Source organism: Salmo salar, chromosome 12 (assembly GCF_965601325.2).
Source record: "Salmo salar chromosome 12, fSalSal1, whole genome shotgun sequence".
Lineage (NCBI taxonomy): Eukaryota > Metazoa > Chordata > Actinopteri > Salmoniformes > Salmonidae > Salmo > Salmo salar.
In genome coordinates, this window is record NC_138302.1 from 25,153,411 (window position 1) to 25,289,616 (window position 136,206).

Sequence of the window (136,206 nt, forward strand, 5' to 3'; positions counted from 1 at the left end):
GCTATTACAGACTGGTACAGTATGGTGAGTGTGTGAGAATGTTTACTGTTGTTTATGTCCTAAATAGTAACCCATTCCCTATATAGTGCATTACCCCAAAACTAGTCCACCATATAGGGTATAGGGTCTCATTTCAAATGCAGAAAGTTAAAAAAGTGAGGAGTGAATGTTATTGTTAAACCATATGTATGTCACTCCTGAGCCGACTCTACTGTTTGAATGAGAAATGAGTTTTTATTCATCCCCTCCAGTGTGTGACTCTCCAGCAGCAGGAGCAGGAGCTGAGGCTGTCTGAGGGCTCTTACAGACCTCCAGGCCAAGCCCAGTCCTTCCTGGCCCAGCAGAGGCAGTCCACCCAGGCCAGGAGCAGGAGAGGCATGGGCCTCTCTCCCAAGCTACAGCCCAGATAGGAGGGAGAGATGGAGGGAGAGGTCCCTCTGTTGAGGATGGTGGGATTGACACTGGATGGACAAGGAACGTTGGAAGAGGATGCTGTTGGGATTTTTGTGGCTGTTTAAAAAAATCTTGGATGTTAAAAAATAACTATTTTATGTAACATTGGCGCCACCTGCTGGCCAACTGGTATTGGTGTTTGTTTTTTGTCCATCTCAGTTTGAATCTAAAAGTAAAGGAATAGATAGGACAGTAAAGGATTATCACTATTACAATGTGTTGCCAATGCATTTTTGCGCTTCAAATAAAATATCAACATGACTTACAGTATAGTGCTCATTTTCCCCAGATTTAATTTGACTGTACTGTCTCACATATCTGCTGTCATCACAAGCTATTATGTCTCATAGCAACAGAAATGGAACTATGACAAGAAAGATTTGTCTTTTCTTTTTATTTACCTCATTATAATTCATAACAACGGAACAAGGTGACAAATCATTCATCTAAAGTAAATGTACAGTGTAAGATTGGTGAACACAGTGAAAGCTGCAGCCCAACCTTGCAGCATCTGGGTGGATTGTTCCGTAAAATGAACTTCATGCAGATGATCTATGGACCAGTGATTTTTCATGAACATACTACAGTGACATATGACCTAGCTTTTCAGTGTAGTGTGTTGGTCCCAGTTGGACAGAAGTGTGCATGTTCTCCCTTACTCGTAGTCTGAATCTGAAATGGCATCATATTCCCTAAGTAGTGCACTAATTTTGGCTAGAACAGGGTGCGGTTTGTAGTTTCGGAGCCGCTGGGGACTCAGACCCCATGCTGACGCTCCTATGACGCTGTGGGGCGCTGTAGGACGGCACGGTGAGGAAAGACATCTTGGCTCCACCAATGGGCGGCTTAGGAATGGTGGGGATCACTGTGCTCTGCTCTGTGATTGGTTCAGAGATGAAAAGGTCTCGGGTGGAGCAGGCTGTGGGACGGGGGTGGATGACGCTGGGGGCTAGGGGGCTGGAGGGGGTTGTCGAGGCTGGTCTGGGTGTCTTATCCTGGGGTTGTCTGATGGACGTTTGGCCTGGGTCTCTGGAAGGCTGGAGGGGTGATGGGAGCAGTGACATGCGGCTTTGAATATCTCCTGTCACCTCAGTGTTCCCTTCCTCCATCTTCTCTTTCTCTGCCTTTTTCTGGGCATTCCCCTCATCCTCTTCTTCTTCCTCCTCTTCTTCCATAATCTCTTCCTGGCTTTGAAGGGCGTCCCCACCTCTCTCCACCCCAACCCCAAACTGTACCTCCATGAGGGGGGTCCTAGCATTAAACACCCCTCCACAACTACATATGGTACTCTGAGTATCCCTACCCAAAACAGACGGCAGCGACCCCCCAGACGGCCCCAAAGTCTTCCCACCTTCATCATCCTCGTCCTCACCCTCTTCATCACTGAATGAGGGCGGGTACATCCCGGAGGGACGGCGGAACCTTTGGAGCTGGGCGGAGGTGCGGCGCAGCGCCCCTCCAATGAGCCCCGTGGGGGACGGGGCAGTGAAGAGGAGCCGATTGAACAGGGCCATGTTGGGGTGGTGACCCCCACCCTCAGACTCCACGTTCTCAGTGATATCCGCCAGGGGCGCAAAGTGCATCTCCTCTTTGGGAATCCTGGAGGGGACAGACACAATTCAAATCACTACAACTTGAATAATGCCCTTAGGGCCATACAGAAGTGTTAGCAACGTTAGAAACATACAACTAATCATCTTTGGACTTGTAAGACACACATACTGAATATCCTTGCTTGTAACAAGGTGAACACATATTTGAAGTGTATTGTAGAAATGTATTACACTTGCCCCAAAAATAGAATAAAATAAAATAGAATAGAGACTCACGCCATGTCGAAGGTGGAGCCCTGGAAGGAGGGTTTGCGCAGCCCGAATAGACTTGCGGCAGTGTAGGGAGGACGAGGGTTAGAGTCGTTCCAATATCGGTCTCTTTCCATGATGGGAAGATCCCCATACATCTCATCAACTGCCATCATGGAGACCTGAGGAAACACAAACACTACCTCTTCAGTTTCAGATGAGGGAAGTTCCAAGAAACTCTTCTGTTGAAGTTTCCTTTCACCCCACCATTGTTTCTCTCACTTTGAATGTTTCAAAAGTACTTATCCCACTCATGTACACGTGTAGGCTCGGCCCTAATTTATGTGCTCTCTGTCACCTGGAGCTGCATAGCAAATGGCAAGTAACACAAGGAAAGCACAAAGAACTAGCCCTTCCCCTCTGAGGGGCCAAAATGTGTCTCTCTGTTACAGTATCCAGAGGATACTGGACTATTGAATGACTGATATAATAATGTTATAGTATCCATCCATCCGTATCTATCTGAAACTTGTACCCTAAAGAGGACTCTGAAGCTATCTATATGTATGTATATTGAACAAAAATATAAATGCAACATGCAAAGTGTTGGTCCCATGTTTCATGAGCTGAAATAAAAGATCCCAGAAATGTTCCATACGAATAGAAAGCTTACTTCTCTCAAATGTTGTGCACAAATTCGTTTACATCCCTGTTAGTGAGCATTTAACCTTTTCCAAGATAATCCATCCACCTGACTTGGAGTGTGGCATATCAAGAAGCTGATTAAACAGCAGGATCATTACACAGGTGCACCTTGTGCTGACCACTCTAAAATGTGCAGTTCTGTCACACAACACAATGCCAGAGATGTCTTAAGTTTTGAGGGAGATGCAATTGGCATGCTGACTGCAGGAATGTCCACAAGAGCTGTTGCCAGAGAATTTAATGTTAATTTCTCTACAATAAGTAGACTCCAAAGTTGTTTAAGAGAATTTGGCAGTACGTCCAACCGGCCTCAAAACCGCAGATCACGTGTAACCACGCCAGCCCAGGACCTCCACATCCGTCTTTTTCACCTGTGGGATCGTCTGAGACCAGCCACCCGGATAGCTGATGAAACTGTGGGTTTGCACCACAGGAGGTTGGTGGCACCATAATTGGGGAGGACGGGCTCGTGGTAATGGCTGGAGCGGAATAGGTGGAATGGTGTGTTTGATGCCATTCCATTCGCTCCGTTCCAGCCATTATTATGAGCTGTCCTCCCCTCAGCAGCCTCCAATGGTTTGCACAAGCAAAATAATTTCTGCACAAACTGTCAGAAACCATCTCAGGGGAGCTCATCTGCGCGCTCGTCGTCCTCACCAGGGTCTTGCCCTGACTGCAGTCTTCAGTGGGCAAATGCTCACCTTCGATGGCCACTGGCATGCTGGAGAAGTGTGCTCTTCACGGATGAATCCCGGTTTCAACTGTACCGGGCAGCGTCGTGTGGGCGAATAGTTTGCTGATGTCAACGTTGTGAACAGAGTGCCCCATGGTTGCAGTGGGGTTATGGTATGGGCTGGCATAAGCTACGGACAATGAACACAATTGGATTTTATCAATGGCAATTTGAATGCACAGAGATACCGTGACGAGATCCTGAGGCCCATGGTCGTGCCCTTCATCCGCCGCCATCACCTCATGTTTCAGCATGGTAATGCACGGCCCCATTTCGCAAGGATCTGTACACAATTCCTGGAAGCTGAAAATGCCCCAGTTCTTCCATGGCCTGCATACTCACCAGACATGTCATCCATTGAGCATGCTTGGGATGCTCTGGATCGACATGTACGACAGCGTATTCCAGGTCCCACCAATACCCAGCAACTTTGCAGAGCCATTGAAGAGGAGTGGGACAACATTCCACAGGACACACTCAATCAACAGCCTGATCAACTCTATGAGAAGGAGATGTGTCGTGCTGCATGAGGTAAATGGTGGTCACACCAGATACTGACTGGCTTTCTGATCCACATCCCTACCTTTTTCTTAAGGTATCTGTGAGCAACAGATGCATATCTGTATTTTCAGTCATGTGAAATCCATAGATTAGGGCCTAATGAATTTATTTCAATTGACGGATTTCCTTTTATGAACTTTAACTCAGTAAAATCTTAGAAATTGTTGCATGTTGCGTTCATATTTTTGTTCAGTGGATGGTCTCTGTGGTAACTTGTATATAGCAGGATGGGAAAATGGTGCAATTCACACACTTATCAAGATCCCTGGTCATCTCTACTGCCATCTGGTGGACTTACTAAACACACATACTTCGTTTGTAAATTATGTCTGAGTGTTGGAGTGTGCCCCTGGCTATCCATAAATTAAAAAACAAACAAGAAAATGAAGCTGTCTGGTTTGCTTAATATAAGGAATTTTAAATTATTTATACTTTTAGACTTTTGCACAAGTAGTATTTTACTGGGTGATTTTCACTTTTACTTGAGTCATTCTCTATGAAGGTATCTTTACTTTTAGTCAAGTATGACAATTGGGTACTTTTCACACCACTGGATCTATATGCCTAGACTAATGCTTTGTTAATATGTCAGTATTGCCTTGTAGCTTAAGATTTATGCCTTGTATGTGAATCCATTCATTTTACAAAGTTATTCAATTATACTTGCTTTGATATTTGCTTTTATGACCATTCCTTGATCTTAGTCAGCTAAACGCATAATACTTGATAGCACATGGTTTAACCATGGTCTTGCATATTGCTATCTATATTTAATTTATTTCATGGGCTAATTGCTTAGTCTTACTACGGGTTGCATGTGATATATTTATAATATCATATATATGAAGTATTACCCCACTACATATACATGCATATATTACATCTAAGATAACAATGGGGGGTTGTGAGAAGGATAGCAATACATGTGATTCAACATAAACCTGGAAGTTCCTGTCTATCAGCCAGTTGGTCTCAAAGTCATCATCGTCCTGTCCAAATGGGTTGATCAACTGCTCTGCTACCTGAAAAACATCAAAGAAATTGGTCATGTTCGTTGGGGCACGCAAAGAAAATGTTTTAAAACATTTTGCAACGGAAATAAATAAGAAAATATGTTTGTTTTTGGTAGCCTCTCCCCAGTCTGGTTTTCATTTGCTACCTAGAGAACACAACAATGAATTTCCACTGACCTTGAGCCAGCCGGCGTAGAAGAAGAACTGTAGCAGAGTGAAGATGGGGACGTACAGGTCCAGGTCATGACCCAGGTAACCCTGTGTGGGGTCCAGGAACTGACGTCCTATCAGACACACGAAGAAAAAACTGTACACGGCCAAAGTCACCACCTATAGGGATGGTGGAGACGAGAACATAGGACAAAGAATGAGTGATGCCGACTGACAAAATTCTACAATGATTCCACATACAATCACCTGCATGCACATACACAAACACACACAAACCTGAGTGTAGACCAGGGGAACACTGATCATGTCATAATGGAAAAGCATACTGCAGTTCCCTCTGAAATGATTGAGCTCCTGCCGACATAAACAGACAAGCATACAAATGTAAGTTATTGTTTTTGTTGAATGTATTGCTTTTGTGTAAGGTTCAGTCAGTATGTGAGTGCGGGTATAGCTTATTCATGTCATATAACTATTGACATAATGTGGTTTATCACTATGTCGCTTTATGTGTGTTGTATTGTAGACTACCTCCAGCACTAGTTTGAGGGTGCTGTCGTCCTTAATCCTGCCCTCACAGCGGGCCAAGGCGGCCAGGTTAGTGAACCACACACAGGGCATCCAGTACTTGTTATAGGGAGACTTGAGGCTCTCAAACTTCTTCCGCTCCTCCCTGGTCATGAACCCTGAGGAGAGGGGAGTGTATCTGTCACAGGTGGGGTCTGAACCCCCATGTCCTGCTTTGAAACCCAATGTCTTAATTAGGCCAAGAGGAAATTGGACCGAGGGTGACACTGATTAAAGTTGCAGGCAGGGCTACCTCATCACCAGAGAGTGAGTCCGACTCACCTCCTCTAGACCACTACATAAACTATAGGTATGTGTTTGGAAGACACAGGATGTGGGACAAAACTGCAAGTGGTATGGTGTATCCAGATGTACACTGTAGGCTACTTTCTTGTGTTTGAATTCTGAAAATCTGCAAAGTGCAATTTGACCTTGAAGGCAAAATCTGCAAAGTGCAATATCTCCTCAAAGGCAATCTCTTAGCTGCATCTGAGTGACACATTTACCTGCTTCCATGACGTGGTCCATGGTCGGGAAGCGTTTGAAGACTGCGGTGCTGACCGAGCGCAAAATCAGTAACGCGGACAGACTTGTATAGCGCATCATGGTGCGTCGCAGCAGCCGCCCGCGCTCGTCCACACCCTGCAGCCCGCCGGAGAGCACGCACATCAGACGGTCAGGTAATGGAATGCGGGTGTACTGATTCCACCAGCGGTTCACCACCAGTGTCACGTAAAAACCTGGAAAACAGCAGCAAATGGTTCTGTAATGAATGATGGTATTTCCTTATAGAATAGAAGAATATTAGAATAGAAGCATATTCTAATAGAATCTGTGTTATTGATTTAGTAATATTGCCCACCTAGCACAAACGACATGGGGATGAGACTGGCATAGTGGTTGCAGTAAATTGCCAGTTTTTCAAAATACCTCTTCTGGTCATCAAAGAGGAAGAATCTGAAGAGGTAAAAGTTACATAATAATGTGGACCAATTAAAACAAATTGAAATCTTCAAATAGTAATGGAAAGTTCAAATAATGATGTAAACTTGGTAGCCAAAGGCTCTCATACCTGTAAGTGACACTGATGGCAGTGTACATGGCGAAGAAAGCAAGGAACTCCTTCCATAAGACCTTGTAGATGCTCCCCCTCCAGGCTAGGAGCAGTTTGGAGAACCCGCAGAAGCGCGCATTGGCAACTTGCGCGGTGTAGGTGACCGTCATGATGTCATCTATCAGTTATTCTATCATATTAAAAAAAATACTTTATCTCGGAAAACATATACTGTGTTAGTTTTGTTTATATTAATCAAGGGAAATGGAAAGAAAACCCATGTCTAACCCTCCACAAATCATACCTATACAGTTATGTTTATGTAACAGGTGTAAAATATACTTTATGTATTTCACCGAAAATCCCTCATATTGATTTTTCATGAATTATTTTATGGTTATTTTCAGATGTATTACACTACTTTCAAGAGTGAACTATTTGATTGTATTTATTTTCTAAATTGTGTTGATGTTGTGATGTCATCTACGAAAACCATGCGTTTACGCCTCAGTTTGGTCAAAGCGTGATGAGAAGAGGTATGTGTTTATGTATGCCCGGGTCTTTTGAATGCACGTGTTAACAAATGCACACAAAAAAAAACAAGCAAAAATGATATAATCATTGATTTAGTGTTGTTGCACTACTGTTAGTAGGAATTTATATTAGCGTGAATGGGGATAATTTTCGAGAGCAACTTTGATTGCAAATTTGCAAGGTTAGCCCAGCTACGGTTAGCTTTGGGTGCGGGAGAGGGTCTCTTTCAGGTACAGACAGCGCGAGTTTTCTGACGATTTTCTCACGGGAATTCTGCACTGTCTTTTGTTAGGCAAATATACTTATGTATGCCAGTCTAGACGGCAGCATTAACGTTTGCCTTGCATTTGTATCCATTCCATGCAGGTATGTTGTGAAATGTGACGTTTTTGTATTTTATGTTTAATGTGCCTAGTTAGCTATGGTTCATTTTGTTACCTGTCCGGTCATGTCAGGAATGGCGTTGTTGCCTCATTAGTATGCCTCGGGTATAATAGTGCGATAGTACACTCAAATAAATATTTAGCACTTATTAGCAAATGATTAGTGTATTGGTGTACAATGTTTATAAAATGAAATTTGAGTATTTTGAAAATATTAACATGTACATTTTGTACAATGCAAATATACTTATGAGAGTCCAGACGACAACATTAAGCAGACAACTGCAGAATTGTCTCCAGAGCTTTCCCTTCCCATCCACCTACACCTCACCAGAACACAACACATTTAGACTTTGCGTAAAAGTCCCTGAAAATATTTAGTTCGATGGACAAATTTAGGACAGATATGAAACAAATGGTATTACCTCTAGTCTACTGTTGTGCAGTGAGTGGATCTTTGGGGTGTTTGCAGGTTCAACAATCTCCGCGCTTAGCATTATTGCTGCACACTGGCAAAGCCCTTACATATTCCATAGCCTAATACATCTGTACAACTTTAATATTCTCTACTAACCATTCTACGTCCAGCGTTGGTAACCCATTCAGCCGATACATCATACAGTAAAAGAAGGCAGCAGTAAGAGGGTCATCCTTGGATGCTGGAGCCTCAGCGGTGCGTTCAGTGGTTAGAGCGCCCCGGGGCAAATCCCGAAAATGGGAGGGAGACGGAGCTCGTTAGTACATGCCCCCTACTGGGAGAACGAGCTTCTGCACAGTGCAATTTAAATCGGTGATGGACCACAAGCGACAGCCTGCCGAGAGCTACACAATGTCAAAAACGCAAGTGCGTAAAAACCAGAAGAAAAAGTATTGGAAAACAGGAAATAGTCATAGACTGCCACTGATACAAAATTATTAAACCATGTAACAGTACGGTAATATTTACAGAGAGGGAAAAAAGTATTTGATCCCCTGCTGATTTTGTACGTTTGCCCACTTACAAAGAAATGATCAGTCTATAATTGTAATAGTAGGTTTATTTGAACAGTGAGAGACAGAATAACAACAACAACATCTAGAAAAACGCATGTCAAAAATGTTATAAAATGATTTGCATTTTAATGAGGGAAATAAGTATTTGACCCTTCTGCAAAACATGACTTAGTACTTGGTGGCAAAACCCTTGTTGGCAATCACAGAGGTCAGACGTTTCTTGTAGTTGGCCACCAGGTTTGCACACATCTCAGGAGGGATTTTGTCCCACCCTCTTTGCAGATCTTCTCCAAGTCATTAAGGTTTCGAGGCTGACGTTTGGCAACTCGAACCTTCAGCTCCCTCCACAGATTTTCTATGGGATTAAGGTCTGGAGACTGGCTAGGCCACTCCAGGACCTTAATGTGCTTCTTCTTGAGCCACTCCTTTGTTGCCTTGGCCGTGTGTTTTGGGTCATTTTCATGCTGGAATACCCATCCACGACCCATTTTCAATGCCCTGGCTGAGGGAAGAAGGTTCTCACCCAAGATTTGACGGTACATGGCCCCGTCCATTGTCCCTTTGATGCGGTGAAGTTGTCCTGTCCCCTTAGCAGAAAAACACCCCCAAAGCATAATGTTTCCAACTCCATGTTTGACGGTGGGGATGGTATTCTTGGGGGCAGCATTCCTCCTCATAGGCAGCATTCCTCCTCCTCCAAACACGGCGAGTTGAGTTGATGCCAAAGAGCTCCATTTTAGTCTCATCTGACCACAACACTTTCACCCAGTTGTCCTCTGAATCATTCAAACTTCAGATGGGCATGTATATGTGCTTTCTTGAGCAGGGGGACCTTGCGGGCGCTGCAGGATTTCAGTCCTTCACGGCATAGTGTGTTACCAATTGTTTTCTTGGTGACTATGGTCCCAGCTGCCTTGAGATCATTGACAAGATCCTCCCATGTAGTTCTGGGCTGATTCCTCACCGTTCTCATGATCATTGCAACTCCACGAGGTGAGATCTTGCATGGAGCCCCAGGCCGAGGGAGATTGACAGTTATTTTGTGTTTCTTCCATTTGCGAATAATCGCACCAACTGTTGTCACCTTCTCACCAAGCTGCTTGGCGATGGTCTTGTAGCCCATTCCAGCCTTGTGTAGGTCTACAATCTTGTCCCTGACATCCTTGGAGAGCTCTTTGGTCTTGGCCATGGTGGAGAGTTTGGAATCTGATTGATTGATTGCTTCTGTGGACAGGTGTCTTTTATACAGGTAACAAAATGAGATTAGGAGCACTCCCTTTAAGAGTGTGCTCCTAATCTCAGCTCGTTACCTGTATAAAAGACACCTGGGAGCCAGAAATCTTTTTGATTGAGAGGGGTCCAAATACTTATTTCCCTCATTAAAATGCAAATCAATTTATAACATTTTTGACATGCGTTTTTCAGGATTTCTTTGTTGTTATTCTGTCTCTCACTGTTCAAATAAACCTACCATTAAAATTATAGACTGATCATTTCTTTGTCAGTGGGCAAACGTACAAAATCAGCAGGGGATCAAATACTTTTTTCCCTCACTGTATTAAATTGTGCATATATTAGAAGTAGTTTATGGTGCATTATATTAGTTTTTTGATCGAGGCATGCGTTTTTTTCCCCCAGTCCATTGACAAATTTGAATTAATTCTACAAAACACTGTCAGCTCAACCGGAGGCTTGTTGTTTGCAGGTTCTGAGCGTAGAAGTCACCCACAAAGTCAGGACCTGTCAAGACGAATCTGTAGTTCAACAAGGCATGTTGTACCGCAGACCATCCATGCGTGTCCCGGCTGCGTCTTGGGGTCGCCTGCGTCCAAGAGTCTACTTAGGGGCTACTTGGGACCCAATCACAATGTCTGTATTGTAGCTCGTAACATTATTTGGTTATGAAAGCTGTGTTAACAAATAAAAACACGTAACCAAAAATCTCCCTGCGAATTAGGGATGTTTGTGTTTTATTTTGTAAGTTTAACATAATTGCCTGGGGGAGGGGGGGAATATGCATAACTTGAAGCATTAATAACATTGCATGGACAAAATCAAATCAAAAGGACCCTTCCAAGACTTGTGTTGCTGCTGCAGGGATTATGGGGCTATAGTTGGTAGTATATTGACCACTTTTGGTGTGGGTATATCTTGAAGACAAGTCAAATTGACAACTAGTGGGACATTTTGCCTGTAGATGAGAAAGAAGCTGTGCCAATTGTGCACTAATGCAAAAATGCCACACTAAATTATGTCTAAATAGAAGCTAAATAATGAACCAACGTTTCTTTCAACAGGGGACCAATCAACATTCAGTAATCAATTGTATATTATTACGCACTAATAAGGCATTCATTAAGCCAAGTAGCCAACTAACATCACGCTGTGTACCCAAATAGAGAGCCCTCTACACAACAGACAAGGTGTGTCTGAAATGGCACCCCATTCCCTAATATAATGCACTACTTTTGACCAGGGCTGCCATTTCCTACACAGCCAGGGAGAAAGAAAGATAGATACTGTGGGGGGGGGGGGGGGGGACTTAGCCTGTTTGAACCAGACTGAACACTGCACTCAATGGTAGTCAATGGTGAGTGCAGCATTCAGTCTGGTTCAACCAGGCTAGAGGGAATATAGCACTTTAAAAGCTTTATACAAAGACCGCTTCAGGGGCCTATTATAATCAGAGTAGAGAAAACAATGAAATTGGCATAAAATAATTACAAGTAGCCATCTGATACAGTAGATTCTAGATGAATGACACTGCTTAGTGATCAATAAATATAATTTCTTCATCCAAGAACTGAACTAAAATGTAGGTGGGGACATGCTATTTACACCATAAACACGTGGTGCGTGAGAACAACATTTTGGACAGTATGTCCATGCCATTATTACTCAAGTATTCAAAATGCCCTTCTAAGGCTGGTCAGTGGACTGATGGGATTGGTACGAAAAGAATATAACATGATCTGAAAACCTTTACCCTTCCCTCTAGGCCTATATCCCTCTTCATAATGACTATTCACTCTGGGGTAGTAAGTCTTCACCCTGCATCACACACCCACCTTCATCCAAAACAGACAACTTTCCCACCACTCATATTATTCTCCATTCCCACAATGGAGGGCATTAAGTCAGAATGTGCATCCAAAATGGCAACCTGTTCCCTATATAGAGTGCACTACTTTTGACCAGGGCCCTGGTCAAAACTTGTGACAATGCACTATACAGGGAATAGGGTGCCATTTCAGACGCAAACCAAACAGATACAGTGTAATTAAATCACACGGTAAAAACCAAAGATGCAGTCGATCGTCTCAAAGCTGTTTTATACTGAAAAACACAGCAGCGGCACCAGACACCAAACTCAGCCATTAAGGATAGTTTCACTTGTACATTACTGAGGCTGGAATATGGAAGGAAAGAGAGGATTGAGGGAGGCAGAAGGAGAGGAGAAAGGGAGGGGGGGGGGCCTTGAGTGTTCCTCTGGGAAAAGTTAAATGCTTTAGGAATAGTTCATCTTTTCCTGGTGAGATATAATGGAGAGAATGGTATAGATAGAATGATAGAGAAAAGTGAGAGAAGAGCGAGATAAATCACATGTGGATCCTCCTTTCTCTTTTAGACTGTAGGCCTACAACAGGAGCAGGTGGTTGTGTGTCCTTGTGTTCTGTGTTGTCCGCCCCCTGTGTGTGTGTGTGTGTGTGTGTGTGTGTGTGTGTGTGTGTGTGTGTGTGTGTGTGGTTCTTGCTGTAGTGGTTTAGGTTCCTGAAGGTGAAGAGGATGGGGATGTTCTTGCTGGGTTGCTGTAATGCAGGAGTGAGGCTGGGGTCAAGGGGGACGGAGATGGTGAGTTCAGACTGCGACTGGGAGTCAGAGGTCAATCACTTGGTAGGGGGGATGTAGGGCTCCAGGAGTTGCATTGAGAAGGTGTTCACTTTTTCGGCTCCCCGTACCTCGTGGGGCAGCAGCGGTAACTTGATTATGTGGAAATCTTCATATAGATCCTCCATCTGGGACAGAATAAAGGTTAGGGGTTAGGACACCATTGTAGGGGGCAGAGCACGTGGTGACAGACAACTGCCATTGACAACATGAAGACTACTAGCCGTGCTTTACCTGGTCCAGGTACTTGGACTGGATCTTGTGGCGGGCCTCGCACATCTTGCATGGCCGGTCTGAGTCGGGGAACACCAGCTGGTTGACGATAATGTTGTGCGTGTCGATGCGACACTTAGCCAGCTCCTGGATCAGCCGCTCCGTCTCGTACAAGGACAGGAACTCGGCGATGCACACACAGATAAACGTTGTTTGTTCCTATGAGGGAGTGTGGGGAGGGGCGGAGAGAGGCGTCAAACAAGTAGAGACATATTCACTATATGGACTCCAAAAACTGTAATTAACACACAATACTCAAATAACTCCACATAGTGAAGTAGAGTGGTTATCAATCAAATGAACATAATGCAGGTGTATATACACTGCACACACCACAATGTTTTCCTAGAGCGAAGATGTTAGGAGATTGTTAAGGAGATCGGTGTTGGTCTGACTTACAGGGTCTTTGAACTGCTCACTGACAGAGCGGATGACTGGTAGGGTCTCCTCCAGCTTAGAGGCCAGCTGGTCCGCGTTCATGTCTCCCAGACCCAGCATGTTACACATCTACGGGGGAGAAAGAGTGAGCGAGAACTAGAGAGAAGGATCATGTACAAGTGGCAACAATAAGAGAACTGATGCTACCGACACAGACAGCAACTCTGATCAATAAAAACAGAGCAACTAGAGCTTCATGCTTAACACGGAAATAAAACAACAGTCAGTAGGCCTTACCTGTGAGATGAAGGGGCTGATCTGGTTCTTGATCTGCATGAGTCGTCCCAGGCCTCTCTCCACTATGGTGGGGAAGTTGAGCAGACGTAGCGTGTGGCCAGTGGGGGCAGTGTCGAACACCACCACAGAGAAGTTCATGCCTTTCACTAACCTGAATGGAGAGGAAAAGAGTATGACTGAGGAACACTGTGGAGTTTGTCAATATAACCTTATCAACCCTCTAGTTTCTAAGCTGTGGGCGGGGGGGGGGTTCTACTAAGCTGACACATAGATTTGTTTTAAGATGGTCACACCAAGGATCATTTAGCTATTTGATTAGGAATTTTAAGACCCCTTAAGGCAGGGTTTCCCAAACAGTTTTGTTTTTTTGCCCTAGAACTACACAACTGATTCAAATAATCAACTAATCATCAAGCTTTGAATCAGCTGTGTAGTGTTAGGGTAAAAACCACAACGTGCACGAGTTGGGGAAACCCTGCCTTAAGGGGTCTTAAAATTCCTAATCAAATAGCTAAATGATCCTTGGTGTGACCATCTTAAAACAAATCTATATGTTAGCTTAGTAGAACCCCCCTCCCCCCAGCTTAGAAACTAAACTGGTGCATCAAAGCTGGGACCAAGAGACTGAAAAACAGCTTCTACCTCAAGGACATCAGACTGTTAAACAGCCATCACTAACATTGAGTGGCTGCTACCAACATACTGAGTGAAATCTCTAGCCACTTTAATAAATTCGATGTAATAAATGTATCACTAGTCACTTTAAACAATGCCACTTTATATAATGATTACATACCCTACATTACTCATCTATATACTGTACTCTATAACATCTACTGCATCTTGCCTATGCCACATGGTCATCGCTCATCCATATATTTGTATGTACATATTCTTATTCATCCCTTTACACTTGTGTGTATGAGGTAGTTGTTGTGAAATTGTTCGATTACTTGTTAGATATTACTGCACTGTCGGAACTAGAAGCACAAGGATTTCGCTACACTCGCATTAACATCTGCTAACCATGTGTATGTGACCAATAAAATTAGATTTAGGAAACACTGCCTTAAGGTATCAAAAAAAATATAAATACAAAAAAGATTTGATGAAACATTGAATTTGGCATTACTGCTATTAAACACATTGAATAAAGATCATTTTTTTGACTATACTAAGGAAGTTGGTTCTGAAGTGTATGTCCTATATCTGAGAGATATAAGAGAGATCTATTTTTATTTTAGGAAATAAACTATTTTTTTAAAATCCCGTACAGGGGACCTTCATACAAGTCTTGTGAGCGTCCTAGAGACATGTATGTGTTTGTGAGCAGCTCACCTTTCTACACAGTGGTCATATTAGTGTGTAGCCCAAACGGTTTGGACGCTACAGGCAGAAGAGGCAGTAACGACTTCAGATGAGTCCAGTGATACTTGTGGGGGTCGTAGAGCTAAATGGAGAACACCATCGTGTTCGTGAGACTCTCTTGTAGGCCAAACCGTTTGGACACTACAGACATATTCGTGAGAAGACCGACTTTCGGGATGTGTAATGGTCTGACTAACACCGCTCTAGCTCTGCCACCGCAAGTGCGGAAGGGCAATATCAGCAGATGCGGTGGATTGAGACTCAGCCCATGCAAAAAAAACATCTTTCATTTAAAACGGATGGATTTTGATGGGGATTTTTTGAAGTATGGCCGTGGAAATCGTAGGAAAAGGGTTAATTAAGCTAACCCAGACGTATGAATTTGATTCGGATGACAATAAAGCCCAATAATAGCAGCCCATCTAATTTCTACCACCACAAGTACAGACCAACAGCAACACTATCATCCATGGATATGGTGCATTCTATCACAGAAACTGAACATAACCAATGATTGACTGAATTTAAAGAACTTTAAAAACCACTCAAAGCATAATGTGTATCGATAACTGTGTGGAGAGCCATTAAGTGTTGACTTCATGACCTCTGTGTGTGTGTGTCTCCGTACCTCATGACCTCTGTGTGTGTGTGTGTGTCTCCGTACCTCATGACCTCTGCGTAGCTCATGGCCTCGTCGATGCCAGGGAAGGCGCTCATGGCCTCCTGCATCATCTTCTTGCCCATACTCAGCATGTTGTCCTCTTCAAAGAATTCATCTGGGAGCTCCGCCACACCCAGGCTGGGATCAATCTCCTGCAGGAGCGCACACACACACACACACACACACAACACAGACAGAGGTCAGGGCAAGACACAGGAGGAAAGAGAAAATCTCCATCTTAGGGAAAAACAGGCTTTGCTTGCAGGATTTGTTTTTAATACTGATGGCTAGATTGTCTATTTCTATTGTGTATGTGAAACACAAACTATTGTGCGAATCAAGAGTTTACAGTCTTGCTTGTGTCATTCTCCAACAAAGCTTGCTGAATGTCACCCTCAAGTCAACATAAGCTCCTAAATCGACTTCTATGAATATATTGATGGTGAGGAGGTAGTCTGACAAACCAGCTCTTTGCCTCTACTCATTCTCAGAACCTAGTAAGAGAGTGCATACTGCAGAGAGCACATCACCAGTCTGTAGTGTAGACAGAAACAACTGGGGCAAAGAGACTAGGTCTAATGCTGACATACCATAGCAAAGAGGTTCTCGTAGCCCTTGACTTTTGTGGGCACCTTTGAGAACTTCTGGTCAAAGGCATCTGAGATGTTGTGGGCCGGGTCAGTGGAGATGATGAGCACACTGTCGCGCACCGCAGCCAGCTGTACAGCCAGACTGCAGCTGTGGTGGCAAAGGACAGACGGATACATTAGCACACATAGATAGAAATGTCATGAGCACAGACAGACAGATATGACCACAGACATGAAGACTAATAGGATGACACATGAGCACAGACAAACAAGACAGACAGTTACCTTTTTCAACCCTTCAGTTAGAAACATTGTTTACGTATGTATACATTACTACATTGGAAACATGATGTCTTCTCAATTAAATAAAAATCAGCTTCACATGAAACTGACAAATTTAACCACCGAATTTTGAAATTGGTGTTTGAAAGTGATGGTCCATGTTGAGCTGATGGTAGTGTCTAGCTAAATATAGTTAGCTAGATAACGTTAGATAGACAGTTGAGTTTGCTAACAATGTAAAAGATTGTTCAGAACTCTGTAAAACTCGCTGGATTGCTAGCTAACGTAGTAAGTAATGACAGTCTTATGAATTTGACAGCTAGCTAACTAGTTAGCTACAGTTGCTAGCTGGCTAGCTATTGTTGTCATTTTAGCTTACCAGATAAATAGCTAACGTTAGATCACTGTTTCCCACTGAAATAAGAGCTACGCTGATGGTAAATGACTGTCAATAAAGAGACATTAATTGAACGTCGGGCTAGCGGTATTGAACAAGCTACGCTAGCTAGCTAGATATCTATACTTGGCTAGGGCTAGGCCATTCATTTTGCTAGTGACGTTAGCTAATAGTGACAAAGCACTATTTTGCATCAACCTACCTGCATGTTGTTTTGCCAACGCCACCTTTGCCTCCAACAAATATCCATTTCAGAGATTTCTGCTCTATAATGTTTTTCAATGTTGGTTCTAAAGGCTCCACATCGGGTGCATCTTCAAATTCTTCTTCCAACGAAGCTGCCATCGTGTGTGTACAGGTCAGAAAATGGGATGTACCAAATAATAAAAACAGCTGGGTAAAAAAAAAAAGCGACCCTCTTTTGGGCTATACCAAGGCTAAATAGTTTAGCGATCAAAATGTAAACATATTTTCAGCAAACAATCTAATCAAAAACCAAATTAAAAACACTCAATTTATAAGAAACAATAAAACAATGGATGGATATTGAGCAAGAAAGACACAGGAGGCCCATCTATTATGAATTGTTTTTAATCCACATCAGGAATAACAGTAAGAGGATACATTATAAGACATACAGCTGACTGGCCATGGGGTAGTTCTGACAAATGCTTGAAAAGCTGGTCCATCTTTAGCCCAGTCTAAATTGTTAGCTTTTTTTTGTTTCACTGAATTACCATTATTTGGCTGGGGTCCTCAAAGGGAAAACATGGGCCATGTGTGGACTTTGAGGAAAATGAGCGGGTATGTCTTTCAAATTCAAAAGACATAAAATACATAAACATGGAATAATAATGAAAATAATAAAATGTTTTAATATATTTATCTTTTTAAAATCTTCTGAATTTATAATAGACTAGACGCTGTGTTGCATATTGGGGCAATGTGTGGGCTGTACCTTGCTCAAGGTCACATAGAAATGTTTCACATTGTCGGTTTGGGGATTCGAATCAGCGACCTTTCGGTAACTGTCACAACACTCTAACCTTTAGGCTACTTGCCTTTCGCAATGCGGATTACACATTGGCCCTAAAACAAAGAAAAGGGGAATGGGGAAATCTTAAATTGCACCACCATCTAACACTGCACCTATACACTATCCCCCCAAATCCACCACCCCATCCCACTACTTTGGCCCTGAACGATCCTAAACCAGACCGTCGGCCTGGAAGGATGGAACCCCTTCTCTCAAAACTTCCTGTAGATCTTCTGCACTAAAATCTCTCACACCCAAATATTTCTCTGCTGCAACTACCACATATATCTTCTGTGATTTCCACTTCATCAGTGCAGTTGATCACCATGGCTATAAACACAAGACATCCAACCTTACTAAAACTCATTACATAGTCAAAAAAGTGAATTGTTAATACAGTAGTTTCCTTAAGATGGTTCATCATGGTAATGTCTTTGGTGGCCATAAAAAGTTTCAAGTTGATTGGCCACTGTGAAATGAATTTACAAAGGAAAATGTGTCCATTGATAAAGATTGATTTATCAATAACTCAGCCATCTTTTAACCAATCCCTTAGATTTTCTCAAACTAAGTTAAGAGACATGCCACATACCCATGTTATTTGAACTTCTGGTTCATGTGAATACGTTTTTCAAAGGCTTTCAAAAATGTTCAATATTGAGGAAAAATCGATCCTGACAGACCTTAGTCATTGATGCAAATTTGAGTCATGGATACATGAAGTGTTTGAAAGTAGGCGTTACTAAATAATTAGGAGGATCAACATAAGTGAGTGTATAAAAACCTAACAGCTAATTGGCCAGATTGGTTGCCACTCGAGACCTTTTTGTGTGGATGTTTTCTGCTTCCTTGTAACATTTTAGCTAAGCCTAACCATTTCCCCAACCTTAACCTCATTCTCCTAACCTGCCATGTTAATTATCCTAACCGGCTACGTTTATTCTCCTAACCTGCCTAGCTAAAATGTTACAAGGAAGTAGCAAGCAGCCACTGTTCTGAGGGCAAAAGGTGGTGAAACAACATTAGGAAGGTGTTCTTAATGTTTTGTCCACTAAGGGTATTTCTACAGCTACTGGATAACATGACTACACCAGATAATAGCATAGTAGGACTCAGATGAACATTGTGCAATCCAACAGACCACGTGGGTGCAGACATTCGCCAACTCAAGAATTAAAACATCCCAACAACAATCATCAGTAATAAAAATAGCATTTGTCCCAAATTGTACCCCATTCCCTACATACTGCACTACTTTTGACCAGAGCCCTATGACTGCACTAAATAGGGAAAAGGGTGCCATTTGGGACAAATCCATAGAGCTCCGCCGGTCCAGTCTTCGCTGGGGCTAGCCAGTCAAGTCAGGTAAACTAAATCAAATGTTTATTTTTAAGGCAATTTCAGCAGAAATGTTGCAGTTGGGGAGGTTCAAGTCCCATGGTAGAATGATGATTTATTGAGAAAGATGGGTTGATCTGTGGCTGTCAGAAGGGTGGAATTTATGAGTGTTGAAGTAAGTATATACAGAAATGTACAGGGCAAATGTTTGATGTCCTCCAATCAGGAGTGAGGGTGGGATGTGATTATTGTATGTTTTGCTTTTCGTTATTTATGCTTTGTGGTTTGGCTTCATGCCGTGAGCGCTGAGTGTGCTGGTCCTGGTATTTATGGGTGCACTCTCTTTCATGCCTGCCCGCGAGTCGGGCTTGGTTTTTCCCGCCCTTGGAGAATCCCTTTGGGCCGGGGTCTTGCCTTGTTAGCCCCTCGGGGAGGGTGGGGGCGAGCGCACCCTCTGACCAGAGCACCCACTGACCAGAGCACTCTCTGTGGGAGCGGACATTTGTATTGACTGTATTGTTGATTTAAAATAACACATACAAAAACTCTGGTAAACTATGAGAAAGACAGTCCATAGATACAGCACTGGGGTTCAATCCAGATAGCTCTGTACTGTACATAGCTACCAAGGAAAAATCAAATCAAATTTTATTTATCACATGCACCGAATACAATTTTACCTTACTGTAAAATGCTTGCTTACAAGCCCTTAACCAACAATGCAGTTAAGAAAAATATTTACTAAATAAACAAAAGTAAAAAATAAAAGAGCAACAATAAAATAAAAATAAAGAGGCTATATACAGGGAGTGCTGGTACCAAGTCCAAAAAACAATAACAGATGTGACGCCCACAATGGCATAAAGAGGAGGGTCACAGTGTCTTGTCTTCCAGAAGTTAAGGAGTGATTTCATTTCCGGACAGATTCCAGGGAAAGTCAAAGTAATAGGGGGTTGGAGAAGAGTCTCAAGCCCTTTATGTCTGGTTAACGTTCTCCCAGTCCCCTTGCTCTGTTCTGCGGTAGTGCTGGGGCTGTCCTCCAGGGAAGACACTGTCTGAACTGGGGTGCTCCAGGAGGAACTGGATGGTGGACTTGATGTGCTGGACAAAGTGTGGTGGCTCAGCCGTAGGGGATGTGGATAGGTACTGGTTGGAGAAGAAAAAAAACAGGGGAGTAACATATCACAGTGTGTATACTGATAACATACTATGCAACATTCATTGTATCACTGTTGACAGAAACAGGGACTATAACACATTAGAGGTTGTCAAGAAGGTTTTAAAGGGACATACAACTAAAGTTCTAGTGATTGTGGGATCAATATTAGTAATGTATCATTTTCTTACACCTTACCTTTAAGATGGTGTCATCGTCTTGCGACAGCCAGAAGGAAATATCCAGATTCGGGGACCACTTACATGGGCCTATCTTCACAACTCCTTTGTTCGAGTCATATATATCAGCCATCTGTGGAGATATATAACATTGTAATTATGACTGTCTGATGAAGTGTAGTTAGCAACTCACACAGGGTTCTATCCAGACAATCCACAAGCCATTCAATGTGTCATCTTTGATCTTTCTTTATATCAATCCTTCATGTAGTGTCAGAGATGAAGTGCAAGAGCATAGACAATATATCAGTAGACAGGAATTCTAGTTCTACTTGACGTCCAAATTAGAGCAGGCCCCAGCTAAAATTGCTGACAAATTTGCCAATCTGATGCATAGCGGCTCTATGACATCAACCTATTTAAGGTTCTATGCGCAAGTCTCTACCTGGCCCCCAGTGAATGTCCGTGCTGATCGCAGCTCCTCTGCGGGTCCTTTGTGAGGGAACGAGGCGGGGAACACCTCCCCCGTTTTAATATTTATACCTGCAGACACACAGTCAATGCCATACTATAAACTGTGTGCTACAAAAAGGTGAATTGATTTGCAGTGTAGATACAGTACAGTACCTATGCCATGCACACCCGGTCTGTGCGCTCCGTCCACTAAGACGTCATTCATCTCTGCAAATGGAAAAAAGAGAAAGAGCCTTGAGATAGGTAAGGGAGTTTTTCCTAGGGAGTTTTTCCTAGCCACCGTGCTTCTTTCACATGCATTGCTTGCTGTTTGGGGTTTTAGGCTGGGTTTCTGTACAGCACTTTGAGATATCAGCTGATGTACGAAGGGCTATATAAATAAATTTGATTTGATTTAGGGGCAGAGTCAGATATATAGAGAGTTGGCCCAATAAAGGTTTCTGTCTGAATGTTCTGAGAGCGCACACTTCCTCCTCCATAGCTGTTGCTAAGTGATAATTGACACTTCCGCGTTGTGCTGTTAATTTTGGATCGTTTTCAAAACCTATGAAGATGTCCACTGAAAGAAGATATGCAATTTGTGGACACCAACACAGTACAGACTTGGATACACCCCGAATGCAAATCAATAAAAACATTAAATTCGCTCTCCTGCTTTGCTTGTTTACAGGGGGTCGTTTCATAGTGAATTGTCGGAGACGCTCTCGTGTTGTTACATCACCAAAACGTCAAGAATAAAGGCGCTAACATGGCAGCCGTTCGAACATGGCCCCCGTGCTAACATGGCAGCCAAACTCTCTACATGTATAGCTCTGGGTAGTATAAAGAAAAACAGGCTGAGAGAGAATATAACAGAGCGTAAACCTGTGATGCAGCAGGTCTCTAGGTGAATATCCTCTTTCTGTCTCTGGAAGGCCGCTGCAAAACACAATAGAAGGGTTGTAGTTTTTCTATGCAGCCTGATAATGGTGTTGCTACTATGGCAGTTGCATTCAAACAGGAGGGAAGAGAAGGAGATTTACGTACACAATAGGTTAAGGCTGAGTTTGTGGGATGTCTTTGACTCATCATCAAATCCTCCAACGAGGTGGAGCTCCAGCCTGAAGGAAAAGAAGCAAGGGGACAATTACGTGTGTGTGTGTGTGTGTGTGTGTGTGTGTGTGTGTGTGTGTGTGTGTGTGTGTGTTATCTCTTACCTGCCCTCCTTGGCAGGGTCCTTGCTCAAAGATGTGACTGCTTTCACGATGAGGGGAACCTCACTCCACGTGCTGGAGCCATCACAGTGAGCAAGGCAAGCAGCTCCACTTCCTACAAGATGGTACAAATGCAGACATTAAGAAGCTCATATCTTGATGCTATCATAGTATCTACAAACACACATTACATAGAGAACTGCAGTACCTGTGTGTCGCACCAGAACTAGGTGGCAGGTGGTTGCGTCATCAGAACCAAGGACAGCGACAGAGTCTGGGGAAACAGAGGGACACATTTCGTCATGGTCGTGGATACTGTGCAGAGGACTTTTAGCTACAATTTATCAGTGCAGAGGTAGCCTTTGGACGCAACAATATACTATGTTAAGCTATGCTGACCTATATTGATTTAACTATAGGTTTATACTCACTGTCCGCTGGTGTTGTGGCTGCAAACTCTCGTTGCTGTATGTATAGGAGGCACTTCGGGTCGACATCTACAACCGGCTTGGACCGAAATACTCGGGCGTTTTCCTATGGAATAAAATAATCAAATAAAATGTCAATATAGCATGAAGAGCAAGTGATATGTTACTTAATTGTGATTAATTCCAACAAGGACAACTTGCTTACGACATGACAGCTGCTAGTTTGCTTTGCTCACCTGTAAATAAAGGTTAAATAAAATAAATACAAATAGTTTGCTTGGCTAACTAGTCAACTCACCTGCAAATGCGGATATCTGGCGAACAAATCGACTGTCGAACCTGGTCGTTCGATTCTTCTATTTTGTATTAGCAAAGGCATTTCTTTCTACAATATAAATCTACCTAATATAATGTCATATTTATCTTCATGAAACATGAAAACTAGACCTATTACACAAGACAGACGGTTAGCTAGCTTGCACTTCCTAGATCCATTTTCTTCTTCTTTGGTAAGCTTTCTCCTCAAGAACGTCACTCACTGTCACAAGATGTATTACTGCCACCAACTGTACACATGTATTATTAGGGCATGAACGCTATAAAATGTAAATGTAGGCTACGCCGAATTCTCCATTTGCTCTACGCTCCTTTGACATGAAACGTGCATGTTGTTTATGTGGGGTTACGATCCAAAACCTTACGTCCACAGGGAGGGAGTGACTGGGGGAGTTGACGTGACGTGTGTGAAGCAGCAGCAACTGCAAAACAAAATTCTGTTTTGGCTTGTTCAAGAACTTCAGGGCTCGTCGTACGTTTTAAGTTGTGTTTGTAAGCAAGTGTTTAACTTTATTGCACTTTCCTTGTAACATAAGCTATTTTAACGGAATTGTAGTATCGAGACTGCACAACACCGTGCAACTCTTAAATATTTCTACAAGCAAGAATTTATTGACAACATGAGGGGGAGTTCGTCGTATGGAGACCGAGATAGAGACCGTGGACGAGACAGAGGGTAAGCAGATATTTTCTGCAGCATGTGAAATATAGTTATAGCCACGTAGGAAATCTGTCAAACATGTGTTTTTTATATGATACGGGGATATATTGGAATATTGTTAGTTGTTTCAACGAACATCAATCTTGCTGAATGTCTACGTGCACGGGCGTGTCTCAGACATGTTGCACGCGCCCTGTTCGTGTACGATAAATAACTCTACTTGCTTGCTACAGAGATATAGGCGGTGCCCCACCCAGGGAAAATTGCACTTACTGCAAATAGATTAAAATAGCCAGGAACCTATTTAGGGTCTATGTTGCAGTGTTACTAATCATGGCTCGTTCATCCCCTTTTTCATCACTCCTCTCGCTGCATGTTCTATAGGCCTCGGTTTGGGTCCAGTAGCTGGGGTGGCCCTCCCCCTATGAAGAAGTTTGGGAACCCTGGAGAACGCCTTCGCAAGAAGAAGTGGGATCTGGACGAGCTGCCCAAGTTTGAGAAGAACTTCTACAACGAGCACCCAGAGCTCCAGCGCATGACTCCGGTACACACACAAACACAATATATAAACATGTTCTTAGAAGGATGCTATCCATAGTGTGTCTATTGAGCCTGTTGATTCTCTGTTGTCTGTGTCTGCAGTATGACATAGATGAGTTCCGCAGGAGGAAGGAGATCACAGTCAGCGGTACTGGCTGCCCCAGGGCCATCACCAGCTTCCACCAAGCACAGTTTCCCCGTAAGTAGACAACAGTAGATACCAGTTGACAATTGTTGAACCTATATTATAGCCTGTCCCTTCACCTGTCAGCAGTCATGATGGTAAAGAGAGGAGAATAGGAAGTTCAACCCATTTTAACCTCTCTTGGGGACGGTTCACACTATTCAACAGCCAGTGAAAAATCAGAGCACCACATTCAAAACCACAAAATGTCATAATTCAAAGTTCTCAAACATACAACTATTTTACACCATTTTAAAGATACACGTCTCCTTAATGTAACCACATTTTCCGATTTCAAAAAGGCTTTACGGCGAAAGCATAAAGTTAGATTATGTTAGGACAGTTCCAACACAAGAAAAACCACACAGCCATTTTCCTAGCAAGGACAGGCATCACAAAAACCAGAAAACCAGCTAAAATTATGCACTAACCTTTGACGATCTAAATCAGATGACACTCCTAGGACATCATGTTACACAATACATGCATTTTTTGTTCGATCAAGTTGATATTTATATCCAAAAACAGCCTTTTACATTGGCTTGTGATGTTCAGAAAATATTTTGCCTCCAATACTGCCAGTGAATCAGCACTACAATTTACAAAAATACTCATCATAAACGTTGATAAAATATTAAATTGTTATTCAAAGAATTATAGATGAACATCTCCTTTATGCAACTGCTGTGACAGATTTCAAGAAAGCTTCACGGGGAAAGCACACTTTGCAATAATCTGAGTACTGCGCTCAGAAAAAGACATCAAGCAATACAGATACCCGCCATTTTGGAGTCATCTAAAATCTTAAATAGCGTTAGAAATATTCACTTACCTTTGATGATCTTTATCAGAAGGCACTTCCAGGAATCCCAGGTCCACAATAAATGTTGTTTTGTTCGATAAAGTCCATCATTTATGTCCAAATAGCTCCTTGTTGTTTGCGCGTTCAGTAAGCTACACCAAGTGTAGGAAGCGCGGCCAAAATGTCACGACGAAAAGTCCAAAAAAGTTATATTTACGTTCGTTGAAACATGTCAAACATTGTATAGCATCAATCTTTAGGGCCTTTTTAATTTAGATCTTCAATAATATTACAACCGGACGATTCCAATGTCTTGAAAAACGTTTTGGAACACAGCTATCCCTCACGTGAATGCGTGCCAATGAACTCATGTGCTTTCCTGAGTCAACAACTTCTAACTTCATTTGTTGGCTCTCTGTTCACCATAGACGCCTCAAACAACTTTCTAAAGACTGTTGACATCTAGTGGAAGCCTTAGGAAGTGCAACATGAACCCTAAGTCACTGTGTGTTCGATAGGCAATGACTTGAAAGGACTACAAGCACCAGATTTCCCACTTCCTGGTTATATTTGTCTCAGGTTTTTGCCTGCCATATCAGTTCTGTTATACTCACAGACATCATTCAAACAGTTTTAGAAACTTCAGAGAGTTTTCTATCCAAATCTACTAATAATATGCATCTTCTAGTTCCTGGGCCCGAGTAGTAGGCTGTTTAATTTGGGTACATTTTTCATCCGGCTGTGAAAATACTGCCCCCTACCAAAGAGAGGTTAAAGAGTTCTTGGAACACAGCCCAAGCTTACAAAACACTAACCCCATAGGCTATTGGGAAGGGGGGGGGGGGGGGGGTCATGGGCCACATTATTGGGTAAAAAAACAAAAAACACTCCAGGCCACTCTTGAACGTCAAACTAAATACATACCGTAATTTCTGGACTATAAGCCGCAACTTTTTTCCCACGCTTTGAACCTCGCTGCTTAAACAATGACGCGGCTAATATATGGATTTTTTCCCGCTTTCAATTTTTTTTCAAAAAAAAAACACATTCTGTGACGTGCTCAGTTCTTTGGCGGCATGAAGCTTTCATTAGACCAATGAAATTGCCGAACGGGTTAAGGTCAAACAACTTTTTTGTTTACTCTTTAGATTAAATCGAGCGCTCTCAAACTTCCCATCATTCTGATTACGGTAGTCATTTTGTCACCCTCATCATGGCAAAGACACGGAGAAATGCATATGATGCAGCTTTCAAGTTGAAGGCGATTGATCTGGCTGTTGGAAAAGGAAATAGAGCTGCTGCACGGGAGCTTGGTCTTAATGAGTCGATGATAAGACGTTGGAAACAGCAGCGCGAGGAATTGATTCAGTGCAAAAAGACAACTAAAGCTTACTGCTAATTTTACATTTTTTGTTACAAGCCGTGTTTCGTTAAAGCCTATTTATTTTTGTTACAAGCCGTGTTTCGTTAAAGCCTATTTATTTTTGTTACAAGCCGTGTTTCGTTAAAGCCTATTTATTTTTGTTACAAGCCGTGTTTCGTTAAAGCCTATTTATTTTTGTTACAAGCCGTGTTTCGTTAAAGCCTATTTATTTTTGTTACAAGCCGTGTTTCGTTAAAGCTTATTTATTTTTGTTACAAGCCGTGTTTCGTTAAAGCCTGTGTAAAGTTCATTTGTTTCAATGTACCGGTAGGCACCTGCGGCTTATAGACATGTGCGACTTATTTATGTCAAAAATAATATTTATTTTTAAATTCAGTGGGTGCGGCTTATATTCAGGGGCGCTCAATAGTCCGGAAATTACGGTAGTATGTTGAAATTATAATGGCCTGCAAATTGATTTTGACAAATCGATCAACAAGAAATCAGTGCGGCTCTCCGTTGAATTTCAAAAGCCAAAAACTTTGCCCACCCCTGGCTATAGGTAACTATTCCTTTAATTGTTTATCTTTGCTGACAGAGTATGTAATGGATGTGCTACTGAGTCAGGACTTCAAGGAGCCCACATCCATCCAATCACAGGGCTTCCCTCTGGCCCTGAGTGGCAGGGACATGGTGGGCATCGCTCAGACCGGCTCCGGCAAGACCCTGGCAGTAAGGACGCTATGATAATCCAACAACACGCACAGTACCGACAGCTGCAACATCTCTGTCTTTCTTTCTGTCACACACACACACACACACACACACACACACACACACACACACACACACACACACACACACCAACAGCTGCAGTATAAAAACACAAACTCCCAGAGGAACATTGACAGCTGCAACACACAAAGACATATTGACACATGAGGACTAACGTCCCTGGACTGTCAGACTGGGACATATACCTCATGACCTCATTGTACTATTTGGCGCCTTTTCTTGCAGTATCTGCTTCCTGCCATTGTGCACATCAACCATCAGCCCTATCTAGAGAGGGGAGACGGACCTATTGTGAGTACACAACTGGAAACTGCACACTGTTGCTTATTCATATATTTCAGGTCTGTGAGACTAGAGTGTTTTGACCCTTTTCTATAGTGTACTTAACTCTGTTATATCATGTGTTATTAAAGGTTATATACTACCGTTCATTAAATAGTAACCGCAAAAGGCAGAGTTGCAAAGAAAAAGCCATATTTCAGACTGAAGATTAAGATTGGGGGAAAAGAACACAGACTCTGGACAGAGGAACTCTGCATAGAAGGCCAGCATCCTGGAGTCGCCTCTTCACTGTTGACGTTGAAACTGGTGTTTTGCGGGTACTATTTAATGAATCTGCCAGTTGAGGACTTGTGAGGCGTCTGTTTCTCAAACTAGACACTCTAATGTACTTCTACTCTTGCTCAGTTGTACACTGGGGCCGCCCACTCCCCTTTCTATTCTGGTTAGAGACAATCTGTGCTGTTCTGTGAACGGAGTAGTACACAGCGTTGTATGAGATCTTCAGTTTCTTGGCAATTTCTCGCATGGAATAGCCTTTCTTTTCTCCGAACAAGAATAGACGAGTTTCAGAAGAAAGGTCTTTGTTTCTGGCCATTTTGAGGCTGTAATGAAACCCACAAATGCTGATGCTCCAGATACTCAACTAGTCTAAGGGAGGCCAGTTTTATTGCTTCTTTAATCAGAACAACAATTTTCAGCTGTGCTAACATAATTGCAAAAGGGTTTTCTAATGATCAATTAGCCTTTTAAAATGATAAACTTGGATTGGCTAACACAACGTGCCATTGGAACACAGGAGTGATGGTTGCTGATAATGGGCCTCTGTACGCCTATGTAGATATTCCATAAAAATCCATTTCCAGCTACAATAGTCATTTACAACATTAACAATGTCTACACTGTATTTCTGATCAATTTGATGTTATTTTAATGGTTTTCGTTCAAAAACAAGGACATTTCTCAGTGACCCCAAACTTTTGAACGGTAGTGTATGTATTGATATCTCTCTCTCCTCAGTGCCTGGTCCTGGCCCCGACCAGAGAGTTGGCCCAGCAGGTGCAGCAGGTGGCTCATGATTATGGAAAGACCTCCCGCATCAAGAGTACCTGTGTCTATGGAGGAGCACCCAAGGGACCGCAGATACGTGACCTGGAGAGAGGTGAGGAGCTGCAGGTTGAATTAAATGCTGTTACAAGTTATTTACTTACTTATATTGTTTGTGCCTGCTACAGACAAGACCTCTCCACCTCTGATCTAAAACCTGATTGGCTCCCTGGCCCCAGCTTAGCTTAATTTTCTGCACTTCCCCTTCAGTTACTAGTTTTAAGATTGAAAAAGTTACAAGTATTGGAAGTAATCTTGCAATTGGTCTCTTCTGACGCATTTGCGTCTCTTGAAACTGTGACACTTTGCATCCTATGTCCATATAGGTACAGAGATCTGCATCGCCACCCCGGGGCGTCTCATAGACTTCCTGGAGGCAGGGAAGACCAACCTGCGGCGCTGCACCTACCTGGTGCTGGACGAAGCTGACCGCATGCTGGACATGGGCTTCGAACCACAGATACGCAAGATCGTGGACCAGATCCGGGTAAGTCAGGCACATGCTATACTTAGCAAATCGCACACACATCTCCTGGAATTAGGCAATTACTATGACTGTGTAATACATAGCCATTCATCGATTGTTGGGTAAGTAGATGGATACTACAGAGGGTGGTAGATCATCTCTGTCTATCTTATTTGTCTGTCCTATCTATCTTAATGACAATTGATATAATATCAATCCATCACAAATAACTAAATACTCATGTTATAGAATAGAGTAATCGTGTATTGTTTTCTGAGGAGGAATGTCCCCATTACTGTTCTCTCCCTGTGCCCCAGCCGGACCGCCAGACTCTGATGTGGAGTGCCACCTGGCCCAAGGACGTGCGTCAGCTGGCAGAGGACTTCCTGCGGGATTATGTCCAGATCAACGTAGGAGCTCTGGAGCTCAGCGCCAACCACAACATCCTGCAGATAGTAGACGTCTGCATGGAGAACGAGAAGGACAACAAGTTAGTGAGGCCATCCGCGAATGGAGAAGATCCATCTCTAGTTTTACATTCTGTTCATGTCTCCTTTCCTTAGTCATCGCTGATCTGGAAGGGATAAAAACCAATGTAGTTAAAAGTATTCAGTAGTCTTGGTTATGAAGGACAGGAACAGAGTGCAGGATGCTATCTTTTTGTAGCGTGAGAGAATATTAGTCTTGGGATTGCGGTGATTATGGGATGTTTTCCTAATATCTTTCCTGTGTCTTTTTGTTGATGTCAGGCTGCTCCAGCTGATGGAAGAGATCATGGCTGAGAAGGAGAACAAGACCATCATCTTTGTGGAGACAAAGAAGCGCTGTGACGAGCTCACCCGCAGGATGAGAAGAGATGGGTGAGACGGAGAGAGACTGAGGGAAAGCACGGACTGCCGAAATGGGTTTTAAGTCCTCTTTCAAAGCCACGATACTGACTATGCAAAACAAGAGCTAGTTGTGATTTCACATGGAGTGTGTTGGGCTTCTTACACAGATAAGAGTGTAGAGAAATCGTCTAACTGTTCGTACAACTGCCTTCCTTATCACGTCCTGTTCTGCTGTCTCGGCTGTCTGTCCCATGGCAACATTGTTGTGGTGTGTTTTCTAGGTGGCCAGCCATGTGTATCCATGGGGACAAGAGCCAGCCAGAGAGAGACTGGGTTCTGACAGGTACGTCACATTTCAACGGCCATGCTTTAGTCTGGCTTTGGTGAAATGTGTTCAGTTTTTTGTTTCCTTTTTCAGTCTTCTACCTAACATCTTTGATTTTGTCTGAACTTTCAGAATTCCGTAGCGGCAAAGCTCCTATCCTCATCGCCACTGATGTGGCGTCTCGTGGTCTGGGTATGTCTTCTCAACATTGAATACATACACTCACGTGTTCACACTTACACTCCTACATAGCACAACATACAGATTCAGAACGTATACACACTCTCCAACACACACAAACAAAACATTTTCAGAGAAAAATACACACAATTAATAAATGTGATTTTTTGTTGTTGCCTAATTTCCCATCCCGTTTTCCAGGTTTAAGATTTACAACGACAAAATCATACATTTGTCTGCAAGCATGTAATAGCGGTGTTATTGAACCTGTAAACAACAACGAAAAATCGGTCAGCAGTCTTTCTACAGCATGACCTCTGTCAATTACATTCTAAAGGAAAGTAGAAGCACCAGTAGCCTCACAATCCCCCAGGCTTTCAGCTCCACAACGTTTTACTGTCTGTTTCTTGTTACTGCAGTCCAAAACGTCCATCCACCGGGGCACTCTGGCACGCTGCCTAAATGGGGGTGTGATGGGGGGGCAAATGTCCCCATGCTCGCCCCAATACCCTCCTCTCATGTCTCCTTTATGATGTAACCCAAAACATGAAGGAAAACATCCCAAATATTCAGTATTATATGTTTGATTATACCTCAATATATGTTCACATCATTCATAGTACTATAGTTGTACTGTATTTTTTTCTATGGGTATTTTCTAGGTAGGGTGTGTTTTAGGATTATCTATAAGTGAAATCGACAGTCAGCTCTCCCCATGTCCACCCTGAAACTTGTACAGAAGTGCCCTATTCCACCTCCCTAACTAAATAGGTTAAACCTGGAACCTGAGAAGGGGAAGTAGACATGTTGGGTTTGCCAAGCTACCAATGACTGTGTCTTTGTTCTTTTTTCTCCCCCTCAGGGTTGTGCAGCACAAGGCAGCTCCAGCACATGCTGGTGTCAGACAGTACTGGGGCTGCCCTCAGTCACATTAGCAGCTAGCTAGTGGCTTGTCTAGTTATCAGAAGGATACACCCCCCCATTCTCCACCCCAAATAGACCCCCATCAATAAACTGAGGGTATATGATTATCTGGTTCCTAAACACCCCCATAGACCCCCATCATAGACTGAGGGTATGTGATTCCAGCGAGCTCTCCTTGGGATCAACCTGAGGTGCCTGTCTGTCTGTCCCTCCGTCCGTCCGTCCAAAAGGCAGACAGACAGGGAGAGTTAGGAGCTCGGCTGGATCGAGTCCTGATTGATTTGCGGAGGTCCTGTAACTCGGCGAGAGAGCAACAGAACCGGCCATTGGGCGGGGGGGGGGGTTAGCGGTTCTGCTCCTGTCCGACGTTGCTGGTGTATGCGAAGGGTGAGGGGGAAACGGGGGGCTCGTTTGGGCCCCCTCCTCTCTCCCTCCCCCCCAGCGCCTCCAAGCGAACCAGGGCTGATCAGGACAGGACAGGGGGTGACTGACTACCCTTGTAAAACAACTCTAAAGGGGTAAGTACCTCAACACCCCCTTTCCTACTACACCTTCCACGACCTCCCCAGTCGCATCAACTCATTCAGGTAGTTTCATCGATCCATATTGTAGTCAGTCACAGAAAGGTATTTGTTGAAGGAATTGTGTTGAACTCTATCCTCCAACATTTACTCCATCACATTTTCTCTTGGTGGAACCATATTAAGGTTTGTCAGGTTCTGTGAGTAGTAAAATGGCCTCCCTCTGTTACTATGGAAAACAGAGGGAAAAGGTCCAAGGAGATGTTTTGTTTTCGGACCAACCCAGCAGTGTTGTCAGAGCTTCTGTAATGAGAAACAGACTTTTTGTCCTTCTACTGTCATTTCAACATCCGAATTTAAAAGAAATATTCTTCTCATACCATTTCTCAGCAGAAAACATGTTACCATGGTAGAACTAAATGTTCTGAATGGTTCTACTATTATGTAAGTTTGCGTAAACTGGGCATTGGTGCAGGTCCAGACAGAGAATGTCACATCAACTGTACTGAATCCCTCCTAATGCTGAGTGGTTCTCTCGTCACATTCTGATGAGGTTTACCACTAAACCTCTAGGCCTCTCCAGTCAAGAGATTTTGACCCTAAACTGAATAACTTTCATAGGTTTTACTTCAAGAATTAAAACTTTTATTCTACTTCAATTTGGATAAATGTATAGTTATTATTCTGTTATTATTGGACAGGTAAGTGGTAATCAATATTAATTAGAATTGGAATTCTAAATAATCATCCACTTTTCTCTCATATCTTTGGCATTGTTTGAATACCATCTGTCTTCTTTCTCACTGTACAAAAATCCCTCAAACCCACACCTCTCCCTCCTAACCCCCCTCTCCCTCCAAACCATCCTCTCCCTCCTCTCTCATCTCTCCCTCCTCTCTCATCTCACCCTCCTCTCTCATCTCACCCTCCTCTCTCATCTCACCCTCCTCTTTCATCTCTCCCTCCTCTCCCTCCAAACCCTCCTCTCCCTCCGAACCGTCCTCACCCTCCTCTCTCATCTCACCCTCCTCTTTCATCTCTCCCTCCAAACCCTCCTCTCCCTCCAAACCCTCCTCTCCCTCCAAACCCTCCTCTCCCTCCTAACCCTCCTCTCCCTCCTCTCATCTCACCCTCGTCTTTCATCTCACCCTCCTCTCTTCCTCCTATCCCTCGTCACCCTCCTAACCCTCCTCTCCCTCCAAACCCTCCTCTCACTCTGTTCTCATCTCACCCTCCTCTTTCATCTCTCCCTCCAAACCCTCCTCTCCCTCCAAACCCTCCTCTCCCTCCAAACCCTCCTCTCCCTCCTAACCCTCCTCTCCCTCCTAACCCTCCTCTCCCTCCTAACCCTCCTCTCCCTCCTCACCCTCGTCTTTCATCTCACCCTCCTCTCTTCCTCCTATCCCTCGTCACCCTCCTAACCCTCCTCTCCCTCCAAACCCTCCTCTCACTCTGTTCTCATCTCACCCTCCTCTTTCATCTCACCCTCCAAACCATCCTCTCTTCCTCCTATCCCTCCTCTCCCTCCAAACCCTCACCCATCACCTTCCTCACCCATCACCTTCCTCTCCCATCACCTTCCTCTCCCATCACCTTCCTCTCCCATCACCTTCCTCTCCCACCTCTCAAAACCACTTTCCCCCAAAGACGTGGAGGATATCAAGTTTGTCATCAACTATGACTACCCCAACTCGTCTGAGGACTACGTGCACAGGATCGGCCGTACGGCCCGCAGCACCAACAAGGGCACGGCCTACACCTTCTTCACCCCGGGTAACCTGCGCCAGGCCAGGGACCTGGTCCGAGTTCTGGAGGAGGCCCGGCAGGCCATCAATCCCAAACTGCTGCAGTTGGTTAACTCTGGACATGGGGGAGGAGGGGGTGAGACTGGCTTGATTCACACTATAGGGTCAACCCGAACCATACTACAGCGAGGGGAAAAAAGTATTTGATCCCCTGCTGATTTTGTACGTTTGCCCACTGACAAAGAAATGATCAGTCTATAATTTTAATGGTAGGTTTATTTGAACAGTGAGAGATGGAATAACAACAAAAGAATCCATGTCAAAAATGTTATAAATTGATTTGCATCTTAATGAGGGAAATAAGTATTTGACCCCTCTGCAAAACATGACTTAGTACTTGGCAAAACTCTTGTTGGCAATCAGAGGTCAGATGTTTCTTGTAGTTGGCCACCAGGTTTGCACACACCTCAGGAGGGATTAATTCTATTCTATCACCTTTACCATCTCAAATCCAAACATAAACTACACGTTCTGTGTAACCAGTGATGTTTGACATTCTTAAACTAAAATATTTCAGCTTATATTATGACACTTTAATCCTCCAATGTGAATGTTCTTCTGCAGGTGGCAGGATGCGTTACCGTGGCGGCGGCTCCAGCGCCAACAACCCCAACATGATGTTCCAGGACGTGTGTGAGCGTCGCATGCGCTCCGCCAGCGGTGGCAACAAGCCAGACAGCCGCGGCAGCAGCTTTAGCCGGGACGGGCGCAGTGGCGGGGGTCGGGACGGAGATACTAGGTCCTCATCCTCTTCCTCCTACAGGGACCGAAGCAGGGTCAGCCGGGGGAGTTGCGGCTCCGGGGGGGCCGACCAGTACCAGAGCTATGGTGGTGGTGGTGGTACCCAGTACAGCTCCAGGGCTGGGGGGGCAGCTAATGGGGCCCCTAGGGGTAGTAGTGGTGGGGGCCAGAATCAGTCCAGTCAGCCCCAGGGTGTGTTCGGTCCAGCTCCTCCACCTCCAGCAGGTCCCAAGCCCCTCATGGCCCAGCTGATGGCCCCGCCACAGCCCCCTCTCATGGGCTTCATAGGGCAGCCTCCGTACTCCTTTGCTCCGCCGCCGCCTCCTACACCCCCACCCAGGAAGTAGAATTACTATACAGTCATGGTGCTTGGAATCCAAATCACCATGGTACTTCAAACCCTAGTGTTTATCAGTGTGTAACTGTAACGTTACTCCTCTGAAAGGGTGTTTAGAGTTGCCGTCATGCCCTTACCTACCTTGGTAAGAAGGCAAAAGTCAAGAGATTTGAGGAGGTAAGGGCTAACATATAGCTACATATTTTTGTACTTGTTTGTTTCGCGATGATTTTAACTACATCTGAAAATAATAGTACTCATGCATGATACACTTCTCGCTTTTCATGTGTTAAAGAGTAGTCCGTGCGTGGACAGAATATGGTATTCTGTGAATCTGAAGCTGTGACTCTGGTATTAATTGGCATGACAGGAGTTGATATTTGCGATTTACTCTAAATGGCGAGGTTCTCGTCCTTCAGTGAGTAACAAATGCTAAAATGTGATTTTTTGTTGTTGCCATGTAGAACTCCAGTGATTTTTGTCAGTCAGCTATGCTTTCTACTTCTCTTGGGGAAGTGAATGTTGCATTATATCATTCTCTATTATCCTATTCTTAATATGTATATTCATTTGATACTGCAGTCAGCTTTTTCTATATAAACTACATAAGCTGTATGGCTATGCCATTTTCTTCAGATTCATATTAGAACTATATCAGGACAATTTGGGAATGATAATCAGACACTTGTCATCATCCCATAAGTCAGCACATTGAGTGTTGCTTTGTGAATGTTTAATCAACATTTATTGGTAAGATGTAATTCATACTTATGTTCTTTTCTACATTGCTTTATTTTACAGGATTTCAATAAAGTTTCTGAAACCAAAATCCTTGTAATTGTTGTATGGAGTACAGGATATGTAAGCATGGGTGAACATTCCTTAACAACCACAAATAGACAAAAGTCAGTTTAAACCCCCCCCCCAAAAAGAATAACTTTATTTCCCTTAAATTCATATTTGCACTACATTCTCAACATTCCCCCCTCAATATTTATTTGCTCTTTGTAATTATGCTTTTTTTGGCAAATGTACATAATTGCAAAACCATTCTTACTATTTACAAAGTCAGAGCAGGGAATAGGTAGCCTGAGTCCCAGATCTGTTTGGGCTGGTAAACCAGCTCCTACGGTCATTGAGCTCGCAAGACAGCACAAACTGATCTGGGACGCAGGCTAGGGAATAAAGGCAGGGAGGTGGAATGTGGAGGGGAGCTGCAGAATGACGTGAGAGATGCAGCTGCTGCATGGTTGGACGACTATATCTGCAATGGACAGGTGGGGCTGCTGGCTTTACTTCTAGCCAAGCACTAACATGATCAACTAATCTTAGTCTTCAGTAAATCATTTTATTGGTTGAATCGGATATGGTACTACTTGACTGGAGCAAAAGCTTCCGCCTCCACTGTCCCTTGCGGATATGATTGAACAGACGCATCATCAATGACCATATCCCATTCGTTTCACATCTCGCACCAAAGGAAGCATAAACAAATTTCATAAGAAAATCAGTAGTGCGACTCCAAAACGGGGAAAAAAAATTGACTAACAAATTAGCATTCGTATGTACACGGAAGGTAAAAAAAAAAAAAATACCAAGATACATAAAGAACAAACTCTCAGCTTTAGGCACATACGGCAGATTTAAACGGTGTCAGCATTGACAACTCAGTACTGAACTAACGCCTCTCCCTTTGGGTCAACGTCAACAGCTGAAGGTGGAACAGAGGACAGCAAATGAGGGAATCATATTCATGTGCAAAACCAAACAAACAGGAAGTGCATGCATCGTGTAGTGGAATGAAATCACTTAAAACGGGGGAAAAAAAAGGAAAAGCAACAAATTGCTGTTTATAACAAAACAATATGATCATGTGATTTCAATAGAATGAATAAAAGCATCATTGATTGGATATTCCTTCACAGAAGATTGGACAGGATATACATTTGTTACACCTACTGCCCAACTTATCACATAACACACACCGTACAAATAATAATAGAAAATAATTCAATACTTTGGGACTACACTATTTGAGTGTCATATTTTGTGCAGAATAATGCTATCAGGCATAGCCTGGGAGAAACAGTCCCACACATTCAGTTCAAAAGGCTTCGACTTGTTCTCTCAGAACTCACAGCAATGATTTGTTTTGGACAGATCACATAAGGTGGTTATTATACAGTAATGCATTGGAGACTAAGGGCTGATTGTAGTACAGTCAATGGAATGAAGAAAAACACAAAATGGAGTATGAAAGATGACAACATAGGGACATGGGGTGGCGGATCATGGATGGGACACATGGGAAGGCATAAGGGAGAAACTGCCCACAAATAACTTATCTAGGATCAGCTTTCCCTGCCGATATTCAATCCATAACAAATGGGAAGACATAAGGGCTCGGACACACCAATAGCGTTTGCCTGCCGAGAGTACTTAGCACCTCTGAACAAAGTACCGGATGTAATTTGCAAACCGATTTTACATGAAGAATTACGCGAAAAAGTCAGCAGTCAGATGTCAACAGCACACATTTGGTGTGACCCTTAAGGGAGAAACCGATCCAAATAACAGGTCTAAGACCAGATTTCCCGTAACCATCACAATGTAAAGACGCCATCTTTCCCTGGACCAGTGCTTGGGGGGGGACCTTCGACCTACACCTAAGGGAAGCAGCGGATCAGGTGACAGGAAGTTGATCAATCCCACTAAAGGTTCCCCCAGGTGTCTGGAGGGGGGAACTGTTCTACATCGCCGGATTCATCGTGTGATTCTTCTCCCAGGTCGAATGTGAGCTTGTATCGCAACCGGACCATCTCCTGAAAGAAAGAACAGAACCATGTTAGGCTACACCAGGAAAGGGGACAAATTAACATGCTTTCTGCTTGCACATGTTTAAATTCTGTTTTGTTGCCACGGTGACAGTTTGTCACCTCAGGGCGTTTCACAGCTACAAATGAGATGCTGACTTGGCTGTTTTTTTGAATGAGCATATGTTAAACACCTTGGAAAGCAGGCGGGAGGAGTCTGTGTGTAGGTGAAGGTAGTACCTTGTGAGGATTGGCCAGCAGTAGGACCTGTGTGATGGCGGCTGGGGGTAAGATGGGGTTGAAGGCTGGAAGATCAGTTCCTGAAGGAGGCTGTAGCTTCACCTTCATCACCTAGAAACAGACAGAGGAAACACATTACACTCAAACTACAGTCCCAACTCAGCGCACATAGGTTACCGCAGAACCCAACCATCAAACTAGTCCCAACTCAGCACACATAGGTTACCGCAGAACCCAACCATCTAATCATCAAACTACAGTCACAACTCAGCGCACATAGGTTACCGCAGAACCCAACCATCAAACTAGTCCCAACTCAGCACACATAGGTTACCGCAGAACCCAACCATCTAATCATCAAACTAGTCACAACTCAGCGCACATAGGTTACCGCAGAACCCAACCATCTAATCATCAAACTAGTCACAACTCAGCACACATAGGTTACCGCAGAACCCAACCATCTAATCATCAAACTAGTCACAACTCAGCACACATAGGTTACCGCAGAACCCAACCATCTAATCAGACAGAGGAGAAATTAGGGACAAACAAATGATAGAGGTAGAAGATGGATCACTAAGACAAAATGAGAGAGATAGAGAGAGGACCAACCTTGGGTACTGCAGACTGGAAACGGATGTTGGTGACTGGTATGGGGGCGGAGGACAACATGGAGATGATCACTACCAGCACGTCAGGCCGAGAGGGAGGAGAGTCACGGGCAAAGTGGAACAGCACCCGCAAACTGTGCTTGTCAAATACAGTCACTGGTAACAAGCTGCCTAGACAGACAGAGGCTTAGGGTTAGTTCATGCCCAGCCATCACCATGTCTGGAGACATGTTGCAACACAGGTAATGGCTGGGTATATTATAGTTATTATTTGGAATCTGAGTTGGTATTTTTCTTGCTAATGTTCAAAACAACCATACAGAAATACAGATTGATCAGACAATTGGCTTACTGGGCTTGATTGATTCCAGGGGCACAGTCACGTTAGCTAAGGAGATGTCGTTCTGGGGGGCTGGGGTAGGAGGCCCGAGGCTGGGCAGGGAGTCTAGGAGAGACCCAGGCTGCTCCGAGGGGAAGGCCAGGACAGGGCTGGGGGTGGAGGTGCTAGTAGTGTTGGTACTGGACTTGGTCTGGAGGTCTCGCAGGGTGGGTCTGGACTGGGGCTGCAGTTTATCCCTGTGAGAGGGAGAGAGCAAGGTGTCAGCTTTCTTTAGAGAATACAGAGTGTTTACGTTACAGATTAGCAACTGCCCCTCTGGCCTACAGTGTTTACCAATTGACGTGCTGGGTCCCCGGGGGTAGGGACTGATGCAGCAGGGTCTTGCCCAGCAGGTCTAACTCATCCAGGGCTTTAGGGGAAGCAGCGGGGGGCCCCCCTGATGGAGCCTGGGGGATAGGGGTCACGGCCGGTAGCAACACTGTTGCAGTAGGCACCGCTGGGACGACTGGCTCTACACTGTCAGAACACTGCGCAGAAAAACACTGGGTTAGGGACATTTTGTGTGTGTGTGCATGCGTCATATGCTGACAACTCTCTCTCACCTGAAAGGAGTTCCAGTCTCCCGACTGAGGAGTGTGGGTAGAGTTGGGCGTTACGTCATTGAGTCCTGAGTGAAAACAACAATAGGAAGAGGTTGTCGACACGAACCCGAGAGAGAACATGATGCATAACCACAGTTGGCCGAGTCATGGCAAGTTGGAAAATAATTGGGCAATTTAATAAGAGTAAACAAGCTAGCGAAACGACATTCAGAACTGCTGCTTACCAAGTGACATGAGCTCATCATCTAGCAGGCTGATACCCAGTTCTTGTGACGGGGTCTGTAGTGAGGGGGTGTCTGGGTAGGAGGGAAGTCCAGTGGGCGAGGTGTCCAACCCTGTCAGGTCTAGGAGGGCTGTGCTACTTCCTGTGGAGAGATAAAACACGTCGGTCTGTGTGATCAAATGTTTTGTAACTACTGAACTAAACACACGGAACACATCTGTGAAAATGAACAGGGAAACAACCTGGTTGATTATAATGGATGTCCTGAGGTTCAGTCTGTGCATATGTGAACATGTTGGGAGTGTGTAGAACACTGTGTCTGCCCCTCTGAGACACCAGCAGGTTCAGGTCGTGACCCTACAGAGGTCCTCTCCCTCTCTCTCTCACCTGGTAGTGTGGGCATGGCTGTGCTGTCTCCGTTCACCTCTTCTCCCTTCACCAGCTGTCTGTACAGGTTGATGACCTGCGTCAGGCTGTCGTTGGCCTGCAGGATGTCAGCTGGCGTAACACAGAGACGCACAGAGGGTGAGCTATGCAATGCTGAACACTACATAACCGTATAGAACTGTCTAACAACCGTACAGAGGCATGCATCACTCTTCAGCCATTTTGAACTGTACCTCTTGTATTGATGTGATCACACTATATGTATAGAACAAAGAAGGCCCGCACACTGTTAAGGCTCCCAATTCACTGCTTTATTGACAACGTTTCGATCCGAAACGGATCTTCGTCAGGTCCTGACAGTGTGCGGGCCTTCTTGTTCTATACTAGTATTCTTTATTAGCTCAGCACCTATGTTTTTAAGAATGTGCGTATGACCAAACTTTTCTATCACACTATATGTAAACATAGGACTCTCACCCAAGGCCTCATCGTTGTCTTCTGTGTCGCTAGCCAATCGGAACAAAGTAGGCCTCATCTTTTCACAGCTCTGGTATAGGTCCTGCAAACACAACCACATTTAGAAATAGCCCATTGCACACCACACCCCTAGTGGTGTTGCTCTGTGCTAACCTTGATGAGTTCCTGATTGCTCTGGGAGCTGCTCTCCTTGCTATAGTCTCCCAGTAGCTGGGTCAGCAGGCTCACACTCTCCTTCACCTCCTGGATGGCGTTCACACGCTTAGACACCTTCTCCATTCGCTTCTGGTCCTGGAGGACCGTAACAGAACACACACACTCAGAACACTGCAATAAAATAAAAACATTATCCCATAAAAGAAAAGCTGGAGCGCTCTGAAGTCTGCATAGGTTGTTTTATTGCAGGCATATACAGTACAATTATGAGAGCAGTTGTAGGGATAGTAGATTACAATCGTGAGAGTTCAGAATCCAATCCATAAAATCATTAGAAGTGCTTTGACGATATAAAGTGCTCGCTGTTTACTTTGCGTATGAGTAATAAATCGACTGCGTTGTGAATGCAATAGGCATATATGCATTGATTGACACCCACCCCAACAAAGACACAATCACGCAGACAGGAGTAAACAGAGAAGGACACACCTCCTGCACCATTTCCTTAATGAGTTTGTTTGCTGCTCTTAAATCTTCAGGGTGAGTGCTATTCAAAAGCCGAGACAGCATCTACAAAGGAAGGAAGGGAAGAGGAAGGAAAAGAGGGGATAACAAGAGGAGAGAGGTAAAAGAGGGAGAGCAGGCCGTTAGGGAATACATGAAAATTACAGTGGAAGAATGGAAAGACGACATCAATTCAAAATGTCCGCTAATGTCATCTCTATTGACAAAACTCAAGGGGCTGCTTCATTGTCATGTTTACCTTGGACTTCTCCTCATCCTCAAAGATGACGCTCTTAGTTCTGGGCGGAGGGGGTGGGAGGGGCTCATCAGGAAGAACCGGGTCGTGCTTCACAATGCCTGGAAGAGAGCAGGAAACCCCATCCATGTCACATGAATAAATAGCCTGTCACCGGCAAGTCCCTACAGTGTATAGTACATCATGTATATACCGTAGGTTTCCGGCACGTTGGTAATAACATTGTTTCCCCCATGAAGTTATTGTAAACACAAGCAGCGCAACCAACGGATTCAGGGCCAGGCTAAGAAATATTGTTGGCTGTCACTCCCTGGAGCAAAACACTTAACTTGAGCACTATGTAATTATCTTCCATCATACTGCACAAAACAGTCATACTGCACAAAACAGTCATACTGCACAAACAGTCATACTGCACAAACAGTCATACTGCACAAACAGTCATACTGCACAAACAGTCATACTACACAAACAGTCATACTACACAAACAGTCATACTACACAAACAGTTTTTTTCTCTCACTTAGACGGGCTAAGTGAAAAACATTATAATGATGGACGCAGACTCAGGAGTTTCAATATGATTTTGTCTTATGTTGGTGCATAAACTATAAAAATAAGTGAGATTGACATGGACAAAATACTATTTATATCAGGAGCACATGTTAGGAGAACATACAGATAACTAAAAAATAAAATGAGTGTACTCCTGAAATGATCATACAGTTACAGTACTGTAATAAATCATATGATTTAGCCATATTCCTCATCCTGAAGTTCCACCATAGTGAAAACAATAAGAGTTGATAGAAAAGGATCAACACAGAGAGAACGTTTTATTTCACTCCTATTCTTTCTACGTGTGTCATCACTATTAAAGCTCACCTTGTTTCTTCAGCATCTGGTAGGCGTCTGCTATCTTGGGCTCGTCAGGCAGGCCCACCGTCCAACTATACATCACCTCCAGAACCTTCTTCTTCACTGGCTCTGGGGCCCGAGTACCCAGGTACTGCACAGGAGACGAGATTTAGGAACATCAAAACAGACATAATGGAATACTGGGTTTTGTTTGTTTATAAAAGGGGTTGAGTTACATAAAGGGATGTTCCATTTGATTTCAATCACTTGTTGTGACTGCCCGTGGTAGAAGTGGTCAGAAAGTGACTTACTGGACCGAAATGACAAAACATTCAAGTGCTCAAAATTGACCCATTTTGCATACCCTACTTCTACCATGGGAAAATATGTATGGAAAGTTTGGTTCAGATCAAAAGGGGTACAGTCAAAAAGAGATTGAATTCAAATGGAACCCTAGAGAAATAGCCCTCCAGACAGTACCTTGGGTGAGACCACCTTGATGAGCTCGTTGAGGAAGCGGAATTTGCCCACTTCATTGTGGAATCTCTTCCCACAGTTCTTCATGCACATCTCTAGGACCTAGGGACACATATATGTTATGATACTGCTGGTGGTGGGATCACTTACAATTAGCATATTCTGGCTAATGGAGATGTCAGTGAGCATGTCAACCAATACATTACCCCGATAACGGTATACTCACCATTAGTGCTTGCATGGCCTCCCATTCTTGGGGTGACTGGATCTTGTGGGCCAAAAGTCTGGTAGCCAGTTGAGGACTAGGGAGGAGGGAGGGGACATCAAATAAGAGTACCTGTATGGTTTGCCGTATGTTTAAACATGTTGAAGTACTGACTGACAAAGCAAGCCTATGACCAGCTCTCCACATGTTGGTCCTCCTTACCCTTCAGGCTCATTGTTGAGCTGTTCACAGAAGCCCTGGATACTGTCCCAGTCCGCCTCCTTGTTCAGGGGGTTGGTGGCTTTGTCTGGGGAGAATAAAAGCAAATTCCAGAACCGGGGGCTTATCAACATTTAAGGGTTTCTCGCTACCTTAGAACCAAATGCACAAAGAAAGCCTTCGTGTTTACTTGCTGCAAACGTTAGCAGAATGACTCCTCCCCAATTTATTTGCCCATTGACACTCAGCCACTGGATAATGTGGCTAGTTAGCTTAGCCAGTCTTATTCACCAGTTTCAAAGTCGAACTATGTTGTATTTGTAACAAATTGCGTATTAAGAACATCTAAAACAAATGATATTCGTGCTTGTCAAGGCATTATTCTGCGTAAACAATACAGGGGTGAGGTCTGTTTTTGTTCCGACCTCAGCAGCGCTACGTTATAGCACGCTAGCTAGCACTTTGGATAAAGCATCATCATCACTGGGATGTTCATCCACTGCACATACAACAATTATGCTCATAACACTACAACTACAGCGCATTCTCTACCTCAGTTTTCTGAAAGTAAATTGGTCACGTATTGAGTCGTTATAGCAGTAAAAGCATCGTATGACTCACTGACGCGAGACTCCAAGCTCTCCTCCTCTGGCGGCGCCGCCATTTTCGGGGATTCCGACTGCCAAACTGGCAGCTATCGCGTTACTTTGCCTGTCTCATGCAACGATGTGGGCGTCATCATATCAAGCCATTCTTGGTAGTCCCTCTACTACACGGTTGTCAAGGATAAAAACTGAGGTGCGTTATGATGCATTTTATGACCGAAATCATCTTGCACCAAAAGCCTCCATGTCAAGTCATACTGCCACATGTCAGCCCTAGACCTGCTGCACTCATCCAAATACACAGACACTACTCACACGCCATAACTCTATGTCATGCACGATCATCTCATCTTCCATGATTGATATTCCAGGATGTTTATGTCACTTTTCTACACAGATACCACGAAAAGGCACAAAGTTCTGTTTCGTCGTCACATGTAAAGGCTCCATCAGGAGAAAGACAGATACATTGCAATAGAAACACACCCAGTAGGCTAAAGCCTTCTGGCTGTTGCCCATGGTCTATTTATATGTTGTTTTAAATGACTGATATACCTGATCCTTCTCAACCCTCAACCATTGATGACAAGCCTGTGCACTGACCTGCTCCTAATAGCACAGAAACTGGAAACATAAACAGCAATATGCAGTTTAGAGTTTCACTTATACGTCTATTAAACTCCACAGAGAGGAGGAGAGACCAACAACATATTCCATAAAAGTTGTCAATTTGTGAGTTTGTGTCGCTGTCAACAGACTGAGTGTGTCCTGTAATTATAGTGGCCAAAAAAAGTTGCCAAAAAATGTACTTAACTACTCCCTCTAGCGGACACATAGGAGTAACGTTTTTGAATTCGTTTCATTTCAACAGCAGGCAGCCGAAGCAAGGCTTGTCAGAATGATCGGCTGCCTTGATTACAATTAATTTGTCATGACACATTTAACTAACCATCATCGCCATCCAAACACAACTGTGCGTTTGATACATTTATCTTCTGTTTTGACGTCAAGAAGAGTGCACGAGAAAGAAAAAACGCCTTGTTCTGGAGTCTGACCGGTATAACGACACAGATGGGACTGCACCATATAATAAGCAACGACGTTTCACATTTAAAGTTTTGGATGAATGCTTCAACATAAGGATTGTAACTGAGTTCACACGAATAAGGGACACGTTTCGGGTCAATTAATGTGTTTTTCCAAGTGAAAACATGGCTAGTTAGCTTCAGCTAGCTAAAATGCTAACTGCATCAGTCTGAAGCAGGGTTGAGATGTTCGTCTAAATTTGGACCGAAGCTAGCTAATCCAGGTAGCTAGCTAGCCACTGACAACATTTCTGTGACAAGCTGTCAAACCCATTGTATGTACGATTCTTTTTATATGGTGATTATTGATTGTGCGTGTTGGGAAAACTTGCAGATCGAAACTTTAATCACATCTGCTGGAGGAGTTGTGGAATCAATGTTTCATTGACATCGCAAAGTTAGCCTGCTTGCTACCAAACGTGACTTCAACGCTACTATCCTCGACCAGTCAATGGAATTCCGAATGAGTCATTTCGGGTGTTGTCCTCCAAAATTCGAAAAGCAGGAGGACAGCTTCTAGAATCCTACAAAAGCTTATTTCTCATCCCGCTACACGTGGGATGAGACCGATATTGAAAGGAATAAAATCTGAACGTTTCCAAACATGGGGTCGTTAAAAGCACTTCAAGAATGGTGTCGGATACAATGCGAGAGTTACAACGATGTAGACATCAAGAACATGTCGTCGTCTTTCCGGGATGGCTTGGCATTCTGTGCCATAATCCACCGATATAGACCGGATTTGATGTAAGTATTTAGTTAGTTTCAATAAACTTTGAAAAACGTTCTCCACTTCATCCCAGGCCTAAACAAGATGATCTTGTCCCTTTGAAACAATACATATTTAGAAACATAACACGCCAGCAACAAAGAGTGTGTTTATTTAACACATCAGGGCAAAATGTCAATATTGACAAGAATTCTAAAATAAAAATGGAACTCACGAACTCATCAAAAATGTACCAATTTGTTGCTCCAAGAAGGGTTACTAAATACAATGTTGCAACGTGCTGTTACAATGTAACAACTGTTAACAGAACTATCTGGGTGCTGAACTTCGATACAGTAATGCGTGACTGCTGATTTCACTGTAATCTAATCCTATTAGGACACTCAAGTACACTCTGTGTTCCTGGTCCAACGCTAGGCTAAATGAGCTGATCTAGTTCTTGCCAAGTTAAATAAAAACATCTAGCCTGTAACTAGATAATATCATGGGGTGGCAAATTAGTGCTCTCAGCCAGAGCCAGACCACCTTCGGAATTATGTAGCCAGGGAACTAAGTTTGTCCTCACCTTCACAGAACTGTGGAACGGAAACCCTTTGAACTCAATCAAGATCATGTCACTTCAACATGCAACTAAATATAGGGAGGGTGTGCCCTCTAGCTTGTGTCGGTGTTTATCATTTTGGCACCAGTGTTTGTGTGCACAAAGATATGTTTTGCTAACCTACATTGCCTTTCGCCACAACAATCAGTGTTCTGCTAACAACGTTAGTTACAGCCAGCCTAGGTTTAGGCTTGACTTGTAATCCAGGCGTCATTATAAATACTGTTTCTAAGCAGCATTAGAAAGGGGAAAACCAAGGGTAAGCCAAGTGTGCAGTATCTAATGTGGGTTGACCGGTCTGGCCCTGTCTGTAACAACACACTCCTTTTCCTGTGTGGGACTCACACACACTGCAGTCACAAAACAAGGGCACAGTTAGGCCACAAACTAACTGCATCAAAATGATTGTGGTGATGGGTTGCAAGGAGGTGGAAGATGGTAAATAGAACTGCCTTGGCTGAGAGTAGGAGTGAGCAAACATTGATGCCTCCCATTCAATACAGTACAGATGACTCAGGTACGACCATGCACCTCGTACTGTAACTGCTGTGTAAAGGAATGTCTTATTACTGTACAGCAGATGTCACATGTGTGTCCATGTCCTTCAACATGTATGAAGACCTGCATGCAGGATCTCATACACACTGCACCAGTACTACCCACTGCACCTATCCTGGCTTGTGTGTGTGTGTAACAGGATGTGAGATCACACGACGTGACTTAAGCCTTCGACTACTACATACAGTAGAAAGGGAGTGAGTGAGGGCAAATGACACCAGATATATTACAGTACATCTATCTCTATGGGTCAAAGGCTAAAGATCCATCTCTACCTCTGTCCCCTGAGCTCAGAGCTATTTGGCCGGGCAGCCTCATCAGCCAACCAACAGCGCTGCAGTGGCCTGACCTCTCTGTGACTGTCTTCAGTCTGATCCAGACAGACAGGCCGTCAGGGTAATCTGCAGCAGGGGCCTCCTCCTGCCAACCTGCATTTAGCTCTCATGCTACTCTAGCCAGCCAGTGTACAGTACTGCACAGCGATGCCACTCCAGTTCTTAGCACTGACAGCTTTCAGCACGCCACTGTACTGTACAAATGACTTATCTGACTGAAGCCTAGTAATGTCATTCAGGATCAGACAGGGTCCAGTTCTCTCTGACTGAAGTGGCTCTTGGTTCAGGGTTAATAAGCAAGGTGATTAAAGTGAAGCTATAAGCCTGACCAAGGTTGGGTAGCTTAGCTTGTATTATTTCCTCAGTACCAACAATAAGTCTTGTTCAGTAGATCCATCAAGGGGTTCAGACAGATTGGCCCATATCAGTTATTATTCAGTCAGTATTGACCTCAGTTTCATGGATTTCGGTGCCAGACTACGGTCTCATGTCAGACGTGTTTTGTTTGATCTGTCATTCTCCCCTACACATGACGCTAGTGGCCTCCCTGTTGTCTCTCTTTTTCCCTTTTCTGTATTTCACTTCCCGTTTCCACCCTGACACGGTGTTCTCTACCTCTGTGTTTCTCAGTTGAACCTTTCTGACGGGTTGAAGTTCATATTCTCCCGCACCGTGCAGCTCACCCATCCAGACTGTTCAAAATGTCTTTATACTGTCCACGCAGCAACGTCACCACCAAATATACACAGGACATTTGACCACATGCTGTGTTTTGTTGTTAATCACCAGAGCATGTAGCTTGTTGGCAGCGACACCAAGTCCACTCACACACAGTACAGGACTGAATCGTGAGGATGGTTGACGGTGGGGAGCACACCGGTGGCGATGGTAGGCCCCTCATCGAAAATCAACTTGTGAGCAGGGCAGCAATACTTGTTGGATTAGGTTCTCAGTGCCTCATCCTTCCGTTTCATGGTCTGCAGTGTTTCTCCCCCAAAAATGTGCAGTGCTCGCAGAAGGAGTGAGTTAAGTCGGTCTGGAACTGTTGGCAGAGAGAAAAATGTGCTGTTTTTCCAGTAAATTTCTTACAATTCTCAATTTTTTTTTTCATGGAGCCGAAAGAACATTTTGCAGTGTGAAAATGAATTTCTGTCAATTATACACATTTAGCCATGGCTATTTCTGTGTTCTTATGCTCAAACATTATAACATTAATTAATCCGGGCCCCTGGGCATGTACCCTAACCCTGTGTGCCCCATCACTAATCCAACCATGCCAAAAATATTCCGTCTATTGTTAGTACATTTTTGTTTCTCCCTGACTGTCTAGCTTTTATTGATTTCTTGTTCTCAAAGATTATATTGAAAATAATTGTGATGGGTCAATTATTTTCTACATTTTTGTTGTTGTGGCAACAACAATTTAGCTGCTGTGGTACGCCACTGCTAAATGAGCACAGGGGAAGCATTGCTCTGATCTGGCCTGTCAGGCTGTCAGCTGTTGAAGCACTGAGAGGCACCTCTCCAGAGACTCCAGTGTTACTCAAGGAGGATTTGGCAGTGGCAGTTGCTGCACTATGCACAACTTTGAGTAATAGCAGACTTGGCTGTAGCGTTAGTGCTTTAGCACCAGTAGGCCTACAGCAGAGTGGCAGTGTGTGTGTGTGACGTAGCGTTCGGTCAGGACGGCTAGGCTAAGTGCTTTTGGAGCCATGAGAGTCAGATTAGGGGGAGAAAAGAGCTCACTTTGTGCTATAGGCAGTCTCATACTGGTCTATGGGCTGGATGTGCTATAGGCAGTCTCATACTGGTCTATGGGCTGGATGTGCTATAGGCAGTCTCATACTGGTCTATGGGCTGGCTGTGCTATAGGCAGTCTCATACTGGTCTATGGGCTGGCTGTGCTATAGGCAGTCTCATACTGGTCTATGGGCTGGATGTGCTATAGGCAGTCTCATACTGGTCTATGGGCTGGATGTTCTATAGGCAGTCTCATACTGGTCTATGGGCTGGCTGTGCTATAGGCAGTCTCATACTGGTCTATGGGCTGGCTGTGCTATAGGCAGTCTCATACTGGTCTATGGGCTGGCTGTGCTATAGGCAGTCTCATACTGGTCTATGGGCTGGCTGTGCTATAGGCAGTCTCATACTGGTCTATGGGCTGGCTGTGCTATAGGCAGTCTCATACTGGTCTATGGGCTGGATGTGCTATAGGCAGTCTCATACTGGTCTATGGGCTGGATGTGCTATAGGCAGTCTCATACTGGTCTATGGGCTGGCTGTGCTATAGGCAGTCTCATACTGGTCTATGGGCTGGATGTGCTATAGGCAGTCTCATACTGGTCTATGGGCTGGATGTGCTATAGGCAGTCTCATACTGGTCTATGGGCTGGCTGTGCTATAGGCAGTCTCATACTGGTCTATGGGCTGGCTGTGCTATGGGCAGTCTCATACTGGTCTATGGGCTGGATGTGCTATAGGCAGTCTCATACTGGTCTATGGGCTGGCTGTGCTATGGGCAGTCACATACTAGACTATGGGCTGGATGTGCTATAGGCAGTCTCATACTGGTATATGGGCTGGCTGTGCTATAGGCAGTCTCATACTGGTCTATGGGCTGGCTGTGCTATAGGCAGTCTCATACTGGTCTATGGGCTGGCTGTGCTATAGGCAGTCTCATACTGGTCTATGGGCTGGCTGTGCTATAGGCAGTCTCATACTGGTCTATGGGCTGGCTGTGCTATAGGCAGTCTCATACTGGTCTATGGGCTGGATGTGCTATAGGCAGTCTCATACTGGTCTATGGGCTGGCTGTGCTATAGGCAGTCTCATACTGGTCTATGGGCTGGCTGTGCTATAGGCAGTCTCATACTGGTCTATGGGCTGGCTGTGCTATAGGCAGTCTCATACTGGTCTTTGGGCTGGATGTGCTATAGGCAGTCTCATACTGGTCTATGGGCTGGCTGTGCTATAGGCAGTCTCATACTGGTCTATGGGCTGGCTGTGCTATAGGCAGTCTCATACTGGTCTATGGGCTGGATGTGCTATAGGCAGTCTCATACTGGTGTATGGGCTGGTTGTGCTATAGGCAGTCTCATACTGGTCTATGGGCTGGATGTGCTATAGGCAGTCTCATACTGGTCTATGGGCTGGATGTGCTATAGGCAGTCTCATACTGGTCTATGGGCTGGATGTGCTAGAGGCAGTCTCATACTGGTCTATGGGCTGGATGTGCTATAGGCAGTCTCATACTGGTCTATGGGCTGGATGTGCTATAGGCAGTCTCATACTGGTCTATGGGCTGGATGTGCTATAGGCAGTCTCATACTGGTCTATGGGCTGGCTGTGCTATAGGCAGTCTCATACTGGCCTATGGGCTGGCTGTGCTATAGGCAGTCTCATACTGGTCTGTGGGCTGGCTGTGCTAGAGGCAGTCTCATACTGGTCTGTGGCTGGCTGTGCTATAGGCAGTCTCATACTGGTCTGTGGCTGGCTGTGCTATAGGCAGTCTCATACTAGTCTGTGGCTGGCTGTGCTATAGGCAGTCTCATACTGGTCTGTGGGCTGGCTGTGCTATAGGCAGTCTCATACTAGTCTGTGGCTTGCTGTGCTATAGGCAGTCTCATACCAGTCTGTGGCTGGCTGTGCTATAGGCAGTCTCATACTAGTCTGTGGCTGGCTGTGCTATAGGCAGTCTCATACCAGTCTGTGGCTGGCTGTGCTATAGGCAGTCTCATACCAGTCTGTGGCTGGCCGTGCTATAGGCAGTCTCATACCAGTCTGTGGCTGGCTGTGCTATAGGCAGTCTCATACTAGTCTGTGGCTGGCCGTGCTATAGGCAGTCTCATACCAGTCTGTGGCTGGCTGTGCTATAGGCAGTCTCATACTAGTCTGTGGCTGGCTGTGCTATAGGCAGTCTCATACCAGTCTGTGGCTGGCTGTGCTATAGGCAGTCTCATACTAGTCTGTGGCTGGCTGTGCTATAGGCAGTCTCATACCAGTCTGTGGCTGGCTGTGCTATAGGCAGTCTCATACTAGTCTGTGGCTGGCTGTGCTATAGGCAGTCTCATACTAGTCTGTGGCTGGCTGTGCTATAGGCAGTCTCATACTAGTCTGTGGCTGGCTGTGCTATAGGCAGTCTCATACCAGTCTGTGGCTGGCTGTGCTATAGGCAGTCTCATACTAGTCTGTGGCTGGCTGTGCTATAGGCAGTCTCATACTAGTCTGTGGCTGGCTGTGCTATAGGCAGTCTCATACTAGTCTGTGGCTGGCTGTGCTATAGGCAGTCTCATACTAGTCTGTGGCTGGCTGTGCTATAGGCAGTCTCATACTAGTCTGTGGCTGGCTGTGCTATAGGCAGTCTCATACTAGTCTGTGGCTGGCTGTGCTATAGGCAGTCTCATACTAGTCTGTGGCTGGCTGTGCTATAGGCAGTCTCATACTAGTCTGTGGCTGGCTGTGCTATAGGCAGTCTCATACCAGTCTATTGGCTGGCTGTGCTATAGGCAGTCTCATACCAGTCTGTGGCTGGCTGTGCTATAGGCAGTCTCATACTAGTCTGTGGCTGGCTGTGCTATAGGCAGTCTCATACTAGTCTGTGGCTGGCTGTGCTATAGGCAGTCTCATACTAGTCTGTGGCTGGCTGTGCTATAGGCAGTCTCATACTAGTCTGTGGCTGGCTGTGCTATAGGCAGTCTCATACTAGTCTGTGGCTGGCTGTGCTATAGGCAGTCTCATACTAGTCTGTGGCTGGCTGTGCTATAGGCAGTCTCATACCAGTCTGTGGCTGGCTGTGCTATAGGCAGTCTCATACTAGTCTGTGGCTGGCTGTGCTATAGGCAGTCTCATACTAGTCTGTGGCTGGCTGTGCTATAGGCAGTCTCATACTAGTCTGTGGCTGGCTGTGCTATAGGCAGTCTCATACCAGTCTGTGGCTGGCTGTGCTATAGGCAGTCTCATACTAGTCTGTGGCTGGCTGTGCTATAGGCAGTCTCATACCAGTCTGTGGCTGGCTGTGCTATAGGCAGTCTCATACTAGTCTGTGGCTGGCTGTGCTATAGGCAGTCTCATACTAGTCTGTGGCTGGCTGTGCTATAGGCAGTCTCATACTAGTCTGTGGCTGGCTGTGCTATAGGCAGTCTCATACCAGTCTATTGGCTGGCTGTGCTATAGGCAGTCTCATACCAGTCTATTGGCTGGCTGTGCTATAGGCAGTCTCATACCAGTCTATTGGCTGGCTGTGCTATAGGCAGTCTCATACTAGTCTGTGGCTGGCTGTGCTATAGGCAGTCTCATACTAGTCTGTGGCTGGCTGTGCTATAGGCAGTCTCATACCAGTCTATTGGCTGGCTGTGCTATAGGCAGTCTCATACCAGTCTATTGGCTGGCTGTGCTATAGGCAGTCTCATACTAGTCTGTGGCTGGCTGTGCTATAGGCAGTCTCATACTAGTCTGTGGCTGGCTGTGCTATAGGCAGTCTCATACTAGTCTGTGGCTGGCTGTGCTATAGGCAGTCTCATACTAGTCTGTGGCTGGCTGTGCTATAGGCAGTCTCATACTAGTCTGTGGCTGGCTGTGCTATAGGCAGTCTCATACTAGTCTGTGGCTGGCTGTGCTATAGGCAGTCTCATACCAGTCTATTGGCTGGCTGTGCTATAGGCAGTCTCATACCAGTCTATTGGCTGGCTGTGCTATAGGCAGTCTCATACCAGTCTATTGGCTGGCTGTGCTATAGGCAGTCTCATACTAGTCTGTGGCTGGCTGTGCTATAGGCAGTCTCATACTAGTCTGTGGCTGGCTGTGCTATAGGCAGTCTCATACCAGTCTATTGGCTGGCTGTGCTATAGGCAGTCTCATACCAGTCTATTGGCTGGCTGTGCTATAGGCAGTCTCATACCAGTCTATTGGCTGGCTGTGCTATAGGCAGTCTCATACCAGTCTATTGGCTGGCTGTGCTATAGGCAGTCTCATACCAGTCTATTGGCTGGCTGTGCTATAGGCAGTCTCATACCAGTCTATTGGCTGGCTGTGCTAGTGAGGTTTCCTGTATCCAGACTGAGAACCAACATGTTGGTGTTTTTCCTATTTCCCTTCTTTAACAGAGCAGAGACGTTGCGTCCAAAAGCAACTCACAGATGTTCTAGGGTGCGTCCCTAATCCCACCCTATTCCCTACATATTGCACAATTTTTGATCAGGGCCCATAGAGCTCTGGTCAAAGTAGTGCTCTACATAGTGAATTGGGTTCCATTTGAGACGCAGGCCCAGCTTTACAGCAGGATGTTACCTGGTGGGAACATGGGGTTTAGTTCCCTGCTCCAGGCCCAGTCAACCAGCCACCTACTCATTACTGCTGTGTTGAGCCAACCTGCTGTCCTTTCATCACAGTGGGGTTCACCCATAAAACACTGTTGATGTTGATGGTGCTGTGGCCCCATTCTCAGTGAAATATAGAGGTAACTGGTTGTGTATGGCCAAACATACTGTTCGGATCCTGATGGTGTTTGATGGGCCGTCACTCAAGACTTTTCAGATGAGATCAAACCGACTAACCCCCCCCCCCCCCCCCCCCCCCCCAAGATAGTTAGGCCTGTCATTACTTAGATGCACTAAGCAAAAATCGCTCCGCCATTTCCTGGTTGCTAAAATTCTAATAGTTTGCCTAATTTCAGTTTGTGTGACAAAACAGTCATTGTGTAGAGAATCATTCTAGCATCTAAACCCCTTTTGAAATCATTTTCCATAACCCAAAATATTGTATATTCAGCTGTTTGAAGCTGGCGTACAAAACCCAAAGTAAGAGATGCAAAAACAAAACTTCAGAACGGGAAGCAGAGAAATAGCACGTATAGAACAGATCTACCACTTCTTAGACATGCTTTCAATGGGAATCAATCTATTACTGATCTATAACTCAAATTTCTATGTGAATTTGGTCGGGTTGCCCAAAAAGTGACACATTCTAGCTTTAATATGCTATATGGGTTATTTCTGGTCTGGTTAGATGCTCATCCTTTTACCTAACAATAGCAGTGTGATCTCTCATCATTTGACTGTAGTATTGTGATTGTATCAATGATTTAGAGTAGGTTATTTGTTTAGATTTTAAATGTAGTCTTTTTTCCCCCCTGTCATTCCAGAGACTTTGACTCCCTCTCCAAAGAGAATGTCTACGAGAACAACCGTCTGGTGAGTCACTAGAACACATCACTCCTCCACACGCAGACACACTCTAGTGGCCTTGGCCTAGATGTAATGGTTAGTTGTGAACCAGCTAGTGACTTCATGTTGCCGGATACTGTAATTAGCTGTGACAAGTCAGTCATGGTTGTTACTCTGGTTCCCTCCTCTGTGTCTGTGGTAGGGTATGTGTTGGGTGAGTTCTGTAATACTGGAATACAGTGTAGCCAGGTGTAGGCCTGCTAGTGTCTGTGGTAGGGTATGTGTTGGGTGAGTTCTGTAATACTGGAATACAGTGTAGACAGGTGTAGGCCTGCTAGTGTCTGTGGTAGGGTATGTGTTGGGTGAGTTCTGTAATACTGGAATACAGTGTAGTCAGGTGTAGGCCTGCTAGTGTCTGTGGTAGGGTATGTGTTGGGTGAGTTCTGTAATACTGGAATACAGTGTAGTCAGGTGTAGGCCTGCTAGTGTCTGTGGTAGGGTATGTGTTGGGTGAGTTCTGTAATACTGGAATACAGTGTAGTCAGGTGTAGGCCTGCTGGTGTCTACGAGAGGGTGAGTGTTGTTTAGGAAGGTAATAGAGATGAGTAACAGATGTCACATGGGTGAGACTGGAGTATTGTCTGCAGTTAGTCAGCTAACTATCATACATTTTCATCTGTCTGTCTGTGTCTCTGTCTGTCTTTGTCTGTCTGTCTGTCTGTCTGTCTTTCTCTGTCTGTCTCTGTCTGTCTCTGTCTGTCTCTGTCTCTCTGTCTGTCTGTCTGTCTGTCTGTCTGTCTGTCTGTCTGTCTGTCTGTCTGTCTGTCTGTCGAGAGCATAGTTGTTTATTGGTTCCTGCCAGAGTCTGACATGCGAAGGGGGGAGGGAAGGAGAGAAGGGGGGAGCGAGAGCAAGCAAATGAGGACAGGAAAGAAAGACAAAACCGTTAACCAAAGGGAGGATATGAAAAAAAACTAGTCCTCCGCTATAGGCTTGTTTGTAGCAACCATTTAAATAACAAAGCCAAATATTTATTTATCAACAACTGCAAAGGGGCCAAAATAACATTGCCCTGATGTTGAGTAGGCCTTGGTTAGCCTACTTCTAGCAATCCTAAAACTGAGCTTGAGTGTTGTCAGCTGAATGCTACTATTTACATTTCTTTCCAATTATCCAAGAGCTTTTTCAGGGTTGAAGCAGTTGGTGGTCGAAATAACGGTTTGTTTCACTGGCAGCATGTCGGATATCTGTGAACATTTTCAGTGTTTCACTGTAGCTACGGCATTAGCCTGAGTTAGCCTGAGGCAGCCTAATCCTGAACCCAAACACGCAGCATACTAAACTAAAGCTAGATGATTAACTTCCAATCACTGTCTACACGGTAGATTTCAGTTGTTCCCCTGCGTTTGTTTACCATTGTTTCTCAGACTTATCAGACTACTGATAATCCTTGAGAAGGTTTAGTCATCATGGGACGTTCTGTTTTGAGTTAATTGCTAGAGTTGATCTTGCTGCTGGGATAACGTTCAGCTCAGCTACTGTCTGCAAGCTGTCGTTGTTTTGACTGATATTACATTTGATGAATATGTCTGTTTTTCACATGTAAAAACAGCTCCCATTCACTGGTTTGTTTAAATGTTCACAGTTTGTAACAGTTTGTTTACATTTACACAGTTTGTTTACATGTACACAGGTTGGTTACATGTACACAGTTTTGCATCAATTGTGGCCCTGTTTACCGAACAGCTGCCAAGTGATTGCATTATCCCCAGTGTTTTGTAACCTGACCAGCTATGCGTCCCAAATGGCACCTATTCCCTACATAGTGCACTACTTTTGACCAGAGCCCTATGGACCCTGGTCAAAGTAGTGCACTATATAGATAATAGGGTACCATTTGGGGCAGAGAACTATTAAGGCCTTCATTTCCTCAGTGGAATTTGTCATTAGGCAGATGGTTATCCAACCAACAGTATTCTGGCAGGCTTCAACATTTAATTATGACCAAATAACACAGAGGGTTTTTTTTTTTAAGCAGGGGGTCAAGTATCAAAGTGTACATAGGCGCGCACACACACACACACACACACACACACACACACACACACACACACACACACACACACACACACACACACACACACACACACACACACACACACACACACACAATAAAATAACTGATGTCTGTTTTTACATTGTTGTCTTTCTCCTTTCCCTCCCGCCCTCCTTCCTTCCCTCCCTCCCTCCCTCCCCCCCACCCTCCCGCCCTCCTTCCCTCCCTCCCTCCTTCCCTCCCTCCCTCCTTCCCTCCCTCCCTCCCTCCCACCCTCCCTCCCTCCTTCCCTCCCTCCCTCCCTCCTTCCCTCCCTCCCTCCCTCCCTCCTCTAGGCATTTGAGGTGGCGGAGGAGGAGCTGGGAATCCCTGCTCTGCTGGACCCAGAGGACATGGTGTCCATGAAAGTGCCTGACAGGCTGAGCATCATCACCTATGTCTCCCAGTACTACAACTTCTTCACCAACAAGTCCCATGGTGAGTAGTACAGCTCTGGGGTTGGAGGACCCAGACACCGTCAAAGCGCCAATCCAGGACTGTGTTGTGGAATGTTGCAGATAGAATTGTCATGAGTAGAGCTGATGTGATTCCTTTTTCTATTTGTCAGAAAGGCATATTTGTTCTACATATTATAGTTCTATCTGAATGTTCCACAACGATCTCCTGGGCCTGGGCCTTTAGTACACAGCTGTAACCTAAACGGTTCGCTAGCTGGATGAGAAGTGGTCCTGTGTTATTAGATGTGACAGTATCACTGACAGGCCATCACTGAGTCACTACTATATGATTGCATTTGTAACTGGTCTCTCAAAAGGCCCTCTGGGTTTTATAATGCTCTGACGCAAAGGAAAATATCTACAGTTAGCCAACGCATAAACTCAATTAGAAATTGACTGATACCATCTCCCTCTCCTGTAGCCAACCCCCCCTGCATGAAGAGGTCCAGTGGTACAGGCCACATTGAGCCGGCCCAGAAGAGACCGGTGGCCCCTCTGGAAGACAAAGTGGTTGAGCCCGAGGTAAGGGCTACGATGGTATCGGGAATCAGATGATGCATGAATACATGTGGGAAAGAGGTCAATGGAATGCGACCAAAACAATGGAATTGCCATGGAAACGCGTCTGGGGAAAGGTCCTGAATCTCCTCATTGCCCCCCAGCAATGTTAGCCTACATTTAGGCTATTGTTTATATGTGTTGCTAGCTTCCAACCAGAACATTAAGCTAGCCAAGACCAACAACACAAACAAACAGACTATACAGCTACAAGTAGTGAATATCGTTACAGACTATGCTAAACAAGTTAAATGTCTTACCTGTGTTGATTTTCCACACACATAGCAATGTGTAGCCTACTTGAACACCAGCTCCCCACAATTCCCCGCTGTCCCACGCCGAATAGCCTGAGGCCAAAGGGCTCATCTCACAGGCTCTAGTTCCCAACGTGGGAGCACTGCGAACCGTAGGTCGGGATTTTTGACCTGGTATATGTTATTTCTGTACAACAAAACTCGACTGCCTCTTTTACACTGGGGGTCAAGGGTGAAGTAATGTTTTCCTTGTTATTTCGTGAATATCGACTTGTAATATGCAGATATTCTGGATTTACGGATTGTGTGTATGATGTCATTCACATGATTCTAATTCTAAGCCTTATTAAATGAAACTAATGGCTGTGTGGACCCCAGGAAGAGTAGCTGCTGCTTTTCCAACAGCGAATGGGGATCCTAATAAAATACCAAAAATACTACATTGATTTAACTTTATAGTACATGCATGATAACTATAACTCATTCATTGTATTTGTTTAACATAACAGGGAATGTATTTGTGCTTGTATTTTGGCATGGACCAACACCTGGACAGTCACTCAAAAGGTGTTAAATAGCATTGACTGTCACAGTATCAGGTGTCAATGCTAACGTGTCAGATGCATGAATGGATTGTCTGTCTGTCTACGGCATCTATTGGTGTGACCGGATGGTAGAGGTTGGGTACTAGTTGGCGTGTGTGTGTGAGTTTCGATAGAAGTCCTCTTTGTCCGTTACATCAACGCGGTACGGGATTGAGTAATTCTATTGACTAAATACATTTTAGGCTAAACTTGTAGGATAGGCCATCTTAAAAAGATTGCCTATAGGATAGTATTGATGTGGGCTATATCCTATAAGTTTAGCCTCCATTGTTTTTCTTTTAAAGATAGCCTTTTGTATCCTGTCTCTCCCCTTCTTCCGCATGCCCTCTCTACGACTTCCTCCCCCCCCCCCCCCCCCCCATACCGGCCTCCTCCCTTCTTCCCCCTCTTTAGACGGAAATCCACTCCTCCTCTCCCTACTCTTCCTCCTCTTCTTCTTCCTCTTCTTCTTCCACCTGGCCTCTGATCTCCTCCCCTCTTTCTGGTCCTGAGCCTAGACAGTAGGATGGGAGGAGGGGGGGGGGGGGGGGGGGGCTAGGGGGATCGAAACAGTTAGGTCAGTCATTTTGAACTTTAACCTCTGTACATAGACACTAACTATTTAACACCTGTTTTATACTACTAACGTTGTGTGCCAAGTTTGAACACTTGCTGCTAACCCTTTGACCTTTAACTCTAAAAACACCTGCTAGAGTTTCTTACATCACTATTACTAGTTTTCTACTAGACTTTCCTCGATAATTAACGGCTGGTTTGGAACTTTACTACTTTTCCACTTAATACATATCACTTTTTAATATCAAGACGATGTTTTTCAACGATTATAATATAAATGTAGCTAGTTAAGGCAATGACTCGAAGCCGAGGAGGTGATGAAATATAACAGACTGGTTTTAGCTAGATAAGCAGAATGATAAGCAGAATGATAAGCAGAATGATAAGCAGAATGAATCCTCCACATCCTCGATCCTGACTCCATGTTTGATCTCCCCCCACCTCCCTCCCTCCCTCCCCCCTATCCTCTCCATCTCCCCCATCCCACACCCCCCCCTCCACCTGCGACCCTCACCCCCCTGGCCACCTGCCTACCACGCCCGTGCTAGCTGAGCCTACCTGGTCCGATGGGTACGGACGGAGGGGTACAGGCGGGGGTGAAGCGTAGCAGCAACTGCGCCGCCTGCCAGAGGCACGTCCACTTGGTGCAGAGGTTCCTGGTCGACGGCAAGCTCTACCACCGCCACTGTTTCAGGTGAACACCACCCGTTCACTTACTGTATCTCTGGTCTGCACAGCTACTACAACATGTCATACTGCTGAATCTGTTCACTGTATAATGATAAAACACTGCTATTCCAGTTACTCAAAACAGACAGTTGTATATCCTCTGTTCACATGCATTTCCAGAGTATGAAGAAATTCTACTTGTATTTACAAGTGTTTAATCAACGTGCTTACCACAGGGTATGTCAGAGCCTATGTCAGACTATAGTCTGAATGTTGCCTCCTGCTCTCCTCTCTCTCAGGTGTAGGGAGTGTAGCAGCACTCTGCTTCCTGGGTCCTACAAGCTAGGAAACGAGGTCGGCTCCCTGGTCTGCACGCATCACTTTGCCAGGTCTGCCTTAGCCAATCAGAATGGCCGACCGGATCTAAGCAAGCGACCGACAACGGTTCCGTCCGTCAGGATTGGTCGACCCATGCTGCCTCAAACTTCTCTTCCTTCTGGGAGGGACCAGGCGGCAAAGACTCCGGCTCAAGAGACTCCGCCACCAAAAGAGACTCCGCCCCAAGAGACGCCACCAATAGAGACTCCGCCCCAAGAGACGCCACCAAAAGAGACTCCGCTCCAAGACACGCCACAAAAAGACACGCCACAAAAAGACACGCCACAAAAAGAGACGCCACAAAAAGACACGCCACAAAAAGAGACGCCACAAAAAGAGACTCCGCCCCAAGAGACTCCGTCCCAAGAGACTCCGCCAAAAGAGACTCCTCCCCAAGAGACTCCGCCCCAAGAGACTCCACCAAAAGAGACTCCTCCCCAAGAGGGCGTCACCAATGAGGATTACACCCCCACACCAACCAATGACTCTGACTCTACACCATGTCCTATCTCAACGACAAAAACGCACTCTTTGAAAAAAGAGAAAGAGAGGGAAGACCGTGCAGGAGAAAGAGAGGTCAAATCTCCACCCTCCCCCATTCCTCCCAACCCTTTCGATGACATCGAGGAGGAGGGGGAGGCGACTCCGACAACAGCCAAAGACACAGCCAATGGGGTTATCCCTCCTACACCTGTCAGTCATCTAGGACTAGGGGACAGTAAGCCAGTCCCCATCCCTCGCCGCTTGTCACAGCCCTCCCCTCCACCTCGTCCTGCCCCCAGGGTCCGCCCACCCCGCGTTGACAACCTTGCGGTCAATGGTGAGTGGTCGATTAAGGTGATTGACAGCTGAAATAAGTTAGTGCTATTTGCTACTGTAGATCCTCAATTGAACTGTGAACTCCATCCTAATATAAAATATATGAAACCTCTGATTTTGACTCTCAGGTGATCGTGGTGAACACAGGAGATCTCTTCCTCCAGCTCCCAGACCTCGAGAAAGATCCCACTCCCCTGGAAGGTTCCGTATACTGACTAACCTGTCTTTACTAGTCTACAGTGATTGGACTACTTCATCTGTTCCTCTCCCAGTCTCTGCACAGCAGTCTGTGTGTTAATGCATGTTGATGTTTTCATGCACTCATCTGTCTTTGTTGTTTTGTCTCCCCCCTCCCTGTCTGTTTCTGTCTCCCCCACTCATCCTGTCTCTCAGCTCCAGTCTCTCCAGCAACGCCCCCAAACCCCCTAACCCGCCCTGGCTGGCCCTCGTCCAATCCCAAGAACCCAAGAAGAAACCAGCACCTCCCCCTCCCCCTGGAGTGGCCACACCCCCACACACTGGTTTGTTATCTTCTCTAAAAGGGGAGGGCTCCAGACCAGCCACGCCCCCTGCACCCGCCAACCCCTTCGATGAGGAAGTAGAGGAAGAGGAGGTGGGGTCAGGGGAGGGGTCAGTAGGAAGTTTGGTTTCTCCCACTGTGGTGGTGAGTCATCCGTGGTACAGCATCACCCAGGCTGCAGACGCTGCAGCTGACCCAGACACGCCCCCCATTGGGGGTATTTCCTCCCGCTCTGCAAGCCCCAATGGCTCCAGGTGCAAGAAACGCCCTGCGCCCCCAAAGCCTGTTCCAAAGGCCCCCGGCTCTAACTCAGGTCAGTGGGACTTGATGGCAACAGAGTAGGATAGAGGTTGGTTAGAGAAGTGGTTCCCAGCCAGGGGTACTAGGACCTATCCACAGGGGGTACTTGAAGACTTATCAGACCATCCTGGTAAAATGCAGATGAGGTACTCTGAGCAGAGCAAAATACAGTTGGTGGTACAGTAACCAAAAAAAGGTTGGGAACCACTGGGTTAGAGCATTGGACTAGTTTCATCCACTTCACCTCAAATCATGTCAATCATGTGTCTTGTATGTCCTGCACAGCACTGTGGTTTTGTTGTTGTTATTCTGAAAGTTACCATTCGATGTGTTCAATGGATGTTAACAATGTTTTTCTCTCCATCCTCCTCCCATCCAACTCTACTTCGTTTTCCATTTCAACTTCTGCTCTTTTTTCTGTTTTCTGATATCACTTCATCCCTCTATTTCTTCAGCCCTTCCTCACTCCCAGCCCTCCTCTTCCTCTCCCTCTCCAGCTATTAGCATAGAGAGCCTATCCTCTGCCTCCGACCATAGCTCCTCCCACCCATCTTACCTAGGGGGCGGAGCCACAGGCGATCAGGACAACCCTTTCACCAAGAGCGTATCAGAGCCCTCCATCTGTAGGCCCTGTGGTGGCTCCACCCCCTCCACCTCAGCCAATCGCCTCTCTCCGAGCCCCTCCCCTCCTCCCCAGCCAGCCAATCCTAGCTCGGCTCCGGCCACTCCGCAGAGCAATCGGAGTGCCAGGCCCCCAAGACCCCCAACGACACCCAGCCCCCTGGCAGCATCAAGTGCTGTCCCAGTTCCACCCCCCAAGGTAAGGGATTCTGGACCTCATTTTCTTTCACCATGTAAAAATACATGAACTCCACTAACTTCCAAGAACCTTTTAATGATACAAGATATTCAATGTAATGAGCTTCATACCTAACTAACAAATACTATGATAATTATTTAATACCTTGACATTCATCTCTGTCTTCTCTCTGCTTCCAGCGGACTTGTAAGGAAAACCCTTTCAACAGGAAAGCCTCTCCCTCCCCCGTTTCCTCCCCTAAAACCAGACCCCCTAGAGGCCCTCGCCCTGCCCGGCCCCCCGCACCTGGACACGGCTTCCCCCTCATCAAACGCAAGGTGAGATTGTGAGGACACCACAGTCAGCTAAAGTTTGTAATTCAATGAGTCACTCGATGATTCGGCATCAGACAGTCCGAGTCTTTTTATGGAATGTGGCGACAAGCCTACAACAGTCTACTATTACTGCTATTACCATAGCCAACGGTATTGGTTATAGTTTTAGTTGCACTAATGTTTTCAAAGGAACAACTCAATCTGCATGTAAATAATGCGAACTGTACCATATTGTATTATTTTTAAGATTGCAGTGCTAGTGTGTTTTGTGATGTGTGTGTGGTCCAGGTGCAGTCAGACCAGTACATCCCAGCAGAGGACATCCATGGAGAGATGGGAGAGCTGGAGAAACAGCTGGATGAGCTGGAGCAGAGAGGAGTGGCTCTGGAGAGAGAACTACGAGATAACCCCAATGGTAAAGCTATCAGATCAGCCAGTGTTCTGCACTCCTGGCTATCATATAAACCTCTCCAGACTAGTCTGATGATACGGGGAGGTTGCATGGTCCCAGATTATCAAGCCCACCCCTGGACTAAGAAGCATGTTCAATTGAGAGTCTCTATAAAAAATGTTTGGTCCAAATCAAATGTTATTGGTCACATACACGTGTTTAGCAGATGTTATTGCGGGTGTAGCGAAATGCTTGTTGAAAATCCTGAGGCTGCATTCTCAGTTCAGTAGTTAATAGTTTAATCTTTAGTTCAATAGTAAAGTGTCTAATAGTAGGTTAAATAGTCAGTAGTTGAATAGTCCGGTCAATAGTCTAATAGTCAGTTCAATAGTCTAATAGTCAGTTAAATAGACAATAGTCAGGTCAATTGTCTAATAGTCAGTAGTTTAATCTTCAGTTCAATATTTTATTTATTTAACTAGGCAAGTCAGTTAAGAACAAATTATTATTTTCAATGACGGCCTAGGAACAGTGGGTTAACTGCCTTGTTCAGGGGCAGAACGACAGATTTTTTTTTACCTTGTCAGCTCGGGGATTCGATCTTGCAACCTTTCGGTTACAAGTCCAACGCTCTAACTACTAGGCTACCTGCCACCCCAAAAGTCTAATATTCAGTTCAATAGTCAATAGTTTAATAGTCAGATCAATAGTCTTAATAGTCAGATCAGTAGTCTTAATAGTCAGATCAATAGTCTTAATAGTCAGATCAGTAGTCTTAATAGTCAGATCAATAGTCCATATTTGTATCTATAGTGTAATATTATCCATATTCTCATGGTGTTGTTCCTGTTGTAGATGAGGAGGAGGAGACCTTGCTGGTGGACTGGTTCACTCTGATCCATGAGAAACACCTGCTGGTGCGCCGCGAGGCTGAGCTGGTCTACACGTATGTACCAAAACCTCACCAGAGCCTGTGCTCATTGGTCCATTTAGCAGCTGTCTCTTTAAGATTCTCACACTATTTATTTTCTCTTGACAGGGCCAAGCAGCAGAACCTGGAGGAGAGGCAGGCTGATGTAGAGTATGAGCTGAGATGTCTTCTTAACAAGCCAGGTGTGTGATCTCACTTCCTGTTTGTGAATGACATCATAGAGCACAAGGCCCTTGAAGCTACCTGGGATGGGAGGCTTGTTAACTAAAATCCTGTTTCCGTGACATTTTTCTTTCCTTCCTCTTTGTTGTTGGACTGAATTCACTGAAATGGAACGGGGTCCAGAAAATAATCCACGTTTTAAGTCACTGCGTTACTCTTCATTCATCCTCCCCTCTTAATCCCTCCATCTTGTAGAAAAAGACTGGAATGAGGAGGACAAGGGCAGGGAGCAGGAGCTGATGACAGAGCTGGTCACCGTCATCGAACAGCGGAACCAAATCATCAACAACATGGATCAGGACAGGCAGAGGTAATCAATCACCTATCATCTACTGTCTGAGCTCATTTAGAGCAGGATGGGCCAGTAGATAGGTGATCTGCAGTCGATGTCTGTGTATTTGGTGATCTTACTGTGCTTCTCCAACAGGGAAGAGGAAGAGGATAAGCTGGTGGCGACCATGTTGAAGAGAAAAGGTAAGACGAGACAAAAGCTTCATGTTTTGTTAGAACTCTCCCTTTCATCTTTCTTTCCGCTAGAAGTATTCAAGCCTCTCGTCCATGTCTCTCTGTCTTCCCCCTCTCTTCTTTCTCCATCTCTCCCTTCCTCCAGACTTCCAGAAGGAGCCAGCAGCAGAGGGCGAGCAGCAGCAACAGAAGAAGAAGAAGAAGGAGAAGTTCAAACCCATGAAGGTTCTGAAGAGGTTGAGTGTGAACCAAGGAAAAGGTGGCAGCCCACGCAAGGAGATGGCAGAGAAGGACAAGAGCTGAACAAGGTATGGAAGGAGGGAGGTGGACGATGGATAGAGGGATGGAAGAAAGGAAGAGCGGTACCATCCTTTATTGGGACATATCAGATGGAAAGAGCGTGGAAACGATGGATGAAAAACAAAACACGGTGGAGGGAGAGAAGGAAAAACAACCCAGGATTCTCACAGCTATGTTAAAGACTGTAATGTGTGCAACCTGTAATTTGCTCCTCCTTCCTCTTACTGTAGCATATCCTTCTAATCGCTCCTCCCTACCAGAGTATGTGAGCAGAGTTAAGCGGTTAGAAATCCCGCTCGTGCTAGCGATCCACCTCTTTTCAACTGCTCCGCTAAAAACCGTTCTGCGCTCACAGGAATAAAATGGCCGCTCCAAATTCGCTCCATTCATTAAAATCACAATTTAACCAACACCCATCTATTTTTGTGACTACCTTGACTTACCATTTGGTATTTAAGTAATGAAACCAAACCATATGATTTGAATTAAAAGTATTTGAATAAACAAACACGTTGGAATATACCAAGCCTATCTCTTTTAGCATGTGCATATGGTAAGTACACCATCATGCTTTCGGGATGCGTGTCTTTTCAGATTCCACGATTTGATTCTTTAGTTGTGGACGCTACATCACCGCAATCCCTCTCTTGCTCTTGGTCCTCATCTTGTAAGTCACCTTGATTTAGCACCTGTGTGTTTTAACAGTTTCTTTATGACAATATTTAGCGAACTCCATGACAGTAGCAAAAGCACGGGGAAATAGCAGCACGCAAGTAGACTACAGATGCATGCTGGGCCGGGCATGCCCTGAGCTCGTGAAGTGAGCGCTACTGGAACGAAATTGGAGCGGGCGAGAAGGCCGACGCTCCAGCCTTTGGGAATCTCGCTCCGAGGCTCCAGTCAAATTGGGATCGCTCCACTCCCCTCACATACTCTGCTCCCTACTGTAGCTCCTCGCTCCACTCCGCTCACATACTCTGCTCCCTACTGTAGCTCCTCGCTCCACTCCGCTCACATACTCTGCTCCCTACTGTAGCTCCTCGCTCCACTCCGCTCACATACTCTGCTCCCTACTGTAGCTCCTCGCTCCACTCCGCTCACATACTCTGCTCCCTACTGTAGCTCCTCGCTCCACTCCGCTCACATACTCTGCTCCCTACTGTAGCTCCTCGCTCCACTCCGCTCACATACTCTGCTCCCTACTGTAGCTCCTCGCTCCACTCCGCTCACATACTCTGCTCCCTACTGTAGCTCCCATGATGCTCTTTCAAATACAGCCACTCCAATGCGTTCTGTACTGTATATATTTGAAGTTGCCTTTGTGTGAAGAGAAAATTAAGAGAACTCAACTGCTTTAAGACTAAAACCTTAAGAACCGTCTAAAGACTGAATTGAAGAGGAGGTATATGTTCTGTAGCTTTGAGGTTCAGCGCAATATGTGGTTTCTTCTATCCCTTTTCATTACTACTTTGCACATTGTGACCCAGGCCTTTTTTAAAATCGGCTTTTAACAAAGATATAAATACTGTGACTGCAGGTTTCTTACCATTTATCAGTCTCTTATCATGATAGAAACTAAAGAAGAACACTCCCTCATCTCCTGCTTATTCAGTGGTCCTAAGGTTTTCCCTTTGTTCATGGACGTTGCGTGTGTCTCATCGTCTGTAGATTGGATACAGAACTAAGAGCTGTGTGTCTCATCGTCTGTAGATTGGATACAGAACTAAGAGCTGTGTGTCTCATCGTCTGTAGATTGGATACAGAACTAAGAGCTGTGTGTCTCATCGTCTGTAGATTGGATACAGAACTAAGAGCTGTGTGTCTCATCGTCTGTAGATTGGATACAGAACTAAGAGCTGTGTGTCTCATCGTCTGTAGATTGGATACAGAACTAAGAGCTGTGTGTCTCATCGTCTGTAGATTGGATACAGAACTAAGAGCTGTGGGTGTCAGTCAGTTGTCTGGTTTGAGTCTGTGGTACTTCTGAGCTATTGTGAATATTTTTAAAAGAGGAACCCGTTGTTGTGAGTAAATACTGCCAGTTAAGATGAAGGCGAAATGACAACCCAAATAATTACTCTAGCTTTTAGCGAAAAGGTTATTTCTTAACTAGCTACTTACCATGTTTTCCAAATCACAGACTATTGGACTGTAGATATTATATTGGACAATGTTTAGGGTTGGATAATCACGGTCTGAGAATGAGACATAAGAAATAGTTCAGATGGAATGTAAGTAATGGCTTTAAACAAGGAATGTAAAGCAGTGTATTTGACTAACATAGTTGTATCACGGCAGGTCACTGACCTAATAGTATTACAGAATCTGACCAGATTTACAACCCAAACAAGTGTGAACAGTTCTAGGGGCTACATTATACAATAAGGATTGTGTTATATATATATGTGTGTGTATGTGTGTGTGTATATATGTATATATATATATGCAGTGAGTGTAGAAAACATTAAGAACACCTTTCTAATATTGAGTTAGAATGCCCTCAGAACATACTCTATTCGTCGGGGCATGGACTCTACAAGGTGTCTGAAAGCATTCCACATGGATGCTGGCACATGCTGACTCCAAGGCTTCCCACAGTTGTGTTAAGTGGGCTGGATGTTCTTTGGGTGGTGAACCATTCTTGATACACGCAAAACTGTTGAGTGTGAAAAACCCAGCAGCATTACTGTTGACACAAACCGGTAGCTTGGTACCTACTACCATACCCAGTTCAAAGGCACTTAAATCATTTGTCTTGCCCATTTACCCTCTGAATGGCACACACACAATCCATGTCTCATGTCTCAAATCTTAAAAATCCTTCTTTAACCCGTCTCCTCCTCTTCATCTACACTGATTGAAGTGGATTTAACAAGTGACATCAATAAGGGATCATAGCTTTCACCTGGTCAGTCTAGGTCATGGTAAGAGCAGGTGTTCTTTATGTTTTGTACACTGTGTGTGTGTGTGTGTGTGTGTGTGTGTGTGTGTGTGTGTGTGTGTGTGTGTGTGTGTGTGTGTGTGTGTGTGTGTGTGTGTGTGTGTGTGTGTGTATAAATTCCGTAGATATCTTTTAACAATGTAGCAAACTATTAGTACCTACCAGTTGATATCAGTTTAACTGTTTTGGGAAAGTCTGCAAAATATGCAAATCTTTTTATTTATATATTTTACAATGCCTTTGACTCTGTAAACGCTGTCTAATTCCATTGAGTTTTGCCTTAACTTAGAATCTGCCGTCAAAGTCGATCGTACTGAGATCCGTTTATGTTAAGAGTGCCCTTATTTAAATGTCTTCGTCAATAAGTCTCGTTTTTGTCCGGAGTTAAACTGAATGTCTTGTTATAGTCTGTTCGTATATTGTCTAGTACACGATCTTGTCTTCCATTCAAAACGGCTGCTTGTCTTTGTGTGTTTGTGCGTTCTGTTAGTCAGTGTATTTCCATGTCTGTCTCTTCGTGTCTTTGTGCCTCTTCTTCCTATTTAAAAACTCACACCAAGGGCTTCTGTAGAGCTGTGTTGAAACATGGTCCTAAAGAAACAACAGGATCACTGAGAAATAAAACATATTAATGCCGCTAAAAAGATGTGTGGTCATGTTTTAATGTACACTACAATGCTTTTTCACACTTTGATAAGGATGCATTGGGGTCTTCCCTGCAACATTTGTTACCATGCCATAATTTGAACAAGCATTAAGCACAAATGAAGACTAGTATCCAAGTTTGAGTTCAGAATTCCTGTGCAGTGTATTTTCTGTAGGAGAGTATTAGCAGTATAGTACATCCATTCAGCAGAGTCAGTAGATAAGTATTCCTCTCTGTCACTCAGTCTTCTTCTCTGGCATAATGGTCCTCAGCTCTGCACCGCGGGCCTTGTCAATCACCTCCAGCTCACGGATTTTCTGGAAGGCGAGGAGCCACAAACAACCGTTACAAATGTGTGAGAGAGTGGGTGTACCTATGTGTGTTATTCCACGTTGTGTTCACCAGTGAATCTGTATCATCATCGAAACCGTACAATGTAAATACCGTTGTTTTTAGGTGTAGATTATTTTCCTTAAAGACATTCCTGTGACATGAGGTATATCAGACAACTTACCTGTGAGATCTCTGTGTTGATGATGTTGTGATACTGCTTCCCTTTCCCCAGGGCTGTCATCTCTTCCAGAAACTCCTTCCTCTCCTCAATCTCATCCAAAACTAGGAAAGAAACACAATCCTTAGAAAACATGCGAAGACCGTACATCAAACGAAGGAGAAACTCCTTAATCAAACACTGTTGGGACGGGGTTACAGTACAACCTACTGTTGGCAAATTAATTTATTAGTTTAGTAGAGTGATATGGAACTCAATTGAAATGAGGGGAAAGTTATGTGAGGAGGAGAGATGTGTAGAAAACATGTTGGAGAGCCAGAGATGTGGACGACATGTTTCCCCATGGCCAGAAAGCAGTAACTCTCTCCCTCTCTGTGGTAAACCTCACCTTCCTGGAAGCGGTCCCTCTCCTCCTCTGGGCCCTGGTCCAGGGAAATGTTCCTGGGATGACTGGGTCTGGGCTCCTCCTGCCCCGTAGCTAGAATGTTCTGGAGCCTCCTCTTCTCCTTCTCTAAATCTCCTTACAGGAGAAGAAGTGAGGGAAAGAATGAATGCACATACATCTCTTATCCAGATCTCATAGAAGGAAAGGGAAAGGGGGATACCTAGTCAGTTGTACAACTGAATGCATTTAAATGAAATGTGAGAGAATGAAATGGAGGGAGGAACCTCTGTAAAAGAGGGCTCGTACACATAGGCCTAAATTACTTAATTTTTTTTACAAGAGCATGGTGGTACATTTGTTCCCGGGTGTCCCTGACCAACTATCAGTGAACTAGTTCTGATATCAGAAGAACAGGGCCTCTATCTTTAGAATACCAAACATCTCGGCCAGTTGAAAGGGGGTAGAGCTGAAGCAGAACGCGTACGTGTGGCACTGGGGCGGAACCTATCTCTGGTGTAGTTGTCCCCAGAACTACAATTGTCAGCGGTGCGCCTCAGGGGCTTGGCTGGAGTGCGGGTTGTGCTATTTTTTACGACTTTGGGTTTGGGCAGTGAGGGAGGAGCAGATGATGTGGGGTTGCAGGTCAATGGCAAAGCTGATCCTTCTGAAAATGCAGACAAACAAAAAACATAGCATTATCTTACCTTTGTTTGTCAAAATTATTCATAAAACTTAAATTAATGATAGGACTCAAAATAGAGCAACAGGTGTGGAGGAAGTTCAAGCAGTAAGTCAACATTACTTTCCAAAAGATGGATAACAAACATGTGACACTCACTCTTAAGTTTGTCATTGATCTGTCTTTGCTGGAAGTTGGTGAGTCTCGACTCTTGCATCATTACTGTGAAACCAGAGCACAGGTAGGCTTATTGTATGTGTGTGGATCTAACGCTTACACACACACACACACACACACACACACACACAAAGAGATAGAACAAAACCCCACATTTCAGCATCTCCTGAATCTCCTTGCTGTACTGGGTCCTTCTAGGACAGTTCCACAGACCTCCACCAGCTTGATCACGAGAAGACGTATCCATCTGCAACGAATGACGGAGAAGTTAGCCAGCTGGCTTTAGATAACGTTAGCTGCTGCTGAGCAAAGACCATGGCAGATAGCAAAACGTTGCATGCTAGGAAGCTAAGATAACAAATGGCAAACATTTAATATATTTATCAAGACATAACTAAACAGTGTTGTATTTCTTACCATGGATTTCTATTTTTCTCAACTTTCTTGACGCTGACCATGGGATAATGATGACAGTGTCTCTTCCGGACATAACAGGCGGCTGCCATAGAAACCATAGGTCTTAAAGCCACGTGATGAGGCATTTGGCCTTGCAGTACAACATTGACCCACTAGAGGGAGGCAAAACCACAGATAATTGTACAAGGCATATAGAGCTATGGAAAAAATGAGGTGTTCATTTTTTTGCAATAATGTGTTTGAATATAGCTTAAATTTTCAACGTCTAAGAATGAACCTTTTTTTTAAAAACATTTTGTTCTGTTTTCTATTTGTGTTTCTTGACTCAAGTATCAAATTGTGCGTTGTGAGACTGTCTAACTAGCTAAAACATTCATTTTTTACCCCATCATCTAGGTTGCTGACTGCTGTTGATTGCTTGAATCCGATAAATTTCGTAGCTGAACTGTGAAGTGCGAGCAAACGTAGAGAGGGAGGGAGACAGGGCACGAGGGAGTAAGTTAAGGGAGGGCATTTATGAAAGTCCATGTGTAAAGTAGGGTACTGACTGTGGTAGCTATTGGCCTTCTCACTGGCTCTCTCCCCTTTTAGCTCCCTCCCTCCCTCTCATATTCAATGGTTCTCTTTGTCTCTCTGAGTAACATGCAGCCTCAGCCGATTAAACGCAGCGAATTAGCAGTCAATTTTAGCCTGCCACACACACAAACAGAAATTAAACTGCTTAGGGGAAGGGTTTGTGTTGTGGGACAGAGATCTTGTTGTTGTATTACTGACTACATGGCAGTGATTTGATTTATTAGTGATGTTTGCAGTGCATCTGGAAAGTATTCAGACCCCCTGATTTAAAAATAAAAAATTATTACTTTACAACCTTATTCTAAAATGGATTAAATCATTCCCCCCCCCCCCCCCCCCCCCCCCCCCACATCAATCTACACACAATATACTCCATAATGACAAAGCAAAAACAGGTTTTGGGAATTTTTTGCAAATGTATTAAAAAATACAAAATAAATGAAATTACATTTACATAAGTATTCAGAGCCTTTACTCAGTACTTTGTTGAAGCGCCTTTGGCAGCAATTACAGCCTTGAGTCTTCTTGGGTATGACGCTACAAGCTTGGCACACCTATATTTGGGGAGTTTTTTCCATTCTTCTCTGCAGATCCTCTCAAGCTCTGTCAGGTTGGATGGGGAGCGTCGCTGCACAGCTATTTTCAGGTCTCTCCAGAGATGTTCGATCGGGTTCAAGTCCTGGCTCTGGCTGGGCCGCTCAAAGACATTCAGAGACTTGTCCCGTAGCCACTCCTGCATCGTCTTGGCTGTGTGCTTAGTGTTGTTGTCCTGTTGGAAGGTGAACCTTTGCCCCAGTCTGAGGTCCTGAGCACTCTGGGGGAGGTTTTCATCAAGGATCTCTCTGTACTTTGATTTGTTCATCTGTCCCTCGATCCTGATTAGTCTCCCATTTCCTGCCGCTGAAAAACATCACCACAGCATGATGCTGCCACCACCATGCTTCACCGTAGGGATGGTGCCAGGTTTCCTCCAGACTTGAAGCTTGGCATGAAGGCCAAAGAGTTCAATCTTGGTTTCATCAGACCAAATAATCTTGTTTCTCATGGTCTGAGAGTCCTTTTAGGTGCCTTTTGGCAAATTCCAAGCCAGCTGTCATGTGCCTTTTACTGAGGAGTGGTTTCAACCTGGCCGCTCTACCATAAAGACCTGATTGGTGGAGTGTTGCATAGATGGTTGTCCTTCTGAAAGGTTCTCCCATCTCTACAGAGGAACTCTGGAGCTGTCAGAGTGGCCATTGGGTTCTTGGTCACCCCTCTGACCAAGGTCCTCGATTGCTCAGTTTGGCTGAGTGGCAATACGTGGTTCCATACTTCTTCCATTTAAGAATTATAAAGGTCACTGTGTTCCTGGGGACCTTCAATGCTGCAAAAATGTTTAGATACCCCTCCCCAGATTGGTGTCTTGACACAATACTTTTTCAGAGCTCTACGGACAATTCCATCAACGTCATGGCTTGGTTTTTTTTCTGACATGCACTATCAACTGTTGGACCTAATATAGACAAGTGTTTGCCTTTCCAAATCATGTCCAATCAATTAAATTTACCACAGGTGGACTTCAAGTTGTAGAAACATTTCAGGGATGATCAATGGAAACAGGATTCACCTGAGTTCAATTTTGAGTCTCATAGCAAAGGGTCTGAATACTTATTTAGGTAAGGATTTTCTTTTTTTAAATACATTTGCTAAGATTTCTAAAAACCTGTTTTCGCCTAGTCATTAGTGGTTATTGTGTGTAGATTGATGGGGATAACAATTTCTTTAATCCATTTAAAAATAAGGCTGTAACGTTAAAAAAAAATGGAAAAGGAGAAGGGGTCTGAATACTTTCTGAATGCACTGTATATGTTGTGTTACTTGTTATTCTTTTACCTGATGCTTTTGTAGGACGAAATATATATATACTGCTCAAAAAAATAAAGGGATCACTTAAACAACACAATGTAACTCCAAGTCAATCACACTTCTGTGAAATCAAACTGTCCACTTAGGAAGCAACACTGATTGACAATAAATTTCACATGCTGTTGTGCAAATGAAATAGACAACAGGTGGAAATTATAGGCAATAAGCAAGACACCCCCAATAAAGGAGTGGTTCTGCAGGTGGAGACCACAGACCACTTCTGAGTTCCTATGCTTCCTGGCTGATGTTTTGGTTACTTTTGAATGCTGGCGGTGCTTTCACCCTAGTGGTAGCATGAGACGGAGTCTACAACCCACACAAGTGGCTCAGGTAGTGCAGCTCATCCAGGATAGCACATCAATGCGAGCTGTGGCAAGAAGGTTTGCTGTGTCTGTCAGCGTAGTGTCCAGAGCATGGAGGCGCTACCAGGAGACAGGCCAGTACATCAGGAGACGTGGAGGAGACCGTAGGAGGGCAACAACCCAGCAGCAGGACCGCTACCTCCGCCTTTGTGCAAGGAGGAGCAGGAGGAGCACTGCCAGAGCCCTGCAAAATGACCTCCAGCAGGCCACAAATGTGCATGTGTCTGCTCAAACGGTCAGAAACAGACTCCATGAGGGTGGTATGAGGGCCTGACGTCCACAGGTGGGGGTTGTGCTTACAGCCCAACACCTTGCAGGACGTTTGGCATTTGCCAGAGAACACCAAGATTGGCAAATTCGCCACTGGCGCCCTGTGCTCTTCACAGATGAAAGCAGGTTCACACTGAGCACATGTGACAGACGTGACAGAGTCTGGAGACGCCGTGGAGAACGTTCTGCTGCCTGCAACATCCTCCAGCATGACCAGTTTGGCGGTGGGTCAGTCATGGTGTGGGGTGGCATTTCTTTGGGGGGCCGCACAGCCCTCCATGTGCTCGCCAGAGGTAGCCTGACTGCCATTAGGTACCGAGATGAGATCCTCAGACCCCTTGTGAGACCATATGCTGGTGCGGTTGGCCCTGGGTTCCTCCTAATGCAAGACAATGCTAGACCTCATGTGGCTGGAGTGTGTCAGCAGTTCCTGCAAGAGGAAGGCATTGATGCTATGGACTGGCCCACCCGTTCCCCAGACCTGAATCCAATTGAGCACATCTGGGACATCATGTCTCGCTCCATCCACCAACGCCACGTTGCACCACAGACTGTCCAGGAGTTGGCGGATGCTTTAGTCCAGGTCTGGGAGGAGATCCCTCAGGAGACCATCCGCCACCTCATCAGGAGCATGCCCAGGCGTTGTAGGGAGGTCATACAGGCACGTGGAGGCCACACACACTACTGAGCCTCATTTTGACTTGTTTTAAGGACATTACATCAAAGTTGGATCAGCCTGTAGTGTGGTTTTCCACTTTAATTTTGAGTGTGACTCCAAATCCAGACCTCCATGGGTTGACAAATTGGATTTCCATTGATTATTTTTGTGTGATTTTGTTGTCAGCACATTCACCTATGTAAAGAAAAAAGTATTTAATAAGATTATTTCTTTCATTCAGATCTAGGATGTGTTGTTTAAGTGTTCCCTTTATTTTTTTGAGCAGTGTATATATATCAATGCATTTTCTCAAAATGTGCAATGAATTTCAATAGATTTCAGTTTTGTATAAATAAATTGCTTTAATAGAAGGACAGCGTAACATCAATAATATTTGTACATTGTTGTTTCTTGTAGACGAAAGCAGATGCATCAAATGTGTAGTATACAAAGTTTTAGAAACTATCCAGAAATGTACAAAATGGAGAAAAAAAAGCTAAACATGAAATAATTTTTTATAAAAACTACGAAGCAGAGAGGGTCAGTATAAAATGACTCCGTATAAATCACCTATGGAAGAAGAGGCATGTGGTGATCATTCACATTGCAGAGGGAGCCGAGAGGGACATTAAACAGGATACAGAAAAGGGAGATGCAGAGGGGAAAACCTATGTACATAAACTATAGCATGTGGCATTTGTTCTAAACAGCTCACTAATTCTCACTAAGACTAAATCTTTAGTTTAAAGCTGGCGAATTCTTCACGAAAAGATTTTGCTGACTTTGTACTTGCTGAGTCATGTAGATTGTTTTGCTTTGATAATTTGGTAAACAAATGGAATTAGAAGCAACCAGAGCGTACAAATGCAATCCATATCAATAAAAAAAAAAGTCCAGTGACTTCAACAATTGTTTTATTATTTATGAGTAGTATAAGCGAAATGTGTGCCATATATTCTCATCAAGGATATTAGAGCATGTAAAGTGTTATTGGCACATGTACATTGAGTTGAGGTAATGTGCTGCTTTCCAGAACTCTATGCTAAAGTGTTTCCAGGAATTCTCTTTCCCTCCTTGTTTTTGTTGTCCTTTTTCCTCATCAACTATGGTTTTTCACAATGCAACACATAAGGAGTCAAGCAGCATCCCAGAAGGTGATACCTAGTCAGTTGCACTACTGAACGCGTTCAACCCTGTCTTCCACATTTAACCCAAACCCTTTGAATCAGAGATGTGCAGTGGGGGCTGCCTTAATCGACGTCCATGGCGCCCGGGGAGTAGTTGTTGCAGGTTAACTGCCTTGCTCAAGGGCAGAATAGAAGATTTTTCCACCACGCCGGCTCAGGGTTTCAAACCGGCAACCTTTCAGTTACTGGCCTAACGCACTTAACGGCTTGACTACCTGACGCCCGTATACCAACGCATAAAGTAATTGGCCAAGTAAACTGACCTATTTGAAATAAAGATTTTCTTTCAAAAGCAGTGGTGAAGACATGTCAGTGTAGTATCGAACCAGAACATGTAAAGTCATATAAAAAATAACCAAAAAAATACTAAAACGTACATAAAAAAATACATAAAATGAAGTCACGCAAACATTTCCTTTAGTTTGGTTAATAGAATCAGATTATTTCAATCTAAAACAACCCAGTTCTGATAAACATCACGTTGTATTTGTCCTAGGCTGATAGCCTGTCGAAACCCGCTGAAGGCCAGTCCTTGCCGGAAATGTTACTCAATCCTTGTGATATAGGTAGCTAGGGTTGTAAAAATTCCATTAACTTTCCCAAAATTCCCCAGTTTTCCAGAAATCCCAGTAGGAGGATTCCTGGATATCCTGCTTCTTCCCTGCTAATTCCAGGAACTTCCAACCAGGATTTCTGGAAAACCTGAGAATTTGGGGAAGGTTAGCAGCATTTTGAAACCCTATGTGTATCCTTCTTACCACTACGGTATTAGTTCTGTGTGCTCTTGGCTCCTCATCACAATAAGCCCTCTTACTATACACTATGACACTCTGGTAGCTGGGATCCTGACCTTACACACTAAAACATGGCACACATTGGTTAAAGGTTTATTCTGATTGGCTATTGACCATTGGCTGTGATAGAAAATATACTATACAGTAAAATATTATAAGGATAGATACACTGTCAAGTCCCAATGAATCCCAATACAACATCAGTAAGATATCCATCCTTTGTTAACCCCCCCCCCACACACACGTTCAGTAGCCACCCTTCCAATCTTTGTCTTTCTTTATCCCTCTCTCAGGGTCGTGAGAGGGTGGTGTAGAGACACACACACACATCCAATCCCATGCATCTCAGTCTCTCTCATGGCCGTGACAGGGTGGTATAGACAGGCTGCTCCCAGTGTGTAGGACTGTGAGACTGGGCCACGCTGGAGGGGTCAGTGATGGTAGTGTAGAGGGGCCTCTGGCTGGGCCCCATGTAGGAGAAGGCTGAGTACAGCCCCGGGGCCTGGCTGGAGTGGGCGTAGTACGGCCCCGGCGCCTGGTGCTCCCCGTACTCAAACTGGGCCCTGGAGGGCAGCGAGGGGAAGGCTGATCCGTAGTGGGGGAGGCTGAGGGGGGTGTAGGTGACGTGTGTTCCTGACGAAGAGGAGGAAGTCTCTGCGTAGTGGCTCCCGCCCCCGGACTCACTCTTGATCTGGGCCTTGGTGGCGTCTGAGGCAGAGGGGGAGGGCTGTTGATGCTGATGCTGCTTGGAGAGCCAGGCGGCTGAGTGACCGCTGGCGGCGGCGAGGGCGTAGGCGTAGGATGTAGCGGAGGAGCTTGGTGTGGCGCCGCCCTGGCCGACCCCCGGGTGCCCGTTGGGCGGCAGGTACTGGTCAAACTCGTTGACGTCGAAGGGCTCGATGTTGGCCATCACGTCGTGGCTGATCTCGCCGATGTCCATGGTGCAGAAGTCGATGTGGGGTTTCCCGCCCGCTGATGAATGGCCCCCGGAGGCCCCCTCTGCTCCTACCCCCAGGCCTCCTCCACGGGAAGACCCTGAGCCACCTCCGCCCTCCCTCTTCCCCTCTGTCATCTTTCCAGACTGGAGCTCTGTCTTTGGGGTGGTGGGGGGTGTTGGCGGGCTGTGACCCTGACCTGGAAGGAAAAGGGAACATACCGATCAGCAAGCAATAGAAGTGAAACATTTGGAATGGAGACAGTAGTTCTGTTTTCTTCTTGTTCTCTCAGGTTACAGAAGGCCGTTTGGTACCAGGTGGCGTATTGTTTGCCCTAGCTAGTTGAAGTAGGACTTACTCATAGTATTGGGTAAATTCATTAACAAATAAAGTTGAACTCACCTGCAGGGTGGTGGTGATGATGGTGGTGGAGGTCGGCCAGGGGGGACCCAGCCCCTGTACTGTGCACATCCAGGTGGAGGGCCTTGTAATGGGACTGGGCGTGGCTGCCCTCCCCCTCTGCTCCCTCCCCTCCCTCACCATTGGTCCCCAGCTTGCCATTCTTGCGTCTGCGGGGCTGGTACTTGTACTCTGGGTAGTCCTTCTTATGTTGTTTCCTCAGTCGCTCCGCCTCCTCAATGAAAGGCCTCTTGTCACTCTCATTCAGGAGCCTGTGGGACAAAACATGGCCGGGAGGCAGGTAGCCTAGTGGTTAAGAGGGTTGGTCCAGTAACTGAAAAGTCACTGTTTGAATCCCAATGCTGACTAGGTGAATAATAATGCCCTTTACCAAGGCATTTAACCCTAGTTGCTCTGGATAAGTGTGTCTGCTAAATAACGTTAATGGTTATATAATATAGTGCCTTTCATTTCAGAAACATATTTAAAAAATACAGGAAGTAAATGTATCTGAAGGAAGTAGTTATGCTCCAATTGCACACAAACGCCAACAAGGCCTACAGGTAGCCTAAAGATGATCAAGTTCCCACGTAGGCCTATTCATTTCAATGCCCTGCCAATGCCCACCTCCACAGTTTGCCGAGTGTCTTGCTGAGCTCCGCGTTGTGCAGGTGAGGGTACTGGTCCGCCAGTTTACGGCGCGCGGCCTGCGCCCACACCATGAAGGCGTTCATCGGCCTCTTCACGTGAGGCTTGCTCTTGTTCCCGTTGTTTACGCGCACGGGCATGGGCACGAGCGTCCAGTCGTATCCGTCCAGCACCTGGCTGACCGCCTCGCGGATGCCGATGGGGAACCGGTCCATATCCACCTCTGACTTGGGCACTAGTCCACCGTCCTCTCCGCCGCCATCTGCGCCAGAAAGCCCCGTCAGTTGCTGCGACGGACCGGTGAGCGGGGAGTCCCGGCCGCCGGTGGCCCCGGAGTGTGCCGGTGACAGAGAGTGACCATCATCTGATCCCCCGGGACTCAACTCTGCCTCGGATAGACTGTGCTCCTCTCCAGACATTTTAATGTATAGGCTATTATCGATTGGCAACAAAAAATATCCTTGCAGGAAAATGTGGAAAATTTGTTCAGAGAATGGAAAACTTTAAGCTACAGCTGAGAGAGAGTCCAGACTCGCTCCTCTATATGGAATTATTCCTATATGCCACGCGTAAACCCATAGCCTACTCGTGCGTAATCGAATGTACCCAAATCCTGTCCTTTGCACTTCCCATTCACTTCCACCGATGTCGCCTGAAATTAATAATATAGAATAGAACAACATTAGGCAATTAACACATGTTACATTGGGCAATGAGGTCAGACCCCATTTGATAACTTTTTTCACGTGTTTTTTTTTATATTATAGACCTAAGCAGAGACTGTACCCAGTGGGAACAGACGTCAATTCAACGTCTATTCCCAGCGGATATTTTCATTACAATGGTAGGCCTAGAAATGACCGTTAGCGCTGAGACGAACAGAAAGGCATTCATACAATGTTTTCTTGTTTACAGTTATGTTAGGCCAGAAAATGTAACGAAGGATAGGCTAATATATGTCCACTGGAACCAATGTATAGGCTACATCATAAGAAGACCAACTTCTTCTTCACCGGTTCTTGTCATTTTATATCAGTCCATATGCCATTATAGGCTAATCATAGGAGGGTTTGCTTCACCCAAGATGCCCTATTTTCCAAAGAAACAAGGTTCATGAAGAAAACTGAACATTAAAAACTAACATCCTAAATGTTTCAGTATGTATCTTTAAATAATTCTGAGAATATGTATTTTACTGTTTTAATCCTATTTTAAGGCTAAAGCTGGAAAAGCCAGTAAAACTCAGCCCAACATCATCTTGGGAATTAAAAAAACCTCTTAGCTAATAAGATTTGGATATTTCTGAAATTCCACCCAAAAGCGTAAACAAATCTATTTTATGTTCATATGGAAAATAAAGTTACAAAACTTACCAATGCAGAGTTTATGAGGTCGCCCGTTCAACACGGGAGTTCGTGCGTTCCCCTGTCCACCAGTGTGGCGCTCGCCCTGTCCCCTGCCCCCTCGTTTGGTTTGCCCTTCAATGAATGGCCGCTCTGTATCGCGCACCGGAGCTTAAAGAGCGCCGTTGTGAGAAGGAACGAGAAAAAAAGTGATTGAAAGTGGAAAACATTCTGAGAGGCAGCATTCCAACACTGAGTCGACGCCACCCTCTTGCGCACACGCTGGACGCCTATTGGTCATTTAATATTCTCCGGCTTTCTTACTGGACGACGGGGTTACTGTTATTGCCTGTCCGTCAGTCACCACTAATATTTCCAATGAAAGGAGGTGAGATTTTACATCAGAGTGGCTTAAGTGACTTTACACTGGCTCTATTTAGGAACCAAATAAGGCCCGCTTTGTTTGATGTGTCGACATGTTATATTGAATAAATAAACTATCATGATAATACATTTGTGGTCAAAGTACACAAAATTTCACGAAAAATCTCCAAGGGATTAAAATACATAACGTCGTTATATTCATTATAACGGCATTATACAGTTGGTGAGGCCCTATTTGATGGAGTGAATATGTTACTCATATCTAGGTCATCGTTAACCCCAGGAAGATAATCATGAAAGAATTAGGTCTATGGCCTAAAAATAATTGAAAGTACTACTTAATACGTTTTTTGGGGTATCTGTACTTTACTATTTCTATTTTTTACAACTTTTACTTTTACTACATTCCTAAAGAAAATAATGTACTTTTTACTCCATACATTTTCCCTGACATCCAAAAGTACTCGTCACATTTCGAATGCTTAGCAGGACAGGAACATGGTCCAATACACACACTTATCAAGAGAACATCCCTGGTCATCCCTACTGCCTCTGATCTGGAGGACTCACTAAACACAATTTATTCGTTTGTAAATGAACTGTTCGAGTGTTCCCCTGGCTATCCAGAAATTAAAAAAAAACAAGAAAATCGTGATGTCTGGTTAACTTAATATAAGGAATGTGAAATGATTTATACCTTTACTTTGACTTTTGAAACTTAGGTATATTTTATCAATGACATTTACTTCTGATACTTAAGTATATTTAAAACCAAATACTTTTCCACTTTTACTCAAGTATTATTTTACTGGGTGATTTTTACTTTTGAGTAATTTTCTATTAAGGTTTCTTTACTTTTACTCAAGTATGATAATTGCGTACATTTCCAGTACTGCATGTGGCTGATATAATACTGAAAGATGACAAAAAGTGATATAGGGTAGAGTGAGTTGCTGGAGGAGTTGAATTAAGTCCAAAATCATCATCCCTATATTGTTGACCAGCAATAAGGGCCTTATGGGCCCAATCCTAAGGTCAATGTACGTGACCTTTCACCCCTATACTCTATGAAACACATAACTTTTCTCACTTCCGATATTCCTCTTCCAAATTGCTCTTGGACGTCCCTTAAAAATATTACATATGCATCTAAAATACATGTCAAGATCCAGAGTGTTCTGTGTGTAAGGTTGTGCTGTTGAGGTCGAATCATTCATGATGTTTACTGCATTAAATGTATTGTTACTGTAACTGGCTGTATACTATGTAACTTGTATGTAACTTACTTATAATCATTAATATGTCAGATATTTACAGTATATAAGTACATTGTCACACGTTAAGATAGATTAAGGGACTGAATATTATGGGCCCACACACACACACACACACACACCACACACACACACACACACACACACACACACACACACACACACACACACACACACACACACACACACACACACACAGAGACTGCAACAATAACCGCCAGTGTTTCCCTTTTCCTTCTTATGTTGAATCCATGTCTCAGTTTTCTCTCTCTCCCTTTCTCCCTCTAGTCTCTCTCTTCTTTAGCCTCTTTGTTGTCATCTCAGGTGAATTGTAACCATGTGATCAGATGCCCTGCAAGCCCCCTTCCATTAGCCTCCTAAATGAAAAAATGAGAGGAACAAAAAGCAGTTTTGTGCATCTTGAAAAAATGATAAGAGAAAAGAAAGAGATGTGTGTCTCTGGGCCCTGTGTTACTACACAGACACAGTATCTCACACATAACACAACATCCAAGGACTGCACTAGCTGGACTAGCTCTCCCCATCTGTTTTACTCTCATGTCCACCCAGACCATGGGTCTGGGTCTTTGGGTGCTGGTCTTGGTGGGTTCGTCCGAGAGGGGTTGGTTGGGGGTGCAGGATTCAGGATGGGGGCTACATACACCCCTCTGACTACACTGGGATACTGAGGCCCTGTCCTGGCCTTGATGTGAGTGACTACTTCTGTTTGTGTGTGAGAGAGAGGAGTTTAAAGAAAATGTCTCTCACTCATATGCTGACAAAAGGTTTGATTTTATGTTGATTTATATACGCAAACAAAGGAATTTGACAGACTAAGAGCAAGTTGGAATGAATTGTGATATGTATTTTGTGATTCAGAGTGACTGTGCTGTAGGCTATGTTATATTATGCATTAGGTGAAATAAAAATCACTGTGAATTTATGCAGGGCGTGGCATTCTTTTTTATGTGAATGCGAGATGTTTACTTAGAGTATTCCCAATGTATTGTAACAAGAAGGTAAAAATATGTTTGAATTTATTTAAAACGAAACTGTTTTTTAGTGAGACTCCAAATTAAAAGTAAATTGTTAATTAGCAGTGATTCAAGTTGTCATTATTTTGTTAATTCACATGAAATCCTCATTTTTTTTCGTTGCCAAAATTAGCGTTAGATATTCGAGAAATTCTCAATATACCATTAACCAACGAAATAAGCACCTGCTTTACAATTTTCTCAATTGAGCAAAACTGCAATTTTATTATATACTTTCATAACACTGAGATCATGCAGCAATGCTATGCCAGAAGAGTTACTTCAGTCAATTACTTGCGAGAAATGTTATAGGTCTTCTAGAAATGGTTTAATTCTGTTCAGAATTCCTGTTAAATAACGCACCAAAACTCTCTGTGCTACTCATACGCCTATCATAGGGTCAGTTCAATCAGAATGTTCATAATATGTTATTCATTGTCGTAGCATTAATCGTGGAGAAATGCATATATATATGCATATATATATATGCATTTCTCCACGATATATATATATATAGATATATATATCTATATATATATATATATATATATATAGTCTATAAATTGTATAAATTGCTCTAAAAACAATTGTCTTGATAGTGTGGGAGAAACGCACGAAAGATAGATCAAATGAATAAACAACTAGGTGCAGACGAGTTGTAAACAACTTTAAAAGGAGGCCTACCAAAAAAGTGAACTTGATATCTTGGTCCATTAACTTGTTTAATTTTCATCTCGCTTTCGATTTTTTCTCAAGAATTACATACTTGCAATCTATTATTTTTAGGCCTAATCAGTCGATTATTATAAACTATTTACGTCAAAAAGATAATCCGTTTTTTAATGTATAAGTTAACATTCGTTTGATTAAATATTACCTTTGAAATATATTAGTTCAATAGCTAGTAATTATGAGGAAAAAGTGGGGCTTTAAAAAAAATTCAGTTGAGTGCAACTTTATTGCCTAAATAGAATTAATCTCTGTCGGTTTATAGTCAACTATGAGACATATTCTATAGGCTACTACTAAGACTTCTTGCCAAAATATAAGACTTCTTTCCAAAATACTGATGTCAATCTATTTATTTTAAAGAAAGTCAATTTGAATTGTTTGTAAATGCATTTTGCTCAATCTTTTGTTTGTTCCACTTTACACAAGATAAGGGACTGGATGTTCTTATCAATACAATGAATTATGTACATTTTGGTACAAAGGTCATATTTTCATATAACATAGAGAGATATTGTCCATATCTTTCTCCTATCTGGGCTATGGGCCCCAGGGGCTGACATAGCTCTGTGGAAAATAGAACTCACATGTCCATCTATTAACCACAGTGGGACATACATCCCTGCTTTAACCTGCCATGTGACCGGCTGCACTAATGTGTCTGCTCCTGTCGCTGTCACAAGAGTCTGTATGGTGCTGTGGCAGGAGAGAGAGAGAGGGATGGGGAACTCATGACTAGCAGGTTCAAGGGGTCGGGATTCACTATGTCTGACTCCCCAGGTGGATGTGCGGTGATATGGGGCAGCAGCAGCCATTTTGTGTTCATGTTTTGTGGCTCTGTCCCCCCAAAAATGTAATCTCTTACTCTCAAATGAACCAATAAGCCTGCAGCTACATACTATGAATGTCATTGTGATGTCATGTTCTAAAATGATAGCCTTGGCAGAGAAAGATTAAAAAAGGGGAATCCAGCTTTGCGTCCTGGAAAACAGCGTGCTGATGGTGAAATGATAGAGGAGAAAAAGAAAAAGAAAGAAAGAAAGAACGAGAGAAGGAAATAGAGAGAGATGGCTGCCCTTTTGTGTTGGCCTCAGTCCATAGAAGAGTTACACTGGGAAATTCCTGAAATCTGACGAGAGAGAAAGAGAGAGAGAGAGAGAGAACAAGGGAACATGGACAGCGGTCAACATATTCATGCAGGGGGTCACATTCTGCGTTCGACTGTCGTGTGTATAATTGAGGGAGGGACAGTCATTCCCATGTCAGCGGACACGTAGGGCTGATGTGAATGGTGCTGTTTGTTCAGAATGATGACGCACTCAATAGAAGCCCAGAAATCATTTGAAAAGGAGGGACTGCATATATTAGCACGTTTGTATTTGACAACCTATTGCTTCCTGAATTATGGAAATATTCTGACCTTACAGTCAGAGTTACCTTATACTTGTTTGGGGTTTTCCCCCATTAATTGTGACATGTTTTGTTGACACTTCAATTTTACAGTTAGCAACAGCTAAAAATATGTAGTTCAAAATCATTTCATCAAATACCTATTGGCCAGAACATCTGACGTCAATCAGGGTCCAGGACAATTCAGGAATTAAACTGTTCTCATGGACAAATTTCACATCCAAAGCAACTAACAGGAATTCCAACATAATCAACCCTCTCCAACTGTGACCCAAATCTCTACAGCTTTTTAACAACTTGCTCTAATTGATTAATATCACTTCTAAAATGAGAATTTCATAACACCATAAACAACCAGGCCATGTGAGTGACAAAATGGCGTATCATTCATGCTGGGAAATGGAGAATGTGGATGGAAGGCCCCAGCCCACGTCTTTATGGTTCAGGTGTAGCCTTTACCCGCCATGGCTCACATATTTACTCCTTGTTACATTATGACACTCAGCCAGCCCTGGACACCATCTTAGTAATTATAGTTTTTACCCCCAAGCCATAAGACTCCTGAACAGGTAACCAAATGGTTACCCGGACTATTTGCATTGTGTGCCCCCCCCCCCCCCAACCCCTCTTTTACGCTGCTGCTACTCTCTGTTTATCATATATGCATAGTCACTTTAACTATACATTCATGTACATACTACCTCAATCAGCCTGACTATCCGGTGCTTGTATATAACCTTGCTACTGTTACAGCCTCACTACTGTTATTTTTCACTGTCTTTTTACTGTTGTTTTTATTTCTTTACTTACCTATTGTTCACCTAATACCTTTTTTGCACTGTTGGTTAGAGCCTGTAAGTAAGCATTTCACTGTAAGGTCTACACCTGTTGTATTTGGCGCACGTGACAAATACACTTTGATTTGATTTGATATATCCTGGGACTAACATTCAGATGTATTTTATACCACGTCATACAGGATATATTTTATTAGTAGATCATGTCCAGATATACAATTTGCTCTGATTAATTGAAACAGTGTTCTTATTGATGCCAGATGCAGTGCATTCGCAAAGTATTCAGACCCCTTGACTTTTTCCACATTTTGTTATGTTACAGCCTTATTCTCAAATGGATCTAATAATTTTTTTCCCTCATCAATCTACACACAATACCCCATATTGTCAAAGCGAAAACAGGTTTTTAGAAATTATGGCACATTTATAAAAAACAAAAACAGAAATACCTTATTTACATAAGTATTCAGACCCTTTGCTATGAGACTCGTAATTGAGCTTAGGTGCATCCTGTTTCCATTGATCATCCTTTAGAGGTTTATACAACTTGATTGAAGTCCACCTGTGGTGAATTCAATTGATTCGACATGATTTGGAAAGGCACACACCTGTCTATATAAGGTCTCACAGTTGACAGTGCATGTCAGAGCAAAAACCAAGCCATGAGGTCAAAGGAATTGTCCGTAGAGCTTTGAGATAGGATTGTGTCGAGGCACAGATCTGACAACCATCTCTGCAGCACTCCACCAATCAGGACTTTATGGTAGAGTGGCCAGACGGTAGCCGTTCTTCAGTAAAAGGCACATGACAGCCCACTTGGAGTTGCCCAAAGGCACCTAAAGACTCTCATACCATGAGAAGCAAGATTCTCTAGTCGGATTAAACCAAAATTGAGCTCTTTGGCCTGAATGCCAAGCATCATGTCTTGAGGAAACCTGGCACCATTGCTACGGTGAAGCATGGTGGTAGCAGCATCATGCTGTGGGGATGTTTTTCAGTGGCAGGGACTGGGAGACTAGTCAGGATTGAGGGGAAGATGAACCGAGCAAAGTACAGAGAGATCCTTGATGAAAACCTGCTCCAGAGCGCTCAGGACCTCAGATTGGGGCCTAAGGTTCACCTTCCAACAGGACAACGACCCTAAGCACACAGCCAAGACAATGCAGCAGTGGCTTTGGGACAAGTCTCTGAATGTCCTTGAGTGACCCAGCCAGAGTCCGTACTTGAACCCGATCAAACATCTCTGGATAGACCTGAAAATAGCTGTGCAGCAACGCTCCCCATCCAACCTGACAGAGCTTGAGAGGAGCTGCAGAGAAGAATGGGAGAAACTCCCCAAATACAGGTGTGCCAAGCTTGTAGCGTCAAACCCAAGAAGACTCAAGGCTGTAATCGCTGCCTAAGGTGCTTCAACAAAGTACTGAGTAAAGGCTCTGAATACTTATGTAAATGTTATATTTCAGTTTTTAGGTTTTCATAAATTTGCAAACATTTCTAAAAACCTGTTTTTGCTTTGTCATTATGGGGTATTTTGTGTAGATTGATGAGGGGGAAAACTCTTTAATCCATTTTAGAATAAGGCTGTAATGAAACAAAATGTGGAAAAAGTCAAGGGGTCTGGTTACTTTCCGAATACACTGTCTATGCCATTTAGCAGACACTTTTTGTAAAGAGACTAGTAGAAGTAGTACGTACATACATTTTCATATGGGTGGCCTCAGTGGGAATCTAACCTACAATCCTGACACTGCAAGTGCCATGCTCTACCAACTCAGCCACCCAGGACCACTGTCAGACCATACTGATGCCATATCATACTGATGCCATGGCTCCCTGTGATTCATAGTTTAGTGATTTAGTGATAAAGTGATTTAATGTGCACGGACTCATGCAGATTCCAGAAGGATGAATAAAAAATTATGCTGCTTGCTGACCTTTGTCTCTCCTCACCCATTTTTTGCAATGAATCAGTGCAGCTGCGCAACACTTAAATGGGTCCCCCTCTCTTCCCGTGAGTGTCTGTGACTAAAGCCATGAATCCTCTCTTTGTGTTCCATCTGCAGAATTGGCCATTTCTTGCCCTCTCTCTTTTTATTTGGGAAGGGGGTTGAGGTTGGCTTCGGTTGCGATAGTGGTGAGGGTGGAAGTTTGGGGGGGGGCTGTGTGGAGGGGAGGGGGGGGACTTGTTGGACCACATTCCTGTGCAGCTGTGGAGGCTGGTGGAGGTTGGGGCGGGGGGCGCGGGGGGGGGGGGGGGGGGTTAGAGAGAGCAGGATCATCATTGCATTTGCAAGGCATCATGAATGGCCTATTGTTCGCCCCTGGGTCCATATCTACACTGGCCCGAGTTACCTCAATTGTGATGGAGGGATGGAGAGAGAGAGAGAGATGGAGAGATGGAACTAGAAAACAAGATAGAGAAATTGAGAGAAAGAAAGAACGAGAGAAAGAAGAGAAAGAGAGTTGGGGAGAGATGGGTTGAGTGAGACAACTAGAGAGAGATGGAATTATGGGACTGAGTCATTAGCAAGAGGTTGAAAATTATGGTATTAAAATAATGTGAAGGTGGACAATGGCGTCTGTGACTGCCTGGCAGTGGCCCCTTAGTCATAGTGTCAGCACCGGGCTAGTCATGGCATTTTGTCACACAGTGTCACGACTTCCGCCGAAGTCGGTCCCTCTCCTTGTTCGGGCGGCGTTCGGCGGTCGACATCACCGGTCTTCTAGCCATCGCCGATCCACTTTTCATTTTCCTTTTGTTTTGTCTTTGTTTTACACACCTGGTTTTATTCCCCAATTACATGTTCATTATTTAACCCTCTGTTTTCCCCATGGTTTTTGTGTGTGTTTGTTCGTTGTTAAGTGGTTGAGATTTCTGTGAGCTGGTGTGTTTCCCTGCGTGGAAGGATTTTGTTGTTTTATTCGAGTAAAGGACGTTTTTTACTCAGTTCTGTGTCCTGCGCCTGACTCCGTCCTACCTGCTGCACACAGACGTGTAGGATGTTGACTATTTATTTAGCTTAGCCATTCTTACAATGTATCTCTCAGTGTTGCTACATCTGAAATGATTAATAATCAAAGATATCCCAATTACCAACAAGGAAGGAACTGGGTTTCATGTTTTGTCATAATATTGTAGTCTGAGCACTTAAAGCAGCAATCAGCAATTGAAATAATAATAGCTTTCAGTAAAAAGCTGAGGGATGTGGCTGGAGAAATGTGGACTGACCATCCACAATATCAAAATTATAGTTTTAACCATGTTTTCAGGCACATTTCCTTTGTTTACAAACAAAACCTCATTCCGTCAGTACAGGATGCCTGGTTATTCTTTAAAAGTTCTTTCCTCACCATCTTATATAAGCATGCCCCATTCAAAAATGTTAGAACTAAGAACAGATATAGCCCTTGGTTCACTCCAGACCTGACTGCCCTTGACCAGCACAAAAACATCCTGTGGCGTACTGCATTAGCATCGAATAGCCCCCGCGATATGAAACTAATCTGGGAAGTTAGGAACCAATATACACAGGCAGTTAGGAAAGCAAAGGCTAGCTTTTTCAAACAGAAATTTGCATCCTGCACCACAAACTCCAAAAAGTTCTAGGACACTGTAAAGTCCATGGATAATAAGAGCACCTCCTCCCAGCTACCCACTGCACTGAAGCTAGGAAACACTTTCACCACCGATAAATCTCCGATAATCAAGACTTTCAATAAGCATTTTTCTACAGCTGGCCATGCTTTCCACCTGGCTACCCCTACCCCGGTCAACAGCTTTGCACCCCCCCACAGCAACTTGCCCAAGCCTCCCCATTTCTCCTTCACCCAAATCCAGATAGCTGATGTTCTGAAAGAGCTACAAAATCTGGACCCCTACAAATCAGCCGGGCTAGACAATCTGGACCCTCTCTTTCTAAAATTGTCAGCCGCAATTGTTGCAACCCCATATTACTAGCCTGTTCAACCTCTCTTTCATATCGTCTGAGATCCCCAAAGATTGGAAAGCTGCCGCGGTCATCGCCCTCTTCAAAGGGGGAGACACTCTAGACCAAAACTGTTACAGACGTATATCTATCCTACCCTGCCTTTCTAAAGTCTTCAAAAGCCAAGTTAACAAACAGATCACCGAACATTTTGAATCGCACCGTACCTTCTCCGCTATGCAATCAGGTTTCCGAGCTGGTCATGGGTGCACCTCAGCCACGCTCAAGGTCCTAAACAATATCATAACCACCATTGATAAAAGACAATACTGTGCAGCCATCTTCATCGACCTTGCCAAGGCTTTCGACTCTGTCAATCCCCGCATCCTCATCGGCAGACTCAACAGCCTTGGTTTCTCAAATGACTGTCTCACCTGGTTCACCAAGTACTTCACAAATAGAGTTCAGTGTATCAAATCGGAGGGCCTGTTTCCAGACCTCTGGCAGTCTCTATGGGGGTGCCACAGGGTTCAATTCTCGGGCCGACTCTTTTCTCTGTATACATCAATGATGTCGCTCTTGCTGCGGGTGATTCTCTGATCCACGTCTACACAGACGACACCATTCTGTATACTTCTGGCCCTTCTTTGGACACTGGGTTAACAAACCTCCAGATGAACTTCAATACCGTACAAAACACCTTCCGTGGCCTCTAACTGCTCTTAAATGCAAGTAAAACTAAATGCATGCTCTTCCACCGATAGCTGCCTGCACCTGCCCGCCCGTCTAGCATCACAACTCTGGACGGCTCTGACTTAATATGTGGACAACTACAAATACCTAGGTGTCTGGTTAGACTGTAAACTCTCCTTCCAGACTCACATTAAGCATCTCTAATCCAAAATGAAATCTAGAATTGGCTTCCTATTTCGCAACAAAGCATCCTTCACTCATGCTGCCAAACATACCCTCGTAAAACTGACTATCCTACCGATCCTTGACTTCGGCAATGTCATTTACAAAATAGCCTCCAACACTCTACTCAGTAAATTGGATGCAGTCTATCACAGTGTGATCCGTTTTGTCACCAAAGCCCCATATACTACCCACCACTGCGACCTGTATGCTCTCGTTGGCTGGCCCTCGCTTCATATTCGTCACCAAACCCACTGGCTCCAGGTCATCTATAAGTCTTTGCTAGGTAAAGCCCTGCCTTATCTCAGCTCACTGGTCACCAAAGCAGCACGCACCCATAGCATGCGCTCCAGTAGGTATATTTCACTGGTTATCCCCAAAGCCAACTCCTCCTTTGGCCGCCGTTCCTTCCAGTTCTCTGCTGCCAGTGACTGGAACAGATTGCAAAAATCACTGAAGCTGGAGTCTAATATCTCCCTCACTAACTTTAAGCATCAGCTGTCAGAGCAACTTACTGATCATTGCACCTGTACACAGCCCATCTGTAAATAGCACACCCAACTACCTCATCCCCATATTGTTATTTTTTTGTTGTTGCTCCTTTGCACCCCAGTATCTCTACTTGCACATTCATCTTCTGCACATGTATCACTCCAGTGTTTAATTGCTAAATTGTAATTATTTCGCCACTATGGCCTATTTATTGACTTACTTCCCTAATCTTACTACATTTGCACACACTGTATATAGATTTTTGTATTGTGTTATTGACTGTACGTTTGCATGTTTGTTTATCCCATGTGTAACTCTGTGTTTGTGTCGCGCTGCTTTGCTTTATCTTGGCCAGGTCGTAGTTGTAAATGAGAACTTCTTCTCAACTGGCCTACCTGGTTAAATAAAGTGAAAGGTGAAATAAAGGTGAAATAAAAAAATAAAAAAGTTAATTGGAGTAAAACAAGCTTAAATTTTGGGTTCTGATGGAGTACGACAGTTGAACTAAGCTCCTGAGGCATTTCTAAGTTATATTCTCAACGAATCAATGGGTACATATCCTTCATTTATGTCCAAAAATGGACGAACAACTGCAGATTTCCCCTTTTGTCATAATGTCACCATAGATAAAGAAACCTATGTTTTTCTATCTGTCCCTATTCAAATACACAATGAATAGATAAGTCAAATATTTACGAAAAATGTGAAGATTTTTCTCAAATAGAAAAATGAATGACATATTAAGTAAACTACACTATATGTACAAAGGTATGTGGACACCCCTTCAAATTAGTGGATTCGGCTATTGCTGACAGGTGTATAAAATCGAGCACACAGCCTTGCAATCTCCATAGAAAATTTGGCCGTAGAATGGCCTTTCTGTAGAGTCCAGTGATGATGCCACCTTTCCAACAAGTCAGTTCGTCATATTTCTGACCTGCTAGAGCTGCCCCGGTCAACTGTAAGTGTTGTTATTGTGAAGTGGAAATGTCTAGGAGCAACAACGGCTCAGCCGTGAGGTGGTAGGCCACACAAGCTCACAGAATGGGACCACCAAGAGGTGAAGCGTGTAGCGCGTAAAAATCATCTGTCCTCTGTTGCAACACTCACTACCAAGTTCCAAACTGCCTCTGGAAGCAATGTCAGCACAAGAACTATTCGTCGGGAGCTTCATGAAATATGTTTCCATGGCCGAGCAATGCCAAACGTCGGCTGGAGTGGTGTAAAGTTTGCCGCTATTGGGTTCTTGACTAGTGTAAACGTGTTCTCTGGAGTGAGGAATCACGCTTCACCGTCTGGCAGTCCGACGGACAAATCAGGGTTTTGGCGGATGCCAGGAGAACGCTACCTGCCCCAATACATAGTGCCAACTGTAAAGTTAGGTGGAGGTGGAATAATGGTCCATTGGCTGAATGGAAGCAAGAACCCGCAGCAATGTTCCAACATCTAGTGTAAATCCTTCCCAGAAGAGTGGATTCTGTTACAGCAGCAAACGGGGGACCAACCCCATATTAATGCCCATGATTTTGGAATGAGATGTTTGACAAGCAGGTGTCCACATACTTTTGGTCATGTAGTGTATAATCAGGGGTAACCCCAGGTTAGTATCCCAGCCTCCCATAATAATAACCTCTGACGTCTCCCTCAATCAGCAGTGATCCAATTAACCAATTAGGGCTTATAGCAGTGGTTGTATGAGAGGCTGCAGACAGCACCACTTTCAGCCCCAGGCCTCCCCCTACCTTCCCCCCTCTCATTAAGACAGTGCTGAGTTTGGGTGTCATGTGGTTTTGGGTGGAGGGGGGGCATCATTAGACCGATAACCACCTGTATGGTTGCCCAGGACTCCTGTGGATTCCTGTGTTATTGAGCAAAGGAGTTCAACGCAAACGTAGTTATGTTGTCTATATTGATCATAGTAAGTAGACTTGTGAGAGCCAGAACGGCTCATAGGAGCAGATCTCCTGTTTCTGTAGCTTGAGGCAGCTTGATGTGCCAGTACACCCGCTGGACAGGACGCTGGTCTATTGCAGGGCCTTACCCCCAATCCATCTCCTTAATGCTGAGTGGCAAGCAGAGACGTATCGGGTCCCATTTTTTACAGCCGTTGGTATGACTCGGCCGGCGATCGAACTCCCAACCTTCCAATCTCAGGGCAGACGTTCTAACCACAAGGTGTTGGTGCAGATGTGCTTTTTCTGTAACATTTAATTGAACCAGGAAGTCCTATTGAGTTCAGAAGACCTCCTTCCCAAGAGAGACCTGTCTGTATAGCTATGGACACAGAGGGAAAGAGCTTCATCCAGCAGAGTACTCACTTGCAAAACGTAGTTTACTTCTCAGGGAAATGTCTTTCTGATGCTGATCAGAGGGGTAAAATGAAGATGCATGGGAAAATCAATGGGAAATTGGCCTGAGGGACGAGAGAGGAGAGAGGAGAGAAGGGACTAGTCACTTTCCAATCATGAGTTGTTCTCAGAACATTTAATTAAGCTGAGCGAACAGCAGAGGGCCTGAGGGCCTGAGGCGGCCGCTGAGATGCCCGAATGAAAGACTCTGTTGTTGGCGGAGAGGAGGAAGACATGAAAGGGGAAGAAAGAGAGGAAAGGAAAGAGAAATAGGGGGATTTTCAGTATTCTTCATACGTGGTGTCAATGTTTTCCTCAGCAAACATAAACAGTCTTGTGTATTCACGCACCGAGACAATAACGGATGATCTGCATGTGGTTACAGCAGCACGCGTTGATACATGTGATATCCACAGGTGTTCCTCACAAACTAGACACCTCACCTGATCTCAGAGTCTCAAATAGACAGACAGACAGACAGACGGACGGACGGACGGTCGGACGGGCGGGCGGGCAGGCAGGCAGACAGAAACAAAAGCACACACAAAGACACACTCACGCACACACACACATACATACACACACGCACTTACCCCCACCCCCCCACACACACGGCCTGTGGTGGTTCTCAGTGGTGTAGCCAGCGTGGGCAGCCCAGTGTAACACAATGCCTCTCTGTCCTCCAACGAATGGTTCACAGCTCCACAACACACAACAGGTCATTATGGGCCCCAGGACCCCCAACCCTCCACCACTTAGTCCCCAATACTGTCCCCTACTGAGCACACACACTAGCCCCTATTCCCTAACACTAGCCCCACTGCCCCACACAGCCCCACACAGCCCCACACAACCTTAGGGCAGAAACCAACAGCAGCAGAGGAGGTCTACAAAGCATTAAAGCAGCCCCCTGCCAGACAGCCCAGATCCTAGATCCTCTAGTCAGCCATTATGACTGACGGAGTCTGGAGAAAGGTCACCAAAGGTCAACCAGCTGGTCGTTTTTATGGATGTTGATGACAAGGGGGTGTGACACAGTGGCTAATTAACCGACATCAGTAGAGAGGGATGGAGGGAGGGAGGGAAGGAGGGAAGAACGGAGAGACGACAGAGAGATAGCGTATGAGATGGGGAAACGGCTCGTTTGAACTGACATCAGTAGAGGAAGGAGAGAATGATGGAAGGATGAGAAGGAGAGAGAGATAGTGATAGAGATGGGGAAGTGGCTTGTTAGAGCAGGAGAACACATTTAATACAATTAAAGATGGGAATGATTTGATTACAGGAGAGGAAGATGTTGGAGAGACATATGATATTACTGGAGTTTCCCCTGTCAGAGCTCAGCAACACTGACTGCTGAAGATGTGTAGAAGAATGCTTGTTTTTACTCTTGAAAATAAAGTTTAAAAAGTTATAGCTTTTGCTTATAGGTACCTCACCACATCAAGAGATTAAATGAAGACTTTATTTCCAAAACATTATATACACCAATTTCACATTTGGGTTTTTTAATCAGTGATTGCTTATGGGTTTGATGTGTGTGTTTTCAAAATGCTATACTGTAAATCCATTGTTTAGCTTGAATGTTCCTATCCTGTATATTTGACTGTGATATGTGGTTGTCTCACCGAGCTATCTTATAATGAATGCACTTACTGTAAGTCGTTCTGGATAAGAGCATCTGCTAAATGACTAAAATGTCAAATGTTTTACATACAGATCTCCTATTACTGTATTGCATTTTTATTTTATTTTTTATTTAAACATTGATTTCATAATGTATAATTTGTACAGTTCTCTATGAAAAATGTAGTTATTTGTTACATTTGACTGTGTGAAACCTAGCAGTACTACTTATTTCTCTGAGAATGAGGCGGATATATAGCATTTTGTCTCTCTGAAACGAAACCATCAAGTGATAGATTTTAAACAAATACATGTCTGTCACTGAACAGCCATGATTAGACAGTGAAAAAACACACCACTCTTTCATAAGTTCTTTAAACAATAAAAGTTGATTTACTAACATTTCTGAAAATGGATATTGTTTTGGAATGAAATCCTTCATATACAGAAATTAAAGGGTTCCGGTGGGCCTTTGCACTGACTAGTCGTCTTTAAAAAAAATTGTTATGGTTGACTGATAATTTACCACATGAGGGAGCTGGCATACCATACTCTCTCTTCCATTGGTCTGTTGTGGTGGAGCAGTCTTTACTGCCCCCTAGTGGTGAACTGGGTAGGTACAGTAAACGACTGTGTTGTGTAAGCAAGCTGTTCCTCCTCTCCTCTCCTCTCCTCTCCTCTCCTCTCCTCTCCTCTCCTCTCCTCTCCTCTCCTCTCCTCTCCTCTCCTCTCCTCTCCTCTCCTCTCCTCTCCTCTCCCCTCTCTCTCTCCTCTCCTCTCTCCTCTCCCCCTCTCTCTCCCTCCCCACTGCCCCTCGGCCTAGTATGCCCTTCTCCAGTCTGTATCTATTTCTATTTCTATCTAACCCTCTCTCCCTTACTCTCTGGGACGTTTTAAAAGACAACCTGCCAAATAAAAACTCTCTGTACTGAGCTATTTGAGTTCGACACAGATTTGGGGTAATACCCCAGTTTTGGTTCAGAAAGAGAGAATCGTAAGAAAGACAGGTGTGTGTATGGGATTACCTCTGAGTCACTGAGCTAGAGAACAACAACCCCCTGCCTTCACATCACACACACTTCCCCAAACCAGGCCAACCAATGAGCAGTCAGTAACAGGTGGTCATCAACATGGGGTCAGTTTGACCTTTGACCTTTGGTACTGATGGGAAAAAATTGTGTGAGAACAGAGCAGAGTGTGTCAACCAGAACAGCTACTGGTGCTTGTTTATTATTATTATTATTAGACATTTATTAATTCATACAAAACAGCAATTAAAATATATATATTTTTTTTTAGATATTCCTTTTGATAAAATACAGAATAAAGTGCTCGTTATTCTTTATCTGGACAATACATGTTATTTCCAACTCAGTTTCTGTTCAGATTCATTGTTTTTCCATCATTTATTTTTCTGTCATAAAATATTTTCTAATTTTGGAATACATAGCTCATGTATCAAACATGAACAGTAATATACCTTAAGCAGGAAGACAAAATTACCATGGTTTCTAATAGGTCTGTAATGTTACCAGTATCGCAATATTCATTGGAAACACAAAGCAGACCAAACTCTTTGGTTCTTAATAAAAAATGTATGTAAATTATTGGGTGCTATAGCTTGGAAAATAAATAAATGTGACTCTGAATGACAACATAATTATGTTTGTTTCTGTCACGACTCCTACCTAAGGTGGCTCCCCCTCCTGCTCGGGTGGTGCTCGGCGGTCGTCGTCACCGGCCTACTAGCTGCCACTGATTCCCTTTTGTTTCCCCCCTTTCCGTTATTGTTTGCACCTGTTCTGTGTTGGGCTGATTAGCGGGGCTATATTAGTTAGTAGGCCCGCCTGCTCTGTGTGCGGGATTGTTTCTCTGTATTTTAGCTTGTGGTCACGCTGATTGTGTTTATGATCTAGTGCGTGGTTTTGCGCCGACTGTTTTCTGTCCCCTGTGTTTGGGGCACTTTGTTTTGTGTGAGCTCTGGATCGCTGTTGGGGTGGCTTGTGTTTCACCGTTGTGCTCATTAAAAGCCACTACCCTGTATCGCTGCTTCCTGCGCTTGATTCCTCACCCACTACGCCCAAGCTTTACAGTTTCCAACATTACGGATGTTTTCCTGAAGAAGTTAAATCCGCTTCATGCTTTGTTTCCTTGCCACAATATTAATGAGTATCGTGATATTGTTATCATCCCGGCCCTAGTTTCTAAGCATGAAAAATTATATATTTACAAACAGAAAATCGTTTTTTAATACCACATCAACTTAATTTGTCGTTTTGAAAGAATGAATGACTCATGACAGATATCTGTAAATGAAAAAAACTGTACCGAGATTTGGTTGAATGGAACCAAAAGTCACTTCACAAAGAACATTATTCCAAAGAATATATACAACTGAATATTGAATACAATAAGGATGCATTTAAGTCTTGCGCTATAAAATGCAAATTTAGACTCATGTACTGAACGCAACTATCTTTAAAAACAAAAAGAAACTCAAGAGAATAATAAGGTCATTCAACCTTCCTTCATCATTGTGCTGCAGAATTCTTTCCTTCTCTCTCTGAGGACTTTGGTTGGATACACAAAAAGCAGAGGAACTGTACCAAGGGCACATAGTTCATTCGGGACACTAGACATGAGAGTCTTCTATGACTGATTCGCACTACAGGGCCGACCCAAACCACAATGTGCTGGTTTCAGGGCTGTAGCCAGGGTCTGCGTGTTAGTGAGGACATTTTACTGCATTTCTATACAATTAAAAAACTCTAAAATGCTATTTGGAGAAGAGCAAAAAAAAGGACCTAAGCCATTATCACTATGGTTTCTGAAGCTTCATTCACGTCAGTCGATCTACAAACGCATAGCCTAGCTACACAATTAGCCGCTACACATGAATTAACTCAGCACCAGGATTAAAAACGATCCTTTATTAGGTACTGAGGGACCTGTTAGCAGAAATTATTTTATTAACAAATGGTAAAGCATTAAAAAAAAGTTTTGAAATGTTCCTGCAATTCTACAGATTTTGACATGACTTATGATATCTGAGTGAGAGTGACTAACAAAATCAATGGGGGACCCCTGGAGGTCAGGGCCCCTGGGCACGTGCCCTATGTGCCCAGTCAGTCATTTGGTCATGATTACTACAAGTTTAGTCTAGACTAACTAGACTAATTGACCTATTTTTATTTTATTTTTAATGACATGGGCTAATTGAGTGACTGTCAGTGAGTGACAGAGGAAAACTGGAGCAGCCAAGTTTCAAAATCACACCTTGTGTATTCTACTATTCTAACTCTCAACAGTAAGTTCAGACCCAGAATGAGTTCCCCAAAAATACATATTTATTTTAATTCTAAAAAAAATGAACTAGGTCTGGACCGCGGTGTCCTCATATGTAGCTACGGCCCTGGCTGGCTTGGACATTTTCCTCTCACAATATCCTTTCTAGCACAGTTCCAGCAACTTTAGTGGATGCGTAACCAGGCCAGCACAGGATTGTCTTGTCTCAGTTTGACTCTATAGTGTGAATCAGTCACTACACTCCTGATTCCCTCCTGAAGCCCAGCGCATCAAGAGCTATAGCCGGCTGCAGCCTGTCAATCTGATTGTCCATGTCCAGCACACACAGCATGTTCATGTCCACCGCTACCTGGTCCTGAAATCTCTCCTGGAAGATGTCTAGTTGCACGTCCCTCTCCTCCCCCTCCCCGTCGTCCCTCCCCCCCAGCATCACACCCATCTCCCCTTCCTCCTCCCCCTCCTCCTCCCCGCAGCACAGGGCCACCTCGTTCTCGTAGCAGAAGGCGCTGGGGGAGTGTGGAGGCAAGAGGTGTAGGCCGGAGGACTTGGGACCGAGAGGGGACACTGACCGGGTAGAACTAGAGCCGGAGGCAGACGAGGGGGAGCGGGATCGGCCCGTCATTTCCCGGAGCTCCCTGGCGCTGCAGTGCGGAGTAGCTGGCACCTCGTAGGTCTTGTGGAAGCGGGAGTAGTCTACCTGGTAGCGGTGCTCCTTCTCGAAGACCACAGGCTCGAAGCGGTGGCCCCACAGGATCTCCCTGGCCAGGTAGGAGGAGCGGGCCTGGGTGGTCATGGCCGTGGCCTCCACCATCCCCTCCAGTATCACCACGATCTCAAAGTCCTCCGTTGTCAGGTCAGCGCTGCTCATGCAGTACAGCGGGCTGTTCTCGTTGATCTCATGGACCACGACCAGCGGAGACACCAGGAAGAGGCGGTCCAGGCCCTCGTCGTAGCCCACGTCGATGTCCGTCTGCTCCATGGGGAGGTACTCGCCTTCAGCGGTGACGTGCGGCCGGATGAGCTGTGCCCGGACGTGAGCCTCCACGATGTGGCTTTTCCTCATGTTCCCCAGGCGAAACATCAGGCACAGCTTCCCGTCCCGCATGGAGATTACCGCGTGGTGCGAGAACAGCAAGGTCTGCGCCCGCTTCTTAGGTCGAACCATCTTGGCCATGATGGTTCCGATCATGAAGGAGTCGATGATGCAGCCCACAATGGACTGGACCACCACCGTAGCCACCGCCGCCGGACACTCCTCGGTGACGCAGCGGAACCCATACCCAATGGTGGTCTGGGTCTCTATGGAGAAGAGAAACGCTCCTACGAAGCCTTGGACGTGTAGGATGCAGGGCTTCCACTCCACCCCTCCTCCCTCCAAGCCGGCCAGAGGCCCCTCTCCCAGGCCGGGTCGAAGGTCGAAGTCCCCATGGGCCAGGGCCACTCCCCAGAAGACCACACCGAAGAGGAACCAGGAGAGCAGGAAGGTAGAGGTGAAGAGGAGCAGCATGTAACGCCAGCGGATGTCCACGCAGGTGGTAAATATGTCGGCCAGGTAGTGTTTCGTCTTGTCTTCCATGTTGTGGAAAACCACGTTGCACTGGCCGTTCTTTTTCACGAAGCGGCTCCGGACATGGTTGGGCCCCGTCGTGGAGATCTGGCGGCCGTTGTTGACAGGCTCTGTTGCTCGCAGGGCTAACGAGCTGCCGCCTCCTCCTCCTTCTGACCCTCCTCCTCCACCACCTCCTCCGCCCCCCATACCTCTCCCAGTCATATTGTGGTGCATCAGGGGACCATGGCCATTGTGGAGGCCCAGGGTAGAGATCTTGAAGTGGTCTTCATCGGTGGCTACGATGCTGTATCTGATGTGAAACAAAAACCCAAACAAAATACATGAGTTTAGAGAGGAGGGTGATGGAGACATGGCAGGTTTAAGAGTTAAAGGCCCAGTGCAGTCAAAAACATGATTTGCCTGTGTTTTATAGTCCAAGAATAGACAACAAGGATAGGCTTTTAGAGGCAGGAAAAGGGGGAGAAAAAGAGCTGATTGTCCTATTCCCCAGTCCTACCTGTTGACTCGCACTGCTCCCATGGCACCAGTGATCATCAGGCTGTGTCTGTGTGGGCAGTATTCAGGGCCGCGGTGGCCAGTGCCAACCATTAAAAGAGACCAGCTTGGTAGGAGGCTGTGGGCAGAGGGGCAGGAGGACAACAGCCTCAGGTCTAAGGACCCCTTGGAGATATCAGCGTTGCCTCCTTCTGATGCATTTCCTGGAATGACAGCAAATCAGAGAACAGTATGAAGTTTTATGGTCATTCAGAATCACAACACCCAATGCACAGTATTCCTACATCTACACATGTCATGCAGGAGGAGGGTGGGATAGTCAACTCTCTTCATGCGTGAAGAAAAACAGACAAATATTCATCATGATGGTTATAGATTGAGTCCCTCGGAGCCGGTCGCCCGAGGCCCCTTTATGTCAGCATGGGGTGGAACACACTAACAGACATAGGAGGGGCCAAAGGTCTGAAAGAGAGAGGAATCTGTGCTGAACTACTGTTAAGGGAACAATTGATCTGGTGTTTGGCTTGATGACAGGGTTAGAGGCCGGGTGACGTAGTGGGTTAGAGCTAGTACCCATTATGTGATCGCTAGACTATCAGGGCGACCAAGGGAAAGCGTTGCATAACAGCCGTAACAGGTTTGTAGCTGCACGCTATAGAACAGCAGCACTGGATGGTTTGAAGTGAGGTGTGAAGTCAGCTATGTGTAAAAAAATACATGTCCAACTGCTGTAGCTTACTAAGGCGCTGTGACATCACTGTTGGGTCAATGAAACTGACACGTCGACACACGTCAGCAAGGATTTATTAAAACACACAGACTTGAGCGCGAGTGCACACACATGCGCACGCACGCACACACACACACACACACACACCATACACACACTGTCCACAGACTGACAGGATTTAGCAGGGTTGTTTTTTACCTTTGCGTGACAGTCTATGGCAATTTTCTTCCCTCCCAAATAAACACACACACACACACACACACACACAGCAGATGGACAGATGTTGCTCCTGCCGTGTGCTTATTGGCTGGATTGAGGATCCAGGATCCTTCCCAACTTAAATCCTCAGTAAGAGGCTGGGATAGATTACGTCAGCATTGTTACATATCAACCACTGTAGCAGCTGGACCAAAGGGGGTGAGAGAGTGAGTGAGTGAGTGAGTGAGTGAGTGAGTGAGTGAGTGAGAGAGAGAGAGAGAGAGAGAGAGAGAGAGAGAGAGAGAGAGAGAGAGAGAGAGAGAGAGAGAGAGAGAGAGAGAGAGAGAGAGAGAAATCCAGGGGGCTGACATGACATTATTGACAACATCACACCAGTGCCACTGTGTCTTAAGGGGTGTTTAGTGTACACAGTGTTAACCAGGGTCAAACGTATCAGGTCTTTCCATACCACTTCCCGAGGATCCTGGGAGTTTGATTCGACAAGAATGTGTATCTGAGTTAGGTTGGAGGAGAAGAATAATGCATATGAATGGAAGACTGTGACAGCTTGAGATTCTCAGTTTGAGAGTCTATGGGATAATGCCAGATCATAATGAATCCATCGCCAAGGACTGAGGAAACAGTAGTCTTTTCCGGTCAACCTGATTCCCATTGAGACGTGAAACTCAGAATGTAGCCATACTGTTAACCATATCTTCACCATCGGAGGATTCCAAGACATATAGATGCACTACAGATCTAGAACATTTTGTAGAATATACAGTACCAGTCAAAGGTTTGGACACACCTACTCATTCAAGGGTTTTTCTTTTTTTTTAACTATTTTCTACATTGTAGAATAATAGTAAAGACATCAAAACTATGAAATAACACATATGGAATCATGTAGTAACCAAAAAAGTGTTAAATTAATCAAAATATATTTTATATTTGAGATTGTTCAAAGTAGACACCCGTTGCCTTGATGACAGCTTTGCACACTTGGCATTCTCTCAACCAGCTTCACCTGGAATGCTTTTCCAACAGTCTTGAAGGAGTTCCCACATATGCTGAGCACTTGTTGGCTGCTTTTCCTTCACTCTGTAGTCCAACTCATCCGAAACCGTCTCAATTGGGTTGAGGTCGGGTGATTGTGGATGCCAGGTCATCTGATGCAGTACTCCATCACTCTCATTCTTAGTCAAATAGCCCTTACACAACCTGGATGTGTGTTGTGTCCTAGTCCTGTTAAAAAACAAATGATTGTCCCGCTAAGCGCAAACCAGATGGGATGGCATATCACTGCAGAATTCTGTGGTAGCCATGCTGGTTAACTGTGCCTTGAATTCTAAATAAATCACGGACAGTGTCACCAGCAAAGCACCCCCACATCATCACACCTCCACCTCCATGCTTCAAGGTGGAAACCACACATGCGGAGATCATCCACTCACCTACTATGTGTCTCACAAAGATACGGCGGTTGGAACCAAAAATCTCAAATTTGGACTCATCGGACTAAAGGACAGATTTCCACCGGTCTAATGTCCATTGCTCGTGTTTCTTGGCCCAAGCAAGTCTCTTTTTCTTATTGGTGTCCTTTAGTAGTGGTTTCTTTGCAGCAACCATGAAAGCCTGATACACGCAGTCTCCTCTGAACAGTTGATGTTGAGATGTGTTACTTGAACTCTGTGAAGCATTTATTTGGGCTGCTATTTCTGAGGCTGGTAACTCTAATGAACTTATTCTCTGCAGCAGAGGTAACTCTGGGTCTTCCTTTCCTGTGGCATTTCTCATGAGTGCCAGTTTCATCATAGCGCGTGATGGATTTTGCAACTGCACTTAAAGAAACTTTAAACGTTTTTGAAATTTTCCGGATTGACTAACCTTCATGTCTTAAACTAATCATGGATTTTCATATCTCTTTGCTTATTTGAGCTGTTCTTGCCATAATATGGACTTGGTATTTTACCAAATAGGGCTATCTTCTGTATACCACCCCTACCATGTCACAGTACAACTGATTGGCTCAAACCCATTAAGAAAATTACACAAATTAACTTTTAAGCAGGCACACCTGTTAATGGAAACGTATTCCAAGTGACTACCTCATGAAGCTGTTTGAGATAGTGCCAAGAGTGTGCAAAGCTGTCATCAAGGTGAAGGGTGGCTACTTTGAAGAATCTCAAATATAAAATATATTTTGATTTGTTTAACACTTTTTTGGTTCCTACATGATTCCATATGTGTTTTTTCATAGTTTTGATGTCTTCACTACTATTCTATAATGTAGAAAAATAGTAAAAATAAAGATAAACCCTTGAATGAGTAGGTGTGTCCAAACTTTTGACTGGTACTGTTTATAGAGAGTAGGATGAAAATGGCACCCTATTCTCTACATAGTGCACTACTTTTGACCACATCTCATATGGCTCTGGTCAAAAGTAGTGCACTATATAGGGAATAGGGTGTCACTTAGGACGCAGCCAGAGACAGTCAGGAACCACTAGTCCCTGAGGGAGAGCAGGAGTAATTAAATGTTGATGATAGTTATTAGCCGTTTCCATAGGAACCTCTTTCCCCTCCTCGACGCTCTGATTTGCCGTGTCGAGCGGGGATGATTTAGCACGAGGCACCGCCGCCGAGGTGAAGCGAGAGGGTAGAGACACCAGAGGTGTAAGTGCTCTCCTGAGTGACTGAGTCACATACAGGACTGATTCACTTAAATGTGGGTAAAACTGAATCACACAGAACAGAGACAAACACCCAGATATTTCAGCGCATTTACATTTTGGCAGACGCTCTCATCCAGAGCGATTTACAGATGTGAATACATACGTTTTCATACTGGTCCCCCGTGGGAATTGAACTCACAACCCTGGCGTTGCAAGCGCCATGCTCTACTAACTGAGCACACCGACCATAACCTACTCCACAACAGAACCTACTCCACAAGAGAACTCTACACAACACAATACTTTTAGGGCCTAAAATTGTCAATATGTATATGCAGCTCAGATATGCCTTGAATCCGGAAACACTTAATCCCAGGGGAAATTAATATGAATGGATGAAAGTTTGTGTGTGTGTGTGTGTGTGTGTGTGTGTGTGTGTGTGTGTGTGTGTGCGCGCGCGCGCGTATGTGTGTGAGCGCGCGCTCGTGTGTGTATGCATGTGCGTTGGCGTTTGCATGTGCGTGTGTAGTAATCTCCTAATCCAAACTGTGGTATGAAAGGTGGATGCAGTCAAGCGACCTGGCTTAAATGTTCTTCTTTAATCTGAGACTGACATTAAAAGGAGAGAAAGAAAGGAAAAAGAAAGTGAAGAGTTTAGGTGACAGCACAGGTCAGGGCATGCGCTTGTCAGGGATGGATGGATGAAGGGAAGAAAGAACCGGGGGTATAGAGATTATGACATCAGAGCGATGGGGTGTTACTTTTGATCCGGTTTAGCGGTGATTGGTGGCGTTGTGGCGTCGTCATCACTGAATAAAGCATTGTTATACATGATTATGGCAGACGTTATTGTAGGCAAGTAATAGGGATGGGGGAAAGTTATGTCCGTCTTTTTTTAATGGCTTTGATGGGAGCTCTATGAACACAGTATCTCATTCAAATATACACGATCTGCACGTCTATCATGAATGCACATTACTGTGTAAAAAACCCCCATATCTATGAAAAAATATGGGATGACGAGATATCCCATTCTTTGAATAGCCAATGATAAACTAAAATTAGACTTTTTTATACCACAGTGCAGGGTAGGCCTACGCACTTGCTAAACTATATCAAAGTTGATGCTGACGTGTAGAGCTGTCCAGTGCTGAAATCTGTTCCCGCGCATATAGGAAATAAGAATGTCTGAATATAGGAATTAAATGTCCATATCTGATTTCATTTTGAGTCTTGCAAATCAAACCTCTCAGGATATCCAAACTGGCACGCCACATCGCCTACGGACTAATCAATAAAATATGTCACACAATTAGGATTTGCCTGCGCATCATTTACAGTTGATTGACATTATAGGCCAGAACAATGCGTTACGTTAGCGGATTCATTGATCCTTTTACAGTGTTTGTCTGAAGGACAGTGAACAGCAGAAAATAACAGGTTTCACTGGGCTCTACAAAGCGAGGAGTTCATGTCGTGACATAATACTGGTGAAAACAGACAAGATTACTCTGCAGTTTATTTCGGGGCCGTAACCAGTGTATGAAGTGAGCTTCGTCGAAACGCTGCATGTTAAAAACAACAAACTCTTCGACTAGCCAACCTAAAAACCAACCAATCTAAAAGAAAAACAGGTCAAGTTCATGACAACTTGTCCTGTCAATGGAAAAGTGTTTTTGCCTATGAAAAAAACTGTCAACGATTAGAATAAATACTCACCTTTTAATGGCAATGTTGTTAGCTACTTGAAAAACAACGTTGACATCCTCTCCAAAATAAAAAATAAAACACATCCTTAATGTTCTGTCCTCTCTACGAATTCCTTTTTGCAGCCCGTTTCATTGTCTCATAACGTTCATTTTGAAACTTTTTGTCTTTGAATCCTAATATTCTTCCAATGTTCTGTTTTATTGCTTCATTGCATCCCACTCAACTGCTCGCATTCGCTCTCTCTGTTGGACTCGCACTTCACTCAATAAGCGCTCGGACCCTGTGTATGTGAGGTGCGCACGGCACATCTCTCTGTCCCTAGCTAGCTGTGGGTGGGAGAGAGAGGGCGGGCGGGAGGGATGGAGCGCTTGTCACTTTGATTATGTCCCCGTTTACGTGGAGTTGTGTTCCTGAGAGTGTAGGTGTGCTTCCCTATTATTTACCGCCCGCGCTACAGATTTTTATTAGACTGGCCTCCGGAGAAGAAAACAGGTTGCTATGCATTGCTCGGATTTTCAGTGAATTCAGATCAGTGTTAGGCTGTACATGCGAGCTGTCTTTGTGCGAGTTTGAAGCTGTATTATTGAACTGTGAATAGATTTATAGAAATAGGCCTAATAAAAAAAGTGAACGACAAGAAGGTGGTTGATTAAATATCCCTGTTGTCGACAAATACAAACATCATGTAACGTTAGAGTCGCATTTACAAATGCAGATTCTTAATTTGATCACTCTTTTGTGGCTGAGAATTTTCTTGCACCGCAGGAAATCCAGATGAGCTTCGTGATTTACATAAATCCACTGAACACCCACACTAACACACTGTTATATTAATTAACAGTATTGCACTTTTCATGTAGCCTACTTTTAGCCAGCTAATGTCCTAACCACCGATCCAACAACGTTATGGACTAAACGTTCAAATCCCGTTGCTGCAGGATTATTTTGTTGCGACATAATTGGTCAAATGATGATTCTACATATATACGTAACAAACCAGCTGAAGAGGGGGTGTGGGGTAAGAAACAAAGTATCCCTAGTAACCTAGTGTGAACAGGCAATTGAAATCGGATCCCAGTGTTGCATTGTGGAGCTGTCCAGAGCAGAGGTGCTGAAAACTACTTAAACGGAAAACGGATACTCCCCGAACTACCACCACCCTACCGTGGCCTGCCTGGCTGGCTGTCACATACATTTAGCCTCCAGGCCAGTCTCAGCACCCTGCTAACAATCACCACCTCATTTGCTTTGTCATTGATTAGAGCAATATTTTACCACAGGGAGTCTACTGAACCAGCGATGGAGACCTGCAGAACTTTCTCCTAGCTGCAATAAGTTCATCCAACTTTATAATTTCCATCAAAGACACTACTGTTCATAGTTTAATTTATAATTCATATTTGTATTGGCATCAGCAATGTCTCTTTTTGCAGAGAAATATAGTTAGTTATAATATTTCAGACAGACACAATTATATGCAACTTGATAGTTTCTATGGATACCTTTCTTATTTCCTCTCTCTCTCTCGCTCTCTCTTACTTGTCTCAAGCAAACATTTATCTGAAATTATACAGTTGAAACAATTTATTTTTAAAACCCAAGTTCTCTTCAGCCAGACGTGGTGGGTGTTCAATGTACCGAGAGAGAGGGATAAAGAAAGACAGATAGATAGATGATAGATAGATAGACAGACAGACAGACAGACAGACAGACAGACAGACAGACAGACAGACAGACAGACAGACAGACAGACAGACAGACAGACAGACAGACAGACAGATGGATAGATGGATAGATGGATAGGGAGAGAAAGGTGGGAGACAGAGAGAGGAAGAGAGAGAAAGAGAACGAGAGAGAGATGGAGAACGGGGTGAAACAACAGTGTAGGTCAAGGTCAAGAGGGATTAGGGGTTCTGTTCAATCTGTATCGCTGAACCATTACAGATTGTGTGATAGAAATGTAAAGGCAATTTCCCATTGAGCTGACATATTCAGCCTTTACTGTGAATGCGGGCTCAGCTAATGCGAGACAATTACGCTGCGAGTCAATGCGAGTCAAGCACGCTTTAATACTGAACTTATGCAATATGGATTGAATAGAGCTCTAAATGGGGTGGGAGTGGGGAAGAAATGTGTGGGTGGGTTTAGATTCTAGAAGACAGCGGAACAAGGATGCTGCAACTAATGACAAGAGGGGAGTTATCTTGCTGTTTGTTTACTGTTGTTTTGAGTGGTAGCAGTTAGACCTAAAAATGTGGAAAGACACAAGGAAAAGTTACAGTAGGGATACAGTAGGTGTATTTTGATTTGTTGATCGAATTCAGGTAATTCTACTCTACTCTACTCTACCATACCCTACCCAACTCTGTATTCTGCACTACACTATTCTACTCTACTCTACTCTATGATATTCTGACTGAAACAAAGAGAAGGGAAGGTTGGAGACTGCTTCCATTACACCTGCCCCACTGACAGAAATGAAATGACCATCTTTATGTCTGTGTATTAATAACCATAATCTGTCTGACTGAGGCTGGCTGGAGTAAGCTATCACATAAGATATTAACTCTTTTTCATAAGCACACCTTGCTCAAGGCATCAAACCACTGCTCCTGCATCTCTCTCTCTCTCTCTCTTTTTCTCTCTCTCTCCCTCCATCCACCTTTCTCTCCTTCACCTCCATCTATTTCTCTATTTTCACCTGGACCTGCTTTTGGGAGATTTTTAGGTCAGCAACATGAATAAAAATTTGACCTGTGGCCAAAATAATAAACAATATCCTTAAAAAGCTGTATTAGTTTCATTATTAAATGTAAATGTAGTGTTTGAACTGACACAAGCTATTTTGTGTTTTCCTTCGACTCTGCTCCAGTCCTGATGACTCCCCCCCGTACGCGGTGAGAGCCAATTTACTTAGAAACAGGAGGCCGCCTCATTCCTCACAGCTAGCAGATCCAGGTCAATATGTTTTTAAGAAATGAGGCTGAAGAAAAGAGGGACAGAATGGCCAGTATTACTCCACAAGGGTGAATTCATTACAGGCATATAGTTGTGTAATAATTACATAACTAAGTCTATATTGATTTCAAATTAGGAAGAAAGACAGACTAGGAATTGAAGGCAAGTGATACTGCATGCACATGAAGATCAGGCATGCTAAATGAACTCCCATCGAATTTAGAACAAACTGCAAAATGGGTACAGATCTCTGTGTGAAAATGAGGGGGAATGAGGCACTTGGGTGGTGGATAGCAGTTTTATATATATATATATATATATATATATATATATATATATATATATATATATAGTTCAAATACTGGGCACAGCGGGGACTCATGATGTAACCTCAGCGGGGATGTTAGTTCTAATCTATCTCACTAAGTTCAGAGCAATGCGAAGGGACATTTGGTGACCTGCAAAAGAGCTGTCTCTCAGATTTCTCCAGTGCTTCAAGAAACCAAGGCATTGAGGCGTGTGGGTTCCACTTGAGTTTAATAAAGGCAAAACACTGGTCCTCTGTGATTGGTCATCTAGTCTAGGCCATTAGATGGGCAATGCAGTCCCAGACTCTGAAGGTAGCCCATACCAGTTGAATACATGAATGGAAGCATATATGGAAGTAGTTCAGTGCCAAAAGCATTTGTTAAATATGGGTAATAAACTAAGAATAACCTCCTGATCATTGTTATATTTCTCAGATATAGGACATACACTTTAAAACAAACTTCTTTTAGATTTGTTTCCATGTATTAATCTGTTATTCAATGTCTTTCTACAGGCTAATAGCAGTAAGGCCAAATTCAATGTTTGATCAAATAATTGTTTCAATATATGTTTCTGATACCTAAAGGGGTCCTAAAATTCCAAATCAAATAGCTAAATGATTCATGGTATGACCATGTTAAAACAATTCCATATGTTAGCTTAGTAGAAGCCCCACCCCCTCTCCCCCTTAGACTCTTAAGGAAGTTGATGCTTGAAATGTAATTTCGGAGAATTACATTTTCTCTGAAAGCTTTTATACGGTACTTACAATATTGTCTTTTGATGATCTGGTTCTATTTCACCCTTGCGTGTGACCTGTATGAGTCATTCTACTACCAAAGATATGCATATTTAAGAATGTTTAATCACTCTATGATACATTCATGAAAATACAGTCTATTTACATTTATAGAAGTCAGTCATGCCAACTTCAAGTTGGTAGGATGCTGAACTTTACTTTGGCCATCATATTTCCATGGTTACTAAATCACCTCTCACCATGGCAACTGTCGCCTGAGCAACAGAGTGTATCTATGCAACTAGGACGCTCAGCGGAAAAAGGATTTGGGCAGAAATAACTCCCTGCAACATTTTCTTGCCAAACATGCTGTTATTAATATCCTGAGGGTGACATTTCATTTGAAAGATTTTTTGGGGTTAATATTCTCTGAGAATAGTATTACAGGTAAACTTTTCAAAACTACAATTTCTGAGAGTGCAATTAATCATACGCAACTTTTGGTACAGCTAATTTGAGCTTGAATTGAGACTATTCCACACAGTGATAAACTGGCCCTGTTACAGGATCCAGAGCAGTCAGTGTTCACTTCACCTATTTAAACATACAGTACATCTATAAATACACAGCCGTTATAGTCTACAGTCTACGCTGAGCATGCAGCGTGAATGACAAGTGAGAGTATATGATCCACTAAGAGACTGTGGGAAGAGTCTGTCTTTGTCAATGTGTGTGAGTATGTGTTCTCCTGTATGTGTGTGTGTGCCTGTGTGTGCTACCTGGCCTTCCAGTAAGATCCTGATGACACTGCTGGCCCCCTCTGCTGGCTTCTCTGGACACTGCTGTCCCCCAGTGGATAAGAGATATAATTTACTGTATATCTATGGAAACAGCTCTCTTTTCAGCATAGCACAGCTGATATTATATTCTATACACACACACAAAGGGCCCCTAGACAGGTTACATATGTGAGGCTAGATGCTGTAAATACTCCTTTTCGTTTCCTCAGGTAGGTAGTGACATAGATACTCTACTAGCCGACCTGCCCTGCAACATTAAGGACCCACCTGGCATTTCAAAAAAGATTTTAAAAAAGATACCATGTTAAAGAAAGGTACCATGTACATTTTTTCACAAAACAATTTAAACTGGTTTGTTTTTCATCGGTTAACCTTGTACTTGAATACAGTTTAATGTCAACTCAAGATTCAACATGTATTTCTTGTTCCCCAGAAGGTGGCCACTCTATGGTCCAGTCTATGGTCCAGTCTATGTCTGTCCAACCATGCAGTGCCTGTTCTAGTAAACAGTGTTTTACAGGTGACTGCTCGCACTTGTCTGTAACCCTCAGAGCAGCCATCTGTAAAACAGGCCCACCACATGACATCTGTCCAACGGAGCCAGTTGCACATTTCACTCTCTAAAGCTGATGACATCTGATACACACCTTTGGAGCCAGTGGGCCATGTTGGCTCCAATGAGAGTCAATTGATGTTTAACATGACAAAAGACAGAGCCACAATGGCAGTTATACCCACGCCAGTTTCACCCAGACTTGGATGAGTTCTGAGAGTATGAAGTGTATGACCTGTGCTGGTTACTTTGCAGATAAAAATGAACGTGGAGTTAACAGTCATAAGGTATTTAAAAATTCTAGAAATACCTTTGAAGTGTTTTTAATATCATAATACCAGCATGGCAAAGACAGATTATGCTTTTAAGTCTTTGTGTTTCTTTCATTAACAAAATGGCTGTGAGTTACTGTGTTATGGTTATAGTATTGTGTGTCAAACTATTTTTGTACAGAGCTGTAAAGATATAGCCTAGCATGAGCGGTGGTTTTTGTTTCACTCAGTCGCTGTCTTAAGTAATTGTTGCTTCACCTCAAGGAACCCAGAGGATGTTGTTTGGCCACAACCAAGAGATGAAGTTACCTACTACCTGAAGCATTTCATTGAATTACATTACAGTGTAAAGACCGCTACAGGTCAATGCATGCAAATTACTGATATGGTCCATATTCTGCTTCAGAATGCAATTCTAAAGATGTAAGATCTTAATTTGATCAGTTAGTAATTTCCACTTTGAAATTTCAGACTAGATTTGCCCTAAGGAAAAATGCATCAACCACTACAAAATTGTCCATTAATTATAATCCACATAAAAGTTCACATTTCCTGTTGCTGCAGGATTATTTTCCTGCTGTAGTAAACTGACTCAAATTAAGTTCCTACGTCTGTATAGTGTTGCTCTTGACATACTGCATTACTATGTGCTATCTATACTGTATATGGTTTGATTGATTATCCCACCTCTAATCAGAATGTACCACCTTTGTGTAGGTGGATTTTGTAATAGCGCATCATTGCACTGGGCCGTACCATCAGGGTAAAATAGGGGTGTTCACCTGATCTGAGGATCCATCATGCCGCTCTGTGCTGACGACTTTTACTGCCACCAGTTCCAACCCAACACCTTTGACCCCTCCCGCTGTGGTTCGTGCCTGCGCCCGGGACACATGCACCTGAACACTACCTCACAGGTGAGCCAGGCAGGAGGGGCTAGTGTTGAGGGAAATGGACGATGGACGGCTAATGACTGTTAAGGGTAATTGGGTTTGGAAAAGGTCTGGATTATTACCTTTGCTGTACAGTAAATTGTGGTATACGTTTGAAACACTTCCAAAATCGTTCATTTTATCTTCCCAAGTGGCAGTATGAGGAGTAACCAGTTCTGAATGAAACAAAGGCGCATATTAAACAACATAATGATGCAATGAACACAAATAAAGCTACCAAGCGGGGTAATTATAATATAATCTATACTGTAGGTGTAATGAGGACTGACGAACACACAGGTTGGCGTTTGATTATATTATTATTCTATCATTAATTAATTAAAAACTCATTTGCATCCCTTGGGGGAAAGATAGTAATCTAATCCGCTCACATAACACATTACACACACACACACACAAAAACACACACACACACAACACACACACACAAGCACACACACAAGCACACACACAAGCACACACAATCACACACAAGCACACACAATCACACACACCACACACACCACACACACCACACACACCGCACGTACAAGCACAAGCACACACACACACACACGCACACACACACACACACACACACACACACACACACACACACACACACACACACACACACACACACACACACACACACACACACACACACACACACACACACACACACACACACGCCAGCCCACTCAACTGAACTCTAAGGATGGACCTGTACCAGAAATACACTTCTACTAATCTTCACTGTCATTGAAGTAATCTAATATGCTCAAACAACACATGCACACAAGCACCCACACTCACAACACCAGCTCTATGGATGAACCTGGACCAGAAATACACTTCTACTAATCTTTATTTTCATTTGAATAATCCTTTCATTTCAAAATAACAGAATATTGCGCACAACACAACACGGAGATCAAAAGTCAAGAGAGAAGAAAGGCTTTTGTGTGTTGTAGGGAGGGCAAGAAATGGAAGAGGGATCAAGAAAGGGTTGAGAGGAGGATGGGTGGATTCTGGTTGTGGAAGAGCAGCAGGCCAATGAAATAATGATGAGCAAGGCCAGGGAGAGGTTGTGTTACCGTCGTCCTTGCCGGCCTAATGTATTAGCTCAGGTAGATAAGGTGAAGAGAGGAGAGGTAGATGGGGGAGGAGAGAGGGGGGGAGAGAGAGAGGGAGGAGAGAAGTTGTTCTTGCCACTTGCAGCCTGTCTTAACAGCAGATTTGTAAATGGATGTCCAAGGAAGCTCTGCAAGCAGGTGTAGTAAGAAGTTAGCATTTTGTTTTAGCTGTGGTGAGTTATTCGGAAAGTTAGCTTCTTTTCATTTATTCCACAGGCAGCCATTTTGTCTGAAGTTTGTTTACTTTACTTGTTGGTGCTTTATCACATGCTTGTTGAATTGACCTTGAGAGTGGTTGCAACTCATTCATTTAATTAATCTTTAAGCATTGTAATGTCATTGGTCCCACTAGGTAATGACTGTCTTGCCATAGAGATACCTGTACACTGCAGCATGTTTGAATTTGTTTGATTTGTCTCCAACTGTATTTTCACGTTACTATTCAACTTTCTGTAAACACAACAGAATTACATACTTTGTGTTCCAAGCCTTAAAAGTAACTTTTACACTTCTCAAATGGTTTGCTGAATTGACAAAGCCATTGACCAGTTTGACGTTCTCTGAATTATTAACGATTGGACGAAATGTGTCCCTTTCCACGAATCAGGACAACCATGACTTCCTGTCGGAGGTGACCAGCTACAGTGATGTCACAAGGAGCGTCTGGACCTATCAGGAGAGCCTAACTCATACTCCGAGCCCTGACTGGGAACTCAATATCTGTGACTCTGACACGGTACACAGGTGAGTGTGAGTGTCATTGGCAGTTGACTTTAGTAACACTACATTAAGGTATACTTAAAGTGATTTATAAAACTTTAATAAACAGTTAGAAAACATTATATTTGAATGAAATTCTACAATCAGGTAGTGATTTCTCTTAAACTAGTTCTACAGTACATTGTGCCAAACTCATAGAGTGTGTACCCCTACCAATGTCCCTCATGCCCTCCCTCTATATCTCCACCCAGCAGTCAGGAGGACCAGTGGGACTTCCTGCCAGACCCAGGGAGGAGTGGCTCTAGCAGCCCAGCAGGGTGCTGTGTGACGGGGCCAGAGATGACCCGGGTGGACCCCTCTCCCCACAGACCACCACACAGCTCACTGATGGAGGAGAAGAGAGGCCGGGAGAGGTTCAGGCGACCCTCAGGTCAGACCAGCTCACAGTATTACAGACAGACATTTTGTCTGGGACTGCTGCTACAATTTTCATCCAATTCAATTTGAATTCTTATTGTCATTTTTCAGTTAAACATTTAAATGTGAATTTGCTTTCCATTTGAGTGGGGCTCAATCATGCCATGTCCCTACTCCTCACTTCTAGGATCAAGAGGAGAAAGCGGTTACTTCTCTCCAGACAGGAAAGCCTTATTTGATGGTGGTCCCCAGGCTCAGGTGGAGGGTGTATCCAAACGGCCTTACCGGCACTATGAGAGGGGCCATCCGCTCCCCAACAACCACAGCCCAGAACCCAAAGCCTCCATCCCCTACCGGAACGTGAATCTCGGAATTCCCTCCCAGAGGAGAAGCGATGAAACGTTCCAGCAGGAGACCTGGAGGAGCGAGTCGCCACAGAGGTACACCTATCATTCCAACTTCAGACGTGGTGGCACTGGTTCTCAAGATCAGTCTCCTAGCCCTCGCTCCCCATGCCCAAACCGGTATAAACTTGCTGAATCTCGATCTGCGTCCTCCCAACGTAGAAGCTCCCACTCCAAAAGTCACGCTCCTTCTCACGCTCCGTGTCACTCATCTCGCTCCTCGTCTCGCCATCCGTCAGGACGGTCCAGTCCCTCTCTCAGACGAGGGTCTGTCGTGTCTCGCCACCCCTCCCCGTCTCAAAACACGGCCTCCTACAAACACACTGACTCCTCCCACGTAAGAAATGGTAAAACAGAGCATTATGCCAATGGGCGTGATCAAGATTCAAGGGAGTCAAGAGAGCCAAGAGAGTCAAGAGAGTCAAGAGAGTCAAGGGAGCCAAGAGAGTCAAGAGAGTCAAGAGAGTCAAGAGAGCCAAGAGAGTCAAGAGAGTCAAGAGAGCCAAGAGAGCCAAGGGAGCCAAGAGAGTCAAGAGAGTCAAGAGAGTCAAGAGAGCCAAGAGAGTCAAGAGAGTCAAGAGAGTCAAGGGAGTCAAGACGTCCCTCCCACAACTCAAACAGTCACAGTTTGGACTCTGAAAAACTGTACAAAAATCTTGACTCCATCTCTCGACGTGACTCTCCAGCCTTGCAGCCAAACTCCTACGAAGGGTCTCGAAGCCCCCGGCCCAGAACAGATAAAAACCCTTCTCCAACCACTCGCAGTCGTGATAGTTGGGAATCCTCTCCCCCTATAAGTGGCTATGGTACACACAGCCATTCACCCCAAAGAGAAACCAAGCATAGCGACACCAGACCTGACACAGCACAGAGCTACTCAAGGAGACCAGAGAGGGTTGCTAGAGAGGAACGGACAGAGATGCACCCCCTTAAAACCAACCCCAGCCTCCCTCCAGGCTCCTGGCGTGGCTCCTCCCACTCCCTTCTAAGCCCTGCCCTCTCTTGTAGCTCCTCCTCCCTCCCTCAACTAGGCATCGACTCCCAGCTGCTTGCCAATTCGTTGAAACCCCACGCTGCGACCATGGAAATGAATGACAGGCCAATCAGTGACAGGAGCAAGAGTAATATAAGGCGGGGCCTGGAGTACCTGTTGACCCGAGAGGAGCCCAAGAGAACCGCCTCAGTGGACTCCCAGGGGATGACCATAGATGACTACGTCATTCTGGCCGACATCCCCAGACTGGACCTGGGGTCAGAGGGAGAGGGGGCGGAAGTGGTACTGGGCCCGAGGAGGAGGACCCAGAGCCCCAGCCCACGTAGAGACCAGAGGCACAGGACACCCAGGTGAGTGGGGAGACTGGAGAGGCGACAGGAGGGACATTATAGAGAGAGAGGGAGGAGGGAGGGCAGAGAAAGCATGATGAATTGCTATGCATATTGTAAGGACCTACTGCATGTACAGCATATTGTAAGGACCTACTGCATGTACAGCATACTGTAAGGGCCTACTGGATGTACAGCATATTGTAAGGGCCTACTGAATGTACAGCATATTGTAAGGCCTACTGGATGTAGAGCATATTGTAAGGGACTACTGGATGTACAGAGTATTGTAAGGGCCTACTGGATGTACAGTATATTGTAAGGGCCTACTACATGTAGAGTATATTGTAAGGGCCTACTACATGTAGAGTATATTGTAAGGGCCTACTACATGTACATCATATTGTAAGGGCCTACTGGATGTACAGCATATTGTAAGGGCCTACTGGATGTACACAGCATATTGTAAGGGCCTACTGGATGTACAGCATATTGTAAGGGCCTACTGGATGTACAGTATATTGTAAGGGCCTACTACATGTAGAGTATATTGTAAGGGCCTACTACATGTAGAGTATATTGTAAGGGCCTACTACATGTACAGTATATTGTAAGGGCCTACTACATGTACAGTATATTGTAAGGGCCTACTACATGTACATCATATTGTAAGGGCCTACTACATGTACAGTATATTGTAAGGGCCTACTACATGTACAGTATATTGTAAGGGCCTACTACATGTACAGTATATTGTAAGGGCCTACTACATGTACAGCATATTGTAAGGGCCTACTACATGTACAGCATATTGTAAGGGCCTACTACATGTAAATCATATTGTAAGGGCCTACTACATGTACATCATATTGTAAGGGCCTACTACATATACAGAATATTGTAAGGGCCTACTACATGTACAGTATATTGTAAGGGCCTACTACATGTACATCATATTGTAAGGGCCTACTACATATACAGCATATTGTAAGGGCCTACTACATGTACAGTATATTGTAAGGGCCTACTACATGTACAGCATGTTATAAGGGCCTACTACATGTACAGTATATTGTAAGGGCCTACTACATGTACAGTATATTGTAAGGGCCTACTACATGTACAGCATATTGTAAGGGCCTACTACATGTACAGCATATTGTAAGGGCCTACTACATGTAAATCATATTGTAAGGGCCTACTACATGTACATCATATTGTAAGGGCCTACTACATATACAGAATATTGTAAGGGCCTGCTACATGTACAGTATATTGTAAGGGCCTACTACATGTACATCATATTGTAAGGGCCTACTACATATACAGCATATTGTAAGGGCCTACTACATGTACAGTATATTGTAAGGGCCTACTACATGTACAGCATGTTATAAGGGCCTACTACATGTACAGTATATTGTAATGGGCCTACTACATGTACATCATATTGTAAGGGACTACTACATGTACAGCATATTGTAAGGGCCTACTACATGTACAGTATATTGTAAGGGCCTACTACATATACAGCATATTGTAAGGGCTTACTACATATACAGCATATTGTAAGGGTCCTACTACATATACAGCATATTGTAAGTTCCTACTACATGTACATCATATTGTAAGGGCCTACTACATATACAGCATATTGTAAGGGCTTACTACATATACAGCATATTGTAAGGGTCCTACTACATATACAGCATATTGTAAGGGTCCTACTACATATACAGCATATTGTAAGTTCCTACTACATGTACATCATATTGTAAGGGCCTACTACATATACAGCATATTTTTTATTTATTTATTTATTTCACCTTTATTTAACCAGGTAGGCAAGTTGAGAACAAGTTCTCATTTACAATTGCGACATGGCCAAGATAAAGCAAAGCAGTTCGACAACATACAAAAACACAGAGTTACACATGGAGTAAAACAACATACAATCAATGATACAGTAGACAAAAATAAGACTATATACAATGTGAGCAAATGATGTGAGATAAGGGAGGTAAAGGCAAAAAAGGCCATGGTGGCAAAGTAAATAAAGTATAGCAAGTAAAACACTGGAATGGTAGATTTATAATTTGAAGAAAGTTCATAGTTAAAATATAAATAATATGGTGCAAAGGAGCAAAATAATAAATAAAATAAATAAATACAGTAGGGGAAGAGGTAGTAGTTTGGGCTAAATTATAGATGGGCTATGTACAGGTGCAGTGATCTGGGAGCTGCTCTGATAGCTGGTGCTTAAAGCTAGTGAGGGAGATAAGTGTTTCCAGTTTCAGAGATTTTTGTAGTTCGTTCCAGTCATTGGCAGCAGAGAACTGGAAGGAGAGACGACCAAAGGAGGAGTTGGCTTTAGGGGTGACCAGAGAGATATACCTGCTAGAGCGCGTGCTACAGGTGGGTGCTGCTATGGTGACCAGTGAGCGGAGATAAGGGGGGACTTTACCTAGCAGGGTCTTGTAGATGACCTGGAGCCAATGTGTTTGGCAACGATTATGCAGCGAAGGCCAGCCAACGAGAGCGTACAGGTCGCAATGGTGGGTAGTATATGGGGCATTGGTGACAAAACGGATGGCACTGTGATAGACTGCATCCAGCTTGTTGAGTAGGGTATTGGAGGCTATTTTGTAAATGACATCACCGAAGTCGAGGATTGGTAGGATGGTCAGTTTTACGAGGGTATGTTTGGTAGCATGAGTGAAGGATGCTTTGTTGCGAAATAGGAAGCCAATTCTAGATTTAACTTTGGATTGGAGATGATTGATGTGAGTCTGGAAGGAGAGTTTACAGTCTAACCAGACACCTAGGTATTTGTAGTTGTCCACAAATTCTAAGTCAGAACCGTCCAGAGAAGTGATGCTGGACAGGCGGGCAGGTGCAGGCAGCGATCGGTTGAAGAGCATGCATTTAGTTTTACTTGTATTTAGGAGCAGTTGGAGACCATGGAAGGAGAGTTGTATGGCATTGAAGCTCGTCTGGAGGGTTGTTAATAACACAGTGTCCAAAGAAGGGCCAGAAGTATACAGAATGGTGTCGTCTGCGTAGAGGTGGATCAGAGATTCACCAGCAGCAATGGCGACATCATTGATGTATACAGAGAAAAGAGTTGGCCCAAGAATTGAACCCTGTGGTACCCCCATAGAGACTGCCAGAGGTCCGGACAGCAGGCCCTCCAATTTCACACACTGAACTCTATCAGAGAAGTAGTTGGTGAACCAGGCGACGCAATCGTTTGAGAAACCAAGGCTACTGAGTCTGCCGATGAGGATGTGGTGATTAACAGAGTCAAAAACTTTGGCCAGGTCAATGAATACGGCAGCACAGTATTGTTTCTTATCGATGGCGGTTACGATGTCGTTTAGGACCTTGAGCGTGGCTGAGGTGCACCCATGACCAGCTCTGAAACCAGATTGCATAGCGGAGAGGGTGCGGTGGGATTCGAAATGGTCGGTAATCTGTTTGTTGACTTGGCTTTCGAAGACCTTAGAAAGGCAGGGTAGGATGGATATAGGTCTGTAGCAATTTGGGTCAAGAATGTCACCTCCTTTGAAGAGGGGGATGACAGCAGCTGCTTTCCAATCTATGGGAATCTCAGACGACACGAAAGAGAGGTTGAACAGGCTAGTAATAGGGGTTGCAATAATTTCGGCAGATAATTTTAGAAAGAAAGGGTCCAGATTGTCAAGCCCAGCTGATTTGTAGGGGTCCAGATTTTGCAGCTCTTTCAGAACATCAGCTGAATGGATTTGGGAGAAGGAGAAATGGGGGAGGCTTGGGCGAGTAGCTGTGGGGGGTGCAGTGCTGTTGAATGCAGTAGGGGTAGTTAGGTGGAAAGCATGGCCACCCGAAGAAAAATGCTTATTGAAATTCTCAATTATAGTGGGCTTATCGGTGGTGACAGAGTTTCCTATCCTCAGTGCAGTGGGCAGTTGGGAGGAGGTGTTCTTATTCTCCATGGACTTTACAGTGTCCCAGAACTTTTTAGAGTTTGAGTTGCAGGAAGCAAATTTCTGTTTGAAAAAGCTAGCCTTGGCGTTTCTAACTGCCTGTGTGTATTGGTTTCTAACTTCTCTGAAAAGTTGCATATCGCGGGGGCAGTTCGATGCTAATGCAGAACGCCACAGGATATTTTTGTGTTGGTTAAGGGCAGTCAGGTCTGGGGAGAACCAAGGGCTATATCTGTTCCTGGTTCTAAATTTCTTGAAAGGGGCATGCTTATTTAAGATGGTGAGGAAGGCATTTAAAAAAAATAACCAGGCATCCTCTACTGAAGGGATGAGGTCAATATCCTTCCAGGATACCAGGGCCAGGTCGATTAGAAAGGCTTGCTCGTTGAAATGTTTCCGGGAGCGTTTGACAGTGATGAGTGGAGGTCGTTTGACCGCTGAACCATTACGGGTGCAGGCAATGAGGCAGTGATCGCTGAGATCTTGGTTGAAAACAGCAGAGGTGTATTTAGAGGGCATGTTGGTTAGGACGATATCTATGAGGGTGCCAGTGTTTGCGGCTTTGGGGTTGTACCTGGTGGGTTCATTAATAATTTGTGTGAGATTGAGGGTCTATAGCAGGCGGCGACGGTGAGAGACTTGTTTTTGGAGAGGTGGATTTTTAAAAGTAGAAGTTCAAATTGTTTGGGTACAGACCTGGATAGCAGGACAGAGCTCTGCAGGCTATCTCTGCAGTAGATTGCAACACCGCCCCCTTTGGTCGTTCTATCTTGTCTGAAAATGTTGTAGTTAGGGATGAAGATTTCAGAGTTTTTGGTGGACTTCCTAAGCCAAGATTCAGACACAGCTAGGACATCCGGGTTGGCAGAGTGTGCTACAGCAGTGAATAAAACAAACTTAGGGAGGAGGCTTCTAATGTTAACATGCATGAAACCAAGGCTATTACGGTTACAGAAGTCATCAAAAGAGAGCGCCTGGGGAGTAGGAGTGGAGCCAGGCACTGCAGGGCCTGGATTCACCTCTACATCCCCAGAGGAGCAGAGAAGAATGAGTATGAGGGTACGACTAAAAGCTATAAGAATTGGTCGTCTGTGACGTCCAGAATAGAGAGAAAAAGGAGCAGGTTTCTGGGGGCGATAAAATAGCTTCAAGGTATAATGTACAGACAAAGGTATGGTGGGATGTGAATACAGAGGAGGTAAACCTAGGCATTTAGTGATGATGAGAGAGATATTGTCTCTAGAAACATCATTGAAACCAGAAGATGTCATAGCATGTGTGGGTGGAGGAACTGAGAGGTTGGATAAGGTATAATGAGCAGGGCTAGAGGCTCTACAGTGAAATAAGCCAATAAACACTAACCAGAACAGCAATGGACATTGCATATTGACATTGAGGAGAGGCATGCTTAGCCGAGTGATCAAAGGGTCCAGTGAGATTCAGACAGCTAGCCGGGCCATAGGTAGCAAGCTGGTGGAAGATGGAGGGAGGTCTGTTTTTAGCCAACTCGTGCGTTTCCGTCTGTGGGTTAGTGGGGTTCCGTGTGGAAGGGGGGACCAGTCCAAGTTGGCAAAATAGTTAGTTATAGTGGCCCAAGAAAAGTGTCCGATAGACCTATTCAGATCGCAGCCGATAAGACAGCTAACGATTAACGATTAGCGGGCCGCAGATGGGCGATCAGGTTACGTCGCGACGGAGGGGCCAGTTGTAAGGGCCTACTACATGTACAGTATATTGTAAGGGCCTACTACATATACAGCATATTGTAAGGGCCTACTACATATGCAGTATATTGTAAGGGCCTACTACATGTACAGCATATTGTAAGGGCCTACTACATGTACATCATATTGTAAGGGCCTACTACATATACAGTATATTGTAAGGGCCTACTACATGTACATCATATTGTAAGGGCCTACTACATATACAGTATATTGTAAGGGCCTACTGGGTGTACAGTATATTGTAAGGGACTACTACATGCACAGCATATTGTAAGGGCCTACTACATATACAGTATATTGTAAGGGACTACTACATGTACAGCATATTGTAAGGGACTACTACATGTACAGCATATTGTAAGGGACTAATACATGTACAGCATATTGTAAGGGACTACTACATGTACAGCATATTGTAAGGGCCTACTACATATACAGTATATTGTAAGGGACTACTACATGTACAGCATATTGTAAGGGCCTACTACATTTACAGTATATTGTAAGGGACTACTACATGTACAGCATATTGTAAGGGACTACTACATGTACAGCATATTGTAAGGGACTACTACATATACAGTATATTGTAAGGGACTACTACATGTACAGCATATTGTAAGGGACTACTACATATACAGTATATTGTAAGGGCCTACTGGATGTACAGTGTATTGTAAGGGACTACTACATGTACATCATATTGTAAGGGCCTACTACATATACAGTGTATTGTAAGGTCCTACTGGATGTTCAGTATATTGGGTCAGGATTTTCTCTCATTGTCTCTCTCTTGGTCTCTATTTCTATAACTTTTCTTCTATTTTAGGTATGTAGAGGAATCTGATTTCTGCAGTACGAGGGTTGAGTCTGATGAGAGAGGGAGAGGCAGAGAGAGGGGGAGAGACAGGAGGGAGAAAGAGAAGGATAAATATTGCGACTCAGAGGACGGACGACTGTCCCGAACCCAGTCCACAACTGCGCTTCAGCCACAGGTGATACGCTTGATACCTTTGAGTACTTTAAAAACAGGTCTGCCATCAAGTCACTCATACTGTACGTACCATCATATAACCATTATTCATATAATCCATTTGTTACAGAGGATTCTACCTGAAAATACTCAAACACAGTCTGACCAAAAGGGCTGGATGTCAAAACTGGATGAATATGGGGAGGTAACACTGCAAATGACACACTTGACCATGTGTTAGAACAAACTGGCACAAATAGAGGAAAGCATCATTCAAAACAATAGCAGTGTTTTGAATATTTTGAAGTGTCACTGGTTTGACTGAGTCTGTTTGGCTTGTGTTCCTAACAGTGGAGGAGACACTGGTTTGTGATGAGGGATGCTGCACTGAGTTTCTACATGGACTCTGAGGCTGAGGAGGTAATGCCATTTCCTATATCTGCAATATCAGTTCGCCAATTATATACCCATAGAAGTATTTTTGAGTCTGTATCACGCCAGTTCCTCCATGTCTGTTGTAGTCAGATGACCTGGATGGAGAGATAGACCTGACGTCCTGTATGAACGTCCAAGACTTTGACGTGGAGAAGAACTATGGATTCCAGATACATGTGTGTTCTTCCTGTTTTTTCTCTCATTGAACATCTACTACCAATACCAATACTACTACTACTACTACTACTACTACTACTACTGTTTCTGCTACTACTGCTACTAATACTATTTCTGCTACTACTGCTACTAATAATACTACTACTGCTGCTACTACTACTACTACTACTACAGATGCCGTATCCTAATTTGAGGCAGTTTTCTACAGCAGGACAATAGTCCTGCAGCAAAAGGAAATGTGAATTATTGTGTGGATTATAATTATTTTACATTTTTTGTAGGGGTTGATACAAGTCTGACATTTTAAAGTGGAATTACAAACTTTAGAAGCCTTTTGAAACCTTGAATACATTACAAGTTTGCATTTCCTGATGTGCAGGAAAATTCTCAGCAACAAAAGATTGACCAAATGAAGATCCGATATCTGTACTACTACTACTACTTGTCACGAGCGGAATGAACAGTTTAAGGAGTGAGTCAAACGCAGGAGACTGAGGTCCGTTGGAACAATCTTAATTTTTAATAAATCCACGGGTAAGTTTCACATACGGCTGGGAGCATAACAGTCAGAAAAATTTACAAAAAATAAGCTCCGTTCAAAAGGCAGACGGGGCGCAGCCCGGCAACCCTAATGCCTAGATAATAAAAGTAACACCACACGTAACAACGAACAATCCCGCACAAAATCCTAGCTAAACACAGACAGACTAAATAACCCCCCCACTAATGACAAAACACAAAACAGGTGCAAACAAAAACCAGACATAACTAATAGACACTGAAACACAGATCGGTGGCAGCTAGTAGGCCGGCGACGACGACCGCCGAGCGCCGCTCGACCGAGGAGAGGCGCCCCCTTCTGTGGATGTTGTGACAGTACCCCTCCCCTGACGCGCGGGTTCCGCAGCGCGCCGACGCCGGCCTCGAGGACGACCCGGAGGGCGAGGCGCTGGGCGATCCGGGCGGAGGTTGTGGAAATTCCGCAACATGGCTGGATCCAGAATGTCCCTTGCCGGGACCCAGGACCTCTCCTCCGGACCGTACCCCTCCCAGTCCACGAGGTACTGCAGGCCCCCCACCCGACGTCGGGAGTCCAAGATGGCCCGGACTGTGTACGCCGGGGCCCCTCCGATGTCCAGGGGGGGCGGGGGGCCTCCAGCACCTCAGCGTCCTGCAGCGGACCAGCTACCACCGGCCTGAGGAGAGACACATGAAACGAGAGGTTAATACGGTAATATGTAGGAAGTTGTAACCTATAACACACCTCGTTTATTCTCCTCAGGACTTTGAATGGCCCCACAAATCGCGGACCCAGCTTCCGGCAGGGCAGGCGGAGGGGCAGGTTCCGGGTCGAGAGCCAGACTCTATCCCCCTGGTTAAACACGGGGGCTTCACTGCGGTGGCGGTCAGCGCTCTCTTTGTGTCGTTCTCCAGCCTTCTTTATACACTCCTGGACCGCCTGCCAGGTCTCCCTAGAGCGCTGGACCCATTCCTCCACCGCAGGAGCCTCTGTCTGGCTCTGTTGCCATGGCACCAGGACCGGCTGATACCCCAACACGACCTGGAAGGGTGACAGGTTAGTAGAGGAGTGGCGCTGAGAATTCTGGGCCATCTCGGCCCAGGGTACGAACCGCGCCCACTCCCCTGGCCGTCCTGGCAATATGACCGCAGGAACCTGCATTCACCCTGGTTAATGCGCTCTACCTGCCCATTACTCCCGGGGTGGAAACCCGAGGTCAGGCTGACCGAGACCCCCAGCCTCTCCATAAACGACCTCCACACCCTGGACGTGAACTGGGGACCCCGATCAGATACGATATCCTCGGGCACCCCGTAGTGCCGGAAGACGTGGGTGAATAGGGCCTCCGCGGTCTGTAGGGCCGTAGGAAGACCGGGCAACGGAATCAGACGGCAGGACTTCGAGAACCGATCCACAACAACCAGGATCGTAGTATTTCCCTGAGATGGCGGGAGATCCGTAAGGAAATCCACCGAGAGGTGAGACCAAGGTCGTTGTGGAACGGGGAGGGGCTGTAATTTCCCTCGAGGCAGGTGCCTAGGAGCCTTACACTGGGCGCACACCGAACAGGAAGAGACATAGTGTGTTACATCCTCTACCAAGGTGGGCCACCAGTACTTCCCCCTCAGGCCTCGCACTGTCCGTTCCACCCCAGGGTGACCCGAGGAGGATAGAGTGTGGGCCCATCGGATCAAACGATCGCGAACACCCAGCGGAACGAACTTTTGACCCGCGGGACATTGAGGTGGAGTGGGTTCGAGCCGACCCGCCCGCTCGATGTCCGCATCCACCTCCCACACCACCGGCGCCACCAGACAGGACGCAGGGAGTATGGGAGTGGGATCGATGGTCCGCTCCTCGGTGTCGTAGAGACGTGACAGTGCGTCGGCCTTCCGGTTCCGAGAACCCGGGATGTACGAAAGGGTGAACTGAAACCTCATAAAGAACATGGCCCACCTGGCTTGATGAGGATTAAGTCTCCTCGCTGCCCGGATGTACTCCAGGTTACGGTGGTCGGTCCAGATGAGAAAAGGATGACGTGCCCCCTCAAGCCAATGTCTCCACACTGTCAAAGCCTTGACCACGGCTAACAACTCCCTGTCCGCCACATCATAGTTGCGCTCCGCCGGGCTCAGCTTCTTAGAAAAGAAAGCGCAGGGGCGGAGCTTCGGAGGAGCGCCCGAACGCTGCGAAAGCACAGCTCCCACCACAGCCTCGGACGCGTCCACCTCCACTATGAATGGCAAAGAGGGATCCGGATGTGCCAGCACCGGAGCGTTGGTAAACAGAACCTTCAGACGACGGAAGGCTCTGTCCGCCTCTGCCAACCACCGCAATTGCACCGGACCCCCCTTCATCAGTGAGGTAATGGGAGCTGCCACCTGGCCAAAACCCTGGATAAACCTCCGGTAATAATTGGCGAACCCCAAGAACCGCTGCACCTCCTTCACAGTGGTAGGGGTCGGCCAATTACGCACAGCCGTAACGCGGTCATCTTCCATCACCACCCCTGTGGTGGAAATGCGATATCCCAGAAAAGAAACGGCTTGTTGGAAGAACTCACATTTCTCAGCCTTGACGTATAGGTCATGCTCCAGCAGCCGCCCAAGCACTTTACGCACCAGAGCCACATGCGCGGCGCGAGTGGCGGGGTAGATCAAGATGTCATCAATGTACACCACCACCCCCTGCCCGAGCATGTCCCTGAGAACCTCGTCCACAAAGGATTGGAAGACAGCGGGAGCATTCTTTAACCCATATGGCATGACGAGGTACTCATAATGGCCCGATGTGGTACTAAATGCGGTCTTCCACTAGTCTCCATCTCGGATACGCACCAAGTTATAAGCGCTCCTGAGATCTAATTTGGTGAAAAAGCGCGCCCCGTGAAATGACTCCACGGCCGTAGCAATGAGAGGTAGTGGGTAACTGAACCCCACTGTGATAGAATTTAGACCTCTATAGTCAATGCACGGGCGCAGGCCTCCCCCCTTCTTCTTCACAAAAAAGAAACTCGAGGAGACGGGTGATTTAGATGGCCGAATGTATCCCTGTCTCAAGGATTCAGTGACGTATGACTCCATTGCCACTGTCTCCTCCTGCGACAGAGGATACACGTGACTTTTAGGAAGGGCCGCGCCAGCCTGGAGGTTTATCACACAATCCCCTTGTCGATGGGGTGGTAATTGAGTCGCCTTCATTTTACTGAAGGCGATAGCCAAATCGGCATATTCAGAGGGAATGTGTACAGTGGAGACTTGGTCTGGACTCTCCACCGTGGTTGCACCGATGGAAACTCCTATACACCTACCTGAGCACTCCCTCGACCACCCCTTAAGAGCCCTCTTCCCCCACGAAATCAGAGGATTGTGAGAGGCTAGCCAGGGAAGTCCCATCACCACAGGAAACGCCGGGGAATCAATAAGGAACAGGCTGATACGTTCCTCATGACCCCCCTGCGTTACCATGACCAGTGGCACTGTTTCCTCCCTCACTTGGCCAGACCCTAGTGGTCGACTATCTAACGCGTGCACGGGGAAGGGTTTGTCCAGTTTAACCAGGGGGATCCCTAACTTATCAGCAACACTTCGGTCCATGAAACTCCCAGCTGCATCTGAATCGACTAGTGCCTTATACTGGGAGTGAGGGGAAAAACCAGGGAAGAAAACAGAGACATACATGTGGTCGACAGGGGGGTCTGGGTGAGGCTGGTGCGGACTCACCTGGGAGGTCGATGGAGTGCTCTGCCTGCCCTCTGAGTTCCCGGGAGAACCTCTCCAGCACCGGTCCGCAGTGTGTCCTCTACGGCCACAGTGGGTGCAGGAGAGGCCCCCCCCCCCCCTCCGGTCCTCCTAGCAGCGGTCCCTCCAAGCTCCATGGGCGTTGGAGCAGGAGGGATGGGAGGTGGAATGAATAGGCCCCGATCGGAACGTCCCCGGGCAGTTAGCAGGTTGTCCAGCCTGATGGACAAATCAATCAACTGGTCCAGAGTGATGGTATGGTCCCGGCAAGCCAGTTCCCGGCGGACGTCCTCACGTAGACTACACCTGTAGTGGTCAATCAGGGCCCGCTCATTCCACCCCGATCCGGCGGCTAGAGTCCGAAACTCCAGCGCACAGTCCTGAGCGCTCCTCGTCTCCTGCCTCAGATGAAATAATCGCTCGCCCGCCGCCTTGCCCTCCGGGGGATGATCGAATACCGCCCGGAAGTGGCGAGCGAACTCTGGGTAGTTGTCCTTTGCTGAGTCTGGGCCCTCCCAGACGGCGTTGGCCCATTCCAGGGCTCTACCCGTGAGGCACGAGACGAGGACGCTCACCCTCTCTTCATCGGAGGGAGAGGGCCGGACGGTCGCCAGGTACAGGTCCAACTGGAGCAAAAACCCCTTGCACCCAGCGGCCGTCCCATCGAACTCCCTGGGAGCCATTATCCGTATCCCGCTTGTACTGGGTTCGGTTGGATTCGGTAGGGGCGCAGGGCGATGAATTGGTCCTGGTGGGGGTGATGGAGCGACTCGCTCCCAGCTCTCCAGTCGGGTCAGCACCTGGTCCATGGCCGTGCCCAGTCGCTGGAGGAGACTGGCATGTTGGCCGACTTGTTCCTCCATTGACAATGTTCCTGTCCCTGCTGACTCCATAAGTGGTGCGGGATTCTGTCACGAGCGGAATGAACAGTTTAAGGAGTGAGTCAAACGCAGGAGACTGAGGTCCGTTGGAACAATCTTAATTTAATAAATCCACGGGTAAGTTTCACATACGGCTGGGAGCATAACAGTCAGAAAAATTTACAAAAAATAAGCTCCGTTCAAAAGGCAGACGGGGGCGCAGCCCGGCAACCCTAATGCCTAGATAATAAAAGTAACACCACACGTAACAACGAACAATCCCGCACAAAATCCTAGCTAAACACAGACAGACTAAATAACCCCCCCACTAATGACAAAACACAAAACAGGTGCAAACAAAAACCAGACATAACTAATAGACACTGAAACACAGATCGGTGGCAGCTAGTAGGCCGGCGACGACGACCGCCGAGCGCCGCTCGACCGAGGAGAGGCGCCCCCTTCTGTGGATGTTGTGACACTACTACTACTACTACTACTACTACTACTACTACTACTACCACTAATACTACTACTACTACTGCTGCTACTGCTACTACTACTGGCTACTACTACTACTACTACCACTAATACTACTACTACTATTACTACTACTGCTGCTACTACTACTACTACTGCTACTACTACTACTACCACTAATACTAATACTACTGCTGCTACTACTACAGGCTACTACTACTACTATCACTAATACTACTACTACTGCTGCTACTGCTACTACTACTACTACTACCACTGGCTACTACTACTACCACTACTACTACTACTACTACTACAACTACTACTACTACTACTACTACCACTAATACTACTACTACTATTACTACTACTGCTGCTGCTACTACTACTACTACTGCTACTACTACTACTACCACTAATACTAATACTACTGCTGCTACTACTACAGGCTACTACTACTACTATCACTAATACTACTACTACTGCTGCTACTGCTACTACTACTACTACTACTACTGGCTACTACTACTACCACTACTACTACTACTACTACTACTACTACTACTACTACCACTAATACTACTACTACTACTGCTGCTACTACTACTGCCACTGGCTATTACTACTACTACTACTATTACTACCACTAATATGAATACAGGCTATTACTGCTGCTACTACTACTAGTAATACTACTACTACTACTACTGGCTACTACTACTACTACTGGCTACTACTACTACTACCACTAATACTACTACTACTACTGCTGCTACTGTTACTACTACTACTACTGCTACCACTGGCTATTACTACTACTACCACTAATACTACTACTACTACTACTGCTGCTACTGCTACTACTACTAGTAATACTACTACTACTACTGCTACTGCTACTACACTACTACTACTACTACTACTACTACTACTACTGCTGCTGCTACTACTACTACTACTACTACTACTACTACAGTCTTGGGCTGCATCTGAAATGGCATCCTAGTCCATGCATAAATAATGCACTACTTTTGACCAGGGCCCATAAAGTAATGCACTATATATTGTGTAGCGTGTCATTTCGGATGCAGTCTTGGTGTCAATATGCTTTAGTTCCTTCCTGTTTGTAACCCCTCAGATGTGGCTTTTCTCTGTTCTTTATCTCTTCATCTCAACCAGACAAAGAAAGCAGTGTTCACTCTGTCAGCCTCGACCTTCAGGATCAGGAGGAAGTGGGTAAATGTGCTGAGACGGACTATCCGACCCAGACACACTTCAGACATCACACCGTGAGTGTTTCTATTGACTGTGTCTGAAATGGCACTGTGTCTGAAATGGCACTGTGTCAGAAATAACACTGTGTCTGAAATGGCACTCTGTCTGCAATGGTGCTGTGTCTGAAATGGCACCTTATTCTCTGTTCTTTATCTCTTCATCTCAACCAGAGTGTTAAACACTCAAAGTTGTGCAGTAAGCACAACTTTGGATCAAAGTTCCTATTAGCCCTGGTCCAAACTAAGTAATGCACATTACAGGGAATAGAATAGGGTACCATTTCAGACGCTGACAAAGTCCTGCACTTAGACTGGTGTGGCCTAAGATCACAACAGAAATGCACATAATTACTTTACGACATAATGAATGGACTTGGAGGCAGCAAGAAGACAATTAGACAAATGTAATAATATACAACAGTAAAAAATGTGACTATATCTGAAACACTTTTCCTATGGTCCCCATTATTATATCACAGACGGTCAGACAGTGAAAGAGAAAACTCTCAGCCTGTGTCGTCTCGCCAGCCTCCCTCTGTGCTCACCTGTGAAGACTCCGACCCTCAAACCACTAACTCCACCTCCAACCTTCGTCAAATGGACTCTGTGGCCCCGGATCTAAATGACACCTCCCCCAACATGTCATCAGACAGTCAGAGAGAGGCAGGAGAGGGCTGGGACAGAGAGCAAGCCAAGCGATTGGAGGAGAGGAACAGATGGTTTGAGGGGGCGATCCCCTTCAGAGAGATGGGCAGCAGATGGGACTCTTTGGATCTGAAGAAAGCCAGCGTACCTGTACCTGTCACTCACACCATGGACGTCAACAATAAGTGGGTGGAGTTCGAGAGTCTAACATTCAGGGAGATGAGCGTGCTCTCTCTGATTGGTGCACAGACTAATCAGACCAATCAGACGATTCCTAATCAGACGATTCAGACAACCAGTGCAACGACTCTACAGAGGGAGGTAGTGTGAGAATTATTTTCCACTCAAAATCCTAAATGTAAAACAGTTATTTGTTCATTTGAGTGTTTAACATTTAATAATCATAATGTTTAGAACTGTCTTGTAAAGGTATTATAGAAACAGAGAGGATGTTTTAAATATACATAATGAATAATTTAGGGTATCTTTCCTCACCCTTCTCACATGTCCTTCTTTCTCTCTCTCTTTATGTCTCACACTTCCACTTTCTTCTCCCCTCTTTCCCACTATTTTCTCTCTCCATCTCTCTCTCAACCCTTATCCCTTTCCTCTCCCCGCTCTCTCTTTCTTTCTATCTCTCCCTTATCTTCCTCCCCTCTCTATCCCCCTCTCCTCTCCCTCTCTCTCAGGCGCTATCACTCAGGCAGCAGGTGGAGTGTCTGCGTAAGGAGCGTGTGGAGATGGGGATGGAGGTGGACAGTCGGTGTGGCCCCTGGGCCCCCTGCGGCCAGCGTCTGGAGGCCATGGAGGCGGCCCACCACAGGGCCCTGATGGAGCTCCAGGAGAGCCACGCCAGGGAGGTCCGAGAGCTACAGAGACAGAGAGAGAGACTGCTGCAGGAGGAGAGCCAGGCCACGGCACAAGGTGGGAAGGAGAGACCTGTTGGGAGTAGTGTGTAATATCATGTAGAGTATTGAGTGAATAATTACACTTTTTCTAGGGATGATGTCACAAAGCAACTTTTGTTGTGGAACAGATGACCTACCCTCCTATGTCCTGTCCTTCCCCTCTTCACTTCAATGTTTTCTTTTTTCCTTGTCATGTTATGCCACTTCTGTGCTCTATAGCAGTTGAGGCCCTGAAGGAGGCTCACAGGGAGCAGCTGGAGAGGGAGGTGGAGAAAGCCAGAAGGATGACTGAAGGGGGTAGCCATATGGATACTACGTACAGAGGACAGACGTGAGATCCATTCTCTTAACCAGACATCAAAGTGAAAGGCACCAAAAGAATGTGGAAGAGAAGGTTTTCTCTAATGGGATAACTATCCACCCTGTGCTTGTGTATCAGTGTGGTTGTGCATTCATGCATCTGTGCGGGCATGCCCACATGCATGTGTGTTAAACATGTGTTCTTGGTTCTCTACAGGCCCCAGGCTGATGCCCTCCACAGTGAGTTGGACGTTCTGTCAGAGAGATATTCCCAGAAGTGCCTGGAGCTGAACCGGGCCGAGCAGAGCGGAGGAGACAGAGAAACAGAGCTGAGCTGGAAGGACAGAGAGATGGAACAGCTCCGCAGAGAGAACCAGGTCAGAGGTCAGAGAGCAGAGAGAAGAAGGAGAGAGAGTGAGTGAGCAGAGAGAAAGAGCAGAGAGAGAGAGAAAGAGAGCAGAGAGAGAGAAGGAGAGAGAGAGAAAGAAAGAGCAGAGAAAGAAAGAAGAAGGAGAGAGGGCAGAGAGAAAGAGCAGAAAGAAAGAGAGCAGAGAGACAGAGAGAAAGAAAGAGTGAGAGTGAGCAGAGTCTCTCATGAGAGACTAATTAACAACAAATAAATTATCTAATTCATTCTCTAATTAACAATTTAAGCAATGTACCATACTGTCACACAGTGCAATAGTAATAAGTATTTTTATTTCTTCTTCATGTTTGTCTCAGGAAATGCAGGCTCGTCTGACTGAGGAGATCAGCCACATGCGCCACTTCATCACAGGTCAGAGGTCAGGAAACATCTTCCCTGGCAACTGTGAGCGCAGTCCCTCAGAATTGGAAGTAAGAATAAAGTTTGACATTCTGATTAGTTGTATTGGAAGCAGAACCGGATTCAAGTACATGTTGTATTTGACCATTTGTTATTTAAATGCCTTCTTCTGTGTATTTGACTATTTTCAAATTCACAGCCTAAAACAAGTATTTCTATTTGAGTATTTGAATGGTTATTTGTAAAAACCAAATAATCGACCAAATTGTATTTTAAAGTATTTTCAAATACATATTTCAAATACCTGGGTTAAATGCATTATGCATTGGAGTGTATTTTAGTATTTCCAAACACTTTCCAAGTGTATTTCCAAACACATTTCAATATTCAACTGCTTGTTTTTTCAAATAAATATGATCTGAATACTTGTTTTGAAGTGTATTGAAAAGTAATGGTAATTCCTGAATTATTATTTAAGTCTGATTGGAAGCAAGGCTTACATCAGAGTTGCTCTATTGATTGGTGTGTAGATTAGTGTGCCATTGGTGATTGGTCACATTGTAATGTTGTCCTCCAGATGCTGCCAACTATTGGCTGGACCAGATTCATTCAGAATCATGAAAAACTCACCTCAATGACATGCTGCTGGGGTCCTAAAAATAACCATGTAGAACAACTAGTACTGGTCATCAGTGACATCAATGCACTATTCATTCATTGACACGATACTGGTGAAAGAATTGTGGAATAATCTTCATATTGATGAGTATTGCATCACTAAAATGACCAAAAATACTAAACTGATGTATCTGTGTTGCCCTCCAGATGCTTCTACGAGCAAAGGAGATTGAGGCAGAGTACCTACAAAAAGAGATTGGCTGTCTAAGGAATGAAGTGCAGTCTCTAACCAAGGTACTACTGGTATATTTTGTATCCACATGATCAACCCTTACAAAATCCTGATAGCACACCATAAACACAAATACTAATCTTTAGTCAAATTTCCCTCATCATCTTGTCCTAAGGTACTTGCATATGCCGTTTCTACTGTTCCACTCCAGACCAACCATTCAACCACCATAAGTGTTTACATACACACACAACAGAATATGGATAAGAAATGTCACTCTACTGGTCTCCTCTGTGTTGGTCTATGACCCCCTCTAGGAGAAGCAAAGTTTGTGTGACCGCTACAAGGAGGTGTACGTGGAGCTGATTGGGATAAAGGGTCGCAGTGAGCTGGAGATCAGGGACCTCAGGGAGCACCTCAGACTGGCTAATGCAGCGCTGCATGAAGGGAGAAGAGACACCTGAGACTGGCCAACGCAGTGCTGCAGGAAGGGGGAAGACACCTCAGACTGGCTAACGCAGCGCTGCAGGAGGGGAGGGGAGACACCTGAGACTGGCCAACGCAGCACTGCAGGAAGAGATAGAGTTGATGGATGGATAGTTGGATGCCTGCTGTGAAGAGCCAAGAAGCCATACAATAGCACAATGTTTGTTCTTCTTTATGGCTGGCTGTGGTTAGCCTGGAATTCTCCAAACTGATATGCTCAGTTTCAACATATAGCAAAGTGAAACGGTGGTGAAAGAGAGCACATCAATCTGGATTCCAGGCTAGGCTGTGGTTGGAGTTATAAGACTAAAGAATGCATGTTTTATAGAATGACAGGGACAACCACAAAATAACACCAAAGAACATACCCCAACAAATGTGTTTATTTTTTTTTTTTTTACACACGTAGACTCTTTATTGAGTAAATAATAAGACACATGCAAGAGTGAAGTCTGACTGTGCTGTGACCTCACAATGATATCAAATGATATGTAGTAATCTGTGGCAAGGAGGTGAAAGTGGGACTAAAAGGGAGGAGAGAGAGAGAAAAGGCAATGGAGAGGTGGATCATGATGAGGGCAATTTTCTCCTGTAAGGGGGCATCTCTTTCTCCTTCCTCATATTGGCTTGCCATCATTATTGCAAAGCACCCTGGAAAGGAATGAAATTGCAAGCAATGTCAATGGTCATTAATTCTCACAGTTGTATTATTTCTCTTCATTCTCTTTTAGATAATCATTGGTACCATTTCAACATGTTCCAACATGACTGTTTGGATTAGGTACATACCATTATGTAAATAAGATGTTGCCGCATGCACTCTAAACTACTGTTAGGGACAATAGTATATTAAAGAGATGTTTTATTTTAGGGTAGCCTGTGTGTCACCCTGGGACTAGTTATGATATTAGCCTTTTATACATCAATAGCTGTATCAATACAGCTCTTCTCATCACTGACCTAGGTTCAGTCGTCATCGTCATCATCCTCGGGGACGAAGATGTCATGCTCCTCAAGTAGAGCCGCAAAGTTCTTGCTGATCAGAGTTCCCACGTACAGGAAGGGAATAACTACAGCGGTCATGCGGATAAGGCCGAAGGATATCTGGGTGATGGGGCAAAAGAAAGAAATTCAGAATATCTACAAATCTGAAAAAAGTTTACTACATTAACTAAAATCGCTAATATCATACAGAAACATGACCACATCAAGCAACATACACAGTAGATGGTTCAAAGCCTCAGATAAGATAACATGGGATTTTTCAAAATGCATAAATCCTCAACAATTTCATTGATTCACATAATAAATGCAGATGCTCAGGGTGCCATACTCATAATACAATAAATTATTGATCTGAAATGTTTAATTTCCCACAAACAGGCTAATTCAATTGATATGGACTTTGACCAAAAAAATGGACACTCCAATACTCCATGGTATTTATTATTGTGTTAATATGTTACACTGGTTTATTCTGTGTAAGCCAATACTTTATTACATAAAACATTTACATTTTAGCTTTATAGTATAATTTTTCGACGCAAAGTGTCTAAAATAATGACAAATTACTTCCGTATCAAACATACACAAGTTCATTGGCTCCCACAGTTCTCTCTCCAATTCCATAAAATGTGATTGGCAAAGACTGCTGTCAATCTGCTCCAAGAGTCAGGAACCTCCCACATTATGTGTAGGGTTACCTAGCCTGCTTACTAACCGACTTGACCATGCATGAAAACTCACTTTATCCGGCTTTGGTTGAACACCGCCATTTGCTGTTGATACCGCATTTCGACTTTGGTTCAGTGTCGTTGTGTTAGACGGTTTCAAGACGATGTTACGGCTTACTACCCCCGTATTCCTCGATACGAGGTTCCGTG

The 136,206-nt window shown here is 44.6% G+C and overlaps 9 protein-coding genes across 10 annotated transcripts; 2 read left to right on the forward strand and 7 right to left on the reverse strand.

Annotated features, from left to right (window-relative positions):
• Positions 1 to 841: 841 nt before the first annotated feature.
• LOC106564559 (bestrophin-2a-like) lies at positions 842 to 6,533 on the reverse strand. Its single transcript, XM_014130693.3, has 7 exons — positions 6,512 to 6,533; positions 5,970 to 6,124; positions 5,715 to 5,792; positions 5,445 to 5,597; positions 5,196 to 5,276; positions 2,283 to 2,437; positions 842 to 2,052 (listed from the first exon to the last, which is right to left on the reverse strand). Exons 1-7 carry the CDS (start codon positions 6,531 to 6,533, stop codon positions 1,158 to 1,160), a joined length of 1,539 nt encoding a protein of 512 aa, XP_013986168.2. The 3' UTR covers positions 842 to 1,157.
• Positions 6,534 to 12,653: 6,120 nt separating this feature from the next.
• LOC106564561 (ATPase GET3) lies at positions 12,654 to 17,482 on the reverse strand. The gene is made up of 7 exons (XM_014130698.3): positions 17,306 to 17,482; positions 16,425 to 16,572; positions 15,838 to 15,986; positions 13,806 to 13,956; positions 13,530 to 13,637; positions 13,092 to 13,289; positions 12,654 to 12,985 (listed from the first exon to the last, which is right to left on the reverse strand). The coding sequence occupies exons 1-7, from the start codon at positions 17,446 to 17,448 to the stop codon at positions 12,857 to 12,859; spliced, it is 1,026 nt and encodes a 341-aa protein (XP_013986173.1). The 5' UTR covers positions 17,449 to 17,482; the 3' UTR covers positions 12,654 to 12,856.
• Positions 17,483 to 20,063: 2,581 nt separating this feature from the next.
• On the reverse strand, positions 20,064 to 23,554 carry LOC106564562 (protein N-terminal asparagine amidohydrolase). Its single transcript, XM_045691117.2, has 10 exons — positions 23,206 to 23,554; positions 22,911 to 23,013; positions 22,688 to 22,753; positions 22,483 to 22,594; positions 22,313 to 22,386; positions 22,151 to 22,204; positions 21,440 to 21,493; positions 21,258 to 21,355; positions 20,832 to 20,945; positions 20,064 to 20,623 (listed from the first exon to the last, which is right to left on the reverse strand). The coding sequence occupies exons 1-10, from the start codon at positions 23,284 to 23,286 to the stop codon at positions 20,453 to 20,455; spliced, it is 927 nt and encodes a 308-aa protein (XP_045547073.1). The 5' UTR covers positions 23,287 to 23,554; the 3' UTR covers positions 20,064 to 20,452.
• A 60-nt stretch (positions 23,555 to 23,614) lies between these two features.
• LOC106589454 (putative ATP-dependent RNA helicase DDX17) lies at positions 23,615 to 35,932 on the forward strand. Its single transcript, XM_045691115.2, has 13 exons — positions 23,615 to 23,919; positions 24,289 to 24,448; positions 24,547 to 24,643; positions 27,392 to 27,525; positions 27,814 to 27,879; positions 28,888 to 29,029; positions 29,301 to 29,461; positions 29,758 to 29,930; positions 30,190 to 30,300; positions 30,552 to 30,613; positions 30,728 to 30,787; positions 33,868 to 34,101; positions 34,590 to 35,932. The coding sequence occupies exons 1-13, from the start codon at positions 23,864 to 23,866 to the stop codon at positions 35,111 to 35,113; spliced, it is 1,980 nt and encodes a 659-aa protein (XP_045547071.2). The 5' UTR covers positions 23,615 to 23,863; the 3' UTR covers positions 35,114 to 35,932.
• Positions 35,933 to 36,009: 77 nt separating this feature from the next.
• Positions 36,010 to 44,211, reverse strand: LOC106564558 (ADP-ribosylation factor-binding protein GGA1). Its single transcript, XM_014130692.3, has 17 exons — positions 44,096 to 44,211; positions 43,478 to 43,562; positions 43,277 to 43,352; positions 43,054 to 43,152; positions 42,601 to 42,724; positions 41,719 to 41,816; positions 41,445 to 41,525; positions 40,953 to 41,090; positions 40,800 to 40,881; positions 40,323 to 40,433; positions 39,937 to 40,077; positions 39,713 to 39,777; positions 39,444 to 39,637; positions 39,123 to 39,346; positions 38,772 to 38,941; positions 38,157 to 38,267; positions 36,010 to 37,925 (listed from the first exon to the last, which is right to left on the reverse strand). The coding sequence occupies exons 1-17, from the start codon at positions 44,136 to 44,138 to the stop codon at positions 37,815 to 37,817; spliced, it is 1,953 nt and encodes a 650-aa protein (XP_013986167.2). The 5' UTR covers positions 44,139 to 44,211; the 3' UTR covers positions 36,010 to 37,814.
• Positions 44,212 to 44,918: 707 nt separating this feature from the next.
• On the forward strand, positions 44,919 to 68,787 carry LOC106564551 (MICAL-like protein 1). Of its 2 annotated transcripts, none has more exons than XM_082958764.1 (16): positions 44,919 to 45,911; positions 54,527 to 54,575; positions 56,940 to 57,081; positions 57,523 to 57,623; positions 59,622 to 59,767; positions 60,042 to 60,940; positions 61,068 to 61,140; positions 61,333 to 61,772; positions 62,257 to 62,579; positions 62,759 to 62,896; positions 63,182 to 63,308; positions 64,140 to 64,230; positions 64,324 to 64,397; positions 64,633 to 64,747; positions 64,865 to 64,911; positions 65,048 to 68,787. In XM_082958764.1, the coding sequence occupies exons 1-16, from the start codon at positions 45,769 to 45,771 to the stop codon at positions 65,203 to 65,205; spliced, it is 3,066 nt and encodes a 1,021-aa protein (XP_082814890.1). In that variant the 5' UTR covers positions 44,919 to 45,768; the 3' UTR covers positions 65,206 to 68,787. The 2 variants fall into 2 exon arrangements, with proteins under 2 accessions (XP_082814890.1, XP_013986158.3); XM_014130683.3 differs by having other exon boundaries at positions 44,920 to 45,911; positions 62,215 to 62,579.
• Positions 68,785 to 71,086, reverse strand: c12h22orf23 (chromosome 12 C22orf23 homolog). Its single transcript, XM_014130688.3, has 7 exons — positions 70,959 to 71,086; positions 70,695 to 70,788; positions 70,524 to 70,586; positions 70,170 to 70,349; positions 69,689 to 69,820; positions 69,304 to 69,404; positions 68,785 to 69,106 (listed from the first exon to the last, which is right to left on the reverse strand). The coding sequence occupies exons 1-7, from the start codon at positions 70,959 to 70,961 to the stop codon at positions 69,026 to 69,028; spliced, it is 654 nt and encodes a 217-aa protein (XP_013986163.1). The 5' UTR covers positions 70,962 to 71,086; the 3' UTR covers positions 68,785 to 69,025.
• Positions 71,087 to 75,626: 4,540 nt separating this feature from the next.
• Positions 75,627 to 80,238, reverse strand: LOC106564554 (transcription factor SOX-10). The gene is made up of 4 exons (XM_045691118.2): positions 80,066 to 80,238; positions 78,672 to 79,344; positions 78,048 to 78,316; positions 75,627 to 77,844 (listed from the first exon to the last, which is right to left on the reverse strand). Exons 2-4 carry the CDS (start codon positions 79,109 to 79,111, stop codon positions 77,066 to 77,068), a joined length of 1,488 nt encoding a protein of 495 aa, XP_045547074.1. The 5' UTR covers positions 79,112 to 79,344; positions 80,066 to 80,238; the 3' UTR covers positions 75,627 to 77,065.
• A 15,861-nt stretch (positions 80,239 to 96,099) lies between these two features.
• Positions 96,100 to 100,130, reverse strand: LOC106564549 (ATP-sensitive inward rectifier potassium channel 12). The gene has a single exon (XM_082958769.1). The coding sequence runs from the start codon at positions 100,057 to 100,059 to the stop codon at positions 98,512 to 98,514; it is 1,548 nt and encodes a 515-aa protein (XP_082814895.1). The 5' UTR covers positions 100,060 to 100,130; the 3' UTR covers positions 96,100 to 98,511.
• Positions 100,131 to 136,206: the final 36,076 nt, after the last annotated feature.

What these genes read in the sequence shown, in the direction of transcription:
- LOC106564559 (XM_014130693.3), bottom strand. Translation starts at nt 6,533, where the DNA reads ATGGACCACGTCATGGAAGCAG. An exon ending in TGATAGACAGGAACTTCCAG is followed by an intron (nt 2,438 to 5,195) that starts GTTTATGTTGAA and finishes GTGTTTCCTCAG; the next exon opens with GTCTCCATGATGGCAGTTGA. An exon ending in GGCTCCACCTTCGACATGGC is followed by an intron (nt 2,053 to 2,282) that starts GTGAGTCTCTAT and finishes TGTCCCCTCCAG; the next exon opens with GATTCCCAAAGAGGAGATGC.
- LOC106564558 (XM_014130692.3), bottom strand. Translation starts at nt 44,138, where the DNA reads ATGGCGGCGCCGCCAGAGGAGGAGAGCTTGGAGTCTCGCGTCA. An exon ending in TCCAGTCTGCAGTACCCAAG is followed by an intron (nt 38,268 to 38,771) that starts GTTGGTCCTCTC and finishes GTCTGTTTCTAG; the next exon opens with GTGATGAAGGTGAAGCTACA. An exon ending in TGCTGGCCAATCCTCACAAG is followed by an intron (nt 37,926 to 38,156) that starts GTACTACCTTCA and finishes TCTTTCTTTCAG; the next exon opens with GAGATGGTCCGGTTGCGATA.
- LOC106564561 (XM_014130698.3), bottom strand. Translation starts at nt 17,448, where the DNA reads ATGGCAGCTTCGTTGGAAGAAGAATTTGAAGATGCACCCGATGTGGAG. An exon ending in ACGAGAACCTCTTTGCTATG is followed by an intron (nt 15,987 to 16,424) that starts GTATGTCAGCAT and finishes GCGCTCCTGCAG; the next exon opens with GAGATTGATCCCAGCCTGGG. An exon ending in GTGAGCAGTTCAAAGACCCT is followed by an intron (nt 13,290 to 13,529) that starts GTAAGTCAGACC and finishes ACTCCCTCATAG; the next exon opens with GAACAAACAACGTTTATCTG.
- LOC106564551 (XM_014130683.3), top strand. Translation starts at nt 45,769, where the DNA reads ATGGGGTCGTTAAAAGCACTTCAAGAATGGTGTCGGATACAATGCGAG. An exon ending in TCCCAGTTCCACCCCCCAAG is followed by an intron (nt 62,580 to 62,758) that starts GTAAGGGATTCT and finishes CTCTGCTTCCAG; the next exon opens with CGGACTTGTAAGGAAAACCC. An exon ending in ACTACGAGATAACCCCAATG is followed by an intron (nt 63,309 to 64,139) that starts GTAAAGCTATCA and finishes TTCCTGTTGTAG; the next exon opens with ATGAGGAGGAGGAGACCTTG.
- LOC106589454 (XM_045691115.2), top strand. Translation starts at nt 23,864, where the DNA reads ATGAGGGGGAGTTCGTCGTATGGAGACCGAGATAGAGACCGTGGACGA. An exon ending in GCTCCGGCAAGACCCTGGCA is followed by an intron (nt 27,526 to 27,813) that starts GTAAGGACGCTA and finishes CTTTTCTTGCAG; the next exon opens with TATCTGCTTCCTGCCATTGT. An exon ending in GAGAGACTGGGTTCTGACAG is followed by an intron (nt 30,614 to 30,727) that starts GTACGTCACATT and finishes CTGAACTTTCAG; the next exon opens with AATTCCGTAGCGGCAAAGCT.
- LOC106564554 (XM_045691118.2), bottom strand. Translation starts at nt 79,111, where the DNA reads ATGTCTGGAGAGGAGCACAGTCTATCCGAGGCAGAGTTGAGTCCCGGG. An exon ending in ACACTCGGCAAACTGTGGAG is followed by an intron (nt 78,317 to 78,671) that starts GTGGGCATTGGC and finishes TTTGTCCCACAG; the next exon opens with GCTCCTGAATGAGAGTGACA. An exon ending in TCATCACCACCACCCTGCAG is followed by an intron (nt 77,845 to 78,047) that starts GTGAGTTCAACT and finishes TTTTCCTTCCAG; the next exon opens with GTCAGGGTCACAGCCCGCCA.
- LOC106564549 (XM_082958769.1), bottom strand. Translation starts at nt 100,059, where the DNA reads ATGCACCACAATATGACTGGGAGAGGTATGGGGGGCGGAGGAGGTGGT.
- c12h22orf23 (XM_014130688.3), bottom strand. An exon ending in GATTCAGGAGATGCTGAAAT is followed by an intron (nt 70,587 to 70,694) that starts GTGGGGTTTTGT and finishes CTGGTTTCACAG; the next exon opens with TAATGATGCAAGAGTCGAGA. An exon ending in GATCAATGACAAACTTAAGA is followed by an intron (nt 70,350 to 70,523) that starts GTGAGTGTCACA and finishes CTGCATTTTCAG; the next exon opens with AAGGATCAGCTTTGCCATTG.
- LOC106564562 (XM_045691117.2), bottom strand. Translation starts at nt 23,286, where the DNA reads ATGCCTTTGCTAATACAAAATAGAAGAATCGAACGACCAGGTTCGACA. An exon ending in GACCCTGCCAAGGAGGGCAG is followed by an intron (nt 22,387 to 22,482) that starts GTAAGAGATAAC and finishes CTTTTCCTTCAG; the next exon opens with GCTGGAGCTCCACCTCGTTG. An exon ending in ACTCAGCCTTAACCTATTGT is followed by an intron (nt 22,205 to 22,312) that starts GTACGTAAATCT and finishes TGTGTTTTGCAG; the next exon opens with CGGCCTTCCAGAGACAGAAA.